Below are 133782 nucleotides of genomic sequence, written 5' to 3'. Positions count from 1 at the left end.
CTGTATTTCTATCCATCTTTCTACACTCACTTTCTACACACAGAGGTAGAATAGATTATCAGTAGAGGCCACAGTTGGATACTCATAATGAAGACGAGGAGAGAGATGGATCCAGGCCTGCTGGCTGTACAGTAACGCTACGTCACCACTAGATGGGGCTCAACACTCAAATAATCTGTGTGAGAGCCAACCCTCCAGGAAGACGGAGCACCTTAGGTAAAATCACAAATTATGTTGTTACAGCATTTATTAGCTTTAGCATGAGTGAACAAGAGGGCCATTAAACAGATGAGGTAATGTGATGAGAAGAGGAGAGGCCGTTTGGAGCAGGAGGGAGCATGGAAGAGGTTAATGATGGCAGACCAACCCGGATTACCAGCCGTGAATGGGGGGGGAGAATAAATAGGACTGTAATTGCTGCCTGTCATTCTGGCTCTGAAATAGACTCAGAGGGAAGCTTTATTCTGAGGCTGCACTGGAAACAAACTAGACTGGGGCCAAAACACCACAGAGTCAGGAGTGTTTTAGTGAACAATATTATTCCTCATCACCTGGCTGGAAAATTACTACAACACTGCATTACATAGTAATAGCAACAGCTTGTCTATGTGTTTTACTTGTGAGTTTGATAATTGACAATTTGAGATCCTCTCTCTGACATCATTGGGAGTTCACTCATCACACCTTGACTGACAAAGTGAAGTATGTAAGCATCTTTCTGCAAGTTGGTTTCTTTCTCCTACAGATTTACAACTGACATGGGAAATTAGAAATTCTTTTCATGTACTGTGTTGTGTGTAAATTATGGTATATGTAGGCTAGTTTAACTCCTCCATAATCAAGTAGCACAACCGCAGAGCAAGCAGAGATTTAAGGTTAAGGGGGTGTAATAGGTGGGCTGGGTGGGTTCACCACAACATTATATTTAGACTTCCTGCAGCTTCACTTCAAAACCCACCAACACACACTGCTGGAGCGAGGCAAGGATGAGATTCAAACTTAGAAAGGGCGAGGTGATTCCCATACCCCTAACCACTTCAAAGGTTGATGCAGAGTGTCTATATGCTTGTGTAACAAAAACGAATCTCTCACTTGTCTCTTTCTGGAAAAAATTGCTCATAAACCAGCTACTGTTTTATGCTACTGAGTAGACCTGCATCCTTTTTTTAAATGAATCACAAAAAAGTAATTTCAAAGAAAACCCTTGTCACTCTAGTGAGGCTGTCCTTTGCTGCAAAGTTTCATTGATTGCAATAGGTTCATTTTAACTCAGATCCAGTGTTGAGGCATCTCAGAATTGCAGTCCAGCACCTGTTTTGAGTCGGTAGGATGTCTGTGCTGGCTGACTTCCATCTCTCCATCCGTGGTCACCTCCAGATGGCCTCTGAGGGAATAGTGCTGAGTCATGAGGGGGGAAGGGGGAACGGGGGTGGAGGGGTTTCGGGGGGGGGGGGGGGGGGGGGGCTGGGTCTATTTCAACTGAAAATGCCTTTGCATTTGGCAGGTAGGCTATATGCAGATATCCTTCTTCAATCCGCTTTCGTTGCCCGCTGTACCCACCTCTCTGAGGCGCAATGATGCCCAAACGCCGTCCGAGGGGGGAGTCTGCAAACCTGCCCACCCCTACCCTCCTCCCTCCCCCGCCGGGGCGACAGACACCACCACCGGCCTATCGCACCGTGGCCGACCCCCTCCTCCCCCCCGCTCCCTCCCCTGTGCCCTGCCCACCCCGGCGGTCGCCTCTCTAGCCCTGCCAGAGCCAATCCGCGACTGGGTGTAAGTAGGGCAAGCCGCTTCCTGGTTCTCAGAAAGGAGGAGCTGGGAGTCGGAGTGGGCCAGCAGCGGAGGCAGACGGGGGGGGGGAGAGTAGCCCAGAGAGCCGGCGGTCTGCAGGGAGGAGGCAGTCGACAGAGTGGGATCCAAACGCCGACACGGTGTCCAGGGGTGGGACTGCAAAAGAACAAACCTCCCGGGTGTCGTTCGGGTTGTCGAGCTGTCGGACGAGGACGGCAGAGCGGTGACCCCCGGTGGAGCAAGTGAGAGGGGGCAGAGGAAGAAGAAGAAGAAGAAGAAGAAGAAGAAGGCGGCAGGGTGGGACGGAATAATCCAGGAAGTGCAGAGGCCGGTCAGGTGGGAGGCGACGAGTCAGGACAGGTGACACACCGGCGCTCAGGTAACTACTTTCCCTGCCCGCTGCTGTCGATTTGATGGAAAACTAATGCAGACTTAAGTTAAATGTGTGTGTTTTTCCGTTTGCCATGACACCACCGGCTCGCCTCAACCCCGTCTCTCTCCCTCCCTCTCGGGGCTGATCGGGGTCACGGGAGGACTATCCACGTCACGGGTATTCGGTAACTCCCGTGTGACGCGTCGACAATTATTTCCCTTTATAATTTAGCCAAAAGCGCGTTTCGGCGCTTCATTCCCCGCTGAAATAAACAGAAATGTGGGCTGTTTTGTGTTTTAGAGCAGGTGCCGCTTTTCCCGCTGTATGTTATCAATAGCTGCGGAGTGTCCAGGTGAGAGCGCGGGGTCGGCGGGTACATTTCTGGAGACTTGGCTGCTAATTATAGCCGAGAACACCGGCTGACATCCAAAACCTAACCTGGTCTCACGCACATCACCTGCCTCTCTGCTGCTCATAGGCATGCATTGGATCTATTGGATTTGGCCTGTTTTTCCTTAGAATGATCTCTGAAAAAACCCTTCAGTGGTCTATTAATCATCATCATCATTCCCATGAGCCCACTGCAGTGTTTTAGTGTCATGCTATCATGCAGTGTTTTATTTTAATCCTGCACTATTCTCTATTACAATAGGATGTGCTTATAGGCTGTGATGTCAGGTGAAGGGTTTTGCCTACCTCATGGGTGGGGAGGGCTGTCATGCCAGTGGGCTTTTGTGTGTGTGAGTGTGTGTCATTACAGAGGTAGATGTGTTGCTGACTCGCCCCTCTGACAGACCGGCTTAACCAGCTCAACTGGCTTGGGTTTGGTTTCCCTGTCTGGGGCATAGCTTGTTTGGTTAAAGCTGCCGTCCATGCATGCTGGTACTTCATATTAATGCATTGTGCCTTCGAGGCTCAGGTGCTGTCAAAGCTTTTTTTTTATTTTTTTTGGCTCACCTGTGGTCTCTGAGGGGCGTGAGTGTGAGGCGAACGCAGCTTCTTCTCTGTTTGTGCCTTCTTCTTCTAGATTGAGAGGAGCAAAAGTTTGCAGACGACAAAGCCCGTCTTTTTCTTCGTTAATCTGCAGTCTATCCCAGATTTTGTTCTCTCTCTCTCTCTCTCCTTCAGGGTTACACATACCACTGTCTTTGATGTGAATGGCCATTTCTGACACTCTCAGTCTCGTGGTGGAATGGCACAGTATTCCCCACATATGGAAGAGACATCCTCGGGCTTTTGAAATAAAGACTAATGGTGTCCCTGTTTGCCCCAAGTTTGTCTGCAACATAATTAGACATCTGTGCTCTGCCTCCTTCCTGCTGTCCTGACTTGACCTCCATCCTGCTCTGCTCTCTACAAGCCTGTTTTCTTCTAGTTAATATCCCTATTTCCCTCTGGCACTTCTTCATCACTTTATATTTTTATGTTTAGTCTGTTCTCTCTTAATCTGCATGAAGTTTACACACGCACGCACACACACACACACACTCACACACACACACACACTCCACATGCGTTAATACTAATTCTCTTTGCCTACATTTTTTTTTTGCATATTTCTTAGAGAGCTGTGAATGTTGTGGAAAGAATAAACGTGTAGTCACACATACACACACGCACACACAACATCACTTTTCTGTGTTGCTAATCATTTTCTTTTAAAAGGTGTGAGTGTGGGTGTGTGTGTGCGTGGGCTTTCCCAACCCTGCTCACTGTTGGAGAACTTCTGTTCTGAAGAAGTCAAAGTAGGAAGCGGTCTGTTTCCATCAGCCTCTTTTTTTCTGTTCTTTTACCAGAACCCCTCCATGGCATCTGACACATCATATGATTGCTTGCGGGTGTGTGTGTGTGTGTGTGTGTGTATGTGTTTATTGGCACGCACTCTTGCAGCCGTTTGTTTGTCCACATTGTACAATATATAACATGTACGCATTTAGTCAACGCTTTGCATTTTTCTTGGTATCAGTTCATCACTTTCTTTCTCATTTCACACCTTGTTCTTTCTGTCTCTCTCCCCCGTCTCTGTTCAGACACTTGGTAGCGAAGTCGCTGCCTAACTGTTCGCTCCCTCGGGGGGGAATTCAAAGTTTTAAGTTCATTCAAACGTCATTGCCTTTTCCCTCAGGTGTATGACCCCTGCTGGCCTCTAGTAAAGAACCAAAGCAGAGGAGGGGGGCGAGAGAGAGGAAGAGAAAGCAGGCACCCATCTTCTCCTGGGTTTATGGACTGGAGGTAAGAATTGGTGGATGTTACGCTGTAAATTTCTGTCTCAATCCCGCTGTCTTTCTGAGACCCTCCAAGTTTAGGCTGCCAATGGGGTAAAGACCAGATTCCATTCATTGCCCACGAGGACATGTAAGGATGCGCAGAGTTTGGCAAAACTTGTGAAAATCTCAAAATTTCCTATACAAAAAAACTGATGGAGCGAAGGTTGGAGCGAAGGTTGGAACGAATGCCAATCAGAAATCAGCACTTAGGAATGAATTACTAATTGCTGGTGATGCAGTGTGACAGGCATTGGCATGATCAATCACAAAATGGGATTTATTCTAATGGAACTTAGTTTTTCTTCAAAAATACTTGCTAGTTGTCAATACATTTGTTGTCTTAAAGGTATTATGTAAGATTTATGCAAAGTAGCACCCCTGCAGATGTAAGGATGAATGAAAAATCTACATGAAAACAAAGACAAAACCTGCTTTCACCCCTACTTCCAAACACACCCCCACCGAGTGAAACGAATGCAACCAGTTCTCAAATGGTTCAAAGCTGATTGTGATACTTCTGGATTATTACCATCCAGGTTCATAATTTTGCTATGGCAAATCAAAACAGACCATGTTGACCAATAATTGATGTGGCCTTTGCAAAAAGACCAGATGATCATTATAAATAGAGCTGATGGGTGATAATGTTATCTCTCCTCTATGCGCTGTGTAAGGTAACCCTGCTGTCTGTGCATATATTTACAGAATACAGAAGGCAACATAAAACTACACCAGATCTAAGTCCTCCATTCATAATTTCTCAGCCAATCGGTCGGCTAAATTTAGCCACGGTTAGCATAACAGATGAACAGCTTATAACGTTAATAGCGTGCCACTACAGCAGCGCAGCAGAGCAACAAGCATTACATTAGCCTGGTTAGCTCTGGAAACACAGTATGAACCAACTGGGCTTTGTTTTTATCAGGCTCAGCTCTGCACAGCCTGGATCTGAGTAATGGGAATGAGGTATTACATCTAGTTAGTAGGGTTAGACTAGTTTCCCCGATCCAAATAGTCCAGATAACAAATGTTAGGTAAAGTAAACTGAGGAGAAAATGGCCAACTCAGCATCAGTTTTAATTCCTTTGGTCTGTCTCAGGTTCCTCCCTCCTTCAGTAGCAATACCAGTGTTTATTCTTGTCTTTCACGTTGCTTTATCAAAGACAATTCGGGAGGCATACCAGAGTTTTTTGGTTTTATGACTGGCTGCTCCCCCACCATACACACCCGTAGTTGGCGGAGGCGGAGCTGGTTGAGCCTGGATGGTTATAAGTGGTGGGAGGGGGCTGCAGCTATAATATAAGGGAGGAGCTTTTTTACGGCCCATAAAAAAAAACAACACACAGCTGAATACAACAACAAACCAAGCAGGGAATGAATATCAGAAGTCCATACCTTCTCCATATCTTTTGATCTATACTGAGAAGATTGCAGGTTAGATTAAAGTGATCTTACATCTTACAAATCTTACATAGACTGCCTCAAAAATAACTTGATTTGTGAAGTTTACTTGCAGATTATTGTTGATGCTTGCTAGCTGCAACACGGAAATGTCTTGCCTGCTCATCTGCATATTGAAATGTCTTCTCCCCACAAATTCAGATAAATGATAGCATGTAGTGGTGGACAGTCCTGTCTTGGCGTGAAGTTTACCCTTGAAAAACGATTATATAGGGAATGTTAAATAGATAGATAGATAGATAGAGCATCTTCTTTCTTTCTTTGACAAAGTTAGAGTTTGAATTTGTTTATGAAGTGTGTGTGTGTGTTTGTGTGTGTGTGGTGTAGTGTGGGCAAGTTAGTGTGACAAACCATGTGATTATGGCTTTGCTGGAGTAAGACTGGTGACTGGTGTGTGTCTGTGAATTGGTGGGGAGGGGGAAGTGACATCGAGTGGTCTGTCAGGGGAGGGAAACGGGCGAACATGTACACACACACACGCGCACACACACACTCACGCACACACACACACAGTTCCAGGAAATGCTTGAATTAGGGCATGTAAGCCCATATAAATTCCCCCAATTCAGACATGGGTCTTTCAGTTTCATATGAACCGGCTGAGTGGGAGGTAGGTGGAGGGGAGAGAGAGAGGGGGAGAAAGGGGTGGAAAGAATCACAATAATTTCAGGGTGTCTTTCTCTTTCTCTTCTGTCTATCGCCTACCCCACTCTCCTCCAACATCCATTATTCCTTCAGCTAATTTCTCCATCTATCCTCTCTTTATTTCCTCCCTTTTCCCCCCTTTAACCACTTTCCACCTTTTTGCTCATCTTAAAAAGCAAAGAGAAATGACACTGGGAAGAAGACTGCAGTCAGACTCACACATTGTCTTGTGCAAAAAATGGGACTTCACTCGGAAAAAAGAATATATTTAAGTCGACAGTTTATTTTTCATGGTGTCATGGTGGTATAGATTAATTACTGAAATAGATTCGTTTTCTGAGTGCCGTCTCATTTATCTAAAAAGCGCATACAAACCGCCATCCCATCAGGTTTGTGTACCATTACGTTTTCACCATATATGGCGATGGTTTCTTCTCACGGTCTCAATGGTAAAGGGGGGCGACTCCAAGGTAGCCATAACCCAGTCTGCTGTACAGTCGAGTTTTGCCCCCACTCGATCTGTGTCAATAGAGGAAGTTATGTATCAGCCATTTCCTCTTTTCAGTCATGAGTTTCTGTAGCATTTGACAGCCCTCCCTCGCTCTCGACCACCAGCCTGCCAGCCCACGCCGTCCAACTTTAACCACAGGGGGATGGGAGAGTGGCAGGTGGCTGTGCTTCTCTTCTTGTAAAGACAGACACCCAAGAAGAAGAAGAAGAGAGGGATTGCGAAAGCAATGGGCTGAAGGACTGATCATGATTCAGCTCCTCTAGTCACACCACAAATGTTTCTGTGCTTATTGAGGGGGCGTTGATCATAAATAGGTACAGTGAGACAACTTATTGAGAGGGCGTTGATCATAAACAGGTACAGTGAGAAAACGCTTCAGGGAAAGAGAGAATAAACACCCAAACATGAGCAGGGAGTCATCGCTGCTGAAACTGACCCTTTACATGTATGGTTTTTAAAGGGGAACTCCAACAACAAGTGAAGGGTTTCATTCCAACATGTTGTATATCCATTTTGGGAAAAACCATTGCATGAAAGACTTATGATATCCCCTAGTAAGTTTTACTTGAATCTCGGCAGTTGTTTTGTAACTACATTCCACACTGTTCATATCTTATTTTGGAACAAAGCTTTCATAATAAAACACACATTGCTTTTATCACTTCTTCCGTCTGATGTGTGTCTCCATCAAGTATTTGTCATCAAATGCTCAGCAAACCCTGTCCTTCAAGCCGTTGGTTGTTTGATATGGTTGATATGGTTGCTATGAGACATCCATCAGCAAATGGGATTATCAATTGGTTAAAACTCTTCCTATCATTGTTATTGCATGTAGTTGTCTGGTTCCTTGCTTTCCACATCATAGCAGTGACTGACGCAGTTGTGCACTAAGTCAGCTGGACCGCAAGTCCCTCCCTTGAATTATTCTGAAGTTGTTACGCAGTGTGTGGACTGAAGTTACGGTAAGCATGAACAGTCTCCTCCCTCCTCATATCGTTGCCGTATCGTTCAGCTGACTCCTCAGGAAGGTGACACATCTTTTACCTATGTCCTCTAATTGTCTCTCTTCCTCTCTCTGTTTCTACTAGCCTGTAGCTTTTTCATATGCCTTTCACTTTTTTTGCTTTATCTCTCATAGCTGTCTTTGCTCGGTCTGTTTTTACTCGTGTCAGTTTGAGTGAATTGTCATCCATTTATCTCTCCATCTCTGCTCGTAGTCGTCCATCCATACTGAGCAGAGGAAGAGGAAGCTGATCAGGATCAGTTAGTTTTGCGACATTTCTGCGTGCGTGTGTGTCTGCGTGCGTGCGTGTGTGTATGTGTGTGCTCAGTAGTTTTGTAACATCTTCCTCTAAAATGGGAGGTCACTTGTGTAGGAGAGCAGCGGCTGTTGAGACCCTCCCAATGATGTGGCAACTTAACACAGTCCTAATACAAGCCCACACACACACACACACACACACACACACACACACACATATATGAACAATGACAGTGTCAAGTTATTATAAACCTACAAATACCTGCAGTTAAAGGCTTAATAGAAAAGCTGAATCTATTGTTACCTGTGGCTTTCATCACTGCTGGATTCATGTTTTTCATTGGTTGAAGACATTTTCACTGTGTAATTTAATTAATGAGCTCTAATAGTATGCGAGAGCTAAACATGAAACATGCATTTTGAAGCTGTAAATGGTTTATCTATGTTTGTGTTGTATATAATACATATATATATATATATATATATATATATATATATATATAAAATATTATATACAGGAGTTTATATAGTGTATATATAATATATATATATATATGTGTGTATTAGGGATGTAACGGTATGAAATTTCACAGTACGGTACGGTATCTACCAAAATACCATGGTATACGGTATTTCATGGTATTAATTTTTTTCCCCCTTTTAATTAAACCTACTATGGCCCATCGAAAAAACAAACAAACAAGTATTTTGCTTTGAAGAAAAAATATTGCTTTATTGAACTGAAACGTGTGTGTGTGTGTGTGTGTGTGTGTGTGTATTTAACTGAAACTCTCATGCATTAGCATTGTAACATTTACATAAAAATATTTAACGCAAGGGTCCTCCTTATGACCTAATATGAGAACGTTTACACAAGGGTCCTCCTTATTTGTTTAGGTCAGGTTGTTATGCAAGAAGGACAGCATGTTGACCTTTTCCACTGAGAGTCGTGACCTTTGGGGAGAGAGGATGTGCCCACTTGTACTAAATGCCCTCTCAGATGGTACGCTTGCGGGGGGATGCAGAAGAATTTCTTTCCCTGTAATACCGTGGGCACGTGGGCACGGTACTACAGGGAAAGGCTTACAGTTCAGAACCATGGTTGCTTGATACCGCGGTATACCTTAAAACGGTATACAGTTACATCCCTAGTGTGTGTATATATATATATATGTGTATGTATAGTATATAATATATATATATATATATATATATATATATATATATATATATATAATATATACTATACATACACACACACATATATATATATATATATATATATATATATATATATATATATATATATATATATATATATATATATATATATAGATAAAAGAGATGCATATCTCTTTATCTATAGATAGATAGATAGATAGATAGATAGATAGATGTGTGTGTGTGTTTGCACAGCTATATATAACATTTTACACCTATATGTATCTACATGCCTTATATCTAATATATTGTTTATATAATATACCCTTTAATATAACCCTATACACACACTCTAATCCCATACAAAAAAATGGTACTTTAAAGACATAGTTAAAATATTTAATTTGTCTTTGTTTGTTTTCAATTACATAAAAATAAATTGCTCTGCTGTTGACAACTGCCAAATGTAGCACCCAGCCCGCTTCTTTAAGTCCATAAACTCCTGGAAAAGTGAAATGGACTTGATTATTCATTTATTTGAAAATGCATAGTTTGCTTGAGCACAAAATTCAAAGGAAAATGGACTCCACAGGAAGTTAAGGGGCAATTTCAGTTGCTGTGTAAGTCATGTGTCACTCCACATGGAGTGAAGAGAGACTTTTGAGTTGCTAATGATGTTCATAAGATAAGGTTTCTCCAAGGTGATGATCTAGGTTATAAAATCCGTAAAAGTTATGTCTATTAGAACTTCATATTCAAAATAGCCCAAATTCATTTAGCTTCAGTCTTCCTGTAGATGTTCAGTGGAAGGCGGCTCACTGAAGCTGCACTCGGGGGTATAGCATGGTTGTGATTTTACCACACTTTACCACAGATCAACGTGTTAGTCAAGTCAAGTCAAGTCAAATTTAATTTGTATAGCACATTTCATACAAAAAGCAACACAATGTGCTTCACAAAGCCAAGAGCAATACATGTATAATAAATTAAAATAAGAACATACATGTCATCATACATAAAAACATACATACATACACATGCACACATGCAGAGGACAAAGACAATTTAAAGTGCATATAAATTCAGGTATAACAGCAGCAGACATTTGCTCTAAAAAAAACATTTTGTTAGAGCATTGTTATGTATGTTAGAGCATGTTGGAGCATTTTAAAAGGCTGATGAATTCTGTTTTACTGTAATATTTTATCACTCTTTAATTGTTTTTTATTGCCCCTTCTCAAATACTGTGCAACCAGTTGCTGCCCTTGGCTAGCATTCACAACACGATGCCTCCTGCCCCTGTCAGAGGAAATGGTCATGAGCTTCATCAACTCACATCAAAAATGAAATCATCAAATATATATATATCTATATATATATATATATAATTAATCAAAATAATGCCTTTTTAACTCCTTGACACCACGTAAAGAGATTGCAGTTCCTCTCTTGCACTTGCACATCAATTCACACAAGATACAGAATGAGTCGCCCACACACCACGCCACTCCAGAGTTCACACACATTGTTGTGGAGTATTGGGGGTAGAAACTGCTGACCAGATAAGGAGCTAAAGACAGGGAGAGTAATGTGTGAAACCACTCAGTCAGCATTATATGCTCTCTTGCTCGCATCTGTGTGTGTTCTCCATCTTAGGGTGAAACTCCCTTTTGGTGATGCTAATGATAGAGCTGGCTGCTACCGCATCTCTCCCTCAGACATCTGCACACACGCCCCCACACACACACACAAACACACACGTACATACACATGCACACACACCTGCAAGGACTCTTGCTACTTCCTGTGGCTGTGTGTGTGTGCATGTGTTCACCTCTTGCTCGATCTCTCTTTGTGTTTTTCTCCCAGTCGTCATGTCACTGCTCCTCTCCCTTCTCTTCTTCTGTCTCCCCCTTCCTCTCCCCTGTAACTTAACTCTCTCTACTCTTGTTTCATGTCTCCTCGCTAACACAGATTGTTAGAGGTTGGGACTAGATTTTCCTGTCTTAACCTCCCCTCTTTCTCTTTTATCTTTCTTTGTATCTCTACACCCACTCCTCACTCACTCACTCACTCACTCCGTCGCTGTCACACTCTCATGTGTTTCTCCTCCCCCATACCCTCCCTTTCTTGTGTGATTTCTAAGAACATGTGTGTTTTTAGAAAACATACCTCCCTCATGTTCCTTTTGTTGTCTCTTCTCAAATCTCAGACCCCTTTCCTCTTTCCAACCTCAGATTTATTTCTTTCCCTGCTCCTGTGCCCCCCCCCCCCTTTTCTCTGTGGCAAACATGTCAGAAATATATTACCTTTATTTTAGGAAGAAGTTCTGAATAAGTCTTTCTTTATTCAATTTTATAGGGGAATCGTATTAGTACTATATTGAATTCTCAGTCTTTACAAAATAGCTCTTTAGGATCTAAAAGCTGGAAAGAAGAAATGGCTCTACATCGTACAAAAAAAGCAATTCTCCTATGGACCAAATTAATCTTAAAACTGTATTTATTAAAAATCCTAAAACTTGGGGTGTAGAGACAAAAAATGACAAGGTATATTAGTTTAATAATTTTAGTTTTAATTTCTAGGTTTAATGAAATACAGAATAATGATGCATTGTTGGGGTCTTGGGTTTCATTAAGAAGTTCATCGCTGTAAAAAATACCATTTCATTTCTGTAGCTTTACGTATATATACTGTATATAAAGCTAAAGAGAGACAGAAGTTACTTATGGGGAAGAGTGCATATATGTACCCAAATGTCTTGCCCCATGTGTTTGTGAAGTGATGATCCTGTGGTACAGCAGATTCACATCAGACCTGCAGGTCTAGCATGCAAACTGGCTGCTGCGTAGCATGGAGTGGTGTGGTGTGGTGTGGGAGGGCGAGGGGATAAGGGCCTCCGCTCTGCCAGCCAAATGAATAATGTAATGTGTTCTTGGAACCAAGACCACAATGTGCGCATGCGTGCACACACACACACACACACACACACACTAATGCCCCAGTTACAGTAAGGACAGGAGAGGGCTTGGTTGCAGGGGCTCGCCCGAGTAAAAAAGACAGAACCAACTTCTTATCACCAACTTCTGCTGAGTAACATTAGCTAACGAGACTTCTCTTTTTCTCCTTCCAGTCATGGCAGGGTGCGAGCGTTGTAATCACCGTGATGTTGTCTTAAGTCTTGTCTTTCTGACAAATTCAAATGCCAATTCAAATTCCCTCCGGCTGTGTCTGTTTTTATATCTCCTGGTAGGATGCAAATGTCCAGTTCAGAGGGAACTATCGGGAGAGAGAGGGGGCAGGGCCTGGGCTTTATCGCCCCGCAGAGACTCGCTGTATTATTAGAAGACCTGGATGTTTCAGTTTGTGTGTGTGTAGTCAGTATTCATGGTTTCTGGAGGTGCTCTTTGTTTAAATGTGAACGCATTGCACTCAGATAGTCCTAAGCAGGGGGGGAGTACTATATTGGGCTGAATGCAGCTTTGTGCTGGCAGGCGTGTGTGTACTCTCATCTCCTCTCATCCCCCCCTTTCCTCCTCCCTCACTCTTCCTCAGAGAAGGTGTCCTGGTACCACACTCCCTACCCCAAAACAGTGAGGTGTAAAGACACCTCACTGAGAAAAGATTAAGGGTTAAGAAAGACAGACAGAAAGAGAGAGAGAAGAAAGGTAGAGAAGCGGTGAGAGGAAGACGAGTGTGTGGAGGAGAAACGGTATGAGCTTGACTCTTACTTTCCATCTCTTTGGCCCCTTTGTTGTTTTTGGGAGCAGTGATTGTTTTGTGTTACGATTCATTATATTGTGGTTGTGAATAACTTCACAAGTATGGGGATTTCTCTGAGTGAAAATTCTCCCATTAGAAGTAGTCATTTTTAGGTGTGTTTGTGTGCATGTACGTGAGTGTGTGTTTTATTTACAGAACGGACAGTTATACTTTATTTGTAAGCATATGTGTATATATAACTATACTGTATCATTTGCTTGATCTGTAGGATAATCTGTTACCGTGTTTAAAATGTTCGTCCCACCACAGGCATCATATAACAAAACACACTCTTAAATATAATAACACATTTCACATTTTGGTGCTCGCATTTGGTTAACTTTGCTTTTACATTTCACTATTTTATATACCTGCTTTATTTTTCACATTTTATTTTTGTAACTTTGTCAAAGTCTCAGAATTGTCCATATTGTAGCTATTCTGACATTTCAAGCACTGAGAAAACTTGGCATCACATACAACCATACTTGCTCACATTCACCAACGTGCGCGTACACACACACACACACACACACATGCACACGGACAAGCACTTTGGAAAACATCTGACATCAGAATTCATAAAAGCATTTCTCCTTCTCCCTCTCGGCCACAGTTTTCTGTGAATAGTATAAAGTCATATTTTCCCCCTTAGCACTGGGGCCTGATATAATTGAGGTGGATTGGGAAAACTTACAGGCTTTAACGGAAAATAAGAGCCATAAAAATAATACTAACATACTTGAACATGTGAGAGGAGTTCTAGTGATCACGCAGGCCAAGTGTATGCAGTTGAATTTAATGATATAGACATGGTGGGATATAACCTTTTACACTGAAGAATAAATCTTTGTGTGTGCGTGTGGTAAATGCTGTAGCTGTAATTTTCCAGACCCCCTCATAAACTAGTCTCTTTTTTTCAGGGGTTGCACTACCAAGCCATTATAGTGCATGCTTTAAGTGAATATTTTATTGACAGACATTGTGCTGGATTTAAGTTTCCATTTTCTGAAAAACGAATCCTTGGTGGACGCTCTACTAACCTGCCATTTCTTCTGATTCGTGCCTTATTTAGCTGCCTGGTCATACAGCTGAGTAATGCATAAATGAAGCCTAACTTTAAGGTTTATGCCAATTGGCCTTAGCAATTAGATAAAAACTTAATGATTAAAGAATTGTAAATATGAACAGTATTTATTTAACCAGTGAATAACTCCTCCATGTGAGAGAGGAAGAGGGTGACGTACATAGTGAAAGCAAGGGATGAGGAAACCGTAAAGTCGCAGAGGAGGTGAAATCCTCCGTTGTCGACAGAAGAGTGGGAGGTGAGAATGTAGCCAAAAAAAAAAAACGACAAAAGAGAGAAATGTTGGTAGTATAACATAAAAACAAAAAATGTGAAAGAATGGCAAAGTGTAAAGGGTTAGGATATTTTTCAATAAGCATTTTGTGCTGTTTAATGATTTGGCAAGATTAAGAATGACAGTTAACACACACCTAAAGGCAAACAGTTGATATCAATTATTTGACTTTAAGCTATTGAATGCTAATTAACATGAATAAACGGCATGCTGCTGACACATTAATTATATTTTATACTAACGGTTACATATACTTCTGTGCTCGTAAACTAACATTATTGTTTCTGTATGCATGTGAAAATGTGCTTGTGGTATCTGCCTGTCGGGTGTTTAAACATTAGTTGCAATGTGTTACTGGATTCAGCAACTTATGCAGACTTGTCCTTGGTTGGCAAAAAACACAGAAAAAAGGTGACAAAGAAAGAGAAAGGGGGATATGAACGGTGCAATTTTGTGTGTGTGTGTGGTTGTGTCTGGGTGTGTGTGTGTACGCATGTGTATTTCAGGGTGTGCCATTATTAAGTGACTCACAGGCGTTCAGTTGATAGGAATCAGTTCAACTTCATTATTATTATTTTCCGAACACGTCCCCGCTCTAAGGAATATGCCTAAAATAACAAGCTCGAACCACCAACTACCCATGATGTGTGTTTTTTTTTTTCTTCTATGCCGGAAATTTAATGCAGATTGCTGTGTGCTCCTCCTATACCCCTTTCTTTGTCTTGTTTTCTGTTCTCTTTCACCAAAGCTTTCTATATTTCGGCTTTTACTGACGTTTCCCTCAACAAGGACATTTTTGAAATCGAACAAAACATGAGCGATTCTGTATTGTTCATTTATGCACATAATAAGCCGAAGCAATTGTGTTTGCCTGTTGATACATTTAAACAACGATTACTTAAGTCATTGGTACTGTCATATGACATTCAGATCCATTATCATGTCTAGTTGTGATGAAACATACTGTACACATACAAGGTCAAGGGACGCACACACACTTTGCCCTGTTCTGATTGAGGTGGTGATTTTCCAATGGGATTTTGAACTTTCCCTTAGTGTTGACTCACTGCACCTCTACTGCTTTTTCCAGCATGTTATGTTACATCCATTTATGATTTAAAAAAAAAAAAAAAAAAAGGAGACCAATCAAACATGTGCCCCTTAACTTCCTCCCTCTTCGCTCACAGCGGTTGTCCCATCACTGAGTTGAAGAAATCATTTTCATGAAAATGTTTTTGGCTTGATAAATGAAGTATGCAGTACATAACTGGTGTAGAGGTCATAGCTGTTTATAGTTTTGTTTTAGCCTGTCTAGGTTTCAGATGAACAGCATGCTGCACCAGTTTGAGCAAATGTCTGTGGTATGGTGTAATATGGTTTAAACTCATATGGTACCTACCTGAATGTTTGTTCCTGGGTGTAATATGACTCATAATGCCAATATGATTTTGGTTCTTACATAGTTACTCTGAATTGCCAAAAAATTGGTTGAGTTTAAGTATTTCAGATGTTTTGGTTGGGTGTCTGTCTGTTTTCCTTCCTGCAAAGCCAAAAGTTCAACTGATGTGTGTGTTCTGATGTTGATACGCATAGAAGGTGAATCAAAAAAAGCATGGGTGTTATTTATGAAGATTCTGTACATACATGGTCCCGCCATGACAACCGAAACTACCCAAGTGTTTATTGAACAAGGTTCTGAACAGGGACAGGTAGGCCAGGAAATTATGTTTATCGGAAAGTGTTCGGAAAATGGGCCGTTGGCTTTTGGAGAGAGGGGCGCGTAGGCGACCGGGGGGGGGAGGGGTATCTCTCAGTCTATCTTCGTCACTGTGCACCCTCTTTTGATGCAACAGGAAGAGAGCGAGTGAAACAATGTGCGAACAAGGTAGACATCCCCAAGGATGAACGCCTAACCCCGACTTCTGAATAAGAGCTCAGACCTTTAAGCGTAACATTTAAAGGTAGAAGGAAAAAAAGCGAAAAAAGAGGTGAAAAGGTTTTCAAAGAGAGAGGGGGGGAAAGCGAGAGAGAGGACTTGTAAAGAGCGAAAAGATGGATGCCATGACACACGCACAGCCTCGCCTCCAGATGACAGTGCCCCTGCCCATGAAAATGGGGAAGGTAGGATCACATTTTGACCTGTGGCTTCTCTAGCTCGTCCTGGGATGGGTGGGGAGGGTTTGGGAGGTTTGGGGTTGATCAGAAGGTTGGGACCGGCGGGTGAAGGTTTGGGATGGGTGAAAGTGTTAGGAAGGATGAGTTGAGGAGTCTTTATTTTCGTGGCTGTAGTTGTTTCACTGTATGGGTGGAGTGTGTGTGTCTGTGTGTGTGTTTTATATATACAGGCTGGCATTAAGATCGCCGCACCACGGGTTAAATCTAACAATGGCGGGTGGGGGGAGCAAGAGGTTGGCACGCAATGTGTGTGTGTGTGTTCATGCGTCCATGCTTGTGTGTGTGTGTATTTAATAGGGTGTGTTTTGGAGCAGGTTAGTCAGGTGAATGTGCTGTCGTTGTGCAGAGCCCTCTGGGCACTATGTGAACACTATTATTGGATGGCCAGGGGGCTGCCAGTTGCTATGGGAGGGAGATAAAGGGCAGGGAGGGGGGAACTGGAGAGTCGGTTGTTTGTGGAAAATCTGGTCTGCTCAGGTGTGTGAGAGATATTGTTGAGCAGGTATAGTGTGGAGAGGGTGAGGTGGGAGCTTAGGGAGCCAAAGCAGGGAGTTGTCGGGTCTTATTACCAATAGACCTCATTACTTCTAGAAAGAGAAGTAAGCCAGAAAGTTAAAGTCTTTTAAGTTTACTTGCATTGCTAAATATTACTTTTAATGTGCAGCACTCATGTCTCACTCTCTGCAAAGTTGTAAACATCTTGATTGGGCAGAAAACCAAACACTGAGCTGCAAATGAAATCTTCCTTCCTGCACATACACGCTCGCTAGTCATTTGTGAGTGATTAATAATAATAATGGCTGCAATTCTTCTCTCGCCATTTCTTTCTTCCTCATTCTTTCAGTCATTCTCTCCCCCTTCACCTCCTTCAGCCTGTCACTTCCTCCCTCTCTCGCTTTTCGTTCTCTCTCTTCAGTCAGTCGCTCTGTTTCTTCTCCAGGTATTTTAATCAAACAGCTAATGCTATAAAGGTATCACACGAGAATTAACCTACTGTCCGTTGATTACACCACCTACATTACATAATCCCCCATCCCTTCCACATCATCGCTATCTATCGTGTCATTCTGTTTCTCTCCCGCTCCCATGATTATTTCTTCTTCTCGCTCTTATATTTTGACACTCCTGCTGGCTCTGTCATCACTGTCTCTCTCTTTCTCTGATTCCCCCACCCCCATCTCACCCGCCAAAATCGCCTCTTCCTGATTTAGTAATCTGGAGAGAAGGGACGATGAGGTGGGGAGGGGAGGGGAGGATAAGGGGGTAGAGTTGGTGCTAAGCCCCGGTTAAAAGTGTCCTTCACGTGAAAGAGAACTCCTTGTCTAAGTCAGGCTAATGACGATTTATTTTCTGCAAACCAAAGTATATACCTGGCTGAAGGTTGTGCACTCATTCCTTGAAACCACATATATATATGATATATATATGGTGTTTTTTTCAATCAAAGGCCATTGTGACTTGAAGCTGTACTTGCATAAAGCAGTTACCACACTGTAATTTGCCCAGACCTGAAAACTCATCTGCCTTTCAACTCCGTTCTTGCAGGTGGCGATGTCTCCAGGAGAGGACGGTCTGATTGGGATCCCCTTCCCGGAGCACAGCAACGAGCTCCTGTCCCACCTCAATGACCAGAGGAGGGCGGGGCTCCTTTGTGACCTCACGCTGACCTCCCGCGGGGCGCGTTACCCCACGCACCGCTCCGTCATGGCCGCCGTCAGCCTCTACTTCCGCCGGCTGTTCGGAGCGGAGGAGGGGGGCGGGGAGGGCGGCGGAGGGTTCAGCGTGTGCCAGCTGGACTGCGTGGCGCCCGACGCCCTGGACGCCCTGCTGGAGTTCGCCTACACCGCCACCCTGACCATCCGCAGCTCCGGGATGAGAGACGTGCTGCGAGGGGCTCAGCTCCTGGGCATCCAGTGTGTGGCGGACGCCTGCAGAGACATCCTGGGGGAGACGGCGGAGGCGGAGGGGGAGACGGCCGGGGAGCACAGAGCCCAACACACTGAGAGGGAGAGGATGGCTGAGGGAGAGAGGGGCGTGGAGAAAGCGTCCCGAAGGAAAACGGACAGAAAGAAGGTGAAAAAAGTCGGGTCACATCACACGACTGCGAACCCACCGCCCGCCTCCCCTCCTCTCTCTCACCCTTCACCTTTACATGACAGCATCCGCTCGCTGCCCTCCACCCAGCCTCCCAGCCCCGAACAGGAGGAGCATCATCTCAAAGCGGGGCAGAATGGGGATCCCAGGGGGGTCAGAGAGCCAGGGAGAGGGGCGACACTAAACGGAGGGCTGCACTGGCCGCAGGAGCGCCCCCTAATAGCCCACGCTCCTCCTGTCCCACACGCAAATGACAAGCTGTCAGAGGACGAAGAGATGGAGGGTTTCGGCGACGACGGCGTGCTGGTGGGCGCCACCTCCATACCTGCGTCTGTAGCTGAGCGAGGGGGGGTGGTGTCAGCGGTGGGAGGGGGCAGGAAGAGGAAGACTCAGACGCCCCAGCAGTGCCCCGTCTGTCAGAAGATCATCCATGGAGCGGGAAAACTGCCCCGACACATGAGAACACACACAGGAGAGAAGCCCTTCCAGTGCTCTGCCTGTGGAGTCCGCTTCACCCGGTATGGAAACCTCTTCTATGAAATAGGCATCAAACAATGTCCCGTTTAAAATGGTTTGATTTGTTGTAGGGCTGGGAAATAATTCAATATTATCACATCAATAATATCATTATTATAACGATATTGTGATACACAATTCTGCTGTCTAAATTGATGATAACAAGCTAATTTTATTTAAAAACTGACAAAACGAGGTATGAAACATTTTATGGAATTATTTGAGTTTTATTTGACATCACCCTTAACATTACCATGCAGTTCAATGGGATGAACATCAATTTGATTATTTAATATGGTTTTGCACACATAAGCCATATTTTGATATATATATCGATATCGGAAAAAAGTTCTTATGATTATCGTGGTATTGATTTCAACCATATCGCCCAGTCCTAATTTATTGTCGCCTGTTAGAATCCTTGCACAGACACTGTTTCCATCACATTTTTCTTTCTCCTATCACTATCCCCTCACTCATTTACCTTTTTGTCCTCCCTCCTCTTCTTCACTCATCTCCTCCTCCCCCCCCCCCCCCCTTCTCTGTCTTCATTAGGAACGATAAGTTGAAGATCCACATGAGGAAACACACGGGGGAGCGCCCCTACCCCTGCCCCCACTGCCCCGCCCGCTTCCTCCACTCCTACGACCTCAAGAACCACCTGTCCCTCCACAGCGGGGCGCGGCCCTTCGAGTGCCCGCTCTGCCACAAGGCCTTCGCCCGAGAGGACCACCTCCAGCGTCACCGCAAGGGACACAGCTGCCTGGAGCTACGCACCCGCCGGCCCAGACGAGGGCCGGGGCACGGCGAGGAGGGCCGAGGGGACGGAGGCGGGAGAGATCACTCCCACCCGCTGGAGGCCCCGTCCTTACAGGCGCACTCCTCGGTGTTCCTGCCCCGCGGCGGCAACGGGTCAGGGGCCGGCCCTCCGCTGATGTTTCCGGGGGAGGCGGAGAGGGAGAGGTCCCTGGCCCTTCAGGCGCTGGCCCACCTCGGGCCCCACAGGCTGGGGGTGTATCCTGAGCTGCTTCTCCGAGGCCTGCGAGGGGCCAGAGAGGCGGAGGAAGAGGATCCAGGAGGAACCCACTCTCCTGCTGCTCAGCGTGACAGATGGGCAGGCGACATGGAAGAGGAAATAGTAGAAGAAGAAGAGGAGGAAGAAGAATAGTGAAGAGAGAGTGTATGTGTGTGTGTGTGTGTGTGTGTGTGTGTGTGTGTGTGTGTGTGTGTGTGTCTGTGTGGTAAAGCATCCACAGTAAAAAAAAATCTCACTCAGGTGGCTGGACTAATGACCTGCTGCTCACACTTAGAGAGCGCTTAAAAAAAAAACTAAAAGATATGAAAAGAAAAAAAATGGAAAACGGGTTTTCAGAGTTATTTTAAATGTTTGTCTCCTGGCTCTTGGCATTTGATTTCATTTGTCTTTTAAAATTTATTTTCAGTTTGTTGTTTAATTTTCTGTATTTTAGGTTTGAGCTGTTTCTTTTAATTGTCTTTTTTGGCTGGACATGCGCGTGTTGAGTGTGTGGTTACTGGGATGCTTTTCACTATGCAAACTAAAATCCAGAGCTGAGAAATGGAGGAATATTTGAAGATGTATATTTTAGTTAAAACATAATGTATTGATTCAGGTGCAATTCATATCACGTAGGTGATGAGAATGAGTTTGTGCACCCACTGACCTCTGGTGGTTTTGGGTGGAAATGCAGTCTAATTAATCAAACTGGTTCTGTGCATTGTAAGCAATAATGCTTTTTTTTTGTCTCTTTTCTTGTTAGTCATAAGAATATTCCCTTTCATTCGGTGCTTATACCAAAGATTTTAGTTGAACTCTTTCTTAAATCTTAAGTTAACAGGAGAAGAGAGAGGTAAACTGTAGCCAACGTTGGGTTTGAAGAACTTTCCACGATTCTTCCCAACTGTTTTGATAGCCATGAGAAAGGAACTGCTTCCATATTTGAGTGTCTCAGAGCCTTAGTGCTGTGTGTAAAATGCCTGACCAAAAGAGACAAAGTCTGGGTCACTGAGTAGTTGTTGATTTAAAAATATGGGTCGCTTTTGCATGTAACTTTTTACGTTGATGACGATTCTTCCTTTCCGAAGGCTGTGCATTTCAGTCTTCCAATGCACTCCTCTGGTTTCCTTGTTTGCAAAAAAAATAGAAAGGGGGCAAGGAGAGGGAATGAATAAGATGGCTTGCCCTTTTTTCTGTATTTATTTATTTATTGTTATTTATTATGGCTTTTCTGTTGAAACTCATTGTGAGACCTAATCCTGGGTTGGACACAGTGACCCACAGACCAAGGTCCACTTCTGATCTGGTCCGAATCTCTTGGAGTCTTATGAGACGCTGCATTTGCGCTAAGGATTTTGGTTCAACATCTCCATATACCTGAATGCCCTTTATGGGCTATGTGTCTTCTGTTGGCAATTCTTCCTCTTATGCATTCTTTGCACATTTAACCCCGTCAGGTACCGCAATAAAACAGGCACATTCCATCCTCCGGGGTAGAGAGAAGGGAACGGAGCAAAGAGGGGAGAGGAGTCAGAAGGTCAAAACCTTCTCTGTAGCTGGAACACAAAACGACTGTCATGACTTTGCTGTTTGACATTTTCACTTGATGTGTGGAGCAGCACGTGCTTTTCAGTCGTTAATTCAGCATGTACAGTACTGTATGACGTGTCATTGCATGACGGCTCTTTCAGTTCGGCCACCGCTGACTCTAAGGGGCCATTAATGTTGAGTTCATCATCTTGTATCTTAGACCAAAAACCTTTTTGTTTCATCATGCTTTCCCTGGATAGCCAAGAGACCAGTAGCCATTAAGGCCTGTTGCAGGGAGTAATGCTCTGCTTTGCATTATCATAATCAATAACGTCTTCAAATGACAGCAGTTTTGTTTTTACTTCCAATTCTCTTGAAACCCTTGTAGCCAGAACCTGCTGTAGCAGTAATGCTGGTCTGGGCTTGTGTGCACTATCCACTCCTTGCTGTGTAGAAAAAAAAACAAAATTTTGATTTCTGATTTATTTGCACTATGAAATTTGAGAGCTTCGAGCTTTTTGTTTGACCTTCTTCTTCAATATCTAGTCCATGAACTCACTCAGTATCATTTAAGATTGTAAGATAGAAATAGAAAATAACAAATCTTTAAATTCCCAAATACATTGAATATTCTTCCTCCTGCATATTAGTACAGAGTTATAGTCAAATATAATATATATTGGGGTGAAGTTGCCTTGGATTTTATTTTTTTTTGTGCTGCAACTATTCTCAGGAAATCTTGAGCAATGCACTAACTGATTATACAAAATAAAATTGTTTGGTGTTGTAGGGCTATTGACACTCTTCATATAAATATAGGGCCAATAGTTTCAAAACATTAGATTTTGTAGATTTTGTATTATACCATTTGAAGTTTAAATCCAAATGAATTCAACCTATTGTATGGTTAAAAAAAATAAAAAATAAACTACTGGCCATACTGAAACCTGTCACACTGGAATAGCAGTGTGAGGGTCGGTCCTGTATATGAAGGGTGTTGGTACTCCCAGTCAGAGCTTTGTGAATGAATGAGGGTAAACCAGATGCCAGCTGTGAAGTGTGTGTTTCTGTGTGAGCTGTTTGTTTTCTTGGCTTCGGTGAAGGGACATGGGGTCTGGTTTGAATAGAGACCCCACTATCAGGGATACAATTTTTGTCTTTCAGTTTTTAGTGGACCTTCTCAGAGATATGAATTAATTTTCCCATCATTTGTTTCAGTTAATGTAAAGAAAATAAATAAATAAAGATACCTGACCTTGGCGTTTTTCTGTGGTTATTGGTTTCTGTGGTTATAGGTTATGGGTCTAATGTTTAAGACTTAGTCTTAAACATTAGACTGAAATATTACTTTAGGCTTAAACATAACTTTACAGTAGCAAAAAAAGCGTACTATATACAGTATGTGTCCTTAATGTTTTAGGTAATTTTGTCAGTATCATTGTTTGATTATGTTTTACACACATAGGGAGGTAGGTAAGGTAAACTGAGGTCAGTGTGTGCGTGTGTGTGTGTGTGTGTGTGTGGCCTCCTTCAGGCCCAAGCTGACACCTGATGCGCACCGCAAGGGCAGCTGGGATAGGATGTTGCGTAGTTGGTTAATCCTATTAGTTTAATTAGACTTTATCCAACAGGCCTACGACACCGGGTCTTTTTTTACAGAGCAAAGGTTTCAAACACCGTTTTGGTTTTATGAGAGGTCAAACGAAGACCCCGGCAGGAAGGGCAGCCTAAATCTCCAGGCCGTCAGTCACATCCTCGACTCTGGCTCCAACATCTCTGGCGAGGTGAGTAGCGTTACGTCAGATTACGTCAGTTTTAGAGAACTAGCCACGTCGGTGCCGTATTTGGCAAATACATGCCTTTTAGACCTCTCAATTAAAAGGCATGTATGAAGTGTTAAATAGTCTGCAGTAAGTTGGGGTTGTTTTCCGTAGGATGCTGGTTCGTCGGATGGTGTGGGCCGCCGGCGCGCGCTCCGCTGCGGCGCGTCATTGTGGCCCGCGTTTAACCTACAGCACTGCAGCGCAGCCACAGGTAGGCTGTGTTCCCGTTAACTCAGCATTATAAACAGGAATATGAAACTCAGCCCACATGCCCATCTGCGAGTGTTCAATATGAAGACGCTGTGCTGAATGATAAGATTTTGACACATCAAGTAGGCTAATAGGCATATTCATCCAGTGAGATTTTGGCAGTTCTAATTCACATGCATCCATCTTTGCAGTAACATTATTGTGCATGGGTGTTCTCTGAATTACACTCGCTGTTTCTCTTGTTCTCTGTCACCAGGAGAAGCCAAAAAAGACCAAGTTTGGCCCTTTGAGTGACCAAGACCGAATATTCACAAACCTATATGGCCGTCATGACTGGAGGTGAAAACATTTAAAGGAACACTCCACCGTTTTTCAACCTTTTCTCCATGTATTTGTCATTAGGAGTAATGGTCAATACACAGTGCTACATTCATTAAAACAAACCATTCTACCCATTCTCTAGTAACCTGGAGCTCAATGGAAATCTCCATTTCTCCCTTTCCTGCCTTTTCTGCCTTTCTCTCTCCTCCCACCAGACTGAAGGGAGCGCTCAAACGGGGAGACTGGTACAAGACTAAGGAGATCATGCTGAAGGGAGCAGACTGGATCCTGAATGAGGTGAAAATCTCCGGGCTTCGGGGCAGAGGGGGAGCTGGCTTCCCCACCGGCATGAAATGGAGCTTCATGAACAGGCCCAGCGATGGCAGGTAACAGAGAGGCAGAGATGTTAAATTATATATAGCCCTTTATCACAAGCATGTCTCAAAGGGCTTTCCATACCATCATATACATCACTATATAACATATACCACCTGCATCATATTCATAGTATTCTGTTACATCACCACACGGCCATCTTGGTAAAAAAAATAACAAGTGATTGTAATAAATTAACAGGCGATTACAATCAAATGACAAACACAGCCAATGAGCTGTGTGTATTGTAAAGCGCCATATTGGTAGGAAATGCATGTGACATCATGGGAATACTATGAATATATACTACATCATCATATACACTACCAGTCAAAAAGTTTGGACACACCACACTTTTTACACAATTTTTACTATTTTACACATTTTAGAATAATAGTAAAGACATATATTATACATATATATATATATATATATATATATATATATATATATACATATATATACTGTATATACAGTATATATTTTAGTTTCTTTTTTTAGTTTAGTAGCCACTCTTTGCCTTGGTGGAAAAGCAAAGGCTTTGGAAAGAAATTCATACATAGACATCAACTTCACTATTTATATTTGTCTAAGAAACACATTTCAAGCATTTAGGCAAAAGCTGTTAGATCAAAATGGCCTTGAGATAATGAAAAACATAGTACATTCAATCAGGTGTGTCCAAACTTTTGACTGGTAGTGTACATCACTATATACCATACTACATCATATATACTGTACATACTACATCATATATACTGTACATACTACATCATATATCATCATATACATACAACATATACATCAAAAAAGGGTAAGAAAAGAGTGGGACGATGCCTATAACGGGTTCAAGGTCTGATTTGCCAGACAGACTATAGGCGTGCATCACCAGTGATTACAATGTGTTGAAGGCTGCTTGCTGTACATTTCCTCCCTCCTGTGTCCTATAGGCCTAAGTACCTGGTGGTGAATGCTGACGAGGGGGAGCCAGGCACCTGTAAAGACCGTGAGATAATGCGTCACGACCCCCATAAGCTGATAGAGGGCTGCCTGGTGGCCGGGGCAGCCATGGGAGCCCGGGCTGCATACATCTACATCAGAGGAGAGTTTTATAATGAGTCATCCAATCTACAGGTACACAATAAACATGATGGATGGAATTGCTAGTCTGACTACACTGACTTGGTGTAGCTTCTGTCGTATTCACCTTTCTCTTCTCTTCGAACAGGTGGCAATTAATGAGGCATACAATGCAGGGCTGATAGGGAAGAACGCCTGTGGCTCGGGATACGACTTTGATGTGTTTGTGATGCGAGGAGCAGGAGCCTACATCTGTGGGGAGGAGACTGCGCTCATCGAGTCGCTTGAGGGCAAGCAAGGGAAACCCCGTCTCAAACCACCGTTCCCTGCAGACATAGGTGAGAAAAAAAAGCGCCGCAGCCTCAAACACTTCATCTTTGCATCCCTTTTCCCACTGGGGCTAGTTATGGTTTAACAAACGCTATAATAGGTTTACATTGTAATTACAGTTTCAGGTGTTTATTCACAGCTTTTGCATCTCTCTCCCTTCAGGGGTGTTTGGATGCCCGACGACAGTTTCCAATGTGGAGACGGTTGCCGTGGCGCCTGCGATCTGTCGCCGGGGCGGAGCTTGGTTCGCCAGCTTTGGGAGGGAGAGGAACTCTGGGACGAAGCTGTTCAACATCTCTGGTCACGTGAACACGCCGTGCACAGTGGAGGAAGAGATGTCTATTCCTCTGAGGGAGCTCATAGACAGACACGCAGGTGTGTACAGTCTGCCGCTCTGTTGATACTGATATTTTATGAGATGTTGACATAACTTCCTCTCTCCTGTCGTATGATTGGTGCAGGAGGAGTGAGGGGCGGCTGGGACAATCTATTAGGAATAATCCCGGGGGGCTCCTCCACTCCCATCATCCCTCGCCACGTGTGTGATGATGTTTTGATGGATTTTGATGACCTGGTCCGTGCAGAAACAGCGCTGGGCACCGCTGCCATCATCGTCATGGATAAATCTGTAAATAAACAATTCCTACATAATATTCATAAAGCAATACACCGTACCATCTGTGACCCTTAAAAGTAAGATGTGTCAAACAATCTGTAAAATGTGTTTTTGCACCAGACTGATGTGATCCGAGCCATTGCACGTTTGGTTGAGTTCTACAAACATGAGAGCTGTGGCCAGTGCACCCCCTGCAGAGAGGGTAAGGCACTGCACAACTTCTATTGATAGAAATGCACCATTCAATGCAACAACATGCTGTTCAACGCTTCATCACCTCAGCCTTTCCCTTGTGTAAGTAGCCAAATATCTAACATACTGTCTCTGTCCTCCCGCTGTGCCTGTCCTTTTGTCTCTGCCTCATCTCGCTGTAGGAGTGGACTGGATGGACAGGATGATGTGGAGGTTTGTGCAAGGTGAGGCAGCCGTTTCAGAAATCGACATGATCTGGGAGCTGAGCAAGCAGATAGAAGGACATACCATCTGTGCCCTGGGGGACGGCGCTGCCTGGCCTGTACAGGTGACATCTCCCGGACTGTACTATTAACTATTTAACAGACATGAGACCAAATGTAACTGTGGGACTGAGCTGACACGTGAAGCTGGAAGTATAGACACCAATATTTACATTTCAACAGCCACTTTTGCCTCTTAATTCATCCTTTTATTTCTCTACAGGGACTGATCCGCCACTTCCGCCCAATCATGGAGAGTCGCATCGCTCAGCATAACAAGAATAATCCTCCTAGAGAGCCAGAGATCGAGATGATCTGAAACTGAATATGTGTTGATTTCAGCACTGATTGCTTTATAGCAGTGCTATTGCTTACTGACTGGTTCATATACCTCCTTATGCTATATTACATGTTTTATTTGTGCAGAGACAAATTCAGATATGAGTGTAATTTTGTTCTGTTCTTACACTATGCACAGTGCAAGTCTTATGAATTCTTACGCTATATTACACACGTTTGTGCTGCCGTTTCCTTCAATTTGTCTTTGATATTTATCATTGCAAAAACTGCTGTCATCATGCTGGCTGTTTTTTGACATGGGGATGAGTAGTGTATTTTGTATCATAAATTATGCATTAACAGTTTGCCAATGAATCTATAGTTTGACATACAGAGGTGCTGACAGCTCAGATATTTGGCAGATGTAACAGACTCGACTGATAATGATCCTTTTGCATATTCCAGACTCTGACAGAATAGACTATCATCCATCCACATAAGAAAAATACACGAGACAATGAAAAACAGAGACTGAAACACAGCAATAAATTAAGTTTATTTATTTCACAAAAGCATGAAATAAATTCAATTGGTTTACTACACATTAGTCCAATATGATCTGTACAAAAAGAGTCAAGAATAGCAAAGGATGGTATCACACATTTGGACAGGGAAAGGAAAGGGGGTTGAGAAAGTAGGAAAAGTTGTACTGGGGATAAAAATGAAAAGGTGGTCAGTGATGTACAACATCATTACCTGGTGAAACTGTTTTTTTTTTGTTTGTTTTTTTACAAAGAAACTATATTCAAACACTTCATCTGGCATGGGTATCATTCCAAACCAAATAAAACTGGAGGCAGAATATCACTCAACTGACCATCTATGAATGCACAATAGTTTGGGGTATCAGACTTGCAAATGTTCATCTTCTTCAAACTATAGCATCTGCACAGAGGAAACCCAAACATGTTTTCTTTCTAAAACGTCAGCAATATCCATTTGGACCCAAGTACTAAAATGATGCTGTGAACAACATGTAGTTGTTAATGAAGTCATCCATGTGATAGAAGAAAATCAAGGAATGGGTGATGAGTGTTGAGAGATGGGCTCAGTTTGGGTCAACATCCTGTAGGACAGGGCTGCACAAAGCACTGAGGGGGGGTTAGCTTTGCATTGGGCCCCATCCCGTCTTAAGGTGCCATCCAGAAAGGCATGGGCTGCTGCTGTGCCTGTGTTTTAGCACGAGGGGGTGGCGGAGGAGGGCAGCGGTACCCCTGTGTCCAGCCTGAGGAGGTGGGGATGGGGGGAACGGCCCCAGGGTTACCTGGCCCCGAGGCTTTGGGGGTGGAGTGGTCTTCCTCTTCATCAGAGGAGTCGCCAGCGTACGCCACCAAACCTGTTTTCATTCGCTTCACTGAGGGCTCTGAAAGTAAGAGGGGGAGGTGGGGGAAGGGAGAAAGAAGATGGCACATTTGGACAGAGGGAGAGGAAGATGGGGAGAGAGAAAAACAGACACAAAAACAAAGAAACAGCAACGACCATAGACAACCACATATGTTCCAAATAAGACAGGTGCAAGTTAATTACGTACAAACACATTTTGGGAGAGACAAATTGTTAATAGATTTCAGTCATAGTTTGTCAGCAGAGGAGTAGAGGAGGGGCATTGGTCGAAAGCAGCCATTGGTTGGTGGGGAGCGACAGTGTTAGGGCCGTCCAATCGAGCGGTAGGACAGCATCACAGGAAGAGTCGTGCCCCACCCCCAATCAGTATCCAGCATCACCCCAGAGATACATGGAAGAGAAGAAAAACACAGAGAAAAAGAGAAAACACAAAAACAAGAGAGATTCTCGTTAGTGAGGAAAGCATACAAACTACAGACACTCCAGACTGATGATGTCATCAGAAAGGGACTGTAAGGTGGAATGGAACAGCTCGTCAAAGGGGGGCTGGGGGGGGGGGGGGGGGGGTCCAATGGCAAAGAAAGTCTTAAGCCTTATCCCTAGACTTATTTTCAAAGAACTGAACAGAGAATAGTGGTCAAAAGAAGTTTACTCATAGCTCCACCTCACTATCTGGAGATTTCAAGTCACGGCTGCAGAGTCCTGTAAGAATCATAAGAATCATAAGGGCCATTCTGATGTTGAGGGTGTCTCTGTGTGTGTGTGTGTGTGTGTGTGTGTGTGTGTGTGTGTGTGTGTGTGTGGGGGGTTGGGGTTACGGACTAACAGGCTAACGTCCAGAAGAACAGAGCGATTCTATATTCCAGACCGGCAAAAATCGAACCTTCCTGGGCCAACTATTTGTCTCATCACATCAATGAGAAAACAGCATATTTACAAGGACTACCGGAGCTTCGTGTAAAAGATATACCTAATCACAAATCTTCTCTTTATCTTTAATAAAACCACCGAAAACAAAACGCAGTCCCTGGACAAGTGGGAGAATTTAACATTCTACTCTTCGCTGCTTTACATTAAGGCCATACATGGGTCCAGGGTGAGATGATGGGGCACAGTCCACAATCAGGAACTGTGGGTTTGGGGCAGGGATTTGTCAATCCATGGGATAATGCCCTTACCCAGAGGGCCTTGCAGTGCCCTCCTCTCCTCCATCTTGGGTCTCACTCCATTCACAGGCATGGGTGGTGGAGGCATTAGCTGCCTACTGGAGAACAGAGAGAGAGACAGAGTGTGAGTCAACTATGACTCTTGACCCTTGCACATCCAAAAAAAACCCCCCAAAAAACCAAAACACTTCTCTGTACCTGTCCCTCTCACTCGGCGGGCCAGAGGAACTCGGTGGTGGGGGTCCTGTAGTCTCCGGGGTTCCCACTGGGAAGCCTGCACCTAAATTAGTCATATGAATGGGTCCATGCTATGAGCAGAAAAACACACAGGCACGATTAGCAGACATCCTCAACTAAACCCTTTATCTAAACATCTGTGCTGACAAATATGACTCATAACTATAGCACTATCAACAAACTGATAAGATTTGTCATTGTAGGTTATTCTAATACTCAACTGCAAGTCTTTGTTTACAATATATTTTTTCTGCCACTACAAAAAATACATTAACCTAATTGTAAATAATACCTTTTGCTGAAATTCCATATTTCCATCAGAAACACATGAGTGAATTAACAAGAAACAGCCCACGATAATCTCAAACCATATACATAAAACATTCACTCTTATGAATCTGTAGAAGGGACAGGGGATAAAATGGTCTTAACAAACAGATACACTGCAGACTGTGAAGACAGAATAGCAACTGACGAACCCGACTCACAGGAGGCATACTGCCCAATAGTAAAAGCGCAGAGAGACAAACAAAAAACAGGAATAACAAGGGAGGGGAGCCATGAGGCTGAGAGGAGAAAACTAAAGTGAAAACTAAACACAAGGAAAGAGCGATGAGGGTCTCTAAGCTTAGAGCTGAGAGAGCTGCTGATCACCTGGTATCCCAGTAGGCCACTGTCCCTCTCGTCTGGTACCTCCTCTGTGAAGCGTCTCTTCTGTGGTGGATTGGTTGGAGCGGCAGGAAGCAGACCTTTGGGTAGCGCTGCAGCCGATGGAGGGAAGGGGACAAGAGGAAGAGTCTGGAGAGAGAGAGAAGAAATATCAGAACAATTCAATAAAGTGTCTATAAGTGAAGTTAGAATTACCAATCAGTTATCGCCATGCATGGTTACATGTAAAATACATGCGGTGAATCATCTCCAAACTCGTGTGAAACATGATAAATTCCTTTGCTTTTTATGAGCCTGATTATGAGATGGACAAAAGATATGAAAGGTTTAATTTCAAAACACTTAATATACCTGGAATTTATCAGTCAACACTTCAAAAACACAGATTTCATCCACAAAAACAAAACTTTATGAGCAACGGTGTTAAGATGACTTAGAGAGTAACCCATAATATGATTTACTTTTGTGCCAACAATCATTTTGTAAGAATATGTGTTTTTAGATATCCATTAAATGTGTATCTGTCATTTTGGAATGCAACTCTTCATAAATTATATAAATTAGGGATATGTTGGCCCGAGTCTTACCTGTGGTAAAGTGCCAGGAGCGGGGGCAGGGGCCAGATGGAGGGGATACTGAGGGGGCACACCTGCGGGTGCCCCGGGCGGTATGGGAGGAGGCACAGTGTAAGGTGGGGGGACAGGTTGGGGTTGAGGGGGAGGTACAGGCATGGGGAAGCCCGGCTGGAACCCAGCAGGGGGGTAGTAAGGAGGCTGGGGGGGCATCCCGTTCACCACTGGAGGCTGTATGAAGCCTGGAGGAGGAAGAGGAGGGCAACAGATCATGTCAGGATCGCTCCATGGCTACTAAAAATCCCACATTCAGTGATTAATGAGACATGGTTTTTAGCTGAAGCAAACAACAGTATATTCCCAAAACAAGAGCGAAATCTAGACCAAAGACAGACACGCAGTTGCTGTATACCTTGTGTTGGCATCATAGCACTCATTTGATTGAGGAAGCGAGAATACTCTGCATGTACCTATAGAAAGAGAAAGAGACCCACTACAGACAAGGCTTGAAACTAGTTCAAGGAACATAAAACTATTTATACAGCAACAAACAAGAACACGATGCACAACAGTATTTCAGAGGAAAAAGTTACTTTAAAAAACTGTAATAGTTAGAACTCTTCAGGTCTATGTCAAATCATTCTGTGCCCCTCATTTACTCCCCGTGGTGGTGCCACACATTCTCCTTCTACCCCTCTTCAGGGCATGCAGTGGGCCATTTTATTTTTCTCATGCAGTATGTTGTTTCACTCTGCTGCCACCAACACTTGTGGTTTATAAATTATCACAACTACAATCAGGTGACATGAAGCTTATTGAGCTTGAGGGCCACCAAGTTGACAAACCAGACACCACATGTGCTGGTAGGTACAATCTAAATCGTACATCTGTAGAAGATGGCACCAAGAAAATGCAGGTGTTTTTCAAGTTCATTGCCAATGATCTTTAGCTTTGAGAACAGAAGGGGCTGGCAATAACAATAGCTTTTGATTTGGGGAGTTGGACACTATTTTATTAAATTTCAAAGTACTTCAGAATGTCATTTGTGGGTGGAATATAAAAGCACAAATGTTGCAACACCTGGATAAAGATCATGGTTAATCATGTCACGGTATCAGGAAATTACTCACCGTCTGAAGCAGGTTCTCACATAGGGTTTTTGCTGCTGCAAGTCCCTCTGGTTTAGGATGACTGACGAGAAAAAAAGACTGCAATCAGATCTAGAAAGCCCACATTGTTGCAAAAGACCCTTTGTAGCAAGATCACACTATTGCATATGCTGGCACCAGCTCTTTGAGAAACATGGTTTCTAATCTTTATTAATTCACAGGATCACACCCACCTAATGTAGATGTACATAGGTTCAAAGGCCTCCCGTCCGGAGGCAGGCTCTAGACAGCCGGATCCTTTTCCTCTGAGGAAGACCTTGGCCCCAGTCTCAGCCTGGATGTGCTGCAGGTAGGAACAGCCAGGACCCTCCACCCGCTCTTTGACCACAAACCCTTGGATAGCATGCTCCAGGCCCACAAACAGTTTGTCTTGAACATAGTGCATCTGAGAGGAAAAGACAACATAAGGGCATAAATTTAAGTATTGCCCTCACTGTGGGTAGTTCGCACCAGCTGGTAAATGTTGACTGGTTTAAGTTTGTCTGCTCTACCAGCTGCTTTGGCAGGTAGCCATTTCTCATTTGAAGTTTTTTTTCCTTTCTAAAAATGTATTTGACTGGCAAAACACTGAAATGGCCTGGTAAGCTTTGAAGTGGCAGATGGCCTAAAAGAGTTAGCTACCCACCCTGATTGCTGTGTTTTATATATGGACATCATCTGAGTTCACAAGAGGTATAATGAAGAAAGGGGAACTGTCTTACCCCTGACTGAAAGTGTGGTTTGTGATGGGTCATGGGGGGCAGTGAGGGTGGAGGTGGGTTATGTTGCTGGTAAACTGTGACTGTAGCTCCACTGGGGGAGAAGGATGAAGAGGATGATGAGGCAGTTGCAGCCTTCACCACACCGTTGGTGATGATCTCCTTTATTCTGTTCACCGCTCCTGGAGAGAGAGCGAAAGAAAGCATTAGCCTTTCTAACTGAAGGCTATATAAAACATGCATTCATTATTCTATGACAGATAAGATAAGGTTAACAGAGAAGTACTGACGGTCGACAAGCTCTCTAGTTTGGCCTTGGACATGCAGGTACAGAGGTCGATCCCTGTGGGGAGTGAGCAGAAAAGTTGTGTTGACATGACAATACTGGACAGAAGATCAGCTTGTGTTCATGGTCAGTTACTGAAATGGCAAACAGAAGTTACTCATGAGTCTGTGTTAAGGAGACAGGACTCACCCTGCCGGTGCTTTGCCCTTCTCCTCTGCTGTCATGTAGCGCCCTCTAGTGGAAACCGCCGCACCGCTCACTTTGCTGATCTGAAGACAGACCATAGGAGGAACACATAAAAACTCCACAAAAGCAGTGGAAAATAATCCACATGCCTAGCACTGAATTTAAATCTACAGGCTTTGATTCTCAGTGTTGCTGCTCACTTCATCCTGTGTTTGACCGCGTGTCAGGAGATTTCGACAGGTGAGTGGCACATCGTTGATCTCAACTTCTGCTACCACCAGATCATCCTTGGCTTTCGTAGGCATCTGAGGCTTTCCAACTCCCACTGCCTGAATAAAGAAAGGACGAGAGAGCTATATGTCACTTTAGCATAAAGTCTCAAATCTATTATGCAGGTCCTTCCTTCATAAGAGACTGAACACATTTAGATGTATGTAAAATTTTGCGCCTTACCTTATCAGGTGGTCCTGGGATGCCTATCTGTGATGGTTTGAGTTTGCCCTTGGCTACCAACATAGCATTGATCTTGGCAGCCACAGCAGCTGCTGCATCCAGAGCCCCAGTGGGTGCAGCTTCAGCCTCCCCCATCCTACCAAGACCAGACCCTGGGCCGGGCTGGTCCCATTTGCTGCGGCGGCTAGGACAAAAAGACAGACATCAGAGAGAGAGACAATGATGAGTCTGATTAATGGGGAGAAAAGAAGGGTTTTGAGTTAACGTTTGATTCAGTTACTAATAGTCCCACACTACCTCAAAAACTAGCTATCGTTAACCAGCTAACGTCCTTCGCTAATGTTATTGTTGATGTTTTGGGGATGTGATCTAACTTAAGAGTCTTACTTCTTGATCCCTCCGGTGGTTGTGGCATGTTTTGAACGTTCATATAAATCCACATATAGGTTAATCATAAATCATAATGCATTTCTCGAAAAGATCTTTGTGAACATCTTACTACTAACCAGCGGCAGCCAATGCGCAGCAGCAGCCTACAACACTCCGCCATGATTATGTAAGCTAACCAGCTAACGTTAGCTAGCCAGCTGACTGAAAGCAGCTGGTCGGCAGGGCTAAAGCTGCAGTAAAATACACAAAACGGTCAATATTTACACACTCACCCGCCATTTTGAGTTCCACCAAATGACATCAATATCCTATCTTATGGCGTTTTCTTCTCAAATGCAAAAATAAATATGAAAAATGTCCAACTGACTTCTACACTCAGCTTGTCCAAAATGTTGTTAGCCACTGCTACGTAGCTGTTTCCGCTTCCGGTGGATGTTGTTTGCGAGGATTCGATTCGGCGTCGATGCTGCCACGAGAGGCCACGAGAGGGCGCGAGATACCAGCTTTCCCCCGCCAAGCACAGCACGCCTTGGAGCATCACAAAAATCCTCCTCAGCCCAGGTGTGATGGTGCCTCACCTGGCTGCCCTGGCCCGTCTCTCACCGCCTCCCTGCCACCCTTGACGAATTCTCTAGAGGAGGCAGAGGCCGCGATGTCGGGTCAAACTTTCCAGTGAAGGAGCCGCGAGCAGCAGCACGGAGCTCATGACCAAATAAATTAACGTTACAGGACTTCTCACTGATAGTCAAGGTAGGCTCCAACAACTTTATTACAATGTCTACCAGCCTATGCGCGTCTTGCAAATTTGTCTACACATTACTTTTAAAGGGGGTGTTTATGGATTTTATTTGTGTATTGATTTGTGCTGGGATCCCTAAGGACTTTCTTGTCAGAGGGTTTTGCATTGTGTCATTGTTCAAAATACAAACAAATGCAAGCTAATGTATTCGTATAGTAATCATTTGTAGCAAGTCAACTGGCAGGGATGCTGTGTTTGTGGCAATTTTAGCTAATTAGCATACCCGCAGTACATCACACTTTACTGTAGGCTAGTCAAACATAATCTAAGAAAAAAATTAACTAATTGGCCAAAAGTCACAAAATGGTAGATTCTATCATTAAATAAAACATAGGTGAACTCTGGGGCCAATATATTTAATATCTCTTTCAGCATGGCCTGTACATTTCATACTTACCGGCTTTATCTTTACAGTATAATCTACCTATTGGGAACATTGGTGTTTGTGAGTTGATAACATGCTAAATAGCCTTCTTCACTTTTTAAAATATGAACTTGGCAGAAGTTTGTCAGCCTTGCAGCCTGACAATCTTCTGACAGTGTGGATGAGGCCTGACCCAGGTGCCCTCTGCGGTCCTGAAGGCTAACCCAGGCTTGTTGCTGGTGGAGGGGGGCCCTCTGTGGCTGCTGTGGTACAGGATGAGAACAACATCCAGCAGCCCTCCCAGCTAGCCCCTGCTCTGGTTTACAGCACAGAGAGAGACAACAGCATCATGTCTGCTGGCTCCCAGGCCTTTCTGATAGACAAGGTTACTAAGAGCCACTGTGGCAGGTACAGGTGTTCAGTTACTGACCACCCAGGAGCACAGAGACACAACCAAGGAGGTGCAGGTTACTGTGGAAGGTGAGAACGCTGTGTGGGGGGACATGGATCAACAGATTGGACAACCACCAGCCCTAGTTGAATTTCTGTTGTTCTGTGTTCCAGGTTGTTGAAAACAGCCTGGAAAACTCTGCTTTCTTGAGTTTGATTAGGATCGAGGCCTGTCCGGAGTACTTGAGAGGAAATGGCTTGTTTTTAAAGGTTCAGTATTAGAGTGTTCAATCACACCACTGGCTTTCACTCTCAAATTAATCATCTGATTTGTTGATACGAGGAGTGACGGGCTTTAACAGTAACATCTGTTGTATATACATTTTGTTTGTTTGAATTGCCTATAAACATTGGAGATAAATAGGTCCATATCAGTAAAGTGAAATAAGTTTTCTTCTTGAAGTATTGCCTCTTTACTGGATGAACAGAGAGTGTGCTGCAGTGTGGAGCCCTCTAGAGGGGAGGAGTCCTCTGGGGACTCGGTTACTGTGATGTGTCAGTTACCAGGCCAGACGGGCTGCTGGTGCAAAGACTGACAAGAGGCAGAACGTGTTGAGCAAGTCAGAGACAGTGACCAACTGCAACCATTTCACAGCCATCGCTACTGAAACTAAAACCTTCAACACATTACACTCAAGTTAATGGCAGTACCACAAGGGCAATATTGACCAACCAAACTTTTTTACATGCAACAGCACTTCCCCCATTGCTGTGATCTTTGCTCGGAACAGGTAGGGATTGTTGCTGGATGTGGAACAAGGCAGTCTACAGACTTTGGTGGGCCTCCTTCAAGCACACAGGCCATTAGAGCAGGCAGAACATTCAGTCTGCAAAGTTCAGACATGCAGTCTACATTAATGTCACTGGTGAGTAAAAGTAGTTGCTGTAGTTTTCAGTAGTCGTTGGTAGGCTTATTTATTTTGTTTTGAACTTGTACTACATATTGAATTGTCAACTAGCAAATTATTGTGAACAGAAACTCTTCAGACTGAGGAGTGGAAGAGGACAAGGAGAGATGTTATGCAATGAACTGGTTTGTAACTACGGGCTTTAACGTGGTTACAAATAAACCACCTTTGTTTGAAGCTTCATTTTTATTTTACCTGCAGGTGGCACTCTAATTCTAAGTGTAGCCTACACACTATACACTCTTAGATATAAGAAGTGACGGCTTTATAGAACCTACTGTCATCTTTTTGTCCTGAGGAACCAAGACAGTTTACACTAACAATTACTACAGTTTATACCCTAACTTCACCACTTTGAACTTTTATTTTGACATTATTGAATGAAGTCACTCTCAGGTGTCATTTGCGTGTTTGAAATTCCCCTTTACATATAGAAGGCCGTTGAGCCATGACTAAAAACAAAAAAATAGATTATTAAACACATGTGAGGCACAGGCCTATGTCCTAATATTGAGCAATGTTCTGTGCAGAATGAAAATGTCTCTCCTCGGAGATGGGCCCTCTCCCTGCATGAACCATGGGGTTCAGATGAGTGAAGTGTCAGAAGGTCAGAGGTCAGGGGAGCTTTGACGCCTGAGTTGACGGGGATGACTGTTTACGGGCAGTGTGCTGAGAGAGGAGGAGACTGGGAAGGACGGAGAATCGGAGCAACAGAGAGAGAGAGAGAGAAGGAGGGAGAGGGGCAGACGTGCCGTATTTACTGTCTTTCCTAGTAAGAGCCCATGTGCGAACTGTAATGCGTATGTAGGTTTATGTAACCTCCGGCCTTCAAGGCATGCGAGCCTGGGTCTCGCCTGATCCTGGCGGCTGACACGGACGTGTGAAGACAGGGGACGTGATGGGGAGGAGGGCGCCTCACGGTGGGGTTGCTATGGCATGAACAAAGAAACACTGTCAGTCCCTAGATTTGAATGTTTGCCGTCAAACCAGCAATTACAAGCAGGGTTTTTTTTTTATTGTGTTGACATCTGCGGGTAGCATAAACCTGAACCTGTTTGATATGAGCTGCTGCGATGTTACAATATAACTATTCATGTGCTGGTTGTTGAAAGTTGTGATACTACTGGGTTGATGATAATTCTGTTACACCGGTAACATTTGAGTACACCTTTAAAGTGTTTGTTATTCATAAAGTGAACAGCTAGATGGACCTTCTTTGAGTCAAACTCATAAAGGCTAATGTCACATGAGGTGAGAGCATACAGAGAGACAGTATAGGCAAGGCAGAAAGTGTAGGGGATAGAAGGAGTGATTGAGAGAAGGAAAACAGATGGGGAGATTGAATTTTGGAGGAGGGAAGGAGGAGGAGTGCTAAGGGAATCTTTTTTGTGTATGTCTGGAGAGAAAGGGAGCCTCTTATACACCTCACAGCGTGAATTTGGCCCGGGCTGCGGCCGAGTCTCGTCTGCACAGCAGGGTGCTTTCCTGAGCAGGCTGCCCAGGGGAGGGGCACCTGCACCAGCCTCAAACACTGGTCAAGAGGAGGGCCTGACAGGCGGGGCGAGGGGCGCTGGGATGGAAAGACGCTTGGCGATTCCAGGAAACGGACATGTGCTGGATTTATGAAATCCTCAGGTAAAACAGAGCAATGCTCCCAAAAGAAAATATTTGTCTTCTCGTTCTCCCTGTGGACAAGAGAAGAGGAGGACGCTGCCCGCCACCTCAGGAAGAAATCAAAGGTTTCTGTGGAGCAGAAGGACAAAAGTTATGTTTGGAGCAAGTCAGCAAGCGCTGGTAACTACCAACATAAACGAACCGTTTATGGATTGGCCAGCCCTCCGACTGAGACAATATTTTCCATCCATTTGGTTGGGTTGACTAAACAAAACGTATTTGAAGTTTATCAAACACTCAGTCATCCCAGCAGACCTGAGGGAGAACTTAATCATCTGATATATGGAGTTTTAGAATACACAGACACCCAAAACCTGTCCAGTATGCAGACTCACAAAATTGCACCAACTCTCTGTGGTTTAATATCCACAGCGTGGCCAAGTGTCTTTTTTGGATAGGTTTCATCTTTATATAAGTTACACCCTCCATCTTCTGTCATTTCAGTATGGCCCAGGGGTCCAAAAATCACCAAGTCCCATATGAGAGCTCATGCTTTCCAAAGTGTCTGCAAAAGATTCAAGTCAAATGTGCTGAGAGTGCCTCAGAGCAGTTGTCTGCGAGAGGTGGATGGCTATTGCATTAGCTTCACAACAGAAGCGCCCCCCATGGTGCGACCGCACAGAGCTCTGGATAATAACTGCAGTGGGAACGTTCTGCTCAGAGGTAGGCAGGCCAGGTAAATGGAAACACATGGTGGGCAGCAGAGACTACAGAAGGCCCCTACAGCCTCAGAAATAATGGGCACCACAGTAGAAAGAAACCCACAAGCTCCCTTGACAAACGCTTTAGGTCTGTGTCCTTTCAACCTGTTGGTGTTACCAATGCAGCAAAACCCCAAAGGGTTTCTTGGCTCCTCCTGAAGCCCTTGATTTGTCTTCTTTTCATTTCATTTTCCTACATGTATGCACTTTATGTGCAAATAAATAAACCAAAACCCACATTTGCTTTCCTCGTGTAATTCAAATTCTCATTTTACATTGCATTTAACATGGAATTTCTCAACTTATTACCAGAGTACTGGGGATTATGTACTGTAGACACAGAAGTTATTAAATGTCAAAATGAAAACAGTTAACCACAGTTAATAGAGGTTAATGGTCCCTCTATGTGATTTGAGTGGACTAAGAAAAACACCATTACTCACATGCAATAGGAGACACGGTTTTTTACATTCAGTGATGAAATTAAAAACTTAACTTGGTGGATCAATGTCCCTTATTCTTCCAAAATCTCATGCAGATCTGGAATTTAATTCAGATGTTTTGTCTATTTCCTTCAAGGACTATATTGCTGTTTTTGACATATGGGTCCTATGTCATTCTTGCCTTAATGGGAGTTAATACATTTATGTGGCATGTGTTTTACATTATACATTGGGACAAAAGATATTTGATTTATTTTGTATAGGTATAAGGATGCCATAGGGTGTCAATATACCTGAAAATACATTAAACACATTGTAAATCCAAAAGTAAATCAAAAAGTACCAGAAGTTGTATTATGGCACAATTGGGCAACTTTTCAGAAAAGGATAAAGCTGCTGAGTGTAGCGTTTCCATAAAGTGTGCTATTTCTTTGTTGTTGTGGGGGCATAGGGCATTTTTCAGGAAAGTTTGCATTAATCAGCACACAGACCTTTTGTGCACTGTAAACAGGAGGCCCAAGTGAACAACTATTTTGATATATACATAAGAACAGATGTTTTGTTCAAAAGTTACATTGATTCAGTGGAGTTTTAAACATGGTTTTAAACATGAACCTCTTAATAGTAGAATTGTTTTTGATTGATTGATTGATTGATTGATTTTCACAAGATATGATTCATTAGCATATCTTTTTGCCTAGTTTTCTATTTTATTGGTTTACATTCTGTCGGTTTCCTAGTTCTTCTCAACCCTGCTCGCTCTGCCGAAACCATTGGTCCTCCTTCTCCTATATGCGCCCCCGCTATTTTTCTGACCAAAGCTCCACACTCATGCAATGCCCCCCCACACCCCTTTGTCCCATCATCCCATCCCCAACCTCACTCCTCTCTGTCAAACAACAATATTTGCTCATCTGCGTCAAAGAGCAGCAGGGTTTGCGATACAGTACAGTGCAGCCTTTGAGTCAGACAGACGGAGACAGGCCCGTGCTACAGGGAGACACAGAAACACCGGACAGCCAGTATACACAAGGACGGGGAAGACCTTCTAGAGTCGCAGACATGCTGACACAGACACACAAACAAAAAGTATGAACGCAAACTCAAGGATTTTCTTCCACTCAGCACTTCTCTTTCTCTCTCACGTCTTCTTTTCGGCACTTGTCTTGGGTTTAGGCTTACCTATCACCATCTGCTTTTTAGTCTTCTTCTTTCTCTCCTGTTGCTTTTTACCTCTGGATCACCAACTTTATCTGGCTAATTCCCACTGGCCGAATCTCACTGCACCACTGTTTCTCCCCTTTCTGTCAAGCTCAGTCTTTCCCCCCTTTTCCCATCTGTTATGGTCTTAAACACCATAATACGTGTAATTTTTAGTTATGTTGTGTTTTTTTGCAGGGTCAAGAAAAGACATTTCCCCATCTTCTCCTCTAGCTATAGAGCCCATGACACAGAGTGAAGCATACTCTTTATTCAAGGCTATATATTATGCAATATCATAAACATCAGTTAGAATAAACTTTTTAAGGCCATGCAAAGCATTGCATGATTCATAACAAAAACATTTTCAAACCCAACATGCAGGTTGTGATAAAAAGTCAGTTGTTTTAAATGTGTCAGGGTTCAAGGGAAGCAATGCAAGGACTGTTCAACCGCTCAAACATAATTCATTGTGTCAACAAACAATTTGCTCAAAAATGTCACTATGTCCTGACCAGTTACAACCAGTTGTTCAAAAACAAATATTTTCTTTGATAATACTCTAAAATCAGCCAGAAGTGCATCATCATTTTGCTGGAAATGCTTGTGCATGCTCAAGATGCCACGTAAACTCTGCTCTCTGATATTATACAGCACAAGTTATCTTACAGGACATCAATTCTTTTTACAAACTAAACCAGTCCCCTCTGTTTTCAAATCTGTTGACTTTACTGGGTAAATGACATGACTTCACACAAGTAATTACTGTAGTAACAACTCGCCTAAAAAATGCCATTGTATTACTTTACAATAGTCACAAAGTATAAGATAATTAAACTGTTATAAAACCAAGTGGTAATGTTTTTTTTGTTACTACAGTAATTAAAGAAATTATATTTGATATGACCAATATAATTTGAAAAACATTGGAGATAAAGCATTAATTTGGTGACAGATCTTACAGAGATTGTCATTTTGCACTGGTAAAGAGCCAAATAGCATTTATCTTTAATCTCCTAAAAGGAAATATTGTCCATTCACAAAGAATACATACAAAGTGCTATCATTTATTATTGCTCAGCTCCTCTTAGACTGCAGGCTAAGGCTAAATCAATGGTCTTTGGTGCCTGTTATGGAATACATCCACCATTCATATAGAGGACCGTTCCACACATACACACAAACACACATATATACACACACAAACACATATTATAGTCTCTATTGTTAGAGGGACATACACTCTACTGCAGTGGACTGCTCTTGCGGCAGAGCTGGTTTGCTGACGTCAGCGTCTGGCGGTTACGTCTTCGTTTTCCAGTCAATAGTGTATAGAAGAATGGATTCACACAAGAGTTACCATAGGTCAGGCCTGTGAGGATCCGGTTCACCGTCACCTGTGTCCCCACCGGCACTGTCCGCAGCATGTCAGGCTGGTACAGAGGCAGCAGCTGCCAGATCCAGAAAGGGAGGAAGCAGGCCCAAAAGGCCAGGACAATACCCAGGATGAGGAGCAGGACTTTGGATTTGGGAGCTCGGGGAGGGCAAGCAGTACTGCCCCCGCTGGCCCAGGCTGGCCGGGTCTGGGACACCCAGTAAAGGCGGCCTAGAGTTGCATATAGTGCTCCAATGGCCAGCCCGGGACCGAGAATGCTGGTGCAGAACAGCACACTCAGATAAGCCTTGGAGCTCTGCTCGTCCCATGCCGGCACACACAGCTGGCCCTCCTGGTTGTCCCCGTCCTCCAGGTGCAGGGTGATCATCATGGGCAGGCTGAGAGCCACTGCCAGCCCCCAGGCCAGGCCCACACGCAGCAGGCCAGAGGAGTTGGAGGAGGAGGTGTGGAGGGGATGGGCTACGGCCCGGTAGCGGTCCAGACTCATGGCAGTGAGAGTAAAGATGGAGGCGTGCATGGTGAGGAGGTCCAGGCTCAGGAGGAGGCGGCAGCCCAGCTCCCCGAAGGCCCAGCCAGACGCCAGGCTGTCGTACACAATGAAGGGAGCCGTGAAAAGGTAGAGCAGATCGGCAAGAGCGAGGCTCAGCACCTGGAGGTGAAGGGAGGAGGAGGAAGAGGAGACGGGGGAGGAGGAAGGGGAGGAGTTGGCGAGGCAGGATGGTACAGGTATTCTTACGAAGCAGCAGGTCGCTCCTGCTCCACGTCTCCTCCTACTTCTCCTGCGCCTCAGCAGGAGGCCCAGAGTGTACAGGTTCCCTGTGATTCCCAGCAGGGAGAGGAGGGAAAGCAGGGAGCAGAACAGAGCGGTGGAAGCCAGGCTCGGGGATGGCGAGATGGAGGGAGAGGAGGAGGGCAAAGAGAAATTAGGGATGAAAGGGAAGGTGTATGGAGAGGGTGGAGGCAGAGAGCCTGAGAGGTCCATGGTTTGAAATTATAAAAGGTTTTAAAGTTACAAGGAATACAGCCAGTGAATGTTAAAAGGCAAGAAACTATTTGAATAAAGAGATGTTAAGTAAGAAAAGCAGTTTGAGCAGAGACAGAGGGAAGGGAGGCAGGGTGGATTGGGTCAAAGGGGAAAAAGAGGTGGGAGAGCAAAAAGATATTTGTCAGTTTAAATCATTGCCAACTATTTCCCTCTCTGTTATATTCTGTTGTCTCTGGAAGTTTCATTTATTTAACACAAGGATTAAGGACAACAGTTGGTTTGGATCTATGAATGCATAATGTTGTAGCAGGAAGATGGTTTATCTAGACATTTGAATGATGACACCAGATAGATGAAGCTGTATTATAGTGGAAATCATGTCAAGATGGCTTACGTTTTTACACAAATCTGCACTGGTTGGTATAGCCTTGTCAGTTTTATAGTTTCTGAGGGAGCCAGGCGAGCCTGTCACGGTTTTAGTAAAATAATTGGATTTTCAGAGTAGGAGGGCTCCAATAGAAGGTTGTAAATCTAGACAAAACCCCCTGAAGGCCTGTTCCTTGTTAAGGTCAACAGTTGGGCAACACTTCCACGGGAGAAGAAAAGGTGTGATAAGCCTCGAAAAAGCTATTTGTCCTATTCAGATGTTGAACGCAAACAAGTCATAAACTCTCAGGTTTTAGATGTTTAGATGTCCAGGTTTGTGTTGTCGTGCGTTTTGCGCACCGGGCCTGTGGATGTGGAGACCGGAGCGCATAGCGTCACGCTGTCACCACATTTCTAACGTTACAGAACATTTTCCTCACCGGTTCATGAAATTCCACCGGCTCGCTGGTTGTTAATTGTCGGGAGCGGGACAGTCAGTACGGGATGTGTGAGGACTCACGGCAGGTCACTGAGCCCTGCTTGTCTTTTGCAATTTTAATTTTAAAGGCTACTGAAATTTTAGCCAATCATATCCTAATATATCCTAATACATAGTTCTGCTGCTCCAGGAGAAGAGAGAATCAAAATTGATGTTATTTTGTGTCATTTTATTTGTCAGTTGTCGTGCTTGACAGTCCTCTGGTAATTTGTTGGAGAAATGTAATATGCAGTGACATCAAAGCAGACACAGGGGGTAAACGTGCCAGACAGAAACGGCCTATATGACACATGGTGACCCGCGCGGCACCGGGGTTAAGAGCTACTGTTGAACTGTGGAGGAGCAGCCAGACCCCCGCGGTGCCGCGCGCCTCAGTACGCTTAACGCGTTCCTTTAAATAACAGCTATGTTATCTTCATGACACACGGCCTTTTCATTCAGGCAGTGTTTGCGGGAAAAATGTTTCCATTATTTTTAGTTATTTTGATTTGCCTTAATGGCCAATTCACTAACCTATAATCTATTCTGTAGTTCTTTATTTGGATTGCGGCGCAAATATGTCAATGTAGTAGGCTAATGGCCTATATTTAGATTTATTTTATAAATACAGTAGGTATACAAACCAAAAGTTAACACACAGTTACACACAAGACACATTACACGATCGTGTGTGCAATGGGCTACGTGAAAATTATTTGTAGCCTACTGGGGGAAAAAATTAGGCTTACATTAATAGCCTACAAAACATTGGCTACGCCCAGTATATTTGAGTTCTAATTGATTAGTATTGTGTATTAAGATGTCGCCTGAAAAAAATGTTTGTGCCAGCGCAAAATATGTTTGGGCCTTAACCAATACAGAATAGAGAAGACTAATTGTAAATTAATGTCCTAGGCCTAATCAACACAATAGGCATATAGTCGCAAGGATTAATTCGTTTTTTTCTTGAGCCTACCTCAAACAAACTTAATTCCAGTCGCTGTAAAACATAATATTCCATGGATTTGTTTGATGATAAAATTCAGTTTCCATTTCGAAATCTCCTTTTCTTGTTCATCTGTAGAATTCCCTCTCACTTCTTTGGGAACAAAATTAGGATTATGTTTGTCTTCAACGGGAGAAGGTGGTAGTTGGAAAGTACGGAGATATTCTTCCTCCAAACTTTGTGCTGATCTCCCCTGCTCTCTCAGTGCGCCTCCCGTCTCCTCAGCTCAGTCTTTGATGTGTCTGAGTCGACGGGAGAGGAGCAGAGCGGAGCAGGGGGGAGGTGGGGGTGGGATGGGATGCGGAGGGGGCTTATCCTGCACAATGCGGAACATTTACACAATTATAGCATCTCTGACCTATTTATTTAGTGATAAATGTCCTATGTGGTGGTATTGCTGAATAATAGACTAGTGGCTCTTAAACTGCGGTCCAGGGGATCCCCAGCCAAATGAGGGATAATTTCACTAGCCTATTTATTTCATTCATTAGAAGTAGCACAGTAAGAGAATATATATGAATGACTATTCTGATCTCAGATTTCACCCTCCACTGCTATCTCCACATTTATAGCAGGGGCAGACAACAGAAATGTTATTAAATGGGAGTCGCTAGGGAAAAGTTTGAGTTGCAATGTAATAGACAAACCAGTTTAGTCCCACAGACATGCACTTTATGGTAATTAATTACTGTTTCAACTGCTCTGGATTAGGACTGAAAATGCATCTCAATGTCAGCAGCCTATAGGCCTTTGCTGAGTGTTATTTTAAAAATGCCAGTGATGTTCCTCATAGTGTGTGCTGACTGTGCTTTGAATTATTTCATTTTATAGCCAAGTTGGGGGGGGGGGGGGGGGGGGGGGGAATTTAAGCTTGATCACGCTTGTGAAATGTCAAACTTGGCTTGATGACTCTCTAATGGGTTCAATACCTTTGAGCCAGGCATAAATCTCACTATGAACTCGCTGGAACAATTCTCCATGAAAGTCAAGCATCTGACCATAAATGGTATCGCGGCATCATATTCTGGCAAATAATCAGTCGCTGTATAAGTCACAGATATAGCCAACTATGGTCTACATTTTGAAAGCTATCAATTCATTGAGATTTATTTATTTAACCTGGGTGCTTTAGTGTATGACACCAAGACAGGGAATGGGTTTATTCATTAACAGTACTGTTAAAGCACTTTGATGTGATGACTTTAGAGAGAAAAAATGTAGTGAAGATCATAAACTGTAAAACACATGGTAGAACATTTACCCTGTGATATTCTTCCTTAGTGAAGTTAACAGAAACTTCACAGTCATAATGACAAAGGCACTAAAAACAAAATTATGCATTTAATCATCCAGATATCCCTGGCAATGAAAAGGCAATAAATTATTGAGCATCAATTAGGTGAGCATTGTCCTTAATAACAGTAATTTAATAACATCACCATTATAGATGATTATAGAAGACCTGGATGGTCCCATTAGTAAAAATGACTCTGGTAATCCAAGGTTCCCTGGTAGAATCAAGACTCATGTTTATTTAATTTTCAATCAATTAATTCTTTATAATCATAGAGAGCAAAATGAGGGCGGTAAGGTGAATTAGTGGTTAGAGAGACTGTCCTGTAACCACAAACCCCAAAAGCCATGTGTCCTGGCGAAGTGTCCTTGAACACGATACTGAACCCCGACCTGCTCTCTCTTATTATAAGCTGCTCTGGAAAAGAGTTTATGCTTGAAACCTTAAAAAACGTGAGTGTAAATGTAAAGCTGTATGTTGCTTCTTCCAGTAAGAATCAGAATGACTCAGTAGAGCTTAGAGTCTCCATGGGAAAGGCAGACGGACAGACATGCTGAGACACCAGCGAAACATTGTTATTTGCTGTCATTTCATGAAGCACTGCAATAACTAACGCACTTCAACTCCGACCCAATGTCAATACCACATCGACTCATATTCAAACACAAGGCGTCTTGCTCTCCCGCAAGGGACTTTATATGGCGATTTGGTGTCTGAATTATAGAAGAGATTAACTATCCAGTTTAGTACTGACTGACTGTAACAACATTTTTACATGTCAGAGAAAAGTTCAAATGGTAAGACTAATAAGTGACCCGACTTTAAGCTCTGATAGCATCACAGAATAAGTGGGTCTTTCAGCAGTTATCAAAAGCAACTTAGGATTGCTTGTTAGCCACCAAGTTGTTTTTGGCCAGGCAGAACTGGAACCCACAGCTGTGGTTCGCCAACTCTGTGCTCCGAGAGGCTGAACAACTTGGAAACGATTTAGTGGTGACTAGCCACTAAAATCTGTAGGCTGTATGCCTCATGCTAGTGGTAGGGAGTCCATGCTGGCTGCTTCATACATGTGTTGGCGTACATAAGATAGACAGAGACAGGCAGTAAAGACGAGAGGGGGAAGGGGCAAGGGGGGAACATACCTATCCCCACGGGGTGTGAGGAATTTGAACAAATACCTGGCACAGGCATGCCAAAATAGGAGAGAGGGGGGAGAGGCATGAGAGATGAGAAGCCCAAGCTCCCTGGTACAAAGAGATGGACAGGTATTACATTAGAGCGGTTAAGATGGAGATGGAGAGAAGGAGAGAGGAAGGCGGGGGGCAGAACAGTTTTAATAAAGTGATATCAGGTAGACTCCTGGTCTCAGATTTACATAGAAGGAGGGAGAAAGATTATACGCACTGTGGGAATAATAATATGTAATGGACCAGACGTTTGGAAAGGGATATGGCTTAACTAACATGCAAACATGGAAAAAAAGTGGCAGGGGGAAAGAGATGAGGGTCTAAGCAGTGTGCTGTATATTTGTCTTTGTCAGTACACCACATCAAGCTCAATCTGTGTAGACAGGTTATATAATTTCTAATTATATTTACCTGAGCTATGAGCATTGTTTTAGCACTTTAACCTGCAATGTATTTCTCCATCTACCTCAGGCTTTAGGATACAAATATGGAAGGTCTTTAGAAGAAAGCCCAGGCAAATTCTGTATATGGGAATACGTTTTTCTGTCCTGTTATTATGAATTACTAAAGATTTATTTAGAATTGCTAAATGGTGAAAATGAGGACTGGCTCAGTGATCGCAGCTGTATACAAGCGCTGTGGTCTGTAGTGTCCATAATAGCCATTGTGATAAACTGAAGTGCCATTTCAAGATTAGCAGTCTTTTTAATATTATGCGTCAACCTAAGTTACCTCTATTTATTATTTGCATGTGTGTTAGGTTGTGAAATGACCCTCCCTTGATCAGTAGTCACTGAACCTAAGCTGATGCCTGGAGACTGGTGAACACTGATGCAAAATGTCCAGTCCGTCTTTATTATCCAATCTGGCGATGACCGTTTGTGTCCCTTTTATCTTATGAAGGCTGGTTTATTACGTAAGTCTTTTTCTTTTTTTGCACAACAATTTATTGGAGAAAAATTCTCCACTTGTATGTCTTCTCCCCTTATTCTTTCATAACTCTTATCAATAACATTTTTTTGCTCCTGTGATAAGTCCTGGATCACACCAAACCTGGCCAGGGTTGCTTTGTTTAGCCATTAATGACCATATTCACTCAATAAATTCCCTCAATTAATAATTGCTGCATTCATTAAAAGGGGAAACGTTCCTGTATGTTGCTCCATCCAGAACTGCATTATGGAGATCACAGTGGCCTCCAGTTAATGGAACATGACCATGACAATGAACGGATTATATTGGAATCAATTTATTGTACTAACTTATATACAGTAAGTGTATGCTTGTCAAATAGAAATGATGTCTGCCACTTATTGCATTCTGTGCACTGCTGCATCTCAAGTGTCAAGATATCGTGAGGCCAAACGGTCCCTGAGGTGTCTTTGTACCACTGGGAGTTCACAGAGGTTAAGAATGTAAAAACACGATGAAGCTTGAGATCACGCTCTCACTCCGTTGAAAAAACAGTCTTTATTATTCTATATATCTTCATCTATTTATGCAGCACGCCCAGATGGAGAGGTTGTAACAAGTCCAATCAGTGGACAGTCACAGTATGACAAATTAATACCCGACACATCGCTAACGGCTCCCTAACCTCTCCCCGGCTGTCCTTGCTTTCTTCATTCATTTTGTTAATTAGCTTACTCCATTTCTTAGCAAACTGACTGACAAATTGCCCACCGGTTGACCGTCCCGAGTATCGCAGCGTTGATTAAATGGGCGGACGTTTTCTTGTGTGTGACAAACGGTTGTTGGACCGGGCTGATTCGCAACTTACGATGAGTTATTGATCCCCCCCATGCCTGTCTGTGTTTACAGCTGCCCGTCACTTTCTCCATTTCCCCGATACCAAGCCAGTGTTTGTACTGTGTGTGACTGCAGTATGATTTAGCATGGTTATCCTGGCTGATATTCCTCTGGTCGTCCCTCTTGTCCTTTTTGCAAAAAGTATATTCGAAACATGATTCATCTGCCTTCGTCTGCCTTTTGAATGAGATTTAAATAAGACTCAATTGTTTGAATTGCCAACTCCAAAAATAACTCAATTAGTCTTTATGTTAGGGTCTATGGGCCCTTTTGTCCTTCCTCTGTATTCTTTGCATAACAAGATCTGTTTGCCTGTGTACACTTTGTGGTTGAGCATTATACGCATGTGCAAGTGTTTGTGTCTGTTTTTTTGTGAACACAGTCTTCCAAAACCTTTCTCTTCTTTCTCTGATGTCGGCCCCTGAACACTGCAGAGATCTGACACCACACATTGAACCAATATGGTCTACCCCTTGAAATCATGGAGCATTAGATTTGGACATTGTGTGACCATGACAAAATCTGGAACCTGTTACAGGGTACGGAGCCTGACTTTGCTGCTCCATCTGCAGAAATCAGATCAGCCTTTCATAGGCCGGCGTGGAACGTTATCACAGCAGCCAGCGTCTCCCCGGCCAGCAGGGAATTGGATTCTCGCTTACCAAGAGGGACGACTTAACAACCCCCACTAAATAAAAGTAATGAAATATTTAAAGACTGTAAAGTAATAAATAAGTAATAACATCCTACTTTAATTTTCTGAAAAATGATGTCATTCATAATGAATGACATCATTGACAATGACAAAATTTTTTACTTTAGAGGGTTTATTTATAAAATCAACCGTGTAAGCAGGTATGGTTCCTCTCTTGTTATCTCCTTTCATTTGGGTGGTGAAGCATCTCTCTAGACCTATAACACCCTAAGGTGTGAAGTTCTGCTTCTTCAGTGTCTGCACACCTGCTGATTTCCACTCCTGCCTTATAATTAGGCCCTTAGAAACCAGGTGTGTGGCCCCTGGCCAATCTGCAGCCACTTGGTCTAATTAGCTAATTACCAGTTTTAAAATGAAAACTTGCGGACTCTTGTATCCCCCAAGTCTTGAATTAACGCTCTGGTCTTTAACTGCAGACACTTTGACTGATGCAAAAATTGTTGCAACCTGCCCACTGGTGGCTCAAAATCAGTATTGCATCCCCGAAGCTTATTCAATAATAATACTGGAATAACAATGTAATGCCTAACTGATCTCCATTAGGTAATTCTTGTTCGAGGACACTCAAGGACTGCTTGCCGACACAAAGGCTTGAACCCGGGGCCTCCGGTTGAAGGATTGTCCCTCTCCTCACTCCGCTCCGCTGCTGAAATTACCTATAGATCAAGTCAAGTAGGCATCATATCAATTCTCAAAATACTGTTGTATTGTAAATGAATCACTGTAAATACCACTGTATGGAAGTGACCCGCCACTGAAGCAAAAAAGTGGAACTGTTGGCTCACTGTTTTGTGGTAAGAATAAACACTGACAGTTTCATGCTCCACCAGCAGCAGCGGGTTTACCACAACAGGAGAATAGACTGTGTCAGGTGGTTTGTCAATCACAAAGAAGTATACTAAATTGATGTGATTGTCTCAACTTGCTGTCACTCCTTGTATTATCCACAATCTGGTACCTAAACAAACTATGAAGGTATTTGCAAATACTATTTGGCTCACGTCAGTTCTGATCATATTGATTGATTCATGCATGTTGAGGTTTAAAACATGGGACACATGATCTGAACAGTGTATAGTTGGTGCTCTCATTTACTCTGTGGTGTCCTAAAATTTAATCTACGATAACAGCGGTCTGTTTGTTCCTCTCAACCTCTCATCTTTCAGAGAATTTAAGTCTGACATCATCATGGCCCCCACCTTCCTCTCATAGTAGGCAGCTCTCTCTCTCTCTCTCTCTCTCCCCTCCTCCCCCCTGGGACATTTTTCCATGGGTCAATTACAATTTGTGTTTTTTCACAAACACTTACGCAAGTTAAAATGACAGAGGCCGGCCAGTTGCATACAATACACTGAGTTTTATTGATGCAGTCTAATTCTGACATCGAGTTGTTAATTTACTTGTCATTCGTATTTTATTGCCATGCCAACACAGACTTAACAGATTTAGATTATGCACGGCGTGGATTTGTAGTGACAGTTTCAAGAAGTCAAAGACAGGCAGAGGCTTTTAATATCAAAAATGTCATTTCATATACACCTGTCATGAATGGTATGGTGCAATATGCAATTGGAAATATTTACTGAAAGAAAATAAATTATGAGGAAATGCATGCTGGCAGAGTTACTCTGGAGCAAAGTGATTGTTGTGGCTGCATCACATTCCCTCCTTGCTGTTTGGCCTCTGCCATGTTCAGTCTGATCCTTATTCGCATAGGATGACAGAGCTCATGACATCATAGGTCACTCCTTGGGTGCCTTGACTGAGATTAAATCAGATTAAGCATAAGTAAACACACACACACACACACACACACACACACACACACACACACACACACACACACAGACACACACACACAAACACACTCACAGAAGATAACTTACTCATTAACTTCCTCTCTGGCTATGTGTCACTTTCTCTCTCTCTCTCTCGCTCTCTCTCTCACACACGCACACACACACACAGAGCAAAAGAAGACAGAGGGATAGAAAGACACACACACACAAGCATACTAAAAGTCAAGTTTTCCTGTTACACCACATATTTCTGTCTGTTTCCCCTTGTGAAGGCCAAGCCTGCCAAACCGAAAGTGTAACTCATTTAATGTAAAAAGTAGCCAACATATTTTAATTTATTACAAAAAATAAATATCACGATGATCCACGTAAACTCCAAATTAATATAAATAAATGTAAATAAATCCGTTAGTGTGACATGGTCACTGTATGTGCGGTGAGAACGAGGGAGACAGGAGGTTAGTGAGGAAGGAGAGTCATGTGTCCGGCGGCAGTCCTTCAGTGAGGGCAGCATCCCGATGTGAGCGAGCGGAGCGCGCCACACCACAGTACCTGACGGCTCGCGGACAGTGGGCAGAACCAGCCCGGGATACCTCGCGCACGGTTCCGAATCAGTGTTTTCATTAGCGAATCGGTTCGTTTCAAGAGGGAAATTAGACAAAATTCCATCATCACAACGCATTGTATTCACGAGAATAGGACAACAGCGGGTAAGTGCAGACTACACTTATTACACTGTGCAAGAAGTTGCCAAAACACCACTTTTTTCTCCAAAACGTGTTTTGTTTATTCATATTCATTTGTTTACTCATTTGCCACTTGAACCCATCAACTATATCAATTCTGTTGCCTGTAAAGTCGTATTTAAAAATACGAAAAACTAGGTTACTTCTATGAATAACTGGGGTATCCTATCTGAAAAGCGTGTGCAGTAACTTTGCAAGAATAGGCTATATTCATTTGTAGGTAGAGATGGTGCAGTTTTATAGTAGGTGAGCATGTGAGGCGACCTCTCACTCCTGATGTAATGAATTTCATTTGGCAGACTGATTTTCCTCAGTGGGTTTCAGTCATATCAGTGTCACTGGTGGTATCCTTGCTGTTAATTAAAATGTAATTTTGGCAATTGAAGCTCCAAAAAGATTCAGAAAGTTATTGGGGACATATGATTTGCTGTCTGCCCTGAATAGGATTACATAATGCATGGTAACAAACCCTGAGGGGCTCTATCAGGCTTGAATCAGGATATCATCCTGAAAGCTATCTGTGTAAGAAGTAACGGTCTTTAACCAAAAGATGATTTATTTTAGGTTACTTAGAAAGTGTTTTTCCCCAGGGGTTGTAAAGCCATGTTAGTGTATGTTTGGGAGATTTTTTGTAGTATTACATTTAACTTGGGGGTACTTTCACTTTGGCTTGTACAGTTGGATGAAGAGGAGCAAAAATATCAAGATAGTGTTAGCCTACTTAAAAGCCATGCATAGCCTACACAACCTTTCTTATGCTGTCGTTCTACTCTTTCTCTGTGTCATTTGACATATTTAATATAGTGTGACAGTGACGAGTGGAGAGAAAAAAAGAAATGAGAGAATGAATACTGAACAGATAAAGTGGCCGGAGAGCTTTGTAGGCCCTTAGAGACATACAGCGTGCTTTGAAACATGTGAGTCTTGAAAGGATGCGCCTTCCCAGTGTCTCTTTGTTGGTGGTGCTAAACTAAAAACATATAGGCCTACTTAAACAGTCCAGTGTCCAAAAGGACAAAAGGTAGCACACACAAAATTTTACAGGAGGGATCTCTATTTTACCAATTTATTTTTGCCATGTCAAACAAAATGCTAACATTTTAACATGCTAACATGTAAGTCATGTTATGCAGGTGTCTGTAGGTGGTTGGCTGTGGGGAATCACATGATCACATTGTATAAAGAAAAATATATCATTGTAATGCAGTAGAGATAATCACATGATTCCCTACAGCCAGTCTGTATATTAATGACATGTCCTCCATGTTCTGATGAAGGCCACTAAACTGAAAAGTTAGCATGTTTGATTGGATTTTAGACTTTGGACTGTGCTTTAAAACACGTCAGATGTTCCAAAGAATTTTACACACTTTTTCTTCAGATTTTTCTTCACACTGTATTGCCTTTTTCCTCTTTTTTTTATTTTTTTTTTATCTCTACTTAAAATAGACCCCAGACAGGACACGAAGGGCCTGACTCCCATGGGTGGAATAAATACCAGAAAACAATAAAAGTAGTACGTTTTCTTTAACTTTAACAGACTTGATTATCCTAGCTACTTTTCAGTGTTCTGAGCATTTTTTTAATTAGAAGCGCTTCAGAGTTTTAACAGCATATTGCAGCCTGCCATCTTAACTCTCCAGATTAACATTCGGTCATCATCACACCAATGACCTCGATCATCGCACGCAGCTGAGGGAGGGGTGGTAGGGAAAATATTCAATTAGAAGGAATAAGGCCCAGTGCCAATATGATGTTGCACATGTGCTTGTTCTGTTGTCAGATAAGTGTGTGTGTGTGTGTGTGTGTGTGTTTGTGTGTGTGTGTGTGTGTGTGCGCATTCCAAGTGTGGCCTGTGTCTGACCACTCGGTTCTTTCACTCTTTCACCATTTATTTTGTTGTGATACTTTATAATTTGAGCTCCCCTTCTATTTACTGTATGTGTTCACATTACACAGAGAAGGTTGGTCCCTAGAGTAATTTCTGTTGAGTGTCCCTGCAGCTCAAACAGTGATGGGTAAGAAAGCTTTCATGATCTCTGCCTCATTACATGGAATACGCTGCATAACGATTAGAAACTGAGGGACTTGGTTACTCTGTCTGGGACTATAGATGATGAATTTAAGGAAATTATGTTTTGTTTGAGTTAATTGTATATTATTAAATTGGTTAAGACTATGCCAAATTTGCTTATTATGAAAGGTTATCGTGAAATACTCTACACTTGTCTGTCTGTAACTGAAGGTGCTGCTGCTGTCTTGCAAGGTCTCCTTTGTATAACAGATCGTTTTTCTTAGAGGGGCTGACCTACCTGGAAGAATAAAATAAAACAGAATAATTGCAAATTGTATTCTAGATCAGCCCTACTCTTGGGATAATTGACAAATATCAGCCCTGTTACATTTGGATTGCCTACACTTTGGATCGAAAGAATATCTTAAGCTTAAGGCAAAACATGCTAATTGTTTGGTAACGCTAAACAATGGTTATTGTTGGTAGTTTACATTTTCTTAAATTAGCTATACAATGTTTGAGTCATCACATACTACATTGCAAACATCAGACAATTGTTCAGACATCAAATATGTTACAGCATATTGGCATGAACCAAAACCTGTTATTTTAGTTTACTGGGAGTTGAAAAAGCACAAATCAAAAGGTACTTCTTTGTTACTTCATGTAAATTTCTAGTCTAGCCGCACTATAGAAGTTGTTATAATAAAAGATTGCTTCTTTACTGGGGAACAAACAAAATCCTTAAAATGTGACACAAGGTTTTAGGACAGATGTGAGTGCAGGACAAGAAAAGGAAGAGGGAACCATTCAATGCAAAAAGACACATTGGCAAACCTGCCACTAAACCCTTTTTCTTTTCATTTAGCAAGTGAATCTACCATTCCCAGACAACAGATGCCCCCAGGTTGCACTGCATATAGAACCGTGTGAGGATGAAGGTTATGTCAAAATGTCACTTCATGTCTAAAAAGTTTATTTTTAGATTTTTATCAGCAAGACTCAAATGCCAAAAGCCCCAAATTTGGTGACATTTTGATTTTATACTTTCAGAGGCCTGATATGGAAGGAAGTCAGGATTTGTTAATTACCTCCGCCAAGGAGGTTATGTTTTCGGTGCCGTTTGTTTGTTTGTCTGTTAGCAGGATTACGGAAAAACTACTGGCCCGATTTTCATGAAACTTTGTGGAAGGGTGTAGCATGGGCCAAGGAAGAACCCATTAAATTTTGGAGCGGATCCGGATCCGACTCACGAACAAGCAGTAATAGCACGAACCTTGTCGGAGGTCTGCGCTCTCCGAGTGCCCTTCTAGTTTTTGTAATAAACTAAAGGTGAAAAGTTTCATTCCAATGAATAAGATAAACAGCATTTGGAAAATTTGATACCGATTCTTATAAGATTGTTGCTGAATGTGGAACACATTATGGAACATTGATGAAGTGATTAGTGTTTTTACCTCCACCAAGGAGGTAATGTTCACCCGCATCTGTGTGGTTGTCCGTCCGTCCATCTGTTAGCAGGATATCTCAAAAAGTTGGCCACGGATTTGCACAAAAGTTGGTATGAAGGTTGGTTATGGGCCAAGGAAGAGCTGATTAACTTTTCATGTCGATTGGCCAAAAGGGGGCAGGGTGGTGGGCGTGGCATATCACCAAAAGTTGCATAACTTCCTTGCGGGGTGTTTTCAGACACGAGGTCTGTGCTCTACTGAGCACATTTTCTAGTTGAAATATTGTATGATAAGCATCAGGAAAGTGCTTACATTTTGGAATAAAACCCTTCTTATAAAATTGTGATGCATAACTAGTCCTTTGGTTCATACAGGCGTGTGCCAGTCCCACATACAGTATATAGCCTGATATTCAGTTGGATCTTACTCTTGATGACGCAAGTTCTATTACTGTTTGCTGCTCTGGGTGCTTTGTAACAGCCAGAGCAACTTATGAATGATGCCACCAGTTCATCACTTCACTAGAATTGTATTGATCAGATGGGCCAAAAGCAGGAAGTTGCTGCAGTGTTGTGATGTTTCAGTGCATCCATTTGATGTTGGCTGCCATCTCAGATAAACTGTTACAGCCGTTGCAGATGTAGCTGTAGTACTACTTTGAGTTTGCGTGTATTGTACATTGTTAAAGCTGTCTTAAAAAATAAAGCTGAAGAGAACAAAGTAGCCTAGATGACAAAAGAGTTGGAGACGGGGAGAAATAGGCCTGATACAGAGAGCCACATGACAACTGAGAGAGAAACCCAATCTGTGCCCTGGTTTCGAACCTCCACTGATCAATGTCAAGTATTGATGTCTCCATATCTGGGTTGTCACATCGCAATCAAGAGGCTAGCTTCAGTTTTCAGTATTGTACAGAGACGGTATGGATTTAACACACCATCATGGAACCATCCAGTCGAATTTATCATAACAGGCGCCTAAAATAGTTCATAGAGCAAGAATGGCATGGGTCCATGACCTTACTGAAGACCTAGGCCATTCAACATAAGGCTTTAAATGGCTACTGCAAGAACCCTACATTACTTAAAGCACATTATATTCCCCAACACTATAGCAGACTTTAGAAAATGTTTGAAACAGCTTTAAGAACTGTGTTTATTGAGATTAAATCCATGAAATAACCTAGACATTTTATGCAGAGCTATGAAAACTTTCCAAAACTTTCCAAAACTCCTCATTGTTTTGTTACATATTACCATGTGTCTTTTAGCTATGTCTTACAGCAGTAAGTGTAGAGATGTGTCAGATGGCTACCACTATAGATTAGCCCGAGGCCACATTTTTAATGATCACAAGTGTTGTTTTGGGGTAGACACATGAAACCTTGTCCCAGACCTGGAGCCTTCACCTGGCTCGCTACAGAAGCGGTTGAAGGAATCTCATCTTCTTTCCATTTTCCATGTGAAGCTTTTGTTTTCAGAACGTAGGCACAGCGAGGAGGAGAGATCACACACATTACGGGAGAGGGAGAAAGAAAGAGTGAGAGTGTGAGAGAGCAAAATGAGGAGTGAGAGTAGTTTATCCTGTGGCTTATTCAATGACACTGAAATCATATTCCCTGCAAACCTAATCTGGCTGCATAACACCTTAATATGGTCAGATAATCTGGATCGAGAGAGGACAGGGGAGAGGCGGCAGAGAGAGAGGGGGGACGCAAGGCAAGAGACCCAGGATGAAAGGAAGGAGAGAAAGATAAGTAGTGAAAAATGGATTAGTGGGGTCCTGCAGGAGAATTATGAAAGGGCTCACCAAAGCAGATGTTAAGGTGTAGGAGGTTTTTGGGTGAGTGCAGCATTCTAATTTCTTACTGATTCAAACCAGTGAGTGATCTAATGCAATCAAGATGGTTTCGCCAGTTTTGTCTATGTCTTCTTCTGGCAACATAATTAACTTGGACAAATTGTCTCTAGTCAGCATTGCTTCTGCATTGGTGGCTATGGTAAAATAATCTACAAGTCCTGGATGATAAAGCCAGAAGCGGTGCTTTATTTTACCAGTGGTTCTTTGACATGTTTTTAATAGTTTTATTAAACTATTAAACTATTAGTTTTATTATTATGGCTGCTGAGACATGGCTTTATTGGGCATCGGCTACATGGACCAGACTTGTTAGCAAAACAAATTCATTGTTGATTTTGTTATTTTCATAGGACTTGTTGACAGTAAGAAATGCATTAAAAAACACCAGCCTTATCCTTTAAGGCCAATACAAATCAGCTCGAAAATGTGCAATATTGCAGTGGAATTAGAAAGTTCAGACAATATTTCTGAACATGTTCAACTTTCTCCTAACATCAGAGGCCAGAGAATCAAGACTTAATTCTTAATTCTGGGGATGGGGGCACTAAAGTTTGTGGGTACTTTAATGCAAGGCATATATATGTGTGTATGTATATATATATATATATATATATATATATATATATATATATATGTATATATATATATATATTGGGAAGGGGATGGGGGCACTAAAGTTTGTGGGTGCTTTAATGCAAGGCCTATATATATATGTTTATATATACATATATATATAGGCCTTGCATTAAAGCACCCACAAACTTTAGTGCCCCCATCCCCTTCCCAACCTTTATCATATAAGGCAGTGCTGTGGATCTGACACGGCCCAGGGTGTTGTGAGAGTGTGACGCGACAACTTCACACAGGCAGTTTTCCCAGACACCCTTGCACGGATGTTCTCATGTGAGGGGTCATTTGGAACATTTGCCACCTCACAACGATAAGGTTTACAGGCTAAACAGAGACACATGCATACTCAAATTGCGTACACACACACACATTCACACACACACACACACACACACACACACACACATATTCCCTCAGCACCTCACCCTGCTACTGTCATCAGCTGTCCAGCACCACTCCAGCCCAATCACAGAGATAGCAGACCTGAGAGCCTGTTTTTTGGTTCCACTGGCAGGAACTACAGTACCAGCACCAAGGTCAGGACTGCCTTCTCAAACACTGGTTCCCTGAACCCAAGCCTTGCAGAATCTTTTGCCACCATTTTGTGGGGCATGATGACTTTTAAAGGATAACACTGGTGCATTTCTTACCATCAACAAATCCTATGAAAATAACAAAATCAACAATGCGTTTGCTCTACTCCTGTTACTTTCAGACTTCCCACGTTCCCTTTCTAGCCTTCAACCCAGAAGTCATTGGCTCTAATTGTAAGCTGAAAACCTTTAAATACAGCTCACAAAGACATAGTTTCAATTTTAAAAATCGCTAACTGTTACCACGAAAAGTCAGGCTATTGTAGTTATTACCAAATCAAATTCAAATGGGAACAAATTCTTCATTTCGGGGACTATTTTTGGTGCTACGGAACTACTTTCTTGAGATTGCAAACGTGTTTACAGCCGGCTTATTAAGTTGTCGCGATGATGAAATATGCTGCCCAGAGCAACGGCATGGCTCTTTGACGTGTTTTTAATAGTTTTATTAAACTATTAAACTATTAAACTATTAAACTATTAGTTTTATTACTATGGCTGCTGAGACATGGCTTTATTGAGCATCGGCTACATGGACGAGACTTGTTAGCAAAACAAATTCATTGTTGATTTTGTTATTTTCATAGGATTTGTTGACGGTAAGAAATGCATTAAAAAACACCAGCCTTATCCTTTAAGGCCAATACAAATCAGCTCGAAAATGTGCAATATTGCAGTGGAATTAGAAAGTTCAGACAATATTTGTGAACATGTTCAACTTTCTCCAAACATCAGAGGCCAGAGAATCAAGACTTAATTCTGAGATGTCATCAAGATGTGCTGCCTGAAGTTGCTTCGATTACTGACTAGTTGTCTAGCTTATGAGCCCCTTCAGAAATGTGTGAATATGGAGTCAAATCAACTAGTCAAACCATTTTCCACAATTATTGCAAAGGCTTTTTTTTATCCTGTTCCTGAACTTTTGCTACAGAAAACCTATCACATCCCTCCAAAAAGGTCAGGGACCATAATTGTCACAAATTATGCAATTTCACTACATTTACCAGTGTAATAAAAGCACTCCTTAACCAGCAGATATTGTATTTAAGCAGTTTGGTAGTCACAGTATACGCCATGAAATCCTAGATTGGCTTTTACACCCTTGTGACCTTTAGTTTATAGCACTTGCACAGTTCTGAGGTGATGAGATGTAACCATATCCCCTGAAAATCATCCTAAGTGACATCAAAATTTAGCAAGCAAGACAGACTCTTCTATTTCATTTCCAGTTATAGCAGCCACTGGTGACTGTGCACCAATATGATACAATATTTGTCGGTACTAAAAAGGGTTTTCTTTGAGGAGTTACTGCTGGTATTTTTGGTTCACAAAGTAGGTTGTATGTTTAAACATGATTAGGAAATGTCTCTTTTAGTCTGGGGATGCAAACCTAATGTTGAGACAGACATAAAATACTTTAGATTATACTTTAATGTCTGTGCATGATGGACTGCATTAATGGGCATGTGCTTTTCTAACGCTCTGCGTTGGCTGCCTGGCCCTTCAGTCATTATTGGCTATAACTAATGACACACACATGCACTTATACCCATATGATTATACAACATCTGACAACAGAACAAGCTTGTGTGCAGCATCATATTGGCATTGGGTCTTATTCCTTCTAATGGAAACTCTTCCCCTGACAATCCTCCCTCACCTGTGTGCTGCAAATCATGCAGTACATCCATGGACATGCAGATTGTTGTCGTATTTTGTAATTAACTACCTACCTCACAAAGAAAGGGATAGACGCATAACTTGATAACTAGTGTAGTGTTTTTTGCATGATTGTCCCCCACAGTGAAATAGGCCTTTGTTGAGTTGTTGGGTCCATCTGTCCATCACGCTATCTCTGACACTGCTGATCAGATTTTGATGAAACTTGAGGGAATGATGCATTTCACTATTGCATTTCAGCATTTTCAGAAAAACAATGATTGGCCCAAGGGGTGCGCTTTGCCATTCATTTGTTTGACCATGTGACACACGTGCTATCTCAGACACAGTGATTGGATTTTGATGAAATGTGGAGGAATGATGCATCTCACCACTTTGTTGTAAGATGCATCATCCCTTTTGTGAGAAGTTACACTGATTGACCCAAGGGGGATGCTACATCATTAATTTGTTCTTCTACGTGTTGCATGATATCTCAGATACCACTGATCAGATTTTGACGCAACTTTGGGTAACGATGCATCTCACCACTGCACTCCAGCACTTTAAAAATTACACTGATTGGCCCAAGGGGGATGCTACAGTTGCACGTTAAAACAAGGGGACTGTATTGTTTGTGGGGGATGACATGTTTACTTTGCCTTGTTAATTACCTTGTTTGTTTGTTTTGGAGCTTGTAATACCTATGTACAGTATATATACCATATAGCAGAGTAAGAGATGTGTGTTTACACCTGGGCTGTCCATTGACCCATCTAGCTCATTCTTCTGAACTAAGGCACATTATCATTATGGTTTCTTTGTTAGATCCAAAGACCTCTACTGCTTTTATACTGTATCATCCCAAATCCTGTATACACCATATCATATACTACCTGTGTGTGTTTATAGACATTCCTGACACTTTTCGTAATGGTAGTGGTTCTTATATAAAGTCCTCAAAGGATTAGCAGAACGCCAGTGAGATTACTGGAGTCACGAGCGCAGCTGTAATCCACAGCATACCGCCATCACTGCAGCAAGGCATACCCTCTCGTCACCTCAGACCCAGAACCCAGTCTATCCCAGTCTCAACCTTTACCCAAGAAAATCCACAGCATATCTTCCAGTCCATCACCCATAATCCACTACTGCCTATCTATCATAGCCTACTGCTCAATCTGTACCACTTTGTTTTCATGGCCCAAGATGAGGGTGCTTCACTTTTATTGAGAATTTTATTATTGTTTATTCTTCCTTGGCTCCTATATAATTATGTTACATTACGTATTTTGGGACCTCACTTGTCTTCCCAGTAAAGTCCCGATCATGGATGTCACATTTGCCCTTGTAGTGGTGAACATACTGTATAAATATGTAGCTGTGAACATGTGAATATAGTATGCCCACCAGAATGCACATAGCTGAATTACAGTGTTGTATATACATTCAGATGCTGATTTGCAGCTCAATCACCAATCTTGGGTATAGAAATGATTTTCAAAACATTGAGATGGAAAGTGACTGTATTCTTTCCTTCTGTTTCTCTTTACAGGTTCCATGATTGCACTGGCACATCTGGTTGAAGCTTTGCCCTTTTTCATGACAGAATTTGGTTCTTCGAGTCAACACTGTCTATAGGAAAGCCTCCACCATTTTTGCAAAGACTGATTTAAATAATCCAAGGACTGCACGAGAGAAACCAAAGAGATACAACACAAACTGTAGGTTTCTGGTCAGCATTCATTTAAATATTTGTTGTATAGTTAAGATCTGAGCTGATGTGAAATGTGGATAGATACAATAATGTGGAGAGATAAAGAAAATCATCGTCTCTCATGACTGTCTGATCCTTCATGTTCCACTGTTTTGGCCGGTCAACAAGATAATTACATCACCAGAGCATCTGTTTTGGCACAGCGTTTTGCAGCATCTTTGCTTATACTTGCCTTTTATTTTTCATTCTCTATTTTTGTTTGTTTCTTCTCATTTGTTTTTTTGGCAATTTACCAGAAAGGGCGGGCCTAAACCGAAGGAATAGGAAACAGATGACTGACTGGCTGAGTAAACAGAACGGGAAAAAACAACAGATTCCATGTTGTCCTCTCCTGCGACACTTCCCCAACAAAGCTCAAAGCTTCCTGTGAACATGCGTCAAAGCGGGAGGGCAACACACAAGTGAAGATGAACCCCTATGTCACTTCTCACTTCAGGAGGGATCTCTTTCCTCATTTTCACTTGTTGTAGACTTTCTTTTTGTCTACCCTGCTGTTACTGCTCGAGTGACATGGGTTCCCTTGTTTTAACCGTTAACAGTAGCTATTGTCTGTTGTTTTGTTGTCCTCTTTGTATTTGCCTTAGTGCTGGGGTAGGGGTCATGGTTTGATTCTGTCCACTCTTCCTAAGGGGCTGTGTGTCACAGGCTCTTAATAGGCTACATGTGAGGATTCAATAGTAGAGTTCTCTGGAAATGATTTTGGAAGGTAAATACTAACACTGCAAACATACCTTCTATTTTCACGCTCATATATATTTGCACTTAGACCTTGCCTTGTGCTTTTTTTGACTGCCTATCCTCTCAGTTTGATAGAAATATTTCTTTATATCAAGGAATTTTGCATGCACATGCATGTTTTTTAGGAAATTACTACCTTTTCTTAAAGGTTTCCTTTTCAGTTTCTATTGCATGTCCTTATTTGCATATTGCACCAACATATGATTATCTGCTCTCTTGTTTAGGGGAAATTTCTCTGATTTCTGATTCTCAGGTAGCTTTGTTGTCATTGTTTGAAGTGGGCAATCTGGTTTAAACAGGGATGCTGAGTAAGAGACTAGATCCCACAAAGCCAGTTACTGTTTCAACCAACTAAGTTCTCAGCTCTTCTCCTTCCTGGACTAGATATGATCTCTCAACTTTGACCTCTGACCTACAGAGAAGCATAGAGGACGTCCTCAGGTGACTGGTGCACTTTCCTGCTCCCTCCATAATCATAAATCTCTTACTATACTTGTCTTGGTTTTGTAGCGAAAATATGCATGTGAAATTCACAAAATTGATCTCTAAGCAATGCCAGAGGTAGAGCCAAGTAATTTCTTTCTCTCTGTCTGTTTCACTCCCTGTTGCTCTTGTTTTCCTCCCCTCCTCTTGTGATCTGTTAGGCATAGGAGATTTCTCAACTGCAGCTGTAATGAAGGATAAGTCTGCTGTGTATGAAGGGATGTGTATGTTTCACAAAGGTAATCCATAGTTAAGTTTCATCAGAGATTGACTGTTGCAGTTGATTGCTAACAGCAGCATAGTTGAAGTTTATATAATCCACACAACAGTCAGTATAAGAAACGTGTTTTCACCAAATTGACAATGGCCATCAAACAGATATACAGACCCTTAGGAACAGAATGTCCAATTGTAAAAGCAGTGACCTGAGGGAACAGGCAACAGTAAACAAAACATGGGAGTTTGAGTTGGGGCCCTCTTGTCAGGCAAAAGTGACATTTCTCTGACGAAGACTTCACTGCAACAGGTACAAGACTGGTTTAAGTCAACTGAGACAGGGACATTGAGTGAGTCTGCACATTACATTATCTACATTTTTGCCCATTAAAACATCGGGACCTATATTCAATGGTTTGGTCCAAGAAAAAAAAAGTATACCATTAACTAACATCAACATATCTGTGATGTATTGAAACCAATGTACTGTCTATGTTTCCTCATGACCATACCAAGGGGTTGTGAAGCTATGAAGAGCTTTGACCGTAAGAAACAGCATGTTCTTTTGCTTGCTCTATACTGCATGGTAGAAACAGTTGAATTATATCTTCCACTGTTGGACTGAAGCCTACCTTGGATGTGTTCTTGAACCGTTTTCTGTCTGACTATATTCCTAATTTGCATCTTGTTAAAATATAGGCTATTACAAGGTATTCTGTAATGGGTTGTATATCCTTATACTGTCTCCTTACTCCTACTCCATTGTATTGTCAACTCTTAGCTTCTTTTCAAATGATGTAGCCTGCTTAGGGTTTCCCTGCCATTGTTTTAAACCGAAGAGAACCTATCCCGCATGCTCTTTTAGTGTCTGTTGAGGTCACAGCTTCCCCACTCCCCCTTGTCAATCCTACAATGCTTGCAAACTTGGGGTCACAAATTTTGACTCTCTGGACCATTGTTGTGTGACATCCTTCCTCAACACAGTTTGCTGACTTCAGTGAGTATGTTTTAAGGACATTGGTTATTAATGAATATATCTGTGGACCTACTTCAAGAAATCCCCCTTTATTGTTTGCTGAGGGATCTATCACTGAAAAGAAAGACTGTACTCGGAAACAACTTCACCACAAGTGGGTGAAAGGACACAAGTGACTGACCAATGGTCTTGGATGGAATTTTCCTCTAGTTACCATTGGCTATCATGGATTTGCCGGCATCTCCCCATAAGAAGGATGCTTTTTTACCATAAACAGTGAAAGACTGATTGTTTTTATCAATACCATACATAACTTGATTCCCTCTCTGTATCAAGGGTGTAACTTGAAATTTCATTCCAGGGCGGAAAAAGTTCAATTTCTACAGTAATATCAAATCAAGGCACCTCAAGGAATACTGAATAATTGTGCATTTTTTTAAGACTGAGGAGAATACATAGTGCGTAATGGGAGCGGCGCGTGTAAAGCGCCGCTTCAGTGCTGTGGTGGATGGGCCGGTGGAGGAGGAGGAGGTTATGAGGTTGGCACAGAGTGCTGCAGATACGGCTAGGGCAGGGGGAAGCCCAGCGGGGTCAGGAAGCCCCACCAGCCCCTCCCCAGCCCACGCCCGCAATGGCAAAGCTCTACCTCTACAGGGCAACTCCAACAATGCACGGAGGCAGAGTGCCGTGGGAGAGTCAGTCGGGGGAGGTGGAGGAGCAGAAGGCGGGGTGAGAGGAGCAGGAATGTGCTCAGGGCTAAGGAGTGGGATTGGCCGTAGTGTAGGAGGAAGAGTGGAAGGCCGCTTGTCGGACCAGGATTCACTATCTTCCCCCTCCACTACCAGCCGCCGAGCCACCCGGCGCTCAAGCCGCCGGCCCCGTCAGCGCTTTGTGGGCAAGGACGGACGCTGCAACGTCACCTTCGTCAACATGAGCGAGAGGGGCCAGCGGTACCTCAGTGACCTCTTCACCACCTGTGTGGACATCCGCTGGCGCTGGATGCTGGTCATCTTCACCCTCTCCTTCCTTCTCTCCTGGCTGCTCTTTGGATTTGCCTTCTGGCTCATCGCCTCCGCGCATGGGGACCTCTCCATTCGACTTGCCCCCAGTTCAAGTGCCTCTCTAGGGACAGGAGAGTCCGGGGCTGGGGGAGAGTCTGATAGAGAGGCAGTGGTTGAGGAGCCGTGTTTCCTTCAGGTGAACAGTTTCATGGCGGCCTTTCTGTTCTCCTTGGAGACGCAGACATCCATCGGTTACGGATTCCGTAGTGTAACCGAAGAGTGCCCCCTGGCGGTGCTGGCGGTCGTTTTGCAGTGCATTGTGGGCTGCATCATCGACGCCTTCATCATCGGGGCGGTCATGGCAAAGATTGCCAAGCCCAAGAAGCGCAACGAGACACTGGTGTTCTCTGACACAGCTGTGGTGGCGCTGAGGGATGGGAAACTCTGTATGATGTGGAGGGTTGGAAACCTACGCAAGAGCCACCTGGTAGAAGCACATGTCCGAGCACAACTACTGAAGGTAAGAAGCTGGGGATGGGAGTTGGACTAGGTGAAGGAAGGAAAGAAGTCAGACAGTGTAGTGGTGATGAAAGAGACAAGAATTTCATTTTAGAGAAAAGGAGAATAGTGACCAACAACTCATGCACATGCAAGGTGCACACTGTTTGACCATATGAATAGTGAGAGATAAAGTCAGGAAGTGGTTTGGGGAGGGTGAAAAGGAGACAGGGGAATGTAAACAGAGGTAGCGATGAGAGAAAAAAGATAGGCTGCTAGTGCGAGAGAGAGAGCAGTAGCGAAAAAAGGGTTGCAGTAGAGAGAGAGCGCTGAGACCATCTGGCCTGTATTCTGTGGACCGTAGTTAATGAGAGCTTGTTTTATTCTCCCTCAGGGGTTAGGAAGATTTACCATGGATTAACTTGCCCACAATTCTTTAACTGAGAACCATTGTCCTTCGTCATCTCATTTTCTCTTGTGCGTATCTATGTGGGTTTGGCTGATTGTGTTCCCTGTATAGTCCTCTTTACCCCATTTGTCTCGCCTTATGTGGGTAATTTCACGTTTCCTTGTTTGTGTTCATGTGTGCATGTTTTGTGCGTGTGTGTGTGCGTGTGTGCTGCCACAGTTGTCCACAGGGTCAATATCTGTGGAACATTGAGGTTAAAACAGACATTTAGATCTCTCTTAATAGCATGGCCATATCAAAGTTCAGGGCAGATGGGATTAAGTTTGTGGGGATCAGAGAAATGCATTTCTCAGTGCTGAGGCTGGAGATTGCTCCATAAAAAGGTTTGGGTGAATGATAAGCCTAAGCATGGGGAGTACTACTGAAGACTGGTGGAGCCAAATTCAGCTAAATTTAATAACTAAGTATTAAGCTTTTAGGTTGGGGTAAGAAATTAACTTTTTTTTTAAATGTTTTTCCCCTGTGGACTTAAGAATTTTTGGGGACATTTGAGTGAGGACAAGTGAATCTGAATTTTGATAAACCACTAGAAGAACACCCTCCTTTTTCATATATCCTGGCACAGATTTTTTTATAATCTCAATTTCAGTTTTCAGTATTGTTTAATTTTCATGGTCCATTGTAGAACTTCTGATCATCTCCTACCTGCCTTTGGCTATTGTTTCTGTTTTATATTGGAAATCGTTTGCAGTTTCCATTTAATAATAATTTTCCTACATGTGAAAATCAATTGTTTAACATCACAATATGTAATGTGGAACATTTGATGTACTTAATAGCAACCTGTCTTTCATTCTCTCTATTCCCAACCTGCTCTCAGCCAAGGGTGACACCGGAGGGAGAGTTCCTCCCGCTGGACAACATGGACATCAATGTGGGTTTTGACACTGGCACCGACCGCATCTTCTTGGTCTCACCGGTGACAATTGTCCACGAGATCGATGATGAGTCGCCCTTCTTCGAGATGGACCGCAAGATGCTGGAGGGCGACTCTGAGCTGGAGGTGGTGGTCATCCTAGAAGGCATGGTAGAGGCCACAGCCATGACCACACAGTGCCGTAGCTCCTACCTGGCCTCCGAGATCCTCTGGGGACACCGCTTCGAACCAGTGCTCTTTGAGAAGAAAGACTGCTACCAGGTCAGAGAAGGAGGATAGAGAGATTTACAGGGGAGATATGGATCCTTAGCCCCTTATCGCTGTGTCTGCAGTGACGTGGTATCTACTGTTATTTCACTATAATATGGAGGGGCATATTTGCTAAATGATTTTACTGCACAAATAGGATGTGTCTTGTGAAGTAAGCGATCTTCCTCTTATTCTTTCCTTCTTCCCGTTTCCCAGGTGGACTACTCGTTATTCCATCGGACATACGAGATCCCCAGCACACCGTCATGCAGCGCTAAAGAGTTGGTCGAGAATAAGTACATTCAAGGCTCACGCTCGTCATTCTGCTATGAGAACGAAGTGGCTCTGCAGCTCGTCTCCCCTGACGACGACCCAGGCCGTGACCCCAACAGCCTCTCCCCCCTGACCCGACGGCTGTCGGGTCAGAACATCCCCACAACTGACCTTGTGGGAGAGGGGGCCTCAAGGGAGAGGAGACGGGAAATGGACCCAGGAGTCCACAGGAAGTAAGGGTACAAAGAGAGGGTTAGACAGGTAGACATGGGCAGACTTGGAGAAACAGGCGTAGAAGGTAGAAAAGGCCATGAACAAAGCTGTCAGGAATAGAGATAGAGAGCGACATTGTTCGCAATGGTAATAGACAGAGAAGAAAGCCCCTGAATAGGAGTAGGTCAGGATGTCCATTAGAATTTTCTTTTAAAAAGTTGGCAAAGAGAGAGAAAGTTTAGGTGATTTAGTCAGTGAAAGGTCTAGATTGGTACTGGAGCACAGAATAGAAGCTAGACACATAGAACTAGACAGGAGACGGATAGAGAGAGAAACAGAGAGACAGCAACATTGGGATGTTTGGGGTCAGTCTAATGGGGGGACGGGTTACTACACTGACCTAGTTGGCTTATTGGACCTGGCAATCTTTCAGAATCATTAAAAACTTGTCTGCCGAGTCTCAGAACCGGCCCATCACTACCACAGCAGGCTCATCTGGCGCTCACGCCTGCCTAGCAGGATATACAACAGCGCCCCGCCATGGCTCTAACCTTAAACTGCACTTGTTGTTGAAATCCATTGGAGGTGACTTCTGTATGTAATTGATGGTAAAGTACTTACTGAGGTACAGCCGAGGAATGTGTTCCACTCTGTTCTCTTTAATTTTGATTTGTCATTTGAATGTTTTTATCTCTTATGGTAAGTAAGGATAGCGCACAATTTGTGATAGTTTGAGCCTGGGGGCTGTTGAGTCTTCCACTGAGTAATAGGCTGCTTGTTAGAGCCAATGCATAACAAAATCAATGTGGAGAAACAGCTGAAAACGAGCAGCGGTTTTAAGCTGTTTCTTTTACACATAATGTACTGTATGTTGCTGTTTTTCTATGTGTAATGCAAAAGATACTTACTGACCATAACATTTGCTTTATTTAATCTAACACTTTGTGTTCAGTTGAGTGCCATGTGGGCACGGGAAGCATTTATAGTTAGTCATTTTCAAATCACAGCAGTGATATGAGAACTGTGCTGAGGATGTAAGCTATGGTTACTTATGTCCAGATCAGATATTCTTTATTACACTAATATCTTTTTATGCATGTTCTGTATTGTGAAATCAACTAAAATGTATTGTGTTGCTATGTCACTTTTGGATTTTAGTAGTTAGCTATTGAGCTTTGTTATGATAATCTTGAAAGTGTCTTGGCACTTGGCTGACCATTTGAGGTTGCTACTGAATCCAAAGGGAAAGAGGTTGCTTTCATGAGCAATGTAAATGCACCGAAGGCCTGCAGTCACCTCAAACATCAGCTGAACTGTAAGAGTGGGAGACGTGTTGATGATAGTCTGCTCACTATTTCTACAGCTCTGAGAATAAAGAGGTGTCTGAAGTCTGCACAAGTGGCAGAGGAATGAACTGGAAACTCTGCAACATTCAGCTCTCTACAGAATTATTTATCTCTGGTCATAAAACTATGTGTTGACCTACTCTCTCAGTTTTAATGCTGTGCTTCAGTTGGTTTCTCTCACAAAATGTGAGAACAGTATAACGGGTGGTGCCTTCAAAACAAACTGGAGTTTTTGTAACTAGCCCTTCATCTGCAGCAGTGTAGTCTGATTTATGTTTAAGGTATACTTAAACCTTATTTTGTATTGTGTGGCTTTATTTTGAATGATGTAATTCTACACCTTAACATTTACAACGCATTGCACTAATTAGACAAAAGTGTCCATGCAAAGTAGTTACTGTGAATCTGCTCAATGATTGGGTTGCCTCTATATTAAGATGCACTGATACCATAAAGATGGTTTAGCGGTATTATACTGTAGGCTATGCAATAGTTGTGATTTTTGGTTATATTACATTGCATCTTGTACATTTCTGTTTGTTTTACTTTCATTTTGTTTTAGGTTCTGTACTCATTTACAGTGAATTCTGCTACCTGAATATTTGTACAAGTGTTTTGGTTACTAAAGAGTTGGGAATGGCAGTGACTGTTAACTCAATGTCAGGAGTGCAACTTGGTAAAAAGTGTTGACCAATAATCAGCCCGCCTGCCGCACAACCTGGGAACTCGTTCCTGTTCTTTGCACTGAAGCAATATATGACTCTTGGAGACAAATATCACTGATTACGCTCTGCAACAGCGCAGCAATGTTGCTACTGTTTCACTTGAGTTTATGAGAAGATATTCCATGGTAACCTCAGGGGGTTTTGTGGTATTGATAAGGTTTTATCTGTTATAATTTGTGTTGATGACATTCTATGTTTGTGTCTTCCCTTACACCTCTCCTGTATGACCACCATGTTCTATTTATAGGCCACACGGTTGGTCATTTCTCCCTCCCTGCCTCCACTTCCATGGAATGTAACTTGAACTTAGAGCACCATCACTTTAACCGCTGTGATAGTGCTTTTTAAACACCCCACAAAGAAATAGGCAGATGGATTATTTGATTATTCCCCTGGTTGCTTAGGTTTCACGACGCACACTATATGTCCTCAATTTTTTCAGGTCATAGGTGTTTTTAAATGTATACTGCACAAATCAGTAAACTGTAATAAGATGAAACCAGTAAAAACTGTAGCTTCCTTTCGTCTGTCATTTTTTCTACAGATAATGTAAAACCCCTTCTCTGTTGTAACTGAAATGTAATTTCAGAGCTGCTTGTGGCACAGAACGCTTCCAAGTGAAACTGAATGGAGCTGAAGAGCAAATAAAACAGGGATTGACATTATTGGTGGTTCTTTTATTTATTCTCCTTGTGGCATGGATGTCACAAGACTACTGACCATTTTAAAAATGTAATTTAGATGATCTCACTAAGTGTAATTTATTACTGTTGTGCACCAACTTTGTCTGCATCTCTAGTGTTGAGAGAATTTACTTTGAAAGTATACTGTAGTTTTACAAGCCACTACTTCATCTTGGAAGTTGGACAAACCCCTCAAGAGAAATATGCTTTTGTTAACTAACGTTACTTAGAAAAGATAGTTCAAACTACTTTGTGAGAAATAGTGTCTTCAATGTCATATGATACAAAATCATATGACTGTAAAAATGACACTGATTAGGATGTTAACAAAAAAATTGCATTGAAAGTTAACTGTGTTTATAATGCCCTCACTCCAACAGCTGCCTGCCAGGAATTAGAGTCTGGACTGAAACACAAACCAAATAACCCAATCTGGGTTTGTCAAAGAAAGAATGCAGTTTCCTTTCATAGCCAAAAATAGTTGGTAGTTTCAGTAGTTAACTATGCTTCAAAAAAGTAGTAAACCTAATAAAACACTATCCAAATTTAAATTTAGTTAAACTATACCACCAAGATACTGCAAAATGTAGCTAAACTACTAGTTTAATTGCATGTAGTGAAACTAGTCCCCATCACTGGACCCTAGAGGACCTCAGACATCCTTTCACACATCAGTCACACATCATTGAGCCTGATTGCTTATCACCAGAAGAGTAACACACCTTACGAAAAAAGAACTATAGTATACCTAATCCTGTAATAAATTTAGAGGAATGCTATAGTCTACAAAATGGGCTATCTTAGCAAAATGATAAGCAGGGACATAGGAGATACTAATAAACTTTACCACAAAGTGATGAGGTCATTATAAACCCACTATTGGGTACCGCAGACACACTTAAAGTCCCTATAGGGATATTCTAGAAATTCCATAGTGATTTTTCGTTAGGGACGGACGGGTCAATGAGCAAAACCTAACTCACCTTTCGCACCTACTGTTTCACTTTTAGCCCGACATCAGCCCCAGGATCCTTTAGGCGGCCTGGAGACAGATCTATTAGAGAATCTGGGGCGGCTGCCTCTTGCTGGTCGCTCGGGGTTTTCTGTGCAGTCGTACGGCCTGTACGGTACGCACGCGCCTGGAGTCAGATCATCCCAGCCACACCGCCGGTTGTTTTCAGCGGGGGGAGTCATACAAAACCGATCTCAGATCTGTGTCTAGCGGATGCTTGCCGCGACAGACGTCAACAAAGAGCGCGCAAATCTCTCTACCGTAGCGCGAGCGTGTTGCATGGGCACCTGCTGCACTGCTACAATTGGCCTTTTGACACGTCGATTACATCCAGTCCCGCCTTACGTCTGCTGCCATTGGTTACGGCCGGGGATTTTTGTGCTACCGCAAAGCTCATTGGTCGCCGTTCCCTTTTCATGCCAGCTAGAAGGCGGAGTGTTTTCGTCGTATTCATAAGGCGGGTCTACGGCCCGGTTGTAGATTTTAATTGGACTTCTTTTTCTCTGAGGCGTGACTAAAAACCGTCTCCTCTCACCTGATTGGCCCATTAGCCGGAAGCGCTTCGTCTGGGCCGAAGCCTTCGCCTTGCCCTCACTCCTCTGTCTATTTTATTCTCACTGAAGAAGTGTGTGCGGCTTCACTGGGAGAGCGGTGCAATGATAAAAGCCGCATATGCGGTACACACCTATCAGGCAGGAAAAACCAAGATACAGCCCCATTCCGTTTTTCCTCGCACCCTAGCCTTATTCCCGTTTCAGAGAGGATTCTGAAGGTGAGAGATTTAATTACCTATTCTCTAATCCACTCGTAAATAGCCAGTGTAATATCCTGAACGGCGACGTATCATATTTCAGTGGGGTAGGCTAACCTCGCTAGGTTAGTCTAAATGCGGGTGGCATAACGCCTAAAAATGAAACTGTGGGGGTACAAGAGGCGTACTGGTTTGATCTCCATGTCCGCCCTCGATCAGAGGCTTACATCGAGATGACCTGGCTGTAGAAGTCTGGCAAGGGAAAAACACTGTCTGGCTGATGGCCATATTATAAAGGGCTCGCCCCATATAATTCCTATGTATACTGTGACCTTTGTGCAATTGATGATGCTAGTAATAATAATAATAATCGGTCTAATAATAATAATAATCTGGCTATTATCCCCAGTTAAAGGGGCTAGGTTTTGGGGCTGCCATCTGCATGCGGTTTATTGACTCAATTAATGTTTGGGGCCCTGGGCTGCTGTTAATGTGATCATTTATCCCTCATGTTCAAGGTGTGGTTGCGTTTGTCAGGGTTTGTGCCAGAGCTACAGCCTAATGCAGGTGATTTATAGGAGTCATGCCGCAGCTATTGCAGACGCACTGTAATTATGGTCGTGGGCATAATGTCACCTCTCTCCACTGCCTGATTCGTGCGCAGTTGCCACAATCTCACCACTGGCTCGTTGCAGTTTGCATCAAAGACTAAAGAAAAGGCGTCTCCAGCTCCCCCACCCCTTAACACGCGCACGGTCACGCGCAGGGAACCCACACATTTACACACACACACACACTCACACACACACCCACACACACGACACGACCCCCCGCAGTGAATGACCTCCGTTCAAACTCTGGAGGTATTGTCTGTGCTGCTGGTGTCCAGGGTGTTGCTATGGAAGAGAGCAGTCTAGCAGGTTTTGGCACCTCTAGCTGCTGCTGGACGGGTCTGCTGGTCAGCCAGGCTGTAATGCAGCAACCTGCAAGATCTGTGGATGTGTCTGTGTTAAGACTTTGTTGAGAGGAACCATTCACATTGATGTGGTTCAACATCATACAGCATCTAAGGCATTCTCAGTGCAAAACTCAGTCTGTCAGTATGCCAAGCCCCCACAAACAAAGACTTGTGTAACCTTTGTTAATGCTGATTTAGGAATAGGATTGTATTGTGAGGAAATGAATAGGCCTTCATGTCACATGCTCATAGGAGTGTTGGTTATAACAAATGGCCCATGACTGTAACTATTAAACTGTGATAGATAGATACCTTAAAACATCTCCCTGCATATTGTAATTCTCTCCTCTTTGGGTATTTTTGATTCACTGTTGTGTAATCATGTTGTTTCTCCTATTAGATTCATGTTGGATTTGTAATTCATATTGGAGAAGAGATGATAGGTGCTTTATGCCATTGATGTATCATACATTTTCCAGATGTGTGACTAGCTGGGTGGTGGCTACTCTTTTGTTAGGGTGACTCTTCTACACCCTTAGTAAAACTATAGTTACAGGTATGGTGACAGCAGTGTTGGGGACCGGGCCTGTCATGGACAGACAGACTGAGGCACAGCAGGAATCAGGCCAGATGACATACCTGCCGAGGCATGGAGACGCCTAATAGTTTACACACAGCAGGCAGGGCGGCACAATACCTGCCTGTCTGGGGTTGACTCTCGCTGGGACTCAAACCATGTCGTTCACCCGTATAATCCTGCAGTGTTTCCATAAGGAGGCCTTTTGTCTTGTTGTGCCTCTGTAAAGCCCAGCTGTGATTACCATAATGATCAATGACATATTGATTTTAATATCGATACTTTATCAGCTAGCTCATCATTCAGGCAATCCGTGATTTAATCAATCAACATCTCTCAAGCATCGACATGCAATATCATCTTATCAAGGTTACAATGAGGAGGATTTAATTCCAAAATAGTTTCCCACTTGAAATTCAGGACTTAAAATTTCACATATTCTGATGATCCTATCCTTCCTTAGCTTCCTTAGCTTCTTATTAATCTTATAACAAAAGATCTTAAGATAGGGCGCCCTGGTGGCTCACCGATATATATATATATATATATATATATATATATATATATATATATATATAAGGCTCAGTCCTTCCCGCAGCGACCCGGGTTCGAGTCCAGCCCGCGGCCATTTGCTGCATGTCCTCCCCTCTCTCTCTCCCATACCTTCCTGTCTCTCCCTCACACTATCTCTGTCAATAAAGCAGAAAAATGCCTAAAAAATAATAATAAAAAAAAAGGTCTTAAGATAGCTAATAACTAATTTGCTTTCATACCATTAACAGTATTGTAAGATTGGGTGTTTTCAAATGGAAGATATCTCATTTAGGAATCAATCATCTCATTTGTATGTAATTATTATGTAATGATACTTCCATAATGCCATGTAAATAGCCCGTTCCACTGCTGTGTGAATGATAATGTACTCTGCTAACCGTTCTGTGGGTCATTATCTGATATGCTGAGCCAGGCCTAATGCAGTACGTACTGTGCATCAGTTACCATTGAATAATCAGGATGGGCCGTCCTGGAAAGAGCAGCAGCCAGCCCATCTGAAACAGTTCATTCCTATTGGTTTCAATGGAGAGCTTTACAAGTTCTCAGTGCTGCTCCAGTGGCCTCTCAAACATTTCTCTGGGAATCACTGCTGTACTACTCTTACTATAGGAATATCCTGTTGTAGTACAAGCTCTGACTGGAGAGAGTGGTTTCATGATTCAGAGTAGTAACCACAGTCACTTCCTCCTGTCGTAGCCTCTGTCACCTCGTCCCCCAAGGGATACTGGTCCCTAAGGTGAATCAATGTTTTAGTCCACTAGTTCTCAGTAGAAGGCCTAGTTGCGGTTACATCTCTGTTGAACCCACTGACTTGTAGAAGGATGCAGTCTTTATTTCAGTTTTTCCTTTTCTTCAGTTTTCCAACAGATCCAGTCCAACTCCATTCCTATCCTCTCTCCTCACTACTATCCCACTCTTTCCCCTTCTTTCACCATCCCTCCCCCTCTCACTCTAACTGTCATGTCAGTTTATCGAGTCAGTTGATGCATCTCTCAGTTCCTCCACCCCCCTCTATCTCTCTGTCTCTCTTCCATCCCAGTCGTCTCCTTGATTTGCTGTGTCTTTCAATTAGGCCATCCCTCCCTGGTCCAATCTCGGCTGGATATGGCCGGCGTGCTGCTTGCGTGCTACTACTGCTCTCCTTTTGTGCGCGTGTGTGTGTGTGTGTGTGTGTGTGTGTATGTGTGGGCGCATATGAAGTGTGTGTGTGCGTGTGTGTGGTGTCTTGAAGCAGAATCACATCAGTGTCATTGTCTGACAGACCTTTACATCATCCACAGCGCTCCAACTTCTAGCCTCCCACATGACAATGGGTCTGTGACAAGAAATTTCTCAACACAGGCTCACTTTTCATTGTTCCTCTTTTTCTCTCTCGGTTTTCCCCCCAATCCAGTGCCAGTACTACCATGTCCAGGCCAACAGGGGGTGGTGCCAATGATGTCACCCGCTTCCTGACATCGGGGGCGGGGCCAGGCTCTCCTACCGCCAACTCCACCTCTACGTTCACCGCCGCCAGCCAGGCCGACTGGGCCGCCAAGAGACTGGTGTGGGTCCCGTCGGAGAAGCATGGCTTTGAGGTGAGCTGGTGCGGTCCACCCGTACCCGGTCGGGAGGAATGAATGGCTCACCGGCTTTTGTTTCCAGCAGGCGCTAACACCTATAAAAGACTCTAAGATTGAAAAAAGTAAACTCTTGAGCTGTATACACAATGTCCAAGGCACTCTAAATCCAGTACGGAGGGAACAGACTAAAAGCTTGAAATTCAAAAGGCCTTTATTGTCATGCCTTAGACCATAAGGTCTTCATCAGGGCAAGAAATAAATAACACTAGCACAAGCACTAACACCTAATTGAAACCATCTGGTCCCATTGCCTTATGTGAAGTGGTTGGACTAGATGATAGTGGGAGCTAGATGCAATTAAGGACGATAAATGTTTACATCTTGTCGTCACATTCCTATTAATCCTCAGGTAAATTATTAGCTCCACGTGTGTGCCTTTCACCGCAGGTGTGTCAAACAGGTGGGGCGAGGCAGCTTAGGGTGTGTGTGTGCATCTGTGTGTTCGTGTGTATTATCAGATTTTATGAGCTCCACATGATAATGTTCCATTTTCTGTTCTGTCTTGGCTTTGTTCTAACCGTTACATTCTTTTATGTGCCTTGTGATGCTTTCCAACACATTTAGGCCTAACGACTGTCACAAGGCCCTTGTCATGCCGTTCTTTTATTCCACTTTGTCTCAGTACTTGTGTTGTGCAAACATAACAAGTTTTCATCGGTTATGGGTATTACAGAATGTGACATATGAATTCGATGTCCTATCTCTCCACTCTCTGAGTCTCCCTCTTTCTGCTGGACTGGTTTAATAGAGAGCTCTATGAATAGAACAATACTCTCCTTCAGCCTCCTAATGTTAAAGAGGCCACTGCAGAGACACTGACTTCATTTTACACTCATGACACTCATTCTCATCTGAGAATGGCACTGTTGGACACGCGCACACACACACACCAAATACACATACTCATGCAGTGTACACACACACACACACACACAGAAACACACACAGAAACACACAGATATTACACCGACACACACAATTTCATTCAATTTCATATTCTGAGCATGTAGTTAAGGCTCTGACTAACACACACCCACACACATACAAACACAGACACACACACATTTTATGTGCTGTGCGTGTCAAGCAGCAGAGTGAATAAAGTGTAGCAGAGCAGAGTCCTGTGACCGGGCCACAGCCAGAGTTCACCACTTCCTGTCCTCCAGGCATAACAGAGGCACCATGACAAGAGCTGCTCTCTCTCCCATTTTCTGTTATGCTATGTATTCTTGTCTGGTGTTGAATTTCATAAACAATCTAAAGCGCAGTGAGATTCTCTCTTTTTATAACAAATTGGACACAATTATTTCTCTGTTGTTTTACCAAAGCTTAATTTTCAATGCCGGGTAGAAGGGTGACAGGAGAGTTAAAATGAGCCGTTCTGTCACTGATCCCATTTAACATCTTCTCCGTTTGTCTCCCACTCTCCCTCCCCCCAGTCGGCCAGTATTCGGGAAGAGCGTGGGGATGAGGTGGACGTGGAGCTGACAGACAGCCAGCGGCGGCTGACCCTGTCCAGGGAGGAGCTGCAGCGGATGAACCCTCCGCGCTTCAGTAAGGTGGAGGACATGGCCGACCTCACCTGCCTCAACGAGGCCTCAGTGCTGCACAACCTGAGAGAGAGATACTTCTCCGGCTTGATCTACGTGAGTGCACAAAAAAAACTGTGACATGGGTGCACGAAAAAAATGTCTGCATATAGAAAATACAACTAATAAAGAACCTATGGACACATTCCTCACACCAATATACACATATATACATCAACAGAGGAAGCATTTTGTGTGCGCATACACTCTGTGATATGGTGTGCATGTGTTTGTGGTGAGCTCTCTGGCATCTCCTGTGTAACTGATAGGGAGCGATGAGAGAGGTGAGGAGTCATTTTACAAAGTTGTTCATGTGAGAGAGGGGGGGGGAGACGTGTCTCCAGTTTCTTCTGCAGAAAGAGAGGGGTGAGAATGCAAGGAAGAGATAAGAGTAGGATAGGATAGATAGATGGGAATGGAAGTCATATTGATGTAAGCAGATGATAATTGACATAGGCTGAATATAGGATGGGCAATTAAATGTATTCTAGTTATACTTTCTATTAATGAGATGAAAGATGGAGGATGTAGCTGTTAGGAAAGATGGTCATGAGGGGAGAGATGGACAGAGGAGAACAGGGCTGGATGGTTGGAATACCTTACAGAGGCGTATTACGTTATGACTAAGTGGTATGTGTGTCATTCATGACTTTCATTGCAGTTGGAGTACGTTAGGAGAATGCTGTATGTTGGCTCTATGGGTGGGGATGGCCACTAGGTAGCATACAACACGTGATGAAATGTTGATAAGCTAGAAGTACATCTCTACATCTGTGTTGTGTGTGTGTGTGTGTGTGTGTGTGTGTTACAGACATACTCAGGGCTGTTCTGCGTAGTGGTGAACCCTTACAAGAACCTGCCCATCTACACAGAGTCCATCGTGGAGATGTACCGTGGCAAAAAGCGCCACGAGATGCCCCCACACATCTACGCCATATCAGAGGCTGCCTACCGCAGCATGCTGCAAGGTACTCAACACTATCTGTGACCTCTGACCCCTAACTAACTCTCGCACTAGCTAACCCATCCGCCCATCTACTATCAGCTCCTTAACATGGCCTGGAACAAGGTATTGAACCGTGTTTGTGATCTTTGATCTCTAGGCCATACCATGAGCGACATTCGAAGGTGTGTTATCGTTTTTTATTGACACATGGCTGTTATCAAAAGGTTTAAAAGTGAAAAGAAAGAGGCAATGGGTTATTTTTCGCAATGGAGATTTTTAGGTGTGGCTATCATAGCAACACTGTACATTTCTTGTGTTTGTAGTGATGATAGTAACCACATATCATACCTGTAACAACAACGCATAACAGAGATGTTTATCATGCCTTAGCTGTCATGTTGAGTTCATGAAATGACACAGAAAAAATTCCCAACAACTATTTTAAAGCAGTTAAGGGTCGATTGAGCAATGTTTCTGCCCCAGGGTGTCATCACTAGATTACAGGAAAGGACAGATGAGTCTCTATCTCTCTCTGTGTCTGCATGTATGCCCCCCCCCCCTCTCTCAGGTTAGCTTGTAGGTGTGTTACTGCGCAATAATTGAACCTGTAGGACCAGTGTGAATTCTTTGGCATGCGTGGGAATCTTAAAAGCAAATACAAAAAATGTCACAAACAATGTCAGCCCATTGTCTACCAGTGTAGTGTAGGCTGCCAGCCTGGCGAGACCAGTTGAGTTGGTGACCTGCTTCTTTCTACAGAACTAATTAGTGAAGGAGCTACTGACATGTCAAGACTCAGTGCACCGTCAGAGACTGAAGCATCAGGGCAGTGTGTGTGTGTCTTTTTTGCTGAACACTCATGTAATATGTATTACCCATCAAAACATGAGGCATGAGGCCTTACAGAAGTTCAGAGGTCTGAACGACGGCAGATCTGGTGGGTGGGGGTGGAGGCTTGGTGTAACATGAGCCAACCACTGTAACTGACTTTGGACGAAAATACAGCAGACATGGATCACCTCCTCCAACACACATACCTTGCAGTGGGTTATTCCTTAAATCGTAGGTCTACAGCCTATGCATAGGCCTACAAATACCCACAGTTGATGTTGACTTTGATGTCAACCATGTATTAAACTACATATCCCACACTGTGAGAGTTGTAGAGTTGTAGAAAACAGGTAAGGCTTATCTATCTATCCATCTATCTATCTATCTATCTATCTATCTATCTATCTATCTATCTGTCTTTCTGTCTATCTGTCTATTGATATTATAATTCTATATAACAAGTTTAATTTTTCTTTCTTTTTAGAGTGTGTGAAATGAGCAATGAGCCTGTACATACAGTAAGACTATCATGTTTTTTGTTTCACAGACAGAGAAGATCAGTCAATCCTCTGCACGTGAGTAGTGTGTCTCTGTGTGTTTGCTTTGTAGTCTATTGTAAGGAAAATCTCTGTGGGAATCCATATGGCATTTGCGTGTTTGTACATGTATGTGTGTGTGTGTGTGTGTGTGTGTGTGTGTGTGTTCCTTCATTTGTGTATATGAGTGCCTGCATGCCTATATGTCTGTGTCTACCTACTCGCTTGCCTATAGTCCTGCCATCCGTCTCTCTGTCACCATGTCTTCCTGCCAGTCTCTTCCTGTCATTGTAAAGGATCCCACTTTAGGTCCATCTTGGTCAGTCGGTCTCTAACTCTATTTGGGATGAGGCTTCTGCTTTTAGATCTTTTACAGCCCGGAGTATTTTTACTCCATTCTCCTTTATTCTGGTCCAAAAGCAACAATACTGGTGTGGCCTGTATCCTCCACACCTGCTTTCTGTTTAGACCCGTGGCTTTGAATGCACTGCATGGGCTCTATGTTCATTGGTGTCATGAATGTGTGTTTGGCCATTTGTTCCTGTGTGTTCTGTCTCTTTAATGTGCTTATATATACCTTTCATGATTGGGACCATATGTGTAAATAGAATGGTATTTATTGTGTGTGTGTGTGTGTGTGTGTGTGTGTGTGTGTGTCTTCCAGAGGCGAGTCTGGAGCAGGGAAAACAGAGAACACCAAGAAAGTCATCCAGTATTTGGCTCATGTTGCCTCCTCCCATAAGAGTGGAACTCTGGGAAGAAACAAGGACGCTTTACAGGTGCGTTACATCAGAGAGACAGATGGAAAAAGAACAGCTGGGGGGGGAAAAAAACAGAAAGAGAGGGAGGGCCATTTAATAATGTTCAGTATGAATAGAGAGGGGAATAATGTGAGGGGGCGGAGTTGGGTAACGGGTGAAGAAATGAGAAAGGAGGTTGGGGGAAACGGAGAGAAGATGAGGAACCAAAATAAGAGGAGAAGTGGGTTGAGGTTATTGGAGTGCATATAAGCAGCACTCCTGTAGTTACAGTAGCATAACATCACACTGCTGCTGTATCCCTTTCCACATTCCACTATATTTCTTTCTCTCTAAATGCTCTGAACCCGCATTTCCTTTCTATCTATTTCTTTATACGGACTGATTGTAAGATGTCCACGGCTTCAGTGTCCCAGACAAATGCATGATACCTGTCCTCTTGTTTCTCTGTCAATCTGTCCTCTTTTCCTTCATTTTCTCAACATTATTCCTTATTCCTTACCTTCCTGCACTTGTTTCCCTCTCACTCTCTTCTCTCTGCGTTGTCCTTTTCTCTTTCCTGCATGTTCAGATGGATGGGACTAGGTCTTTACCAAGAGGCAGTTCTATGGTGAACAGGGTGAGTTACCTCTATCCTTTCATCCTGTCCCGTCCTGTCCTGTCCTGTCCTGTCCTGTCCTGTCCTCTTCTATTCCGCCTAATGACCTCTGTGATGCTACTGACTAACCAGCAGAGTAACCTTAAACCTTAAACTGTCACTAGTGATGTGGTTCCTCATAACGGTCAGGCCTTGTACTGTATATTTTGTTTTGCTTGTTTGTATTCCTTGGTTTGTTGTCGTTGTTATTGGTGTTGTCTTATTTGCCTTTTTTGTGTTTGTTTATCTCATCCATCTGTTCACCCATCCACCCATTCTCCTCCCCCTAATACCTCATTTTTTCACAATTCTTCAGAGTGTTCAATATGTGAGTATGACAGTATTTAGACTTTTTGTTACAACTTGGGGCTTATTCAGGTGGGCTCACATTGTTAGCAACTTTCCAACTAGAATATATAGAGCTGATATGATTCCTTGTAGTGATACATAAAGGGGATCATGTCTTCTCTGCGTAGTGCTTTTCTATCTGTTCTGTCTGGTATACCCTCTGATTAAAGCCTGGCTTTCTGGGTCTCTAGGTTTGGCACATTTCACTCTATTCTTCTTGTAATACCCAATGGGCTGAGGGTTGTTTTCAGAACAAGGAGACCCCCTCCCTCTTCCCACTGACTCGTAAATGCCACAGGCGTTTACCTGTAGAACTGTCAATCATTTCTGCTGTAGAGGTGTTTTTCCATATGTATGTACAATATGTGTGTGTGTGTGTGCAGTAAAGGGAGTGCAGATATGGGTGTCGGAGTGGGAGTGGCTGTGTTGTTGCAGCTATGTACATGTAATGTGTGAGCGAGTGAGCAAGTGTCCACACCTCAGTATGTGGCTGTTTACATGTGCATTGTGCACATTGTTTGCTATGTGTGTTTTGTCACTATTCAAAGTGCTGGCCTCCTGCTGTGTGTGTGTGTGTGTGTGTGTGTGTCTATGGCTTCTAATATTGCTTGGCTGGCATTCTTTGATTTTTTTTGTAACCGCCTCCAGTAGCGAGCTCCCTTGATACCCATCACTGGCTGCTGCTGCTGATGCTGCAACGACAGCTACTGCACTGGCAATGCGACAACCTCAGTAATGTAATGCAATGCAGCTAGCTAGCATCAGCTAATATTTAGCTACTGTATGTAGTTAGCATCTGAGGCTGCAGCTTCCCTCTATCCTCCTTGCTCTACAACAGTGGTTCTCAACTGACTGGGGCTTGACCAATAGTTGGATTCTGGAGGGATTGCCTCTTAATGATGTATCAGATTTAATTTAAAATATATTACATGTAATTGATGATTGATACCCTTATTGCTAATGGCTTTAGTAATGAGGGCCCATTACTCTTTGGGATATTGACGTTGAGAACCATTCGGTCCTGGCTCTGGGATTGGTGTGTGTTGTGGAAGCTGCGTGGGCCCTGCATCCTAAAATGCACTCTTTTTTGTCACTGCTCTTGAATGATTTTTTTTTTCATTTAACACAACAAATCAGCAACTACTCCAAAAAGAGCAGGGGTGAATGGTGCATTTTGGCAGTTAGGCCCTATGGAAGTCTGTTTCAGGCTTCCATGTGGTTTGTGTTGAGGCTCTTGTGTCTCCGGTGCTGTGAGGCTGATCCCGTGTCTCCTGTGTGTCCCAGGGCGAGCTGGAGAGACAGCTGCTGCAGGCCAACCCTATCCTGGAGGCCTTCGGCAACGCAAAGACTGTCAAGAACGACAACTCCTCCAGATTTGTAAGACCAGTCTACATTTATTACAGATATGTGAATAGCTCCTGAAATTTCTATCCTTGTATTATCAGTATTGATATTCGCTATAGAAATTAACTGAAACATTAATCGATTCTCCTTCTTCTTCAGGGTAAATTCATCCGCATCAATTTTGACGTGGCAGGGTACATTGTTGGTGCCAACATTGAGACTTGTATCCTTTTATATTGGAAAGATAGGTACAAACCACTTGGTCACCAAGCTAGCTTACAGATTGTTGCCATCTGAGCTACAGGTGTGCTGACTGACTGCTGTCTCACCTACAGGCATTTTGGGCAAAAAGGCTTTGACTGTCCTTTTACTGTGGCCGTCTGTTTACTGGTGACTATGGTCCTTTCCAACACTTAAGAAATTTGTGGGACTGGTCACTTGTTTAATGTCTACTTACCAGTCATATCCTATGGTCCCTTGAAAAAATTACAGCATGATCTTTTTGGTTTGTGGGACTTAATTAATTGCTTCTTTCAAATGTTGTAGCATAATCTTAAAAAGCTAATTTGTCAAATTTAGCATGAAATCTGGACTAATACATAATATGAACTGTAGAGACTATCTATTGCTGGACCTGTCCATGACATGTAAATCCAGACCTCCTGGAGAAGTCGCGGGCCATCCGTCAGGCCAAAGATGAGAGGACGTTCCACATCTTCTACCAGCTGCTGTCTGGAGCTTCAGAGGCCACAAGGGGTGAGCAGAGAGACAGGATGACCAATATGTGATTAAGAAACACTGCTGTGCTACAGAAAATGTGTTAGGGATAGGGTTAGGGATATGTTATTTTGGTAAAATGTGAAATAATTTATAAGACACTTTCCTTAAGTAATGCGTGTCTTTCCTCCTCACATCTATCTCTCAGTCTGTCTCACCTCTTCTCTTCCCCTCCGTAGCGGACCTGCTGCTAGGAAGTGCTGACGAGTATCGCTTTCTGAGTGGCGGCTCCATCCCGGTTCCCGGTCAGAGCGATGCAGAGAACTTCACCCAGACCATGGACTCCATGGCCATCATGGGCTTCACCCCAGAAGAGTTACTGTGTAAGAGAGGGAATGAAAGAGGGAGATGGAAGGAGGAGAAGTGGATGAAAGGGGGAGGAGAAGGGAAAAAGAGAAGAAGGATGCCAGAGATTACCATACGCTTTCCTCTCTTCTCTATTTAATCCCTGCTATTGTTCATGTTCCCTCTCCTTATCTTCCCTCTCCTCAGCCATGTTGAAGGTGATCTCATCGGTGCTCCAGTTTGGGAACATCTCCTTCACAAAAGAGAAGAACCAGGACCAGGCCTCCATGCCTGACGACACAGCTGCCCAGAAACTGTGCCATCTGCTGGGCATCAGCGTGTTGGAGTTCACCCGGGCCATCCTCACCCCGAGGATCAAAGTGGGACGAGAGTACGTCCAGAAGGCCCAGACTAAAGAACAGGTGAGGTTTTAGGGCCTGATCACACTGAAGCGTGTCGCTTGGAGCGCACTGCTTGAAATCTACTATATTCCTATGGTATGACGCGCCTGCTGCTTTCCTATTCTGTGTGACTTGCCTTGCACATTCCAAGAAGGTTTTAGGCGCGTCGCACTGAGAGAAAAAAGTTCAAATATTTTAAACTTTTGGTCGAAAGCCAAACAGCAGCAGCGCTCATCAATGTCACATTTTGATTGCTTAGCCAAGCAGATAAAAGAAGAGGCGGGTCATAAAAGTTTCACTATCAATAACTTTCAGTGCATACAAACTGTGAGTTATTTGTTTAAATATGGCGTCATCAGAGGAGAAGATTTTAGCAGTCTATGAATTTGACAAACTATATAATTTGAAGAGCAAATTTTATCACAACTCTATGAAGCGGGAGCGTGCCTGGAGGTGCGTGAGTGGCATTACTTAGGTGCACACACATTTGTGCACATACAAATGAAGTGTGATTCATCCCTGTACTATGTACTTATCTATGTATCTCTCTCTCTCTCTCTCTCTCTCTCTCCAGGCTGACTTTGCAGTGGAGGCCTTGGCTAAGGCAACATATGAGCGTCTGTTCAGGTGGTTGGTCCACAGGATCAACAGAGCGCTGGACCGCAGACAGAGGCAGGGAGCCTCCTTCATAGGGATCCTCGACATCGCCGGCTTTGAGATCTTCCAGGTTTGTTTGTGTGACTGGCTTGTTTGTATGCAGTAGGTAGTTTATTTCAATTTAACTGGAGGGATAATAGTAAATTCTTGACCTTCCCCTAACATTTCCTCTAAAATGTATAGATACCTGGGGAAGCATTTAACAATTTGTGATAACATGATGTGCTAACAAAAGGGATGTCGCCTTCTTTTATTTCCCCGACATGTGTGGGTGTGTATTTTTTTTACTTCTATCCTTGTGAGAACCAGTTAGAGTTTTAGACTTTCTGAGTTTTTGCAATGTTAAGTCATTTTGGCCGGTCCTCGCTTCCTCAGAGGGCTAGTTTAGGGTTAGTACTTGAGTTTAGGGTCAAGTTTAGAACCAGGATTAGTTTCAGGTTAGGATAAGGGTTAAGGTTAAGCATGTGGTGAGGGCTGTAGTCAATGGAAGGTCCTCATAAGGGTAATTTTTGTGTAAATTAAATTACTTAATTAAATTACTAATTGATTAACCTTTCTTTTCTCCTCTAATCTCTCTCTCTCGCTCCTCTCCAGCTGAATTCGTTTGAGCAGCTGTGTATCAACTACACCAATGAGAAGCTGCAGCAGCTCTTCAACCACACCATGTTCATCCTGGAGCAGGAGGAGTACCAGCGGGAGGGCATCGAGTGGAACTTCATCGACTTCGGCCTCGACCTGCAGCCCTGCATCGACCTCATCGAGAGACCGGTACACACACACACACAAACACACAGGCAGTGTCTTTGAAGGAATACAATGTTTTTTGATCAACTTTCTCATCAATTGATGAGAATGTAGACTCCAAAAGACAGTCAAGCCAAAGCGAACCAAGAGTCAAGAATACAGAAACACATACATGCAAACGCACACATTCACACTACTCTGATACACTGTCATGTTTCATTATTAAAACCACGTCGCCCCTCCTTGCCGTCTTTAGGCCCACCCCCCCGGTGTTCTGGCCCTGTTGGACGAAGAGTGCTGGTTCCCTCGGGCAACAGACCGTTCCTTTGTGGACAAGCTGTCTGCTGAGCAAGGCAGCCATCCTAAATTCTTCAAACCACGACAGCTACGCCATGAAGCTGACTTCTCCATCATTCACTACGCTGGCAAGGTATCCCTCTTTCCTTTTAACTTCTTCCACGGCTACTATGTCTCTCTCTCTCTCAGGAATCAAATTGAAAATGTTAATGGTGCGTCTCACCGTTCGTCTCCCCATCTCACCTCCCCGCTCTCAGGTGGACTATAAGGCAGATGATTGGCTGGTGAAGAACATGGATCCTCTGAACGACAACGTGGCGTCTCTTCTCCACCAGTCCTCTGATCATTTCATCTCTGAGCTCTGGAGGGAGGGTAAGGCTCATTTGCTCACACATACATTCACTGCCATGTGTACAAACTGTATACAGAGTAGGCCTTTAACTATTAGACCTTATACAGTATGTGAAAAGTCAGGCTAATGTATTTTTGTCTGAAATATTCTTCCTCTCCTGGGTATTATTTCAAACCTGTCTTTTATAAATGAATGAAGTTTCGTGGTTCAAAATGTATTAACTCTTTATTTCTCTCTCTCTCTCTTCTTTCTCTCTATCACACAACTATTTCTATTTTTCTATCCTCAATTCACTGTCTGCTCATCTGTCTGTTTTTCTTCCTTCTTGTTCTCACCTCTGTTTGCTTGCTCTCGTCTACCTCCCCCGTTTCTTGCTGCTCTCTTCTCTTTTTCTTTCCTCTAATTCGCTGGTCACCTGGGCTCCTCTTCACTCGTCTCTCTCTCTCCCCTTTCCTTTCCTCTCTCTCTTTCCCTACGCATTCCTTCCTCTTCCTGCCTCAGATATTCAAACTCTTCCTCGTGTTTACTTCTTTGACTCCTATGCCACACTACAGGCTAATGGCTCCGACAGTAGGTTCTTCTCCTCCTCTGTGTGTCACACTCACATTCCTCACTCCCACCTCCTCTCACATTACTCCTTTGTTTTCTGTCTGCCCAGTTTTTGATAGCTGTGTTGCCTTTTTGTGTCATTTCTTAGCTTGCGTTTGAGTTTCTTTATTAGTTGGTATTTGTGCTGTAGCTGTTTGTCTTATTAGCTGCCACATATTGTTAGCTCTGTTGTCATATTGTAATATTGTTTGCTCTATTGTTCTCTCTTTGCTCTCTCACCAGTTTTTTTGCTTTTAGTAACAGTACTGTGCTTGTGTGATGTAGCTCTTTGCCATTACTTCAACATGCAGAAGTAATTCACCTTGGCTTTGTAGAACCTGAGCATAACACACATTGTCAAGATAGCAGCATGCTCTCAATTAGTCACAAAAGCCATATTCAGGATCGCATAATAGTTGACATGATGTGCCGCATAATACTTTGAAAAACAATTGCTATTGGAACAAGGTTCAAACAAACCGACCACAGGCAAAAATGTGATCCTGAATGAGCTCTAAATTCAGTTTCTACCAGCTGACATCGCTCTCCACTCAGAGCCTAGATAGCAGATGAGTTTGGCAAACTGCCCTCCATGTTGGATCCAAAGACTCCATGGAAAGGTGCTCTCTTGTGAAATCATTTTGCTACGGCACCAACATGGCATCCAGTCCAGTCAAACTCAACACCCCAAATCAAGTTTGGCAAACACTCTGTATATCTATGGCTCTTTTTGCTGCACCTCTCAGTGATCAGTGCTGCTGACACAGACACATCTGTACTCCACTCTCTCTGTCTGTCCAGTGGAGAGGATTGTGGGTCTGGACCAGGTGTCGTCAGGAGAGAACAGCGGCCCGGTCACGTTTGGAGCAGCAGGACTGAAGACTAAGAAGGGAATGTTCCGGACGGTGGGCCAGCTGTACAAGGAGTCCCTCACCAAGCTGATGGCCACACTGAGGAACACCAACCCCAACTTCCTCCGCTGCATCATCCCCAACCATGAGAAGAGGGTGAGACAGGGAGGAGGGAGAGGGGAGGGGAGTGTGGGCGATGCTTTCAGAACTAAGCAGAACGGAAAACTGAAACAAATGTCTGTCTCTCTTTTTCATTATTTTGACCCTTCACATTCTGTCCCCCACCCCTCTCTTTCATTCTGCTCGATCCCCTCCCTCTCTCTCCCTCCCTCCTTCTCCCCCTGCCTCTCTCAGGCTGGAAAGCTGACGCCCAACCTGGTGCTGGACCAGCTAAGGTGTAATGGAGTTCTGGAGGGGATCCGTATCTGCAGACAGGGCTTCCCTAACCGCATCCCCTTCCAGGAGTTCAGACAGAGGTGTGTGTGTGTGTATGTGCGTGTGTGTGCGTATGTGTTATTGTCTTTATTTTGTCACAGAAGTAAGAGGCTGAATGAACCACCTATCATAACCATCTCTCTCTCTCTCTCTCTCTCTCTCTCTCTCTCTCTCTCTTTCTCTTTCTCTCTCTCTCTCTCTCACACACACACACGCACACACACACATACAAACACACTCACTCAAGCACTTTCTGTGGCATCTGCAAATGTATAAACCTTTTCCTGACACCCTCAGTCTTGTCTCTCTCCTCCAAACATATTCACTCAAACCCATTTGTCTTCCAGATATGAGATCCTGACTCCTAATGCTATTCCTCGCACCTTCATGGATGGTAAACAAGCATCAGAACTCATGGTGAGTCTCAGCTATCCTTCAGTAGTTACAATTATATACATATGTGTTCATTGAGGTAATAGAATTGAGCAATCACCACTGACTGTATCCCCTCTCCCTGTTCAGATCAGTGCTTTGGAGTTGGATCGTAACCTGTTCAGGGTGGGTCAGAGTAAAGTCTTCTTCAGAGCCGGAGTCCTGGCTCACCTGGAGGAAGAGAGAGACCTGAAGATCACTGACACCATCATACGCTTCCAGAGCGCCTCCAGAGGCTACCTCGCACGCAAGTATGATTATTAGATTTAAGTTTAAACATTAGCTGAGAGTGAGAGGAGCTATTTGTGTTTCATCATGTTTTAAAGCTGCACTAAGCAATGTCACACATTGGCGGCTCCAAATGGTAGCAAGAGGTAACTGTTTGAAAAATTTGAATTTCAATACCTAGACATTACGTGACGTGACATTACGTGACGTGACGTGACGTGACGTGACGTGACGTGACGTGACGTGACGTGACGTGACGTGACGTGACGTGACGTGACGTGACGTGACGTTAGTAAACTGCACACATCATGCTCATGTTTATCAACCTGGCCAGTCTATGATCACTTTATACCAAAGGATACCAAAGGGATGAGAGAGGCAAAAGATCTAACGTTGGTGTCCAGCTTGCTTGCTGCTGTTTAGGAGACAGTTTTGTATTTCACTGTTAAAGGGGCATTAATATTTAATCTTTTATCAACCCGTATCGATCAAGGAATTGTAACAACATCGACAGGTCTTTGGCACAGTTTAAGGTGGCCTGTAATTGACATAAATAATGAAGTAAGCTAGATGATTAGAGTAGAGATCCATGAGAATTGTCTAGTGACTAAGTGTCTAGTTACCTTTTTTGGCTTCAGAAGGAAGTGTTTGCGATGCCAGACACCCGCTCGTAGTGCTGTCCCCCATTGTTGAGCGGTTGAAAATTCATGTAGATGGTAGGGTTTTTGTTCCAAAACAGAGTACGGGCTGGAAAGTGAGTTTTGAAAGCCAAATCTCAGCACCTGGCAAAATTCAGCAAAATTGAGTCGTTGGTATTGATTGACCCTATCAAACCCCTGCAGATGCACTATGATTATTTTGTGCTATGGGACAAGAGAAATCTTACTTATTGCCCCAAGTTTTGATTTGTCATTTGCTGTGGGCGGAGAAATGTTAATACCCAACACCAGAATTTAATTTGGGCAAATAGTGCGAATCTATGGAGTCTCAGTTAGGGGGGATGGGATGCTCCTCTCTGTTGCCTCTCACTTTGTGATTTAAGTTGAGTTTAGTGCAGCTTTTATCTTTGTGATTAGCTGTTTATGTCTATTTGATTCTTTATTTGTTTTAAGGGACCATCCTTCATATCAAATAATTTAGAGGTTACCTGCACATGTTTTTGTTGATGTATTGCCACGTTCTTATCATTGCTCAGAGCCTATCTGAAGAAGCAGCAGCAGCTGAGCGCTCTGAGGGTGATGCAGAGGAACTGTGCTGCCTACCTCAAACTCAGGAACTGGCAGTGGTGGAGACTGTTCACTAAGGTAGTGTGCTAACAACTACATTAAAACATAGACATGAACTGTGCCATATACATATCTATTACTAGACACTGACACTGACGAAAAGTTTAGTTTAGTTTAATTTAGTTTAGTTTAGTTTAGTTTAGTTTCACAGTATCTCACCTCAAAACAAAATGAACAAACAAAACAACAAAATCAAGATGACAAGCTAAGACAACTGAGGCCTGTATCACGAAGCAAGTTCAACAAAGTCAGAGTATCTTTGAGTTAGCCGGCTTCACTAAACCTAACATTGGCGATCCTGGATAACCGGTCTCACGTAGCTGGTTATCAACTGGCTCTGTCAACCCAGGATTTACCTATCCAGCTATGAGCGTGTTCACATGAAAGAGGCGGGGTTTGTAACAAATAGCCAATCACATGCAACATGGACAGATCCAGATCAATCCAGACAATTTGGATAAGATAAGATTAAACTATTGATCCCCGTGGGGAAACGAGATTGTTGCATAGCAAAAGTAATACGATTCAGCAGGGAAAAGGATATAGAATATAAGTGCAAAACTGTAATAGAAATAGGCGAAAATAATAAAATAATCAAACAATAAAAGCCATAGACAATAGACCTAATTATAGGATGATATAAGCCCTAATATTTCCTGCTGACATTTTCAACACATGGGTATCGGAAAAAAATGGATACTAACACTGGGTTCTTCTCTCAAGAAGAACAAATTCTTATAATGAATAACTGTCAGCATTACAAAACATAACCGCAAACAGTAAAAGTTGTTTCTGCTTCCAAGGCTAGAGAGGATTACTGGAGGAACTGCCCCGTCATTAGGACACAGTGGGCATATTTTTCATTGATAAAATAGTTTGTTGACACATTGAGGCTGTAAAAAGATTTTCTATTCATAAAGTCGGCCTCATGTTCTTTGGGGCTGCGGTAATAGAATATGAAATAGCCGACATTGAACCAAACACTGTCGGGAATCCAATTAAATAAAGTCAGCGCAATTCATATGCAACAGTAACTTTAATCCATTAATAATATGGTCAATTAAGTAGCCTACCTGCTATATCTCCGATATAATAAGTTATCATGGAAAACAACGTGATTCTACTGGTCTGTAAACACGTCGCCCTGCGAACAGCACTTCTTACTGTCTGTTAATTCAATAGTAGCCTAACAGTTTTCAGTTTTTTATTGTGATTTTCATTTGAATGCAGTATATTTGTCCATATCAGGATCCTGTTGGAATGGTGACTCCCTGTTTCCAGAGAGATGATTGGTCAGGAAGCGGGCCTTTCATACGTTTTGATCCGATAGCCTGAACTTAACCTGCTCCGGAGCAGGTTAGCCGTGCAGCATAAGTTACCATGGTGATCTACCCCGGTTAAAAGTGAACCACCTTCGTGAGACCGAAAAGCCAGGGTTAAACCCAAAGTTAGCTCGCTAACCCATTAATCTCGCTTCATGATACAGGCCTCAGAATTGCGTAACAGAATCTTATTGACAACAGAAACAACATGGTGGAAAATGGTAGAACAACCATAAGATCCATAAAGCGACAAGGGAATAAAAATTAAAATAGACAGACATAGCCTGAGTGCAGGAAAGGTACTCATAGTGGAAATGGGAGTGGCAGGGTATGATCCTCTATGTTGACCTTTGACCTCTGCTGTGTGCCCACCAGGTGAAGCCCCTGCTGCAGGTGACCCGCCAGGATGAGGAGATCCAGGTCAGGGAGGCGGAGCTCCAGAAGGCCAAGGACAAACTGGGCCGGGTGGAGCTGGACTTCACCGAGCTGGACAGGAAACACACACAGGTAAAGAAACCTTTGCCTTGTTCTGCTGTCTGTCCATCTCTCCACCCCCTACCTTAAAATCCCTCTGCTGTGATCAGTGGTGAGGAGTAGCATATTGCATACTTTTCTTTGAATTGTCAGATATCGTCAGTCATCCCACTCAGTTTATATTTCTTATTCATGCCTCCCCCTCCTCCTCTTCCTCTCTGTGTCTCATTCTAGCTGCTGGAGGAGAAGTCAGTGCTGGCTGACCAGCTGCAGGCGGAGGCGGAGCTGTTTGCGGAGGCAGAGGAGATGAGAGCCAGGCTGGCCAGTAGGAAGCAGGAGCTGGAGGAAGTGCTGGGCGAGCTGGAGAGCCGACTGGAGGAGGAGGAGGAGAGGGGTGCGCAGCTGACCAATGAGAAGAAGAGGATGCAGCAGCATGTACAGGTTGGGGGAATCAAAGTTTACTCTACACAAATATGTCAACAGAAAACCCAATACTACTTCTGATCTTTTTTTTTTGTTAGAATTACTTACTCATAAAAACAGGAGGAAATCTTGGAAATTAAACCCTTAAAATATAGACTTTTGAATGTAGATTTTTAGGCTTGCCGCCCTATCCTACATCTTTCATTAATTGTTCTCTTCCCTCCCTCCCCCCCCTCTTTGTCAGGACCTGGAGGAGCAGTTAGAGGAGGAGGAAGGGGCCAGACAGCGCCTCCTGCTGGAGAAGGTTACCTTGGAGACCAAAGTGAAGAGTCTGGAGACGGACATGCTGGGTGCTGTGGAGCAGAGAGACCGACTCAGCAAGGTGGACACTATTACCACTTCATCATCTTGTTTGTGTGTGTGTGTGTGCACACATTTCTTTAGTACAACACCTTAACCCTCTCCTCCATTTCCCCTCCGCCCTTTTCTCTGAGCAGGAGAAGAAAATGTTGGAGGAGCGTCTCAGTGAGGTGACCGACCAGCTAACTGAGGAAGAGGAGAAGACCAAAAGTCTTAACAAACTCAAGAATAAGCAGGAGGCTGTCATCGCCGACCTAGAGGGTGACTGTCCTAATATTACCTCAACCAGTGGCTAGTGGATTCCAAAGTTTATCTGACATTTTCACTCCTTAACCAGCCAAATAGGTTTTTAGAATAGAAAGCAACTTCCTTAACTTATAGTCAGAATTTATTAGTAGCTTTAGTAGTGGCTGGTGGTATCACTATGATCCCAAATTTGTCCAAATGCTTCTACAATGTTTAATGCTGCTGTAACTGGGATCTGACATTGCCTCAACGCTGTGTGCAGAGCGCCTGAAGCGTGAGGAGCAGGGTCGTCTGGAACAGGAGAAGTGGAGGAGGAGGATGGAGAGCGAGTCGGTGGAGGCCCAGGAGCAGCTGTCAGACCTGGGAATGCTGTCCGCCGAGCTGAGGGGCAGTCTGGCTCAGAAGGAGAAGGAGATCACCACCCTGCAGGGCCGGTGAGACGCAGGAAGATACAGAATAGACACAGTAACACAGAAAAAGGTGATTTTTAAATATTCCATCCCTCTTTTTCACTCCCCGTTCCTCTCAGGCTGGAGGAGGAGGGAGCGCGTCGTGCGGAGGCTCAGAGGGCTCTGAGGGAGGCCATGTCTCAGGTGTCTGAGCTGAAGGAGGAGGTGGAGAATGAGCGAGGGATGAGGGAGAGGGCGGAGAAGCAGAGGCGAGACCTGGGGGAGGAGCTGGAGGCTTTGAGAACCGAGCTGGAAGACACTCTGGACACCACTGCTGCCCAGCAGGAGCTAAGGTCAGATATATACATATATTCATATATATATGAATTGTTTGTATCAATTTTTGTTAATATGTTTTCAAATTTTACGTCACATTTGTTTTGAATTTTTTTATTTTATACGCTGCTTTGGCAATGTGGTTTCTCTTCAACCATCAGATCAATAACGTAATAGACATTGGAAATGTAATTAAGAGAAAGAGCAAGAGATCTAGGGAAGGTGTGTGGGTTGTGGGCTGTGCATGTGTACACGCATACCTGTGTGCCTGCATGCTTTCCTGTATGAAAGAGTTAACGAAAGCTCAGGAACTGTTGTAAGCCACGTTATTTATCCCCCCCCCCCCCCCCTGCCCACCCTCCTCTCCCCTCTGCACAGGTCTCGTCGGGAGGCAGAGTTAAGTGACCTGCAGCGGTGTGTGGAGGAGGAGACTCGCCGCCACGAGACCCAGCTCTCAGAACTCAGAATCAAACATAGTGCTGCCATAGACAGTCTCCAAGAGCAGCTGGACAACAGCAAGAGAGTGAGAAGAACACACACACACACACACACACACACATACAGACAAACACATAAGTTTCAACAGAGGTGTAACATGGCTTGAGGATGTTCAATCTAGCCTTGTGGACTGGCTACCTCTGATATGTGCAGCTACGTACACACACACACACACACACAAACACACACATGTACACCCTCACCCATCATGTTACTAATACTCATGTGTCCATGTCTCCTCCCAGGCGCGTCAGTCCCTGGAGAAGGCCAAGGCCGTGCTGGAGGAGGAGAGGCTGAATCTGACCTCAGAGCTCAAGACCCTCCAAGGCGGCCGCATGGAGAGCGAGAGAGGCCGCAAGAGGGCCGAGGGCCAGCTGCAGGAGCTCACTGCCCGCCTGGCTCAGGCCGACAGAGAGAGGGAGGAGAGGGAGGAGCGAGTGCACAAGCTACAGGTGATACAGAATGGGAGGGCATTGATACTGAGCCTTTAATTTACATGTCGCTCATTAGTTGTTGCTTTTATGTTTTAAACTTCACGGAAGCAGCTTCTAGTGGAGCAGTGAGAGGGATCTTCTTGTCCTTTGTTGATGACTTTATCTTTTTCTCTCCCTCCCTCCATCTCTTCCAGTGTGAGATTGAGTCTCTCTCCAGTAGTCTCTCCTCCTCTGACACCAAATCCCTCCGTCTCACTAAGGAGGTCAGCAGCCTGGAGAGCCAGCTGCATGACGCACAGGTGCGTACACACACACATACACACACACGCACACACACTCTCACACACACACACACACACATCAGGGTTGGGTCAGGGGTGTTGTTAGGTCCTAGTTATTTAGGTTATAGCCCCAGACCTTTTAAACAGAGCCACTTTGGAGGACAAGACACTTTGAGTCAACAGCCAGAATATCAAAATACTGCAAAAAGTTGGTGACAGTTTTGCAAAAATTAGGCGAGCAAGGCTTACATTACTGCAGTTCCTACACAATTATATTTTAAATACTGGAATCATAGAGCCTTGCACTACTACATGCCTACCTACTGTATGCCATCTGTCAAGCTGTCTGTTGCTGCAGACAGCTTAACTAAAATGCTGCATTCACGTCATATGGGAAAATTAGTAGATATGAGTTTCCTACTAGAAAGTACTGTTCACCTCACCTCTGTTTTCAGGTTGTAAATACTAGTTGAAAACACTTTTCACCTCATCTTTTAGGTTATAAATATTACTTGAAAATACTGCATTCAGGGGGTAAATACTGCTTGCCTGCAGACCCCCTGCCGGGGTTATGTCAGTGCCTCTGGTCAAAGCCCCTGATGTTCCAAAATTTCAGTTGCGCCGCTTGTTACAGTCGATCGAGTTGCAATGCAATCACTTCAACATGTAAATTGAAAATGGAAGTCAATCACCAATGGCTAAAATATAAATTTTCAATGTTGTTGAGAGAATCAATGGCAACAGTTTTTAAATAATTTGAAGAAAATCCTCCTCCTGAATCAAGAGAATTGAAAGAATTGGCACAAACCCTGACACAAACACTCAGAGGCACCCACACACTGAGAGACTTTCACCAACCTCTGGTTGACATTCTGCTCTTTTCCCCCTCTGTCAGGAAATGCTGCAGGAGGAAACTCGTCAGAAGTTGGCTCTTGGCTCCAGGGTGCGAGCGCTGGAGGAGGAGAGGAATGGACTGATGGAAAGAGTAGAGGAGGAAGAGGAGAGAGCCAAGGAGCTGACCCGGCAGATCCAGACTCACACCCAGCAGGTACACAGTTATGTCCAACCCTGCAACGGTTGCTTCATCTGATGTAGATAGATAGATCTGTATTGTCCCTATGGTGGGAATTTGTTTTCACAGCCTCTACAAAAAACACTCAAGAAGCATCTTTCCCCAGTAAAAAAAACCATTTACAACATACAACAAAAATGTAAAAGCTGTGGTTGAATGGTTATTGCTTTGTGAAGGGTCACTGAGTGTATCCATGACATTTACAAACCTTCCCCCCGCCTCTGCAGCTGGCTGAACTGCGTAAGCAGTCGGAGGAGGTGAACACTGCGGTGGAGGCCGGGGAGGAGACGCGCAGGAAACTCCAGAGAGAGCTGGACAGCGCCACCCAGAGGGAGCGACAGAAGGAGGAGGAGAAAGAGAGGGTGGAGAGGCAGAGGGAAAGGCTGAGGGAGGAGATAGAGGACATGACTCTGGCCCTGCAGAGAGAGAGGCAGAACTGCACCGCGCTGGAGAAGAGGCAGAAGAAGTTCGACCAGGTTAGTGGCAGATTGAAGGGTAGGAAGGCAACCTTGTGACCAGACTGTGTTGCACTGGGCAGCTACGAGATCTAAATGTGTATAGCTGCAAAAGAATGGGGGAGCACTAGCTGTAACCCCTGTTATGTGTAGAATGAGGAAAATGACAGAGCCACCGTTCCTAAATGTCCTCCCTTGACCCCTGACCCCTAACCTTTGCCCTCTCCACTTTGCCCCTCAGTGTCTGGCGGAGGAGAAGGCCGTGAGCGCTCGGCTGGCAGAGGAGAGGGACAGAGCCGAGGCAGACAGCAGAGAGAAGGAGACGCGCTCTCTGGCACTGGCCCGAGCGCTGCAGGTAAACTGTGGCAGCATTTACTCTAAAGAGCTGTCAGTCATGTTTCACTGTAAGGTTTCTGGTAACACAGTATCTAGTTTCAATATTTAATCCACTAGCTAATCTGGCATCGGTGATAGTTGGCACGATAAGGCTGTTATCGTGGTTCTTGAGTTTGTGTTCCTACAATGTCAGTTCTGGGCATGTATGATAACAATGCTGTGATTGTGGTGCTTAATCTTCTTCTGTGTATCTGTGTGTAGGAGGCCCAGGACCAGAGGGAGGAGCTAGAGAGGGCCAACAAGCAGCTCCGTCTGGAAATGGAACAGCTAGTCAACCAGCAGGACGATGTTGGCAAGAATGTAAGAATCTGTTTCTCGTTTTCACCCTCTGTTCTCATCTTCCCCTCCGTCTTTATTTCCCTGTCTGAGTCCACAGTTATTTACCCTCTCGCCTCCTCCTGCGTCAGGTCCATGAGCTGGAGCGCTCCCGAAGGGCGCTGGAAACGGAGGCCCAGAACCTGCGAGTTCAGACCCAGGAGCTGGAGGAGGAGCTGTCGGAGGCGGAGAACTCACGGCTGAGGCTGGAGGTCACCCTGCAGGCCCTCAAGGCTCAGTTCGAGAGGGAGATCAGCACCAACGAGGAGAAGGGAGAGGAGAAGAGGAGGGCCCTCAGCAAACAGGTACAGCGGGGAAGGACAGAGAAGAGGACAGTGGGGTTACTGTTAGACGTCACCCCTCTCCCCAAAGCACTCTAAATTTCCTCCTGTCCTCTCTCCTATCGCAGGTGAGGGAGTTGGAGAGCCAGCTGGAGGAGGAGAGGAGTCAGCGCTCTCAGGCCGTGTCCGTGAAGAAGCAGCTGGAAGCGGAGCTGCAGGAGGCCGAGGCCCAGGTGGAGGCGGCCACCCGCGGCAGGGAGGAGGGCGTGAAGCAGCTACGGAGGCTGCAGGTAAAGTCGAACCCCCCCCCCGCTTCTCTCTCCAGTGATTTTCTACACCTGTCAACATGCTGCATGCTAAACGGTGTTTTTATGCGTCTCAGGCTCAGATGAAGGAAATACTCCGCGAGCTGGATGAGAGCAAGCTGGCTCGGGACGAGGTGGTCGCCCAGTCGAAAGACAGCGAGAAGCGCCTGCAAACCCTGGAGGCCGAACTCCTGCAGCTCACTGAGGTGTGTGTGTGTGTGTGTGTGTGTGTGTGTGTGTGTGTGTGTGTGTGTGTGTGTGAAAACTGAAACCCAACAGAAGTAATGTGCTTAACATGGGTATTAAGTGTTTTTAATGAGTTTTAATCCCTGACTGTTTCATTCTTCTTTCTGTAGGAGCTGTCTGTGTCTGAGAGGCAGAGGAGGCAGGCCCAGCAGGAGAGAGACGAGATGGCCGACGAGATGGTCAACAGCACCACTGGAAAGTTAGTATCACTTTACTAATGGCATACTATGTGTCAGTTGGTGTGTGTACATGTGCATTACTGATGCTGTCTATGTGTGTGTGTGTGTGTGTGTGTGCAGGACAGCACTGTGTGAAGAGAAGCGGAGGTTAGAGTCGCGGGTCACTCAGCTGGAAGAGGAGCTGGAAGAAGAGCAAAGTAACTCTGAACTACTGGCAGAGAGACAAAGGAAGACGGCTCTACAGGTAGATGACGTATACACACACACACACACCACTCACTTATATGTTAATAGACTCTCTGTTCATTTCCCTTTCTTTCTTTCTCACATACCGTTACATACACACACACGCACATAAGCACACACATTTTCATTGCTGCCATTCTGCTTCCCGTCCAGGTGGAGACCCTGACAGTTCAGCTGCAGGGGGAGAGGACCCTGACCCAGAAGGCTGAGGCGGCGCGGGAGCAGCTGGAGAGGCAGAACAAGGAGCTGAAGACCCGGCTGGGGGAGCTGGAGGGAGCCGTCAGGGGAAAACACCGGCTCAGCGTCGCCGCCCTGGAGGCCAAGATAGACTCCATGGAGGAGCAGCTGGAGCAGGAGAGACAGTGAGGGACACATACACACATAAATACACACACACATACACACATACCACGAGTGTGCACACACCAGGGTCAGAAATTAGCGGGGGCTCGGGGCATAAATACCCTTGAATACCCTCTCTAATTAGGAATACCCGGTTTTTGCCTCCTCCGAAAAGGACCAAAGTTCCCCTATAAATCAGATCAAGGGGGCAAAAAACGCCCTCTGATAAATGAGTGGCCGTTGTATCTTGACACACATGCACAGACACAACAGTTGTAGCTTCTTACATTGCTTGGTGTAACAGGTAACTTATCCTGACCTCTTTTTTTTTCTCTCAGGGAGCGAGCAATAGCCAACAAACTGGTGCGGAAGACGGAGAAGAAACTGAAGGAGGTGATGATGCAGGCAGAAGACGAGAGGAGACATGCAGACCAGTACAGAGAGCAGGTATGAGCCACAGGAATCAGCACACAGCAATATAGGCAGGGACAGATCCGTAAATAATAGTTTAATGGGGGTCAGATGAACTAAGCTTGCCGCTCTAATTGTGCCTCAGGGCACAAAGAGAGTGTTGAAAAATCATCCCAAAATGAGTGATTTATCCGGCTCAGTCCAGCCTAATCCTAATCCCGCCCCGGCATCTGTGTGTGCATGGGGAGGGAAGGGGATATTCCACTCCCAAAATAAATCCCTCAGCACACAGCAGAGACACTGACTCCCCTCCCAAAACATCATCGCTGATAATCTGTCAGATTTAATCTCACTCCTGATCCCTATCAGTCCTCCTGCTCTCAGACTAATCTCTCTTTTTCTATATCCATCTCCTTCCCTCTCCTCCCTCGTTCTCTTCCCCTATTTCCTCCGTTCTCATGTCTCGCCCTTTACCCTGCGCTCCGAAATTCCCTCTATCCCTCTTCTCTCCAATCACTCCCCCCTCCTCTCTCTCTCTCTCTCTCTCTCTCTCTCTCTCTCTCTCTCTCTCCTCCCTTCATCCGCTCCTCCAGCTGGATAAGTCTATGGGCCGGCTGAGGCAGTTGAAGAGGCAGCTGGAGGAGGTGGAGGAGGAGAATTCCCGCTCCAACGCTCAGAAGAGGAAGCTGCAGAGAGAGCTGGAGGAGCTCACAGACAGCAGTCAGAGCATGACACGGGAGATCACCGCCCTTCGCAGCCAGCTCAGGTAACCAGGGGGGTGTGTGTGCATCTGGGTGTGTGTGTTTCCATGTTTGCATGACTTAATGTGTGAATACGGTGAGCGTTTCATCGACAGACAGCGAGTGAATCATCATCTTTTGTTGTGTTTTGATTTAACCCCCCATTAACATGCTATGGTTTGTTTTTCTTTGCTCTTTCGTTGCATCCGTTTGTGTCCATCTAACACTGACACACTGTCCATCTGTCTGCGTCACACCACCACTCAGCATCCCTGAATGGAGACCAGAGAAGTAGGTCACTGTGTGGTTGTGTGTGTGTGTGTGTGTGTGGGATGGGGATGGGTGTGGTGTCCAAGCACATATACATTCATGTGTTGTGCACGGTTTGCTGGCAGTTTGTTATTGTTTTTATAGTTTTTTTATGTGCAATTAATCTGTAGTTCCATAACATATTTTATTAGTTTCATTGTGTAGAGTGATTTTCTATTCATCTTTGTTTCACCACCTGAAAGTGCTTTTCAAATCTCGCCCTCAAAATCCAATATTCCAGTTTTTCTCCCCTTCTGCCTGAAAGTTACTTGATTAATAATTGAAATTGATTAATGATTTAAGTAATTAAAGTTGATTTATTGAAGTGGTTATCCTGAGCAATCCCTGCCCTGGGGTCTCACACCACACGGTCGCAGCGGGACGTTAACACACACACTCTCCCTCTCCAGGCGCGCTCCGTTGCCCCTGGCGATGCGCGGACGCAGAGCGTTGGTTGACGACCTCTCGCTGGAGAACTCTGACTCGGAGGAGCCGCCCGCCTCGCCAACACCCTCCTCCGGACCCCCGGGGACCCCGACTCCGTCCTCCGAACACAGCCTGGACCCCCCGCCGCCCTACAGCCTCAACAACACTGAGTGACACACACATAGACTCTCAGATACACACATACACTCACACACACACACACACAGAAACACACAAACACGCACGCATTGGCCTCTCACAGCCTCAACTACTCAGGGGTGAAGGAGTGACATGCACACAGTACAGAACAGAACATTATAGTACATAAAGATAAACATACAAACTCATGTATACAGTGTAGAACAAATACATCAGGCGCTAACAAACACACTATGATGTAAACACACAAACAGACTGATATATCACTGCTCTTTACAGTTTTGCCTCCTTTTTCCGAGCAAGAGCAGAAAACACACACGCACACACACACACACACACACAAAACAACATTCTTCGAAGAGGAGACAACTGGAATTGATTTTTAGTTTCAATGCACTGAGTGACAGAACAAAACCATAAGACTGTAAATCTCCGCATTACATCTATGTAAATGCATTTCTGGGAAGCTAAACTACACCTCCCAGAATTCCAAGGGGAAAGCTAATTATATCAGCATAGTTGTCATCTAATTCCATGATGCTGTACAACGCTTACAGGGCAGAAAACAATATGGCTACCACGTCTTGTAGGAAGTATTTCAATATTTAAGCCATGTTTAACTCTTTGACGAGGATAGCTAGGAAATGTACAATCTACCTGATTTCGCAAAGGGCTGCTGGAATAGAACAAGAGGGTGAAATTAGTTCTCAAAAGGGTTGAGACAATCTACATGTTGCAGAAAATAGTTAACAAGTGGAAGTCATAAACACACGTGGTACGGAGAACTCGCCTTCTCTAAGTGTGTGTGTTAAGGCCATGCTCTGATTGCAAGTGTGATAAACAACTTAACATCTGTATATTTTACTAAACTTTTTAAAAAACCTCAAATGAAACTTGAAATGATCTGGAAATCATTATTGGGTCAAAAGGAAAAAGAGTGGAGGAAAGAGAATATACACGTTGTGACACACATTTTCAGTGAGAGAGCAGTAGAGAAGCGAGAAAATTGGTAATGTTGATATTTAATGTGCAGCTGAGAACAAGCCAGCATCAACTTTTTATTGGAAATGGCTGATCAGGAACTGGGAAGCATTACATAATCGTCACTCGACAAGTCCCGTAACATATTGATACATTTTTCATATCGTGTGTCATGATTGTAATGACACCAACAATTGCATCACTTTCATAAATGACCATAAAAAGCAACCAACATGCAGTCAAGCTTGGTGCACCGCTGCATTAAGGTTCTTTCAAATGATATGTCCTTTTTCTATAGATTAGGAACAGTATGTAGTTAGATATTGCAGTAGATAGCACTAGATAGTTTCTTTAACTTAAGTCTTAACATATTGCTTCTTATTGACTACAGGTATTTGAATTTGTATAATTTATATCAATCTAAATATGAACCTAAGTTATTGATTGCTGGTTGTTTTCTGTATGATTCTGTCTTGTGGGCAAGCATGTTATTATGATTACTTCTGGTATTGCTGGCACTGATGTCAGGCTCTTCTCAGCCTGAACTTTATTACATTCTCACAGTCATGAAGCGCAGCGTAGTTACGGTCAGCACAGTCCTTTTTTCAGTCAGCTTTAGCCTTCAGATGTCAGAGGCGAACATCCATGGGAGACCTGGTCTGAATTGCTGGTGGATTACTGTATTTGTCTGGTTTAGGTCACTTTAGGTTTGCTGTATCATTTTGGCATCTTGGTTTCTTCACAGAAAAGAAATAGAAATGTATGGGATGTGTCCCACAGCAGAACAACTTTAAGTCTAGAAATAAGCTGTGGAGAACTGTACCAATTTATCTTTTTACTCAAAGCAGAAGAAATTGTGACAATGGATCTTTTTTTTTTTTAGACTGACATACTCATTTTGAACAAATGCATCATATTTTATTTTGAACAAGCATCTTGTACATTGTAATATTGATTTTTACTGATTAACTGTGTAAATTATTAATCAAACAAAGCTTTTGTGTTTAACCAAATGGTGGGCGTATGGATGAGAAAAGGGACTTAAATTTGTAGTAAACGTAGAGTAGCGTAGAATAGAGTAGAAGACAGGAGTAGAGGCTGGTTAGATTTTCCACCAAGCGTCCGGTGACTAACCCGGATGATTCCCTTAGTAGAGAAAATTCAGTCTCTGCTCACGATTCCTGTGTAGAAGATTGTAGAACAGCGAGACTCGCAGCGCTTTCAGATCGTAGATTAATGTGACAATGGAGGCAGTAAAGAATGAATCGTCAAAAAACACTTTTATGAAATGAATGGCAAGTAGAACAAGAAGTAGATTTTTTTTAAAACTCAACCTAACGAAACACAAAATTAGATAAACGTGTGTGGTGTCTGTGATTCAGTGCTGCCTTATGCACTGATCAGTTTACCCTTCTGGAAAAGACACTGTGTTTTAAAACCTGGCTTTGAAGATTTTTTTCCCTTTGGTGAAACATCTCCATTTCCCCAGCATGTTTCACTCATGTTTTATTTATCTTTTGACAGATAAAGGTCTTTTTTTATTTTGTTTCTGACTCCCCCTCGCACCTGTTTGCCTGACACAGCTGTAAGTCTGTACAGGAAGATAATGTGATGTCTAGTTTTTAGACCAAGACACACAGAGCGATGTCTTAATTAACCGGGACATGCTGCTTCAGCTACTCAACCTAATAGAAACGGTGTAATTTGTGCTTTAATTTTCAATGGGAAATAAAGCAGATAAAGATTGTGTAGTTGAGATCACAAATGGTGTTTCTAGAATTGTTCATAATGTTTTATTGTTGTTTTTTTTTCCCATTCTGGAAATATATACTATATGGCAAAGAATTAATGATGCTGTTGGCGTTTACCATTGATTACACACAGGACCTGTAGTGTTCGGTAATCAGGGTTGTCTACTGTTGCTTTCTGAAAACTGGTTCATCATTACTGCTCCCTCTTAGTTTTATTCTAATGCATATGGGATGAAAAATACCAAGTAGGTGGAGTAGATTTTACTCTAATGAGGCAGCATTGCAAAGGTAACATCTGCACTGACAAAACAAAAACGGTGAACCTGTATCTATGTACAATAGTTCCCAGGCTTAACGTCCCATGTGTATCCTTTTATATTTTTTAGACATGTATGTTTTTTGCCAAGCCAGGTTCACCGTGACTCAAGTTTAGTCACGGGTGATTATGAAAAACGATCAAACTGAGGGATAACTGGGTGAAGAATGAGTTTGTCTTTGACTACTGAGCAACGACATATATTTAATACCCTATGAGGTTTTTTTTTTTTTTGTTTTTTTTCTGTATGTATGATTCTTTTATTTTGTCAATATGCAAAGGATTCTGTTTGATGGGGTGTTTTGTAAGATACTGTGTAAATGCTGCACTTTACACACAACTAATGGGGATAAACACAGCCGGACATCGTCAGTAGATTGCGTCTGCTTGTCAGGTCACAGATCTCAAAGAGGCCGACATGGCATTATGTCAACTGAGCTGGTATTAACGTGTTATCAGGATACAATCTGTCACTTTAACTGTTTGTTCACTTAAATGTTATAATCTCAAAATGTCATATCAGTGTCTAAATGTGGTGTAGACGCCTTGGTAGATCAAAATCCCAAGGCAAATGGATTGCTGGAACGAGGACAGATCAGTTCAAGTGTCTGTTCACCTGTAGCAAGAGACAAGGCCGGTGCTTCTTAAAGGTGTTATTATTTTTTTTCTCTGTGTTTGTTTATGGCTACTGTGGAACTTGAAACATTTTGGAAATGTGTTTAGCCTTTTTTTTTTGTTTATGATGCTGTAATTATAAAACATCTGACCGGGGTTAACTTTAATATATGTCGTTGGTTTTGATCTCTGTGTGGCTGTGTTTGTTTATTTGAGGGTACAGGCTGGACACACACACACACACACATATACGCATGTACACACTCACCTTACAGGAGTTATTAGTATTATTACACAGTATTCATCATTGTTTGTTTATTTATATTATGCATATTTGACAGCACTTCCAACATTGATAATACACACTTCGGTCAATAAGATCACTTTATCATTACTTCACACAGACTGAGATTCACACACACACTAAATTCACAGAATTAACAGTTTTAACAAACGTTCACAGAGGGTTTGGTACAAAAGGGGTGTAAATGACATTTTGGCTGAAAATGAGTATTATATATCATTGGAAAGCTCTTGTTAATGGTCAAACACATTTGTAATCACATGCAATATTTTACAATAAATTGGAAAATCCAAAAGACTCAGGTGAAAACCCTAGATTAAATTTGGCACAAAAGGGCTTAACTGCACCTAATCGCTTTTTATAGAATATCCATTTTCTGAATTTTAATCTCTGTAATAGTAATGAGTATGAAATTCCTATGATATGTTTTGAATAAACAAGATGCAATCATTTAAAGTCATTTGCTCTGCTATAATATAAGGAAAAGGTCACTTTACTGTACGCCCCTTTCGCTCTAAACCCTCGACATGCACACTAGGAGAACAGCCGTAGTGCCAAAGCCATTCTTCCACCAACACTGAAGAGTCTGAAACATGGCTGACAGAGCTCTTCACATCGGTTCAATAAGTAACAAACTGGCCTCCCTAACTAGCACCCAGGTGACTCCCTGTCCTGTCCTGGAGGATGTCTGTGAACAGCCAGTCTTCCTCGTGGGGCGGGGTCGGTACGGGACGGTGCTGAGGGATCTGAGTCGGGGCACAGAAGGACTGAGCTACACCTTCGAACAGTCTGCCATGTTGATTATTCTCACAGTTTACCAGCATGGAGGGACTCTCTTGCTGGGGACACTGGTATGTGTTGAGGTGTGAGACGTCGTAATGGTAACTCGTCGAGGTGGACAGTTGGTTTGGGATGAGCGCCTGTGAGCTCCTCTGATCACACAGGACGTGGTTTACAGTCAATCCCTGATCTCCATGACAACTGTATCCATGTTCATATCTGTACTCACCACTCTCATTGTGCGGATGTTCCACCTCAGATCTAAAATCTCCATCGCTGCGGATTATCATCTTGTCCATGAAACTCTCCGACTGGTCCATAAATGTGACATCATCAGCACACACCTCCCCCCCTCCCGTCCCCTCAGCACCATCACCTTGGCACGCACAGATACTTTCAAAATAGGCCTCCACGTCCATGCAGCCTCCCAAGTCCTCATCGTCGGCGTTGAAGAGATCCATCAGGTCTGTCCACTGACTCTCCACGATGTCAGCTATGTTCTTCTCGGCCTGTGTGCAGGTGGAGACGCCTGCGACCATTTGGATGGAGAAGTCGCAAGAGTCAAGAGAAAGCGGAGAAAGCTCTGGGGAGAAGGAGGGAGAGACGGAGGAGTCCAGACTTTGAAGGATATTAGAGTTTGAGTCATGTTTGAATTGTGCATCGTTTGTTTCTTTGACTTTTGCAGCCCAACTGCAAAGCGTGTCTTCTGATAGGCTGCCGGTTGCCTTTAGTGGGTTTTCATCACCGCAGTTCTCTGTATGAAAGAGCTCCGCCTCATGATAACAGTCTGTATGTTTGGGGGAGCTCAGAGAAAGGACTTCGACCAGTTTGTGATTTCCACTCCCTTTTTTGTGTGTCTGTCTGTGTGTTCCTTTGCTCTGGTTGCTCTTTCCAGCGGTGCAGGTTTTGGACCGTGATTTGGGGCGGAGGTTCCAAAGATGTCCCGAGTCTGGCTGCTTCTTGTTACTGACCTCATGCGTCTCATGCGAGCCAAGAGAGAGGTCAGACCCAGACTTTGAGATGCCATCTATGTCTGTCTGAGCTTTGCTTTTATCTGGATCGTGTAGAAAAACATCTTGGGAGGGGCTACCTGTCTGGTCAGGAGTCACAGGCTTCTGTGATGGTAAAGAGGTGATTTTATTCTCCTCTTCCGTAGAAAACAGAGCAGATGCTAGGCGGTGGTTTGCTGCCTCTATGTCCGCAAACTTTCTGTTAAGAGAGACAGATGAAAGATGAAGATGAAATGAAACTACAGTATTTTCTAAAATGTCTTAAGGCTCTGAAAAGAACAAACTGTTGGCATTGTAGACATCAGTTTACTCAGTGGCCAGTTTACTAGTAGTTGCCTTTCAGCGCCTCACCTCTGGATCATGTTGTGCAGGAAGCGACGGTGGTTGACCTGCCGCTTGGACGGTCGGTTTTTGCGGGGCTTCTGGAGGGTCCTCATCATGTGACCCGCCGCTGATGTCACGAAGGTGTAGAGGTCACGACCCCAGGGGACGCCTCGCTCCAACCCGGGTTCAAGGGTCACAGAGATGGACGGTCGCATGGCTGGGGAGAGAGAGGGTGGGAGATGAGAAAACAGTGAGTTGAGAGAGGATGAGAGGTAAAAGAGGGGGAAATAAAGAAGGTATGAAAGGATGACTGGTGGTATTTTTAAATTTTTTTTGAGTGAAGGGTAAAGAAAGACGTTACACAGACACACAGAGGCAGTAAAGAATCTGAGGTAGACAGTATCTGCCATTGCTCTGAGTGATACTGTTTACAGTAAATCAGATCAAATTCACTCCATTTTGAGCTGTATAACACATAATCAAAATGTTAAGGAATTATTTCTATCAAAAACATTGACCTGGATGCCATAATCCATGCATTTGAATCAAATGAGAGTAGCCTAACCCAGGTAATTAAAGCAAAGGAAGATCAGTACAAAGGAGCTCTCTTAAAAATTGAAACAAGCAATTAAGCAGCAATTAAACACTATTTGCTATGGAACATACAAGCAATAGCAACACCATTCAGAACTGTAAAGGGTGCGAATATACCTATGATACTTCAGATGAGCAGTATAATTCAATCACTATAATCACTGTTACAGTAGAGAATTAATAAATTGGAAGCCTAACTACAATCTGTTAGCTCTGGTCAATTGTAGTTCTATTTTGTTCAGCTCTACAGAAAAGAAAAATCAGAAAAGCATGCTTACCTTTACACTGCTCAGGCTGCTGTGTGTCTTCCTATCGTTCTACAACCTGAACTAAGGATTCAGCTTGAGGTGGGTGGACTAGTTCAGGAAGAGGTGTGGTGTTTTAATTGTCATTGTATGTGTGTGTGTGTGTGTGTGCGTGTCTTGTCGGTCTGTGTGCGCAAATTAAGTCAAGTGACACAAGTGCTCAATGCAAATCCACAAATTCCCTTTTTCCAATAGTATGAATGGAATCCAACTTGACAAATTGATAATGGGAGAGGAAGTGAGAGAAGATGAGAGACACTGAAAAGAAAGAGGCAATTATCTGAGAAGTCAACCGCCGGTGGAAGTGTGGGCACACGTCTCCATTGTGTGGCACACTAAAGGCAGCTTGTTAAATACTGGGAGACACAAACGCACCAGTTGAGGCAGTTAACAAGCCCTTAATTGATCAGCCCTAATTATCACATTCTCAGAGCGAAGAGCCAAGATGGTTGCTAGTGGCTTTAATTGCCCTTTGCAATTCTATGGCACACCTTCCAAGTACAGAATTTTACATATCTATGGCAGCAGATGGGTGAATAGGAGAGAGAGAGAGAGAGAGAGAGAGAGAAATGGAACAATGGACCAATTTATTTATTTATTTATTTTACTTTTCCTACTTTTTACTTTTTACTGTGGATGTTCAATCTGACCCCAACCTGATTTTCAAAGGAGCCTCATTTATGCCATACATATTGACATAGTCTTACATGATTGATATTCTGCTTATTGTTATTGATTTATATTTTGGTGCAAGGCTTGCAGCTGTGAATAGATCTTATCCAGAGACTATTATTATTATTTGCATTTTTGCACTGTCTCCATAGTCTCTATATTATGTACATTACTTCTATTGTTTTATCTTAGTACCTCTTCTTTTTTATTATGTTATTGTACTTACTGTACTTGTTTTCCATGGCACTGTCTGCCAGTTGCTGCTGTGGCACCTGAATTTCCCCAAGGGGATTAATAAAGTGCTATCTTATCTTATCTTATCTTAAATCTCAATCAGCTTTATGATCCTGTGCTGGCCTGTCTTTACACTAATACATATAAGATTTTACTCATCTTAGTATGCCAAGCTTAATGTTGAAGGAGAAAACTAATCAAAGGAAGGAAGCTTTGCTGCAGGAGTGGCATCTATTTATAGTGACAGCACATGTGCTTCAGACCAGGGGGCTGTACAGCTAACATTCTGGTGCACTTTCGCCTTTAACACTTCACTCATTGGGGCAAATTATCTGTGGTAAGTGACAACAACCGCTTTATACATGTTACACAGCCAGGAGGAGAAAATACCCAAGTGATCTTTCATTTGCATGGGAAGGTATGAGAGTAAAATATCTAAGCATAAATGCCTAAACTCATAATAACAATATCATACCTTATGAGTGTGATGTTTCATGTGTACTGCTATTGGAGCTTCAGCCAATTATACTGGTCTAAATCTACACAAATCAAAGATAATAGAAGCTACAACAGTTTGCAGGCTGCTGTTTCTTTCATATCAGTTCTCAACAGTCTTCTGCAGATTATTGCTTTGTGGGTCATTCCTCACATGTGGTATTTTCTCAGATTCTTCTCCACTGGGCTGATCTTATCAGTCTTATCACACATTCTCCGGCACAGTGGCAGAACTTTGACCAGCTGAGAAAACCTCCTTCACCTCTAGATTCATCTCTAACTGGCTGAGAGTCACTCAGCCCCTCCTCACCATCAAACTGAGCCAATCCGAAAACAGCTTTTGTCTCTGTGGCTTTGGTCATTTAAGAAGGGAGTGAGAAGAGCTGGGCTGAAAGGTAAGTTTAATTACTTCTTGGTTGAAACAATGAGTTAGGGCAGAATATGATACAGCAGTTATAATTTTTCACATTTTATTCAGAATCTATGATGATATGCATCAATTTATGTCCATCATGAATTTTATATGTTTTCGCTTGCATCAGAAAATTAACATATCAGTTTTATTTTTAACATTAATTAAAAAAATTCCAAATTTCATATCGTAAAGCAGTGGCCTAGTGGCTTTATTGTGAATGAACGAAGCAGAAGCACTGAGTGGTTTATGATCAATATTCCTTATAACCCTTTATGTCCCTCATTGATCAATAGTTTCAGCATGAACCGAGCCTGGGCCTTGTTCAAGGCTCACCCATACATCAGTAATGTGGCGGGATACACGGTGCTGTTTGCCTCTGCCGACCTCATACAGCAGAGCATGCTGGGAGGGAAACCTGCTGAAGGCTGCAGATCAGAGGATTCACCACAGCTGTATAGAGCAGCTGGCATTGACTGGAGTCAGACGGCTAGAGTGGCATTTGTTGGACTCTGTTTCCATGCCAACTTCAACTACCACTGGCTGAGGGGGCTGGAGAGGATGCTGCCAGGGGGCGGAGTCAAGACAATAACCGGGAAAGTTGTGTTGGATCAGGTGATTGCAGCTCCTGCCACCATCAGTGCCTTTTTCATAGGTGAGTGTGTTATAAGGCCCATACATATAATGATCCTGTTGTGGATATACTGAGCTGCTGTGGCTTTGTTTTCATTCTCACTGGGAAGCTTTGCTGCTGTCTGTTGTGTTTTTTTTTTTACTGGATGTTAATGTCCCTCTCTCACATTTAGGTCTGAGTGTATTAGAGAACAAAGAGGATCCATTAGAGGACTGGAGGCAGAAATTCTGGCCTTCGTACAAGGTACAGACAGCCACAGATAGTCCTTACTGGATTACATGCAACAGATGGTTACATGTTCCTAAATGCCATGTAATAAGTAATAAGTTCTCTCTCTCTCTCTCTCTCTCTCTCTGTCTCTCTCTCTCTCTCTCTCTCTCTATCAATGTGCAACAGACTGGAGTGGTTTACTGGTCTACAATGCAGGTGAGATATTATTGTACATCCCATCATTCATCAGTTTCTGCATCCACATAGATTCACACAGACAGTCAGACAGACAGACAGACAGAGAGACAGATACAGATGCAATATCCTTTTTGATCTCTCCCACTGTCTCAGGCTGTGAATTTTGCCCTGGTCCCCCCTGTGGCGCGGACAGTGTTTGTTGGAGGCATAGCACTGGTTTGGACCGTCTTCCTGTGTCACTTCAGACAGCAGGGGGGCCGCAGTCCCCCAGGACCTTCATCTCAATGATGCAAGCTATTGAACTGGACCAGAATGATTGTGATTTCAATAAAAAAGTGTTGTTATTTGGGTGTGCGATTCATTTGAAAATAATCTAGAATAGCTTCCATTAGTGGGACTTCTTTGAAGGCAGACTCTAGTTATCACTTTTACTGAAGAAACAAGAAACATAATTTTTTTATGCAAAATGTACAAGCACAAGTACAGGCATTTACACAAGTAAATAAATAAATAATAATAATAAAAAACAAAACAAAACAAAACAAAACAAAAAAAAGCAGGTTATAGTCATCCAACAAGTCTGAGAGAGCATTTTTGCATTCCTACTCTTAATAAACTAAAAGGATGAAATGTAATGACAAAGTTCTTTATGGAATGTATTGAATGAAAGCTTCATCTTCGACCATTTAGCCCTATGAATGAGGAATTTACCCAAAATAAGTAAAATACTGACCAGAAAATCATCCTGTTTCTCATCTGGAATAACTCAGGTGATGTTATCCCTTGTGAACTCTGATTCTTGAATAAGATAATGGTCAGGTCCCAAAGGTCTTGACTGGTGTTTGTCGTTTCTGCCACTAGAGGTGCTATGCTAAATAATCAAGCCCACAATTTGACCCCGGCGTGCTGGAAGTGCATGCTGTGCAGCCAATCAGAAGCCCGTGATTTCAGAGAATTGTTTATCGCGAGACCACGGCTCTTCCTTTTCCCTTTTCGCTCTGAGCCCAAGATGGTAGGTGAAGCTACTGGCATTTTTATAATATGATAGCTTGACTATCCGCGATCATCCTCTCTGTTACACATTGTTATTCTCAAAATGGCAACATTTACTAGTTCACAACACCATCTACTTAGGATTCCCGTCATGATTTCGTGTTATTTGACCATATAAACCATGTTAGCTTACCTCTCTGCCGTCGGCGTCACTGCTCTCTAGACAGCCGGTTCATGCCTTGAGGTTAATAATAGACGAGTTCTGAAAACCTGTACATAATGCGGACCATTATTCCACATAATAAACGTTTCACCTAAAATCCTGTGTTCACGAATTATAAACCTAATCATACACCCAAGCTGTTAGCCCTCCTTGCTTTATCGTCAATGCTAGCTGCCTCGCTAAAGGCGGTGTGTCAACGTGTTAACTGGCCCATGTTAAATGTTCTGCTTATTAATTTAGATGTTTAGCACCTAATTTTCTTAACGATACTTCTATTTTTGCGGATAGTCCATGTCAGTTACCGCTTGGCAACAGTAAATATGATTGTATGAAGCGAGCAGAAGAGCCTTAAAGTGTTAGGCTAGGTGTAATCACAGTGTTACACTAAATGTACGACTCGTGCTGAAACCAAATGAAAGCCACTGGGCAATCTAGTGATGTTTTTGTGTTTGTTCACTTGTAAAGGGAGTTGACATCAGACACAACAAGGACCGCAAGGTGCACAGGAAAGAGCCAAAGAGCCAGGATATCTATCTGAGGCTCCTGGTCAAGGTGAGTACAGTTCACACACCACAAGTATGCATTTCCTTGTTCTTTGTCGTGGTTAATTCTAACATGGAAAACGTGGTAATCTGCACTATCAAGCCAGTGTCTTAAATCTTCACTGACATGTAACCGTAATGCTGTATCCTCACAGTTGTACAGGTTCCTGGCCCGTCGCTCCAATGCTCCCTTCAACAAGGTTGTCCTGAGGAGGCTCTTCATGAGCAGGACCAACAGGCCTCCCATCTCCATCTCCCGCCTGGTCAGTCTCATTCCTCTCTTACTCTATTCACTACATCAAACAACACATGAATCCTCCATCTCCTTTCTTTTTACTGTTTGAGCAAGCTGCAGTATGTAGCATCCCTTTTGCGTTCTGACTTGAATACATTTTGGACAAACTGCACTGATTAGACATAAGTTGTTCTTGTTGGATTCCTCCCCTTCTTTCCAGTTGGTTTGGTTTTGAGATGTAATTGACTGTATTTGTAAAGCTGAGTTTTGTAACTTTGATTAGTGTATTTGCAATTTGGTTTAGTTTGTTTTTCATTGCCTCTCAACACTGACGTTGGAAATGTATGGAAAACGAATTTGATCATTGGAACAGTTTGAAAAAGTATGTGGGGTAGTAGTCCTGGCAGTGTGACCACACACTTGATGTTTTTGAAGACCCCACTGTAATTTCATATGTTGACATGCGTAGAATAAGCTTAATTTATATCCGTCCAGCCTAGTTGATTGTCATGTTGCCGGCATACATCATATTGAACAGCACACTAGCCAAAATCTTACTAGTCAAGAAATTAAGATCAGGGAAAAGTATGGAATTTTATCATTTAAACTATAGGAACCCTGTGGTAAGTTGTCCAGTCAGACATTTTCTTTTGATCACTGTCTTTCTGACTTTACTTCTCCTGCCAACCAGATCCGCAAGATGAAGTCGCCCGGCCGTGAGAACAGAACCGCCGTTGTTGTGGGAACAGTCACTGATGATGTCAGGATTCAGGAGATCCCCAAGCTCAAGGTAATCCTTCGTTTGTAGAATACTACAATTCACCTATTAAATTTTTTTTTTTTTTTCATCATAAAGATATGCAATCTATAGGAATGGTGGCTCAATGCAGAGATGTGGAATTATGGCTGTGTGCAGCATTTCCGCTCAAATCTACTAGGCAATTTGCTTATTGAGGCAGTGTCATTATGTCCTGTTTCTTGTCCCTCAGATTTGTGCTCTGAAGGTGACTGACGGTGCCCGCCGTAGGATCCTGAAGGCAGGAGGTCAGGTGATGACCTTTGACCAGCTGGCATTGGCTACCCCCAAAGGACACGGCACAGTGCTGCTGTCAGGTAACTGTCTTTACATTACAGTACAACCATGTCTCTAACGGGCTTTGTTGGATTTGCCTGGTTTTAACGGATACTGTACTTTATTTTCCTGGGTAGATTTTAGGGCTGCACCAGTTGATCAGGCACTAATCAACTGCTAAACATTTTAAATAAGTCAATTCAATTGGCAATCGGATTGGTTAAAAAATCGGCAATTGGAATCAGTCACAGAAAACCTGATTGGTGCATCCCTAGTAGATTTATACAAGTCTGCAGTGAGTTTAGCTGATGAGGCTTTGCTCTAGCCTGACTGAATTGGGATGATGTTAGGAGAACACACCGATGGCTAAGAATCAACTAAATTCCATATTTGCATGCTTCAGTAGTTAAAAAAAAAATTTGAAAATTATGTTGGCCATATAATCACTCTATCAAGGTAGAAGTGGCCTTTTGTTGATTACTGGCTAACAATGTTTTCTCCCCTTATCCATCTTATTCTAATGTGGTTGGGCTTGTGCATAACCTAACCTACCATCAGTATACATTCGGTGCAGTAACTACACTATTGTGTTAGATATGCACAGGTCAGAGTATAGATGCACACCCAACATCTGTGGTAGGACTGCAGCACTGGAAAAGCAGGCATGGGGTTGTACTCATCTAAACCTATAAATATTTCAACTGATCCTCTGATATGAGAGGGGGGTATATAATATATTTCTACTGTGGTGCTGTAGCACAGTTAGTTGAGCATAGCACTAACTCGGCCAGAGTTACAGTTTTGATTCCCACTGGAACCACTCAAGCTAAAGTATGCACTGATGGTACTGTGAGGCACTTTGGATAGGTGTCCACAAAGATGGCAACGATAATGAATATATATATTGGTGCTATTTTTTTTTTTGCATGAAAAGCTGTTTGGGAGCAGGAATGGCCCTTAGTCCAATTTACTGATGCCATTTCCACACCTGCATTGTTCAGTTGCTTTGGGAAGTTGATAACACCACAATCAAACATGAATGTCCACCAAAAACTGCTCCCTGGTGTGCTTGAAGGGTGTGCTGTTTCCAAGTGCAGTAGAGTGTTTTGTGTTGAGTGAAAATGCTATAGGTGAGGAGACAAGCTGGTAGGAATAGACGAGCAGCTTTTCCTCTTTATTCTACCCTGGACGCAGGCAATTCACCACTTCCTATACATTGATATTTCACATTTTGATTCATCTGTAGGCCTTTTGCACCACACTTTTTATTTTTTGAGCACCGTCAGCCTCTGTTTGTCAAGCCTAAGAGATCAAATTGCTCCCAACTATTGCTGCATTGTATGGCTGGTGTATGCCTTTTAGTTCAAATAATTTTGTTCCCTCCATCATTTTAATTGAGCAGTGCTGCCTTTGTAGGCATTCCAATTGTATGCTTTGTATTAATTACAGGTTTCTGTTCAGCTCGTGTGCGATTAAAAGTAATGTACAATTAGATGTACAAGCTACCCGGCAATGGAAGAAATGTGTTTTGTGTGTAAATAAGATGCAACTTGTACAAGGTTTCTGAGAATTAATCTGTGCCTTGTACTGTACTGGGCACTGCAAGAGGAGGAGGAGCATCTGGTGCTTGCTAGTGTCAGTCAGACCATTGTATTGTCAGGCATTGGCCCATTGTATTGTCAGCTGTTGAAACACATTTTGGTGTTTTCCAACAAACAAAACCCAAAATATGAACCTTTTAAGCATGAGCCAGCTCACACATTGTAGGATCTGCACATGTGCATGGTTCTTCCACGAGGCAGATTGCAATTTAATTATTAGGGTCACAAGTAAGAAAACTACATTTAAACCATTTAAACTTTCACTCTACACATTAGTTGAGGTTTTAGAATTTCTTGTCTTCTGGTGAACTATTTCCTGTTAGTGACACTGACATCGTCCTCAGTCACCCATAGCCACTCTGTTTAGGTCCATAAACTGTAGTAAGGGTAGAAATAAGCAATACAACTGAGAGAAGACTTGAATTTTATGGAGTGGTTTGTTTCCCATTTGATTTGCATTAGCACTGAATTAAATGTCTGCCACAACCAGCTACAAGCACTCAAATTGGGCCTTTTTAGATGTAGCAGCTTTGTCTCAACTTTAAATGAATGGAGGCTACATTCATTAGACTGGAACTGGGCTGATGAGCTTTTTAGCCATTTAGGCTTGTGAAGGGGCTGCTGCATCTGGATTTCCAGGTTGTCTGACTAAAGTTGAATGTCCCAAAAGCACAAAAATATTGAAGCGTGCTAGTGATCAGTTTTAAGCTGTGTTTCTGTAACATTTACTACTTTGTTCTCCAGGACCCCGCAAGGCCAGAGAGGTGTACAGGCACTTTGGAAAAGCCCCTGGAACCCCTCACAGCCACACCAAGTACGTGCCAAGCTTCTAGTAAACCATTGATGTGTTTGATTGAGCTCTTGTACACATAAAAACTTAACAAAATGTAAACGAGTGTTGGAGCATTGGATGCACTCTCCCCATATCTAGCTGAAACGGCTTTACAGCTTGAGTTCTGGTTTTAAATTGGCACATTATAATTCACTCTACAGTCATTGCACCTGTTAACCATTTCAAAGTTGAGTGCTAGTATGAGTTTGTGGTCATTTTTTATGATTTTTTTTTATTCAGTTTTAATGCAGCAAAATTGAAATAATAAAGCTGGGTCTCACCACTGCATCATGTCAAATTTGAGATATTTTTTTTTTTTTTTGAGATTTCTAAATGTGTGTTCCTGTCAATTTTATACTAAACTATTGTTTCTACTCTCCAGGCCCTACATCCGCTCCAAGGGCAGGAAGTTCGAAAGAGCTCGTGGTCGCAGAGCCAGCCGTGGCTACAAGAACTAGTCTCTTTTTGTTTTCCATGCAATCTGATACAAATAAAGATTGGCGATACAAAATGAATTGTCTTGTGTTTTTGTGTTCATCTGACAGCTCACAAAAATGCTCTTCAAAATACATCTGTATTACATTGCCATTGTTGAAAAGATGAGAAAACTTGCTAAAGCAGCAGGTGACCTGCTGCTTCACAGCAGAAAAGTGACTGGGATAAAACAAATTCCTTTTTGCAGCACATGTCACTTATAACTATAATGTGAACATGTGGCATGAATCTATTGAGCAGTATAGATTTATTCTATGTAGCTATGTATTCCTGAACACGTTTTACCTTGGCCAGGAAGTGATAGTCTGTCAATGATTGGAGAATGTCGGTGGGTGTTGCAATGTTTTCCTTATCACCATTGGATTTCCTCTCCGCCGCTCAAAACTGCTGCGCCTCCAGTCTCGGACACTTCCTGAACGGACCCAGAGCTTTCAGAGCGAGGGGAGTGCAAGCGACTTTTTATCGTCGTGGGGGGAGACAAGATGAGGTAATGTTAAGTTCTCTGTTTGTTGATTGCTGTATTAGATTCAACTTTGTTTCTTGCTATGGTTGTAGTTAATTTTACACCATTTATAAAGAAACTCAGAATCGTATTTGTTGGAATCATAACGCCCGTTAACGACAGCTAGCTAACGTTGTCATTTATCTCCCATTTCAGCGTAGTTGGATAACTTATGAACCAGACTGAGAGCCGAGACACGAAATATTGGAAATAATTGGGAGCTGTTTCATTTACTCGTCGCTATCTTGCGTAACTTTATGGAGAATAAAGTTTTAATAATGCAGCAAGTTGGTAGCTTCAGCTAGCGTTAACTAGCAAAACTACTAGCTAACACTGACGTATGTCGTGCTTGTCAGGCAGCAGTTTACTGTACTGATGTTGTACTATAACGTTGGGTAGCGTTAGCTATGTTATTTATTGAAAAGTTAGGGCTCATTTTCTGGTTCAAGATAAAGATGCCAAAAGACTATAGTGTTAGTTCAGTTAGCTTCTTCTCAGATTGGGTCCATTATGATTGTGTTGAACGCTTGTTGGTTAGCTGGCTAGCTAACAGGCTGTCAACAAGCTAACGTTAGGTGGATGACATCGGTTAAAGTCTAACGAACAAGCTTGTTTTGATAACTAATGTTAGCTGACACGCTATCAACCAAGAGTCTAACCAGCTGATCGTCTAGAGAGGGTCTTGAGTCCAAACTATGAACAAACTGAAATTTTGTCCAAAATATTCTGAAGTCACTCAGCAGCCTCATTGTGTGGGGGACAAAATTAGCCTGCTGATATTATTTCTGGGTGTCCCCGCCCTGCATTTCAAGGACGTAAGGTGCAACAATGGGCATCAGAGAAGTTATTTTTTTCTATTTTATCAGACAAGGACATCTGCCAAGTATTGATTTTGTCTACACCGCAGCTTGCATAACGTTCCCCGCCTATTATAAAACTTCAGAGACAACTCTCTTCAATGTGCTGCAGAGATGTGATCAGTTTATTAATTTAGGGCTTAGTTGAGTCTAGTGGGTAATAGTCTAGAATCACATAACGTTTTGACGCACCAAGTCTCAAGAAGAAAGTCAGGTGAAGTCCGCTATCAAATTCATTCAGAACGGATGTATTGTACCATGCTACACAGAGAGAGCCATTTGGAAAATATGTAACAAGTTACGTGTAGAGTTGTCAAATTTGTGAAATGAGAACATCTCTTGTGACATCAGTCCCAGTCTTGGTGGTTTTGTAAACGGAAGTAGCTGCTTGGAGTCATTTTAATCCTCAGTATGTTTCTGCTATGAAAATCCATTCCCGAGAGCTGCTTCGGGTTATTTTGATTATCAGTATATTTCTGCAGTCCAGGCCAGCGATCTTTATGATCTCAACTCTAGGTTCAAATTGTGAAAGCGATTTTATAGCTCCAAACCCTTCTGGACAGAAGCCTCAATGTGCAAATATCAAAATCGGTTGCGCTCATTACACAACCTTTCATCCAAATGAATCCGTCTCAGCAAGGCTATTGAGGATGTGTGACTCTGAGTCATAGTGTGCTTCAACGAAGACAAGACTGAGGTCAAGGGGCATAATGGGTCTTGCCTTGCCTCACCCTCTAACCATAATCTCTTCCTCTTATCAGAGTCCTACTCTGTCCTAATTCCACTTATCCTAATTGCGAAAATGTGATACTGAAATACTCACCTTTGCAACAATAAAATCCAAGTGAATTTTTAGAAGAACACATGAATGAAGTTATTAAGTTAAGTATGCTACCACATAACACTCCCCTCTTTCATGTCTATTTCATGTATGTCTGCAAACCACCTGTAGGTGGATAGCCCACTCTCATTACAGCTCTGCTCATTTTTTCCAGTTGGATTATTGACTCTTGTCCTTTCTCCTCTCCTTCATACAGGAACACACATCTATGGGAAGGAACATGACGCTTGACTCAAGGACACTACCATGACATAAACCAAGGACCCACCTGGAGCTGTCTCCTTGTTTGTCTTTTGTTTTGTTTTGTTTTTTTGTTGTCTAGTCTCCCATCTGTCTTTCCTAGTGTCCACCCTCCTGTTTCGAGAACAAATTATAGAATTACGCAGGAATACTTGTTTGGCTGAAACCTTTATGTGTCACACTACTGTTAAGAGGACTGGCCCAGTCACTCCTCTCTGCTGCCTCCCGTTTATCACTGAAATTAAACATAGCAATACAGGTATCTAAGACTTTGAAAAAGCCTGCTCTTATCGTATTTTTGTGGCATTTATTACATTTTGACCAGCACTTACCACGCAAAATATTCCACAAATCTTTTTTTGAGGAGTTAATTTAATTGCTGTAGCCTCCTTGTCCAAGCAAGGTGTGTTTGTTTATGTTTGTCTTTTCATACTTAATTTTCCAATGCAACTTATAGTTTCAGTTGTGTTCATTTGTTGTATTATTTAAATAGTTATTATTGATGTTGAACAACTGTTCTTAAGCTGCCCTATATTGTTATCACAATAGGCAGTTTTGAAATATAATGTAATATCTTTGTACTTATGCAATCTTTGTGAAAAACACTCTTGTTTAATGAAGGTAAATACTTTAAGCCTCTTTTATCTGGGATTTGATATTTTGAAGTATTTTCTGTCCATTTTTCAACTGACAGTGCTGAGAAACTGTAGAAACTGACAACTGTGTCTGAATAGATGGGAGCTGGACACAAAGACTGGTCGTTAGCAAGTCCCATCGCCACTGGATTCATACTCTAAACAGAAGCACCTTCAAACTGGAAGCTGTTTTTTCCTCTCAGATGAAGAAGTACTTCTGAAATGGACAGATGGATACAGAAACCAGAACTCTATTTTTGGGACATTGTCTCTTGAATTCACGCACTGAAGAGGAAGAATGATTTTGAGGAGGCTTTAGGGATAAAGTTCTCAGACTGACATTCAGATACATTTTGAGTTTCCCGGCAAATCTTGAAGAGCTGCCTAATTCCATCCTTCAAGCCTCTGACTGTATGAAATACTACCCATCGACTTTTTTTAGAAGAAATCTCTTTACAGTAGATTGAATTTTTTACTTCACCTGCTAAATCGTGTCCCACTAAGCAGTGAGGATGCGATCTCCAGAACCTCCTACACCGTCCCCAGCAGAAGCCCTCCTTCATGGCCAGTTTGCTAGCTGGGGATCAGGCAGTAACAGCAACAGTAACAGCTGTCCCAACAGCCCTGGTGGTCCGGGGGGGCTCTCCCCTGCTGCCTCCCCTACACTGGCTCCGGCCTCCAACTATGCCCTGACCCTCACCCACACCCACGTGCACGTCCAGCGCCTGTCACCGCGACCGGGGAAGGAAGCCCGTCTCCTGCTGCCGTTATCAGAGCTGGTGGGGTGCAGCTGCCCTCGTGCCCCTGCGCCCCCGCTCCTGGTGCTGTACTGGTACCCCCCGGGCAAGCGGCGGAAAGGGGTGTCTCGGCGCAGGCAGGTGAGGGCCTACCTGGCAGAAAGCAGGCCCGAAGCTGAGAGGTGGTCGGCTGCTGTGCAGTGCCTGCTCAGGGGGGTGACCGTCACTGCTGACACTGGTGAGTGTGTGGATCACCAAAGCCTGGCTTTTCAAGATTGTTGTTTGTGTCATGGTTTTGCATGTTAATGCCTTGAATTGTCTGAGTGCTGATCATTGATACATTGTTGAATGTTACTGGATGGCTTTATTAGAAGAGGAATAGCCTATTGATAGTTTTGGCCCACAGCATTTGTTGGATTTACTTTGGCAATCACTGAGGAAGCACTGAGTTTGTCTTTATAAATGAGTCTTTTATTCCTGTTATTTGCTACATGAAGCCACAAAAGGCTGACTCATGCCTCCTTGATTTATGCTTCCTATGTTGAGCATATGTTGGCTAACCATAGCATTTTGTCACACAGACCTTGATATAGCCAAGACCTTGTATGTCCAGCGCATACTTCACTGAGGGCACACACAGTACCAAGAGCAGTTGAGCATTTTTGGCGTTATCTAGCAGAAAACAAATGGGGATTAATACTAATATATCCTAATAGGCTGTGGGATTTATTCTAAGCCTTTTGTCTGGATATTTATTTGTTTGTTTGTTGACGTGAAAACATCATTTTCTTGGTTTATTTATCGAATAATTTACTTCTTTCTCTCTCGGCCCTTATCTGTCCTGCCCACACGGTCTGTATCGTTCAGTGTCTAATGTAGAGACAGAGAGGGTGGGGCCACTGCAGCTTCCCACCCCTTCCCATACGCTGTATCCCCCAGACCTCCATAATCGAACAGATAGCAAGGCCACGCTCAGTGTTTACCCTCTGTCTGTCTGTACGCCTCTTTCTCACCACTACCCATTCCGTTCATGCATCACGCGTTTGCCTGCATCTCCATCTTTTCCTGTCTCCTTCCTCCCTTTTAGACTTAATCTTTACTCCTTAATTCTCCGTCTAATCTCTCTATCGTTTGTTTTCCTCAGTCTTTATCTATCACACCACTGTCTCCTTCCCTCCAGCTCTGATACAGCCGTCTGTATCAGTCATTTTTATTTTTTCTCAATCCTCTGTTTTTCCCTTGTCTGCTCTCGCTTCATTCGTACTCCGTTGCCGTCCACCATATTTTCCTCAATTTTGTCAACCCCCTTCCCTCCAGACTGTCTGACCCCTCTCTTTCTGTTCCACTTTGCTTACATAGCCTCCATTCTTTCTAATCTCTCTGTCGCAGCTCTCTTACCTAATCTCCCAATTTCTCAATCCCTTGTTCTCCTTTGTATAAAAATTTCCACTGATAAATATTAGAGTACTGGTTAGACGGGGTTTGTAGCGATTTTATTTGTCTTGGGTGAATTTGTGAAATGTAGGTTCCTGCATAATCCATGATTCTCTGATAGTGCAGTCATTTCATCTCCCTCCCTGAATCTGCACCCTTGACATCAGTAAATACTCAATCTAAGATAGCGCTTTAAAGCTTTCCGTAGGCAGCCTTTTCTTTCTCATACCTCTGCCGATGTAGTAGAGAAAACGATGTTAATAGAATATGCTGGCATGTGTGCTTGTTTTACCGCTTCCCTGCACCAGTTTGATTGATAGATATTTGATGATTCACTTCTTACACAGCCATCTGGAATTCCCTGTGCTGATCCACCTTGTTTTCCCATTCCTGGATATTGAGTGCTATATTTGTCCTCTACCATAGAGATGCATCTGAATTTAAATGATTAATGGATGCTCTCTCGAGCAACAGCATTGTGCAGTGTGAAGTAGATCCTATGAGGTGAAATAAAGGATGGTTGAACGGTCGGATGCACTCAAAGTCCAGGGTTGGGGAACACTGTATAATGACAGCTTAGCTTACGTCCCAGTTGGCTGGTTTTGCAAATGCACTGAGCCTCTAGTTCTTTCCTTTGTTCTGTATGAAATTAGCCTGAGTATTAACTAATTGATTTTCTCCCATTCTTTTTTTTTAATAGAATTTTCAAGAAGTCTGCTACCTCGTCCCAGGCGGCTACTGTTATTGGTCAACCCCTTCAGTGGGAGGGGCCAGGCAATGCAGTGGTGTCAGACCCACATCCTGCCAATGATAAGAGAGGCAAACATCAGCTACAACCTGATACAGACAGGTAACACACAGAGGCCAGAGGCAGCCTCATCCATCGAGACAGATAATAAAGTTACATAAAACATACATAAAACCAGTTTTAATCTTAATTGGACTGTCTCTAATCTCTGTTGTCTCAGAGCGTCAGAACCATGCCAGGGAGCTTATCAGAGAGATTTCGCTCCCAGAGTGGGATGGCATCATCATTGTTTCTGGAGATGGCCTACTGCATGAGGTATGTAATGCTTTTGTGCGTGGGCCAAGTGAGATCGATTTTAGGGGATAGGATTAAGGGGGAAATCTGGAAAAGTATATAACTGTGGGTGGAGACACTTGTTGTGCATATGTATAGCTCTAGTCCATTGATTTGTCTTTATTAATGTGCTGTGTGCCCCACAGGTAATTAATGGCCTGATGGAGCGATCCGACTGGGAACAAGCAATAAAGACGCCTGTCGGCATTTTGCCCTGCGGCTCTGGAAATGCACTGGCTGGCTCCGTTAACCACCATGCAGGGTAAGTGTGTCTCTAACTCTCCTCTGCAAGAGTCAGTTTGGATGTTAAGGTGTGTCTGTCTCAACTGAGTCACTTCTGCCAACCAACTATGAATTTCTCAATTGGTCCATAAATTTCTCAGTGTGGCTCTAGATAAACACTCATTCAGCTCTGTGAAGGCAAGAAGTGCTAATCTTGGCTAATCTTAGGACTTAAGCCCCTTTTATTTCTCAAAGATAAGTCTTGTACCTATCATATCTCTGTGTCAGCTTTTTTGTTGAAATCACTGCAACTGCTTGAGTAAACGGTCATTTTCATCTTTCTTGTTTCCCCTCCATCTTTAACCCTTTCCCTTCAACTATCTCTGTGGACTTGTCAGTTTATATTCTGTTTACTGATGGATTGTCCTGTTATTATGTTTATGGGTTGTTGTGCGTCACTAGACCTTGGAATTATAAAGCCGCTTTTCCACCGCATGGTACCGGCTCAACTCGCCTCGTCTCGACTCGACTCTACTCGCTTTTGGTAGTACCACTTGGTTTTCCACTGCAGATAGTACCCCCTCAATGTGCCTGCCCCCCCCCAACTGGTCGTCATAGCGACACCACGACGCCACATGAAACTCAACCACCCCAAAATGCATTGAGTCTCTTCAGACTGCGGAATGGCGGACTGCGAGGCAGACGGTCCTGGTCCCAAATCTCCGAAAACGTTGCAGCAGATTTACAAACAGGCGTTATTTGGATAAACTGACCACATATTGGGAATCTACATGGTTCGCCTGAAAAAATATTAAAACTTAATAAAGTGACATATTAACAGTCGTAGAGTCAAAATTACAACCGCTTTTAGCCTGCTTTAAAATCCCCGCTATCGCTGCTGGCAATGATGACGATTCTCTCTGACCAATCAGTAGTCTGCAGTGTTTTCACGTCACCTTTTGGTATCGTCTCAGCTCGCTTGGAACCTTGACGGAGGTGCTACCAAAAAAAGTACCAGGTACCAGGTAATATGGTACCTGGTACCTGGTACTTGCCCAATGGAAAACCAAAAAAGGCGAGTCGAGTCGAGTTGAGCCGGTACCATGCGGTGGAAAAGCGGCATAATATTCTGTCTGGGTGGAGTGCAGTTCTGACATATTGAGCATCAAACATTTGACATTTACTTTGGTTTGTCTTTTTAAATATTTAACCCCAAAATGTTCTTTAAAAAGGAAAAATAACACACAAGCATTGCAATAACACGCAAGTAACATTAAGAGATCATTTTCAATCAATCAATTTAGATTAACTTTTTTTTTTTTTAAAAGTGTCAGATATAACCTTACAATTCCAAGCTCACAAGTTGTTAAAGTTTTCTGCCCTAGTGGTAAAATGGAGTAGGGTAAACTACATCTTGTCTTCAAGTAAAAGAGCACAATATTGCCAGTGTTGTCTTTATCTTGACCTAGTTATCTAGGCCTAGATATCTCTGAATAGAGAAAGGACTCTGTCTTGAGTTCTGTCTTTATCTGTACTGACAGAAGACGGTGTTGTCTTCTTTGCCTTTCCCTCAGGTATGACATGTGCCTTCGGGAGCCGCTCCTTTTGAACTGCTGCTTTCTGCTCTGTCGAGGCGGGGTCCGACCCATGGACCTGGTCTCTGTGACAACAAGCCCTGCTCCGCCCCACAGCGGCCGTACTTCAGCTCCCAGAAGACTGTTCTCTTTCCTCTCTGTTGCCTGGGGCTTTGTGTCCGATGTGGATATTGAGAGTGAGAGGTATGTGTATTTGACACATTATAGGTTTTAAAACTTTATCTATCTCTGCTTACAAGAACAGCCATTGTGGGCTTCAGCTGAGCACAACACATGTTTCCTCATGTCACTTCACCTCATTACAATTGATAGCTTCACAAAAACTCTTCCACTGTTTCAGGTATCGTGGCTTGGGTTCGGCTCGCTTCACCCTGGGCACCTTGGTGCGCATAGCTTCCCTCCGATCCTACAAAGGTCGTCTGTCCTACCTACCGCCCTCTATTGTTGCCTCATCACCAGATGCCACCCCTCCCCCTCCGAGGAGACCCCTCTCCCGCAGCATCACGGAGGGCTTGGAGGGCTTCTGCCGAACCCCCATCCACCGCACCTGCTCTGACATGGGCATCAGCGAACAGAGAAGCCTGCGCAGGGGCGAGGGAGAGCGGGAAAGGGAGATGGAGAGGCAGAGAGAAAGGGAGAGGAGAAGGGAGAGGGCCAGGGGAGGAGGAACTGGTGTAGTGAGGGCAAGCAGCCTGGCGGAGGATAGAGAGAGGGAAAGGGAGGGGGAGATTGAGATGGAGGGAGAGGAGGAGAGGTCGGGGACGAGTTCAGAATCGAACGAAAGGGACGAATGCAGTATGGGAAGGGATGGAAGGGTGGTGGGGAACAAGGATGAAAGGGAAGATGAGGGCAGAGTAGACCAAGACTCGAGTGAGATGGAGGAGGAAGAGAGGGGGAAGGATGGGGAAGGCAGCGGTGGTTCTGTGGAAGGGGAGGGGGTAATGCATGCTAGAGAGCTGGGGGAGAGCTATGGGGTAGACATGGGACGAGAGGCAGATGAGGAGCCAGAGGGTTTCAGTTACCAAGATGGCCCTCAGGAAGCCAAGCAAGCACTAAGAAAGAATTCAGCCCCGTCAAGCCAGATAGCCAACGCCTTGTTCAACCAGCCCCTCAGTCGGGAGGCTGACCCAGATTCTGAGACGTCGTATGGGGTAGAGGATATGGATCTGAATGGCACTTACTTCCAGAGAGAGCCCTACCCAATGGACATTGCTCGTGAACGAGCTCTCACTATCTCCTCTCCCTTTCGACACTCTCCCTTCTCTTACAAGCCCAAGTCCCTGGACCAGAACCAGAATGCGTCCCGGCCCAGACCCCTCTCCCTCCTCCAACACTCCCACTCAAACTCCCTCCCCCCTAAGCTCCCCTCCCTCTCTCTCTCTCTTTCCCCCACACCCCCATCTTCCCCTTCTTGCGCCTCGCCCCACTCCTCATCCTACCTCACCCCCCGTCCCAACACCCCAAATTCCACCTCGCCCTCGCCCTCTTTCCGTACGCCATCCTCATCTTTCAACTTTGACATTGCCGAGCCAGCCGGGCCCCATAAGAACCGTCCCTTCGCCTCACTGCCTTTCAACCCCCCCAGGGATGACTTGCTGCCCCCCCTCGACCAGCCTCTCCCTACCAGAGACTGGGTCACCATTGAAGGGGACTTTGTCCTAGTCCTGGCCCTTTATCAGAGCCACCTCGGGGCTGACCTCCATGCTGCGCCCCAGGCCAAGTTTGACGACGGGCTGATCCACCTGACCTTTGTGCGGGCAGGGATCTCCAGAGCCACTCTGCTGAGACTGTTCTTTGCCATGGAAAGAGGAACCCACCACTCCCTTAGCTCGCCATATGTGAGCCATGTTACTTGCAGGGCCTTCAGACTGCAGCCTCTGTCTACAAGGGGAACACTTACTGTGGACGGAGAACTGGTTCCCTACGGGCCTCTTCAAGCACAGGTCAGAAGGAGAACAAATGGTGCTTTGTACTGACTGTACTTGTTATGCAGAGATGTGATCTGTGTCGTCCTTTGTAGCTCACTGGCTAGAGCATGGGATTAAGGTGGCTAAGGTTAGGGGATTGATTCCTTTAACCCATACCTAAAGTACATGCTCATGGTGCTGTAATGCGCTTTGGATAAATGTTTTTGCCAAGTAATGTGTATATAATGGCATTGGCAAGTCATCAGTAACATATCAAGTGAAGCCAAACTCAAATTCACCTTAAATCCATGCAGCATCCTTGTTCAGGCCACAGTTGTATAACAACCATAGTGTGTTATCAGGACAGCTGGATAAGGAAATGCTGAGACATTTTCAGAAAGATTCAAATACATTACATTTGCTGTTAAATGTCGAGGTTATATAACCACAAAGATAAGAAATAGAAACTTTTAATGCTTTGTGCTTCCTGAGGTGGGATAAAAGCTCTCTTTGGTTTAATGCTTTGTCTAAATATTTTCCAGTAATAAAGAGGTAAAGGTGTGGGTGTCTGTGCGAGAATGTGTGTGCAGCAGATGTATTTTTATGTAGTAAGTGTTAATGCTGTCTGTGGTGTTATGTTAATCAGTAGCTGTGAGACCTATTGGTGGTATTAATGTTTACGATCTCTCAATCTTCTACAGGTTCATCCTTCCATGGCCCGTCTCATCGTTGGCGACTCTGGGGTGAAGATTACCAGATTCTGACCAGGGATTGGTTGAGCTGATTGACCGATACAGCACTCTCCTGAATTATGTAATCTCTGTTGCCATCTATACTCGGAGAGAAAGAGCAAAAACCCCTGAGAGACTTAAAATAGCCTGGATTGCAGAAACTGCTTTTCTGGGGTTTAGTGAAAGGGATCACCCACCGAGCCACGCGTCAGCGGAGCATGACTGCAGGGATTAATAGTGAATTTGAAAATGGATGAAAAATGCGCCTCATTGCACAGCTGTTGGATTACGCTCAGCTTACCCTGAGAAGCGTGAAAACGGCACAGCCTGGGATAATAAGAGGGAAGAACAAGCGAATGTTTATGGAATTGTTTTTGCAGATAGTGCATGTGTTGGATGTATACATTGTAGTATGCATGCATGCAGAGAAGCACTACCTGATTTTTGCCTTACAATGAGATGGAGAGAAATCTGAATCAAATCAGAGAAAGCTGTTCTTAAACGTGAAATGCTCTAAAATACATTCAGATTCACTGGGGCCAAACCCCCATACAGATGTTCCCTCCCCCTCCCCCCCTCTCTCCATGTAAAAACCTCCGTCCCTGAAAGGAATGCCTTATCCACCACTGGACAGTACAACTGCTGTGACTTTGCCCTTTCTTACTTATATAAGAAATCTAAATCTTCTTACTCAGCAAATCTTCATCCACGTATCAGAGCGTCCGTCCACTACATAAAGGCAAAGCTATGTTTATGTACTGGGAAGTACTGGTAGAGCCACCATATACCATTATCTTTCAGCACATTATTCTATTCTCTCCACTGTTATGCATCAGTGGATATAAGTAAGCCCTAAAGACCATTTGCTCATGAAAGTGCGAGTCGATTTAGAACAACACAGAAAGATCAAACTTTTCAGGGTCAGTGCAGTAGTAGGATCAATGGAACTGTTGAACGGTGACCATTACTGATATTTTTGCATAATCTGCCTGTTTTTCTTAGAAAATGGATGCATGATGATGACGTTGATGTCAATGATATCAGACTATTACTTTGCAACATATTGAACATAAAATTGTCTGAACAAAGCAAGCTTCTTTGTCAATGGTTTTAGATTGTTCATTTTCAAGAAATCTTCCACTATCACACACATTTACCCCTCAGCACTATTTTCTGTCTGGAAAGGAGCACTTACTTGTGAGTTATCTTCTTTGGAAAGAGTAATCAGAGGGCATTATATGCCTCTATTGTCGTAACTGATGCCATTTATAGTGCGCAATAACTGGAGTTGGAGCAACAGAAAATCAGAACACTAGAATTGGTTGTAGCTTTTTAGATAGACCTAAAGAGTAATACTGAACCAGATACATTGTCTTGTAGAAAATGGATAAGCTTAATATTTTTCCAGATTCTATATTGAATGAATCACATTAAAGTCCCAGTCTGGAATGGATTGAATATATCAATTAGATCACACATTGATTTTGAAGGGTAGGACTGGCTGATTAGAATAAAATCTATTTGCAACTTTCAAATCCCACTATAACACAAAATAGATTCATTTTTGTCCCAATGTATACAAACAAACACTTAAGTTAAATAAAAAAAACAAAAAAAAAAACCCCATTCAACAGCTCCTGTTATGTTGTCACATACTGTCAGAACTTGGATCAAGAGATGAATCAGTTTGAGAATAAAAACTGGCAATATTTAACCAGAGAAATAACCAAAGCTCACAAGTGATGCATTTCAATTCTGGATTGGGCCTTTAACTAAGTACAGCTACCAAATGATGATGTGCTGCTAAGTGAAATCAAACAGCAGATGTTGAACCGTGTCCACTCTGACATATTGAATGCATTTTTGTAAATTTTATAATAAAATTACTGCCTATGTACTTAGTCAGAACAAAGGATAAATCATTAGCATGTATCAATCAGTAAGACCATGTGTGGACTCCCTGGGCCACTGTCAGCATACTGTATGTATTGGTTATGTCTGGACAAATCAATGCCCTTGTAATCTTGGCCTGTGCATTTTGGTTATTGATCCTAAACTGTCCAAACCTGGCCACAGAAGAATATTGTAAAAAAAAAAAAAAAAAAAAGTTCACCATTCTGCTTGTTTTAGGTGCACAACACAGCCAGATTACCACAATTACACCATGCCTACACATCTACAAAATGGGAGCAGAGATTTCAAATCTAGGCTGGTATCATTATCAAATAAAAGAATCTATACTTTTTTAATTTGCCCATGTTAAGAGATTTAGCATCTCAATATTAAGAGATTAGTTATGACAATTGACCCCGCTAGACATTTTGTTGTCTATGGCCACAGTTTGGACCATGGTGTTTTAGACCAATTTGATATGACAATGTTGGGGTGTAACCCCTCAGTTGAAAATGCCAGTAAGATGTCTGTAGTGGACTGCCTGTAATGAAATTGTAATTATTACTAAAATTATGAAATATATACATATATGATGTACAGTTAATAGTTATATATGGTTTTGAATAAATTTAACTTGAAAAGTTTGTCTCAAGCAAATCCTCTACTGTGTTTTTGCCTTTGTTTTTGAGCACACCACCATGTTTTGTCATTTAACTGCTGTAGATGTGAGCTGGTCATGTGACGTGTTGGGAAGAAAGGGAAACGGCTTTTATCAACAACATTCTTCAGATATCTAATGGCATTGTTTTACCATGACCTAATACACGTAGATTAAAGCATCATTTGTCTCCTGTGTCAGTGAGTTGAAGTACACTAATATACAAGGAAGATAAGAACTTTGTCTAATGAACAATGTCAGCATCTGCTCCATGGAATTGCTCCCTCTACCATACCATTTTTACTTTCTATGCTCGACTCCTTGAACTGTACAGAACTACTGGTCAGTGATATAACTGGACTTTTCTCCCAGGTACTGTCTAACCACCCAGGAATGACACAAGTTATTGTACATGTGGGAGCCGTTGACACCAGCAAGGGGGAATCAGAACTGCTAAAACAAGATTTCTCTAAACTTTTTAACAGACTTGATGAGCTAGAAATGCAATCATTTATCAGTGGGCCTCTTCCAACTATTGACAGAAAGATAAATAAATTCAGCCGCCTACTTGCACTGAATATGTGGCTCTCTAATGCCTGTGAGTCTCAAGGGATACATTTCATTGATAACTTCAACTTGTTTTGGGGACGTGATGATCTCTTCAAAGGAAAGGGTCCCCACCTAAATGGACGTGGACTTAGACGGCTGACAGACAATTTTCTACACTGAGGCACCAAACAACTTCCTGCCCTACTCTCCACCAGCGAAAGGCTCCTCCGCAGAAAGAGTGCCAGCTCCAGGGTGACAACAGTGACCCTGCTCCACCTGCCCTCTCTGTGGATCCCCCTTCCACACTCCCCCCACCTCTGCCCTGGACTCCCCCACCTCTATCCCCACTCCCCTCTGACTCTCCAGCATCCACTCCCTCCCCTGTCTCTCCTCTTAGGTTCACAAGCCAGATGGAGGACTTGGTGAAGTCTGGGATCAAAATGATCCCACTCACCCCCAGCATGGCCAGGTCACGGGTATTGCCATCACCTATACTCCGCCCACCAACGCCCGGCGCCCAGAAAAGAGAGTGCCGGAAAGCAGAGCGAAAATGGCGTAAGTCAAACCTCCAGATTCACTTTGAAATCTATAAAGAAAAATTACATATTTACAGTCTGAACTTGAAAAGTGCTAGGCAATCATTTTTCTCTGAGATCATCAACAAGATTCACGCATCTTATTTGCTACCGTTGACAGGTTAACTAACCCTCCGTTTTCCAATATCCCCGGAACTAGTTTCTACCAGCAAATGTAGCGAGTTTGCATCCTTTTTTAATGACAAGATTCAAGGCATCAGACATGCTATTAACTCCTCAATGCCAAACAAAAAAGCATCATCACTGCAGTCTTCCAGAAGTAACTTGACAGGTATGACACAATTTAATCCCACTGACGACAAAACACTCAAAGAAACTGTCTCCAATCTCAAATCATCCACCTGTTGCCTTGATGTTTTACCCACTAGCTTCCTTAAAACAGTTTTGAGCAGCCTGGTGAAAGAACTAATACTTGTAGTTAACAATTCTCTCCAATCTGGCATTTTTCCAAAGGCTTTGAAAACTGCAATCATTAAGCCTCTCCTAAAGAAGAGCAGTCTTGATGCTACTGTACTGGATAACTATCGACCTAGGCCTATATCAAACTTATAATTTTTAGGTAAAGTTATTGAAAAAGTTGTTCACCAACAACTTAGTAACTTTTTAACGCTGAAAAATTGCTTCGATAACTTTCAATCAGGATTTCGGCCCCATCACAGCACTGAGACTGCACTCATAAAGGTACTAAATGACATTCGCCTGAACAATGACTCGGGCAAAGTCTCTGTTTTAGTACTGTTGGATCTTAGTGCTGCCTTTGACACTGTGGACCATACAATTCTATTACAAAGATTAGAAAACTGGGTGGGACTCTCTGGAACTGTCCTTAAGTGGTTCAAGTCATATCTTCATGACAGAAAGTACTTTGTCTCCATTGGAAACTGTGTGTCCGAGCAGATGGCCATGACATGCGGGGTTCCACAGGGGTCCATTTTGGGACCTCTCTTGTTCAATCTCTATGCTTCCTACAAAATAATAAAGTAGCCTACCATAATTATGCAGATGACACGCAAATCTACATATCACTTACACCAGGTGACTATGGACCTGTTGAATCTCTGTGTCACTGCATCGAACAAATCAATGACTGGATGCGGCAAAATTTTCTCCAACTAAACAGAGGTAAGACCGAGATAATTGTCTTTGGAGCACAGAAAGAAAGACAGAATGTCGGCTCTCACTTTGACTCCCTGTCTCTCATAACTAAGAGTCAAGCCGGAAATCTTGGCGTTATCCTGGACTCAGATTTAAATTTCAATAGCCACATCAAATTGGTAACTTCGTCAGCTTACTACCATCTAAAAAATATTGCAAGAGTCAGAGGAATACATCTCAAAT

General features: G+C 43.4%; 9 protein-coding genes across 12 annotated transcripts; 7 read left to right on the top strand and 2 right to left on the bottom strand.

Moving 5' to 3' along the window:
* Positions 1 to 1888: 1888 nt before the first annotated feature.
* On the top strand, positions 1889 to 23180 carry zbtb7b (zinc finger and BTB domain containing 7B). 2 transcript variants are annotated; one of them, XM_078286993.1, is made up of 4 exons: positions 1889 to 2173; positions 4293 to 4399; positions 18317 to 19383; positions 19937 to 23180. In XM_078286993.1, the coding sequence occupies exons 3-4, from the start codon at positions 18323 to 18325 to the stop codon at positions 20547 to 20549; spliced, it is 1674 nt and encodes a 557-aa protein (XP_078143119.1). In that variant the 5' UTR covers positions 1889 to 2173; positions 4293 to 4399; positions 18317 to 18322; the 3' UTR covers positions 20550 to 23180. The 2 variants fall into 2 exon arrangements, with proteins under 2 accessions (XP_078143119.1, XP_071768903.1); XM_071912802.2 differs by lacking the exons at positions 1889 to 2173; positions 4293 to 4399 and adding an exon at positions 16533 to 16717.
* Positions 23181 to 23861: 681 nt separating this feature from the next.
* On the top strand, positions 23862 to 27586 carry LOC139922315 (NADH dehydrogenase [ubiquinone] flavoprotein 1, mitochondrial-like). Its single transcript, XM_071912798.2, has 10 exons — positions 23862 to 23906; positions 24222 to 24298; positions 24496 to 24666; positions 25606 to 25789; positions 25884 to 26073; positions 26228 to 26440; positions 26527 to 26693; positions 26802 to 26883; positions 27056 to 27201; positions 27360 to 27586. The coding sequence occupies exons 1-10, from the start codon at positions 23862 to 23864 to the stop codon at positions 27453 to 27455; spliced, it is 1371 nt and encodes a 456-aa protein (XP_071768899.1). The 3' UTR covers positions 27456 to 27586.
* Positions 27587 to 27723: 137 nt separating this feature from the next.
* Positions 27724 to 35046, bottom strand: khdc4 (KH domain containing 4, pre-mRNA splicing factor). 3 transcript variants are annotated; one of them, XM_078286992.1, is made up of 14 exons: positions 34918 to 35046; positions 34256 to 34439; positions 34003 to 34155; positions 33806 to 33885; positions 33621 to 33673; positions 33334 to 33512; positions 32806 to 33017; positions 32594 to 32654; positions 31876 to 31933; positions 31479 to 31705; positions 30877 to 31020; positions 30184 to 30293; positions 29998 to 30083; positions 27724 to 28838 (listed from the first exon to the last, which is right to left on the bottom strand). In XM_078286992.1, exons 1-14 carry the CDS (start codon positions 34944 to 34946, stop codon positions 28606 to 28608), a joined length of 1809 nt encoding a protein of 602 aa, XP_078143118.1. In that variant the 5' UTR covers positions 34947 to 35046; the 3' UTR covers positions 27724 to 28605. The 3 variants fall into 3 exon arrangements, 2 of the variants coding, with proteins under 2 accessions (XP_078143118.1, XP_071768901.1); XM_071912800.2 differs by having other exon boundaries at positions 27729 to 28838; positions 34003 to 34131; XR_013506893.1 differs by having other exon boundaries at positions 28781 to 28838; positions 30184 to 30265.
* Positions 35047 to 42428: 7382 nt separating this feature from the next.
* Positions 42429 to 43562, bottom strand: uts2r3 (urotensin-2 receptor 3). Its single transcript, XM_071912803.2, has one exon. The coding sequence runs from the start codon at positions 43560 to 43562 to the stop codon at positions 42429 to 42431; it is 1134 nt and encodes a 377-aa protein (XP_071768904.1).
* A 22265-nt stretch (positions 43563 to 65827) lies between these two features.
* Positions 65828 to 68966, top strand: kcnj14 (potassium inwardly rectifying channel subfamily J member 14). The gene is made up of 3 exons (XM_071912797.2): positions 65828 to 66883; positions 68151 to 68468; positions 68673 to 68966. Exons 1-3 carry the CDS (start codon positions 65828 to 65830, stop codon positions 68964 to 68966), a joined length of 1668 nt encoding a protein of 555 aa, XP_071768898.2.
* Positions 68967 to 73356: 4390 nt separating this feature from the next.
* myh14 (myosin, heavy chain 14, non-muscle) lies at positions 73357 to 105987 on the top strand. Its single transcript, XM_078286995.1, has 45 exons — positions 73357 to 73480; positions 76943 to 77126; positions 78611 to 78817; positions 79572 to 79728; positions 81085 to 81112; positions 81738 to 81852; positions 82403 to 82450; positions 82785 to 82796; positions 84101 to 84193; positions 84320 to 84383; positions 84818 to 84916; positions 85117 to 85260; positions 85430 to 85644; positions 86198 to 86350; positions 86875 to 87048; positions 87281 to 87454; positions 87579 to 87693; positions 89063 to 89268; positions 89467 to 89588; positions 89895 to 89964; positions 90070 to 90230; positions 91403 to 91511; positions 93191 to 93322; positions 93524 to 93730; positions 93957 to 94094; positions 94210 to 94333; positions 94581 to 94752; positions 94848 to 95060; positions 95422 to 95566; positions 95787 to 95993; positions 96170 to 96274; positions 97152 to 97304; positions 97556 to 97804; positions 98025 to 98138; positions 98381 to 98479; positions 98587 to 98799; positions 98904 to 99065; positions 99158 to 99286; positions 99437 to 99525; positions 99626 to 99749; positions 99905 to 100113; positions 100432 to 100540; positions 101098 to 101270; positions 101512 to 101535; positions 101964 to 105987. Exons 2-45 carry the CDS (start codon positions 76956 to 76958, stop codon positions 102151 to 102153), a joined length of 6117 nt encoding a protein of 2038 aa, XP_078143121.1. The 5' UTR covers positions 73357 to 73480; positions 76943 to 76955; the 3' UTR covers positions 102154 to 105987.
* A 4843-nt stretch (positions 105988 to 110830) lies between these two features.
* Positions 110831 to 112261, top strand: LOC139922311 (mpv17-like protein). The gene is made up of 5 exons (XM_071912796.2): positions 110831 to 110914; positions 111228 to 111586; positions 111738 to 111808; positions 111962 to 111991; positions 112127 to 112261. The coding sequence occupies exons 2-5, from the start codon at positions 111235 to 111237 to the stop codon at positions 112259 to 112261; spliced, it is 588 nt and encodes a 195-aa protein (XP_071768897.2). The 5' UTR covers positions 110831 to 110914; positions 111228 to 111234.
* Positions 112262 to 112908: 647 nt separating this feature from the next.
* Positions 112909 to 117986, top strand: rpl18 (ribosomal protein L18). Its single transcript, XM_071912779.2, has 7 exons — positions 112909 to 112985; positions 113655 to 113741; positions 113887 to 113994; positions 114658 to 114756; positions 114956 to 115079; positions 117384 to 117453; positions 117854 to 117986. Exons 1-7 carry the CDS (start codon positions 112983 to 112985, stop codon positions 117927 to 117929), a joined length of 567 nt encoding a protein of 188 aa, XP_071768880.1. The 5' UTR covers positions 112909 to 112982; the 3' UTR covers positions 117930 to 117986.
* A 378-nt stretch (positions 117987 to 118364) lies between these two features.
* sphk2 (sphingosine kinase 2) lies at positions 118365 to 130650 on the top strand. The gene is made up of 8 exons (XM_071912749.2): positions 118365 to 118453; positions 120363 to 122016; positions 123913 to 124062; positions 124181 to 124275; positions 124440 to 124555; positions 126090 to 126293; positions 126451 to 128053; positions 128719 to 130650. The coding sequence occupies exons 2-8, from the start codon at positions 121554 to 121556 to the stop codon at positions 128779 to 128781; spliced, it is 2694 nt and encodes an 897-aa protein (XP_071768850.1). The 5' UTR covers positions 118365 to 118453; positions 120363 to 121553; the 3' UTR covers positions 128782 to 130650.
* The last annotated feature ends 3132 nt before the right edge of the window (positions 130651 to 133782 follow it).

This window comes from Centroberyx gerrardi, chromosome 12 (genome assembly GCF_048128805.1).
Source record: "Centroberyx gerrardi isolate f3 chromosome 12, fCenGer3.hap1.cur.20231027, whole genome shotgun sequence".
NCBI classification, from domain to species: Eukaryota; Metazoa; Chordata; class Actinopteri; order Beryciformes; family Berycidae; genus Centroberyx; species Centroberyx gerrardi.
Note: the sequence above shows the minus strand (reverse complement) of the source record. Positions and strands in the feature narration are given on the sequence as shown.

Bases quoted from the DNA above. Each gene is read 5' to 3' on its own strand.
- zbtb7b (XM_071912802.2), top strand. From the start codon at position 16,649: ATGGATGCCATGACACACGCACAGCCTCGCCTCCAGATGACAGTGCCC. The intron at 16,718-18,316 runs GTAGGATCACAT...CCGTTCTTGCAG, and splicing joins TGCCCATGAAAATGGGGAAG to GTGGCGATGTCTCCAGGAGA. The intron at 19,384-19,936 runs GTATGGAAACCT...TGTCTTCATTAG, and splicing joins TGTGGAGTCCGCTTCACCCG to GAACGATAAGTTGAAGATCC.
- LOC139922315 (XM_071912798.2), top strand. From the start codon at position 23,862: ATGCTGGTTCGTCGGATGGTGTGGGCCGCCGGCGCGCGCTCCGCT. The intron at 24,299-24,495 runs GTGAAAACATTT...TCCTCCCACCAG, and splicing joins TATGGCCGTCATGACTGGAG to ACTGAAGGGAGCGCTCAAAC. The intron at 25,790-25,883 runs GTACACAATAAA...CTCTTCGAACAG, and splicing joins ATGAGTCATCCAATCTACAG to GTGGCAATTAATGAGGCATA.
- khdc4 (XM_078286992.1), bottom strand. From the start codon at position 34,946: ATGTCATTTGGTGGAACTCAAAATGGCGG. The intron at 33,018-33,333 runs GTAAGACAGTTC...TTTTCCTCTCAG, and splicing joins AACCACACTTTCAGTCAGGG to ATGCACTATGTTCAAGACAA. The intron at 31,706-31,875 runs GTATACAGCAAC...TTCCTCCTCCAG, and splicing joins TGCTATGATGCCAACACAAG to GCTTCATACAGCCTCCAGTG.
- uts2r3 (XM_071912803.2), bottom strand. From the start codon at position 43,562: ATGGACCTCTCAGGCTCTCTGCCTCCACCCTCTCCATACACCTTCCCT.
- kcnj14 (XM_071912797.2), top strand. From the start codon at position 65,828: ATGGGAGCGGCGCGTGTAAAGCGCCGCTTCAGTGCTGTGGTGGATGGG. The intron at 66,884-68,150 runs GTAAGAAGCTGG...ACCTGCTCTCAG, and splicing joins TCCGAGCACAACTACTGAAG to CCAAGGGTGACACCGGAGGG. The intron at 68,469-68,672 runs GTCAGAGAAGGA...CCCGTTTCCCAG, and splicing joins AGAAGAAAGACTGCTACCAG to GTGGACTACTCGTTATTCCA.
- myh14 (XM_078286995.1), top strand. From the start codon at position 76,956: ATGTCCAGGCCAACAGGGGGTGGTGCCAATGATGTCACCCGCTTCCTG. The intron at 91,512-93,190 runs GTAGTGTGCTAA...TGTGCCCACCAG, and splicing joins GGTGGAGACTGTTCACTAAG to GTGAAGCCCCTGCTGCAGGT. The intron at 101,271-101,511 runs GTAACCAGGGGG...ACCACCACTCAG, and splicing joins GCCCTTCGCAGCCAGCTCAG to CATCCCTGAATGGAGACCAG.
- LOC139922311 (XM_071912796.2), top strand. From the start codon at position 111,235: ATGAACCGAGCCTGGGCCTTGTTCAAGGCTCACCCATACATCAGTAAT. The intron at 111,809-111,961 runs GTACAGACAGCC...AATGTGCAACAG, and splicing joins AATTCTGGCCTTCGTACAAG to ACTGGAGTGGTTTACTGGTC. The intron at 111,992-112,126 runs GTGAGATATTAT...CCACTGTCTCAG, and splicing joins TTTACTGGTCTACAATGCAG to GCTGTGAATTTTGCCCTGGT.
- rpl18 (XM_071912779.2), top strand. The intron at 114,757-114,955 runs GTAATCCTTCGT...CTTGTCCCTCAG, and splicing joins AGGAGATCCCCAAGCTCAAG to ATTTGTGCTCTGAAGGTGAC. The intron at 117,454-117,853 runs GTACGTGCCAAG...TCTACTCTCCAG, and splicing joins ACCCCTCACAGCCACACCAA to GCCCTACATCCGCTCCAAGG.
- sphk2 (XM_071912749.2), top strand. From the start codon at position 121,554: ATGCGATCTCCAGAACCTCCTACACCGTCCCCAGCAGAAGCCCTCCTT. The intron at 122,017-123,912 runs GTGAGTGTGTGG...TTTTTTTAATAG, and splicing joins GACCGTCACTGCTGACACTG to AATTTTCAAGAAGTCTGCTA. The intron at 126,294-126,450 runs GTATGTGTATTT...CCACTGTTTCAG, and splicing joins GTGGATATTGAGAGTGAGAG to GTATCGTGGCTTGGGTTCGG.